This window comes from Labrus bergylta, chromosome 12, assembly GCF_963930695.1.
Source record: "Labrus bergylta chromosome 12, fLabBer1.1, whole genome shotgun sequence".
NCBI lineage: Eukaryota > Metazoa > Chordata > Actinopteri > Labriformes > Labridae > Labrus > Labrus bergylta.
In genome coordinates, this window is record NC_089206.1 from 16,517,387 (window position 1) to 16,640,064 (window position 122,678).

The following is a 122,678-nucleotide window of genomic DNA, read 5'->3' on the forward strand; positions in this document are numbered from 1 at the left end:
CTGCATTTTAGATATGAAATCATCCTTTCCTATTTGGCACTTCTAACACTGTTCAGCTGTAGCTGTCCTCTTCACTTCAGCAAACAGAAACAATATATTTTTGAAAAGTAGATTTGACCCAATAGGTACCTGCGGGAAAGCCTCGTACCTCTCATCTTTAGTCCTGAGGATTGGACTTGTGTGTAGCCTCCTGCTTCCTGTCTCTCTCTCTCTCTCTCTCTCTCTCTCTCTCTCTCTCTCTCTCTCTCTCTCTCTCTCTCCTGCAGCCCTCTGTCCTGGCCCCTGGCTGCAGCATGCCCCTCTGCATGTGTCTTGGAGTCCCCTCAGTTTAGAAGGGGATATGGTGGACACACAGGGAAGAGTCTGGTCTCATTCAGGGAAAGTCTGGTGGCCTCTGAAGAGATATTATTTGCTGATGGGTGTAGAAGTCACTTGACAGCTCCTCTGATCTCATTTGCATGTTATTGGGCCTGTCATATACATCATTATATATCCCTTTTCCTCTGTTGGTGGTGGAGTTACTGTTCCCTTCACAGAAAGACAAAGTAGTTTAAGACATTCTTTTGCATTTGAGTACAGCCACCAGCTTTGGGGGAGTGGACCAGTCCTTTTTCTACTAACCAGAGAGCTGCAATGAGTTGCTCTTGTGCTGATTGTTTTTTTTCCCTCTTTACTGATGAAAGCTGTTTTTTTTTTTAAGCTGGCCACTATCTGACTGGACTGTATCTCCCTTCATCTTCTCTCCTTTTCCCCGCTTCTCAACTAGAGGAAAGCAAAGTTGGCTTCTCTAACTAGCTCTCGAATCTTAGAAATGGCCAGACGCTTTGGCTGAATAGGAGATAGAGATGATTACCTCAACTCTGTCTCTCATTAGCTCCTTTAACCCCTCTTTTTTTTCTGGGTGAGGAGGAGAAGATGGAGAACCTGCCTTCAAATGCAGCATCTCCCACCCAGGCTCACCAAACCTGGATAAGGAGGAGGCCTTAGCGTCACATGCTGTAATTGGAGGTGGTCTCTGCCAAGTGCTAGACAATGACTTTGACATTTGCCTCTTTCTCCTCTCTCCTTCACAGAACTGGTCAGGATGGTCATGAATGGATGAAGACGAAGAGCATCCCACTTTTTTTTACCCTGTGCATGTAACCCCTTTTTGCAGTTAGCTTTTTCCAACCCAAGCCTTTTCCATGGATTTATTTTCCAAATTTAATTTAAAAAGTGCCTTTACATTCCCTAGAAAAGACCACTTATAAAACTGGCTATAGCTGCTCAGTTCATTCAAGTATGTGACCAACATGCATGTGCTAGCATTGTTTGCAAAAAACATTCCTGGATGCGGCAACATAAAGACAACATAAATTGATAATTATATACTGTAACTGTTGGATGGGACATTAATATATATATATTTGCATAGTAACTGTCAGCAACATACTGTATCATTGGCTAAGACTAGCTTCTGCTGAGGGACATGTCCCTCCTGATTCTGCAGTTAGTTGGTATATTCTAAGCATACTACTACTATGAGGCAGAAAGAGACATTTCAAATTGGTTCCTATGTTTTTAATCCTCCTCAGTTTTTGTTGCTGCATAGTAAATAAATGTTTCCCTGAAAACCTATCTTTGTTGTGTTGAGAGGATTTGTTTGATTCAAGTGAAAAAGATTGAACTGCTTTGTCTTATTGGGCTTTGCACAATGCATTGAAATTCTTTCACCAACACTAGAGGGCAGTGTTGCTGCTGTGATCATGTATTTTAAAAGGGCCACTTCACTTGGAAAATATACAGCGTATAATACCAGAGGAACATCTCAGTGTGTGCTTGAATGACTGCCAAAAACAAATCAAGAATGTGTTGATAATAATTGGCTCTTTCAGGAAATTTAGGTAACTCCTGACGGTTGCATCTGTTCAGGGACTCTAGCCACCTGGATTTGACCTAAAACTGTTTGATCTCAGACGTCTTGTGGAAATTTTCTTAGAAATATTTTTTTTGACAAAGATCTAGGATATGAGCAGCAGAAGGCTAGTTAATGGCTTCCTGACCTTTTCTTCATTTTTCCACAAGCAGCCACAACTATTTCCCCTCATTAGGTACCACAGCTATTGGAGTGTGGAGCTTATGTGTGTGGGGTAAGGTTCAGGAGGGTGTCATAGTCCACTGCTGAATAGGTTGTGCACTAATTACTCGGCGTGTGTGTATGTGTGGTCGATGGAAGTCAAGGCTATTGATTATTTTAATCCTCCTATTTGTGAGTCTGTGATCCTCGTGGCTCTGCATTCGACAGGGGAATCACTAATGGGCCTCAGCGCAGCCTGTCTCAGACCTCTCCCCGTCCAATTAACTTTCAACTGGAATCTGCCAGGAGGGAGAGCCGGGGGCTGGGCCCGGGCACGGCGTGGCTACATCCCTCTTTCTCTGCTCAGGAGCAACAGATTCACAAAATCCTTAAAGTCACGAATGCCAACAGCTCTGTATTCCAATTAGACACTTTTCTTTTTGCCAATAATATTAAGATTCTTTGTCTTTAACATGGAGATGATGCCTCTCTTTTACTGGTATAGAAACTACGGGCTATAGTGGAAGATACTGAATACAAAATAAGACTGGAGATTTTCATCCACTTATTGTTGCCTTTAACCAAACATATTAATGTTTTGTTTTTGCACACTTTCTAGTCAGTTCCAACCCTGTGTGATAAAAGTTTACATATCATTCATTAACCTTAAGACAGTGAATGTGTCATACAAGTACCTCTGAACAACTAACTGAATAAGGTTAAACAAAAATCATTCTACATTCCAAATACCTATCTTAAAATTAATTAAAGGAGAACACAGAATACACATACAGAATTTACAGATAATAAGCTCGATAAATGAATACAAAGAAACAATAGAAAAAATCAGTTTGGAGATAATAAGCTGGTAGAAAATGTGTCTTTAAAAAACAAATCATTAATGATGAAATGTTATTTACTGCAGACATGCCAAAAAATCCACAGGTTTAAACTTCTTGAATTGGATGATTTTACCTTTTTTTTTTCTTACATGGTATGAATTTGGATTCCTTTGCTTTACTGGCTGCCAGTCTGACAAAAGAAAACATTTGGAAAAGAAACCGCGATTCTGGAATTAGAATGGATATAACTTAACTTGTAATTTTGAACACTGAATTGTCTGTTGGTGAATTAAAGAAATTCTCAATATTCCTATCAATAATAACAAAAATAGTCCTAAATTGAAGCCCCAGTCTGAGAATTCACCTTTATAAGGAGATCATGACATTTTCAGCTATTCACTATAGAAGTAAATCTATTTATAAATTAAAATGTACTCAAGGAGGTTGTAGATTTATAGTATGTGTGTGAGTGAGAGAGAGAGAGAAAGAGAGCACAACATGACTTTTATGAAATCACTGCAGCATTATCAATATATTCATAGCTTTGCACATATATTATCGGGAAGATTTCACTGATTCCCTGGATGCTTTTCTTGTTATTGCTTGCTTTTTACAAATTATCTTGGTTCAAAATCCTGATAAACAACGTCAAGCCTTATTGATCACTGAACCAATTCGGTTGGTTTGTACAATTGATCACTGTACAGTTGCATTTAAAATGCTTCCATTGGCGGGATTATGTAGTTCCTGGGTGTATTATAAGATGTGATCAATAAAGCTGTATGAATGTTTGTGTCTTTGATAGTGTCTTAAGACATATTGGAAATCCATGTAAAAGCCGGCAGTGGCTGTGGTCCACCACTGTTGATTCTATCTTAGCTGTTAAATCCACGCAGCCAAGTCATACATCCAATTCAGCCACAGTCGGTGTGAGTTGTGACTCCAAATTGAAATAGAACAAACTGAACAAACATTACATCAGATGAGAACGAAGACAAGATGAGTATAGATATTTTAATAGCAATCATTTAATCAACCTATTCAACATACCAGATACCCCCTCCCAGGATAACTGTTTACATATACTTGATACTTTGACACGGTTTCTCAAAAATAAAGTACTAAGTAGGTATGGCAGTGTAATTACAGTAACATGTCTGAAATGTATATTACAACCTTTAATGTCAATTAAACAATGCAGCTGTTACTTTTCACTGCGTCTTTATCTTACAGTATCTATATATCCACTCATACCGATATACCCAACCACCCGCGCACACACACACACACACACACAATACTGTCAATAATTTACTTGGCAATTGAAACTTCATCACACATCAAGTGCCATCCATAAAATGTGTCAAGATGTGTCGCCTTTTTTATTTTCATATGTTTAATTTGAATTAATCATCAATCACTTCCTGTGTCATGATAGAAACAGGAACAAAGAGGTAAAACATCTGTGTTCATACCGTTGGCCTTATTTTAATCAGCAATGCTCCAATGCAAAGGGATCACAGCAGGGCTGGTGTAACTCACTCGAGGGTGGTGCTTTATTTGAACGATGATGAGTCGCAAAATATATGCAGCAGTCTGATCAGTGGTCACTGGAACCGCAGAGCAGACATGTAGAAGATAAATACTGTGTTGGTATACAGTAGGCGGGCATTTACCTCGGCTCGGTCTTTTTGATTAATGGCACCCTCGACACCATTAAAGCATTAAAAAACAATTAGACTGATGGTGTGTCTTATATTCTAGTTGTACAGTGTTTGTTAATATGCAACACGATTAAGTATTTTAGATATTTTATGAGCCACAATGTGCAAGTGTTATGTGCACTTATACTGTACATAATCTTGAATTCATATTTGCACACAAAGGGCGCCAGTAAATGCAGTTGGCTCAGGATGATTGGCTCAAAATCACATAAACCTCTTCTCTGATTTTCACTCGATCCACACATCTGTTGTCTGGTATAATGCCAGGAGGTCTGCATATGTGTTTGTGTGTATGATTGCTTGCATTTGTGGTGCATGTGTGTTTCATGTCTGTGCATTTGCTCTATTTGCATATGTACATGTGTGTTTGAATTTGTGTTATGTATGTAGTGGTGTCCGTTCTCAGTGAGTAAGGACTCAGTCAGGGTAGATGAGGAAGCCGGAGAAGGTGCTGTACTTGTTTGTGTTTCCTCCGTGGACCTTCCCTCCGTCCAGCTGCACACACACCTCATCGCCCACGTCCAGATGCAGGATCACACTATTGGAGGCGTAGTCGTAATTCTGATCAGCGTCCTGAGCGATGGCGCTGGCTCTTACCTGTCACCCACAGAGGACAAATGCATTGACAATTAGAAGGTGGACGAAAGCGAACAGACACTTGCAAATGTCACAGCGAATTACTCAAAAGTTCCGGGAAGTACACAGCACTATAAAACAAACCCCCCTGATATCTCATTATAATCCTTAATCACTTTTCTCTTTCTAAAGATAGGTCACAGACAATTCTTAGCAGCCTTTCATGTGTATGACATAACCTCTACATTCAAGCTGGAATAACATATAGATGGGACTGTGACCTGTGACCCAAGAGGTGGACTGAGAACACATCCACTCTGCCTCTTATTGATCAAGTTGGGGGGGTGGATTGGGGCAAAGGGCAGAGGATGGAGGTCTGATTGGGTTGTGCAGCAAGCAACAACAGGTTGTCTATGGGGAACTAGCAAAGCCGAGAAGCAGCATCACTATCCACACCAGCTATTGACCTGTTGCTTATGATCCAGGACCTGCTCGATATGCATGATATCGAGTGGCTATGCTGCAGCCAGACAGTTTCACATTTGCATGCTGTGTGTGAGTTTGGTCTTATTGACCCAGCGGCCGTGGATCTTTACTTGTTTGTTAACACATTTAATTGGGTTTACTCATTGTGGACATTTAAGTACACACGCCTCAATTGGGTTACAGTTGGGGAGGAATTGCACAAGCACTGCAGAGGGGCACTGAATTCTGAATTTTTTAATATTATTTGGGGTGGAATAGACATGTAAGGATCTTAATTAAGTAGTATAATTCTCATATTTAGATCTTGAAAAAATCCTAACGCTCATAGATAGATAGATAGATAGATAGAATAAACAATGAGACAGAACAAAAATGTAAGCGTTTTAACTATGTTGTTTTTTCTGAAATCTTCCTCAGCCAGTTATATCAATAATTCCGTTGTAGCCGCTCCAATCATCAGACATATGTCAGCCATCAGTGGCCTTGTGTCTGGCTCAGTGTCCATCCACGGTGGGAGCACTCAATCTGTGTCAGCAGCCAGACAAGCCACGCACATCTTCATGACAGCCGCAGAATATGATCTGCAACTCAACTACCATCATGTCATCCCCATCACTGCGACCCCTTTCTCCCCAACGAGCATGCATCAATTTCAAAACCGCCAATCCCTGAGCAACAGAGCCTGAATTACTGTTACTGAAAATATATGCTTTCTGCCCCCAACCCCATATTGCTCTCGTCGGAACACAAACTGTCTGCCGGTTGTTCACCCTGGACTTGAGTTCAATTTCCTTGTCAATATCTGTTGCTCTCCTTTAAATGAGATGCAGGACATGAATGCTGCATCCAACATGCAGCATGCTGGTGACCAGTGAAAACCATGTTTCTGTCCACTGCAATTTACATTGATTGAGGGAGCAGAGAGATAGATCTCCTGAGGCTTCACAACCCCACAAACACACAGTAAAACCAAGCAGGGCTATTGTTACTCTACCGCGATAATCCTGTTTCATTAGATTCTGTTGTGCACACGGGTGTTTTATACAGCTGTTTTCTCACTGCCGAACTACTCAACTTTTCTCATTTGAATGTTGCGAAAGCCACATATGTTTGAAAAGATATTTTGAAAACCACTTGTTAAGCTGAGCAGAAATGATAAGAAAATGTAAGCATAATATATAATATACATGATTATACAATGTTTATTTTATGATCAGACCCATACCCTTTTTTTTTAAGTTTTAAGTCTCCATGTGTTTCCCAGGCCCAATTAGTCTAATGTAACATAATCCACCCTTTCTTGGGCTCTCATAAGACCCTCTCTCAAATAATGACACCAATCCATTGTCATCTGTAAAGGTTATATTGTTGTTCTGCTTGACATGTGAAGTGACAGCCAATATCACATTTGCATCTTTGGCTGCCGCTGACAGTGATGCTGTTGTTGTGACTTCTTATCGACACCGGGCATATGTCATCCTGCTCATTATTTTAGCCTAACAGTACAACAGAAGGAGTTGGACCTCCCTTAGATCTCAGGCTTAATACATGGAAGAGCAAGTTGAATTCTGTTCAAGTGAATGATATTCATCTCTCAGCGGGAAAATCGTATTGCCAATATATGATGTATGAATTGATGCTTCTGCTGATGTCCCTGTACGTGGAAGAATAATACAAGCCATCCTTTATGCAGATAGCAGACAGAGAGGCATAAGGAGAGCCGGGATGGGATTAAGACAAGAAGCCGAGATGGATACGGCTTGAGGACACAGGCTGATCCATGAAACACAGGCAGCACATTGAGCTGATCCTGGAGCTGGAAGGGTTTGTGAGCCGTGAGGCACAGTAGGCCCCCAGGGTTTCGCCTGTGGCCATCTCTGTCTCTGCCTAGCCCTTTCATTATAGGGCCTCCAGTAAACACGCCTGGGAGCAGAGGGGGCCACAGGCGAGGAGATGGGACGGGGGAAGGTCGCGGGGAGCAGCTGCGTTGTCATTTTCTATACAAGTCGAGCTGCAGTGCGAAAGACGGACAAGGATAGACAAAAAGAAGGGAGAGGGAGGAAAAACAAAAACAAAGGGCCCGAGGGTTGATGATAGAGGGGTGGAAGGGAGGGAGCGGAGGGCTAGAGTAACAGACTGATCAAGCGAGGCTATTTTGTGAGACCGGGGAGATGTCGGGGTATATGAAGTCTTGTTTTTATCCGTGGTGCTGTGCTCCACTGGTAATAAAAGTGACAGGATTCATTCACTGTGATATACTGACCTCTTAGAGCGGAGACAATAGAAAAGTAGCTGTTAAACTTACCTAAGGGACTCTAGCACATGGCAGGAGGGCTGGGGACAAGTGTGTGTGTGTGTGTGTGTGTGTGTGTGTGTGTGTGTGTGGGGGGGGGGGGGGATGGAATATTTATTGAATAGGCTTTCCCCTCTCCTCTGGGAGCCCGGGGATTACATGGTGACAAGCAACTGTGGCATTGAACCATACCTTAGATTGCTATTACCTGTCACTCAGTATTCCAGCCTTTATTTATAAGCTCAAACCTATACACAATATGAAAAGAAGAACTTTTTTAATTACTCATTTATTAGCAGCAAATGATGATTTAATACTTAGATCTCTAAGTGAGTAAAAAGAAAACATCTGACATGTCTTAATAGAGCAAATGTATCTGTCTCTTGCCCCTGGCTCTGATACAAATTATAAACCACCTGTAGCTTATCCACATCTCTGTACTGAGAAAGTTATTACAGGTAGCGGTCATTACAGCGAGTGATGACATTTTAACACTACTGTGTGAAATTACTTGACCTTTAAGTGAGCTATTAAAAGAGTCTGTGACAGGTTTAAAAAAAAAAAAAACAAGGGAGTCATTAAATGAGAGCTGTGCCAGTATCTATTTCACATATGTATGGTGAAGTATGGGAATATACACAAGTAGGTGAACATATGGCATCCTAATTAATGAAGGGGAAGAAAGAAGTTCTGTCTGAAAGGACGTATGAAGTATTACCATCCTTCAAAGTAAAAGCATGCTAGCATAAGTATAGGCTTTCTTAATAACATTTAGTACAAAGCTGGAAAGTTAAAGCTCCCATAGGAGTTTTTAACCCGTAATTAAACAGACTGAATTGATATTGATACCTTTATGTGACCTACAAAATCGAACAAGTCCATCACCATAACTATTGACAATTCCTTTGTAGGTATTTCTAATGTACTAAACCACAGGGGTAGGTATCAGACATAGTAATTTGCATGCTGCAGAAACAGCCAGAATAGAATGGATTTAACATGAAGTGCACCTACAACTATTCATTTTGAGCAAATCCAAATCACAATTAATACTGAAGAATCATAAGACTATAATGATGTATCCATCATCAGCCCGGACTGGAGCAAAAATTGCCATCAGACATTGTTTTTGTACTGTAAGTCAATTACAAACAGGGGGGAGCAACTGAAGTGTGACCCCCTTCAATCACAAATCCCCTATGCTTCTGAAGCCCTGTCATGCTGCAATGATTTGTGAAAGTTAGATTGAGGTTTGAGCAGGTGGGCTTTACAGAGTGGGGATTTAGTGGAGGTAATAGGCATCGGATCAATAGGAATCCCATGGAAGCCCTGGCACAGTCAGCATATCCTCTTGAGATCCTGGCATTGCATTACACCACTCTCGTGTCACAAGTCACCGTGCAACAGAGTGTGTATTGTGCCTGTTTAAAAACCATTAGCTAGATAGAGCAAAATGCATATATTACTAGGAGAAATATTCATGTTCAGTGTTAATTAACTGCTGCTTTCAAAGCCTCCTGTTCTTGGTGCTTAAACATACTTTCTAAAACAGTTTTCTCTGTATTCTTCCCGGCCTTGATCACTTGTCAAGGCGAGACGTGTCGAGTGGGTGTCCATTGGTCATCACCCTCCGATCTCATCCTGGCCTTCACTAGCAGCCTCCCTGATGCCTCGTCTACCAGCCCACTGTCTCCACAACTGCATGAAGTCATCTATCTTCCTCTGCTCCACCCCTGATCTTCATATCAACCCACTTGTCTTGTTTTTCTCTCCCCTTTCACTGTCTACTATTGGATGTCTCTGCATGTCCCTGCCATGTCAAGTCTCTGGCGTTTCATTCATTCACGCTCAATCTGTCTGAAATTTGAATCTGTTGGATGAACTGCCTACCAAACTCAAGGTTATAAATGGCCTGTTCTTTAAAGGAGTAAAAATGTACAACACTATAGAGGGAAGGGAAGATGGAACATTTTGGGCTGTGGCAATCTTTTTGTTTGTTTGGATTAAAAAAACACCTCTGGGATGACAATATATCCGGTAAAGCCACAGCACCTACGGCAATGGCAAACAGGCTGTTTGATTCTACAGTCAGTGAGGCAACCTTTCAAACACAGTGCCCATTTAGTAAACCCTCACCATGGACAGACAGGAAGAGTAGCCATCTGCCTCAGGCTTTCAGTAACTCCTAACATGATCAGACTTTTTGCAGAACCTCATTTACACTCCACTTTCATCTACCTGCAGCTCTATTTGGATAGGAACCTGTAAGGTGAGCGGCATATTTAACAGAAGTTTTTAAAGAGGCCGCCTGACGGGTGTCAAACGGACCTGGGTGATGTTAAATGATTGAGTTGGGTGAAAAGATAATTAATGGAGAATCAATGGACAAGATGAGGATAGGTTTGGAGTGGAAAGTATGGTAGGAGTTCAGGGATCTAATCTAAGAGGTATAAATTATTTAGCAGGCTAAAATGACTGGAATGACAATATACGACACGAGAGGCAGACTTGCACAATATGCAGTCTGAGGGAAAATAAAAGTGAACAAATTAATTTAAAACACTTAGTTTATCAACCAAAATACATCTAATTGAGCTCGTAATATGTAGTATTCATAACCATGGTGGATAATTGTGCAGTATGTATGAGCCTGTGGGTTTAAAAAACCCTGGCAGCAACACAAGTCTAAAGCAGAGGTCTGGTAAGTGAGTATTTGCATTTGAAGTCCTTGATGAATGAATGAATGTAAAAAGCAACTTGCAGAATGTTTCCTGAATTTGGAGTCCTCAGATGAAATCCATGTGATTTATCCCACCTCAACACTCCTCTTCCACTCCCCCTCCCCCCATCAGCCCCTCTGTCTTTAATTAGTGTCTGGGGAATGAGGGAGTGGATGAGTGGACTGTCAATTTTACATTCATTATTTATTTAGCTGAGGTGTAAACTGACTGGCCCACGTACTGACAGACATTTCTCCAGTGCTCTTTTGCACTTCTGTTTAGGCGATAATCAAGCTCTGTGTATGATACTTACTAATTAGACTGTTCCTTTTGGTGGCGGCGGCTGCATTCTGCCACTTGTCATTTAGCCGGAGTACATGTGGGAATGCAAATATCTGTGGCTGGGATTTTAGACTGTATAGCATGAATTCCCCTTAACGGGGAGAAAGATTTCTGTTTCATTCTTTGGTTGCTTGTAGCCGCCTGGTAAAGTGGAATGTGATCGGAATGTGAAGAGCTCAATGTTACATAGGTGAATGTGAGTCAATAGTAGCACAAGATGGTCAACAGTGTAAGAACATCTGTCACATAGTCGTGTGTGTGCATACATGCATAAACATAGATACAGATCCTCCATTGAGCACACACTTTCATCCCCCAAAGTGACACAAACACAGAGGTGGAGCACTAAATTCTTGGACCCATGCATTCTTAAGGCCCTCTTCCTGTGCTCCTGATCATCAATATCATTGGGCCTTTCATATCAGAGAGGCCCAAAAATAAATAAATCTACTCACCATTCCGTTCTTCTTCAGGTCTGCCCACATGCTGGTCCCGTCCCCTCCTCTCATCAGAACATGATAGGTGAAGAAGTAAATGCCGGGCAGAGGACAGGTGAATTTGCCGGTACTGGGCTCATAATAGTTCCCCACATTGGTCACCACATCGTCGAATTTTAGTATCTCACTCCCCTCGTGCTGCTTTCGTAGCCCTGCATAAAAGGCAATTTTGGGGGTGTAATGCGATGGTGAATATCCACCAGGACCTGGACCTGGGGGACCCTGTGGCCCTGGTTTACCTGGCTCGCCAGGGGGTCCTCTTGCTCCTTGAGGGCCAGGTATCCCCGGAGGCCCTCGGAGACTAGACTTTATCTTCTTCCCAGAGTAATCCTGGGGTGGTGGTGACACAGCTGTCAGCTCCTGGCCAGGCTGACCAGTGGCATAGGGGTCACATACCATTCTGCAGCTTCCCAGCATTTCATAATGGCTCCCTTCATTTCCTGTGGACCTTCCTTTGGTCGTGTGGACTAGAAGGGGAATAGCCACCAACAGTATCAGAACCATGGCGACACCTACAGCAGCTCCAATTACACGTTTCCTGCGGCTGAGCCGCGAGGCGGCCAGCGTTAGGAAGTCCTCTTCCCCCTTGGCTGGAATTGTGCCGGCCAGGTTTAAACCTCTTAGAGAACCAGTGAGTGAAAAAAAAGGGGAAGAAGGATGTAGAGAGAATTGAGGGAGGTGGTGCTGGAGCGATCACTGAACTAACTATGAGAGATAACGCTCAGTGGCAGTAATCCAGAAGGGAAACAACCTGATGAAAGAATCCTTAAGAAACAAGAACGATTTCCAAGGGGCTTGAAAAAAGTTATTTAAAAAAGTGTTGTAAAGAAATTAATATGTTGCACACCACAGTGTTTAAGGGTATTAACACAGAAATCTGCATGCGCCAGATTTGTGATGACAAACTAGAAAAAGCATAATTAACTGATGAAGCCTGCTTAACCTTTGTGGACTTCCCCCGTTGCCGTCCTGTTCAGTTTAATTTTCAGCATCAGACAGATACCATGACTGGCACTGAGCGGTGTTTGTGGAAAAGCAGAGCTTATTAAAAGTACGCTGAAAAAGAGCTGGTGTCAAATTCAGCTCATTGAGGAGGGAGAGAAATGTTTTGTTTACTTAGATCAAGTGTGATTTGCAGAGGAATCTTCGTTCACGGCCCCCCTACAGAGCACAGGATTTCACTTCATGTGAAGGTCTCACCTAATGCCATAACTTTATGTGACAAAAGTTCATCTCAGATCTTTGTACAATCATCCCACTTTTATCCTTATTCGACTCTCCACAGTAAATCGATGTTTCTTTTTCTACACTCTTTTTTTTCCCAATGTTGCTGCTTTTGATGTATTCCTCTGGCTATATCTGCATCTGGAAAGATTAGCAAAAAAAAACATAAAGACAAAATGACTAGATTGTCCTTATTTATCACAGCTTCATATTTAAGTGAAATTTATCTGCATTAATTTAAAAGTTTCAGAATGTAACGCTAATAATCAATCTAAGAATAAAATGATTGCTTAGTTTCTCATGATTAATATTTTCATTTAAGTTGATAATTGAATTTATAAACACGTGGAGTGGGTTAATTACACGTGACTGTCTTCAAGTCGTTGTGATTAATGTAGCCTACATTTAGAACTGTTAAAACAATGAATAATAATAAAACGTTTGAAAAAAAACTCACCATCCTTGTCATCCAAAAATATGTCTGCAGGATAATATTCGGACCATCACTTCAGTCCGCGACTCACGAAAATAATTGAACGACTTTGGACCACCGGAGAGCCCGTGAGCCGACGGGCGCGCGAGAGATGCCGGGAAAGTGATGAGAGTTTCTTAATCAGCGCTTAATCCCCTTCCTTTCTTTCCAGGTAGAAGAGGCAGATTAAATACCGCCAATAATAGGAATTGGAGCCCAGGAGAGTGCTTGAGCACTTTTTTTCCTAAATGAGGGACGCATGGAAATCGCACGCTCCATTCAGAGTGTCTGTCCACTGTATCTCTTTACGCAGCGTTTGGTTCCAAGACTATTGGTCCTAGTCGACACCTGTTAGATCTCTCTCTCTCTCTCTCTCTCTCTCTCTCTCTCTCTCTCTCTCTCTCTCTCTCTCTCTCTCTCTCCTTTACATATTACCACGTAAAAAACGAGTCCAGCCCAAATTCTGGATAGCGAATCTTTTGGCAATCTATAGTGGCCAACATCCCCTCTCAACAGATTCGTAATACCATTTAAAACTGTTATTTATACTGTTATTTTTGAGCCTAAATGAAATGGTAATTGTATTCCACTGTACACAGATTCATTGTGAGCTAGACCACCATGCTGCCTCCCATCTGCGCCTTGTTAGCCAGATTTTCACCTGTTGTTAGAGTCAAACCCTATGCCTGTAAATGTTTGATAAAGTGTTGCAAAACGAAGGCAGATGTTTTCATCTTGTGTCTGCCGGGGACAGGAGGACAGAGGAGGGTGACTAAGTAAAAGCTGCCTCAGCATGATGTGTGAGGAATGGAGAGGAGACACTAAATGTTCCCCAGACCATTGTCTGTGTGTGTGACTCGCATCCCACAGCTATAAAGCCTCATTAGTGAGACACCCAACCCCACACATTGTGCTGCTTCGCTTCTGTTACCTTCAGCACTCACACACAGATACATACAATGTACACACGGACACACATACTTATGCAGGTATTTACAAAGACTTTTTGCAACATTAGTAATGAAAGGCCATGTTTTGTATTCTTGTATCACAGTTTCTTGTTGCAATGGCTGCAAGGAATAATGTGATGCCATGTGGGCTGAACTGTTCAAATATTTTAGTCACATTCACTTTCCATTTAAGACACATCTTTAGCTCATATCATCATTTCCTCTGAGCCTTGTGCCACCTGTCTGACAGGCACAATCACAAATCTTCGTCTTTAAAGTTTAATGGTGGAAGCATTGTCAGAAAGGGGAATAGGTCTACATACAGTATTGATGACTTCCTTTTCATCAACCACCAACCTCTTCGACCTCTCTCTCCTCAGAAGTGATGACAACTGTGTGGAAATGTAGGGATCACACGACCTGATCCCTCCGGACGTGGAGAGGAGGATAATCGCAGAGTTTTAAGGCGTTTTTTCCCAGGGATGGGTTGGATTTAGTGGGAAATTGAGGCGGCGGGCTGGAGGTATTTCCATTGGGAAATGCTAGCAAAGGAACCCTAGGATGAGTTAAATGCTATGTCAGTCCCAGTTTGCAGGTCAGTCAGTCTGGCCCACTAGAATAGTACACATAGGTCTTAAGCAGCAGCATGAGGTAGATAATCATTGCCAACAGTCTGAAGCAATATGCTCAGGATTGGATTTTTAAAGCCTGTTCAAATATTACTGAGGTGATTAATATTGAAATATGCGCATGTCCTCAGCTGTCTGTCCCCCTCATTCTCTATTCTCTTCTTTGTGTGCTATGGAGTATTCATGATCGACTAAAATATCACAATTATGTTGATGAGATGTGTCTTTTTTTTCAATACATGAGATTGCCTTATCATGCCACTTACTTCCACTGTCACAAAGAAAAAAGGGCAATCGGAGAATCAGTACTGAGCTGAGTTATTAGTTTGTTTAATTATTAATTTCATACATTATGCTACAACAAGAATAAATCTCTGTCATTTGTGCACACGCTTGCACAATTTCGGCTCTGCATTGTCCTCTTCTGGTCTGTGTAAACAGGTAAGAAAGGAGCAGGAACTTATTTATGGGTACATTACTCATGTTATATTTCTTCTCTGTTATGGCTTATAGTCTGCGTTGTTTCTTATGGATGTTCTAATTCTTCAAATCAGCCAGACATAGCAACATTTGAATAGCTATATGTTTTGATTTATAAAAAAGTTAAACTAAAAAGCCAGAGGTTTCTTGGAAGCAGAGTAGTATGTAATCTCATCTATTTTAGTCTCTTGTGTGACACATACGCACATGTGACATATTGCGTTTCATTTTCAAATAGTCTCACTGTCACACAAAAAAACATAACAGCGCAGAGAGTGTGAACAACACATACTGAGCATCAGTTCTGAGGAATGATGACATATCGTCCCCAAATGGGACGTAGCTGCCGGAGGGCCGTCAGTCCCTTGGGACCACTGCTCATGTCTTCTACACTTACCACTGAAAGGAATCCAGCTATCAAGCTCCCATTCCTTACTATGGAGATTACTGTCCCTGTAAATCAATTTAGAGGTCATTAGGGATGTAAAGAGGTGATTTGAGGACATGACCGAAACCAGGGAATTGACCATAATTACACATCTTGGGGAGAGGATGAAGAGAAACATCCACACATGGCTGATTTTTCATAATTGTACATAAGAGAAACACTAACATATTTAGATTGGATTCAGTTTGACCCTTCAAACAAAGCTGCCATTTGATATTTCATTGCGTTGAAACAATAGCAGATATTATGTCGAATAAAGTTTTTTTAATTCAGGCTCACTTGTCTGTGTAGGATTGTTCTTGCATTCTAATGTTTATTATCCCCCTGACTTACCTGTCGTAAGCATATGTGTTCACTGTACAGTAAGTGCAGATTTGTAGACAGTGTGCACGGTTGTGGATGTGTCTACATCCCGGTGCTGTGCTGTTTCATTAGGCTTTGATTATGGGCCCTGATGTAGAGTGACAGTGTGCAGATTGAGTTGCACAGCCACTCTAATTCTCTCTATTAATAACAAGCCTCCACACTGCTGTCATGAACCACATTTATTAATCACAATTTGTCATCTGTCCGATTGCTCCACCCTCTCCTTCTCCTTTCCGCTCACCCTCCCTCTCTTTTGCTGTGTTTCTCCTCCCCTCCCTCCCTTCCTCCCAGCAGGGCCAGTTATCCCCTGCACCACCCCCCCCTCCCCACCCCCACCCCACCACCCACCCCAGCTCCTCTGCTCGCCTTCAGCCCAGAGACATGGTCCAGCATACAGAGGGATGATCTTGCGCTCCTCTCCTGCTCGCTCACTTTAACTGCACTCTGGAAGGAGTCTGATTAATCAAAAACACTCCAGCTCTAATTGCATGAATAACAGCTAATAACTTGGATTCTGGACTGTTTTGGTAACAATCTTTTTGACGATATATTCTAATAAATGAGAATAAAACAAACACTGATTTGCAATTACAGAATTATAATTCTCTTTGCAGGCCTTGCAAAACATTGGAACCCTGGAAAGCATAACGCGTCATTACAGAGCGTTAAACCATTTACTGAGAAAGCATGAAGCCGCCTTTAGCAACACATTGATTCGTTTTTGCAGCTGGAATTTCTATGCACACAAAATCTGGCATTAAATCAATGTATATGTTGGGATATGTACGCTGTATTATTGCATTATCAGGAAGAAAATATTCCCATAACTAACATCACATTTCTACTCATGTCTCACTGAAATGGCCCTTGACCCTAGTCAGAAAGATGATTTATGAGTCAGTCAGTCCCCCGGGTCCTGCTCTGCCACTCTAATTTTCAAAGCTGCATCAATGCTTAATTCATTGACACTTTTAGGATATTCATAAACCCTGAGCTGCACCTCACCTCACACCAGAACTTTTTTAGTTCAAGAAACAAACTAGTTACAAACATGAGTGAGTCTGATCTGAAAAACACTGCTTCTGCCACCAACCTTTCCCACAGCCTGGCGCTGCCCATCACAGCAGCCCCCATCACACAGAACCTGGGTCCCTCTACTGTTTTCTTTGAGATGAACGGGTGTTTAGGGGGGAAACAGAGGCGATTTTCATGTGCAAATGTCAGTCAGTCCGCTCCCAGCAATCACAGGCCCGTCCTCTCCAGAGATCGGGGGCTTGAGACAAAGCCTGAATAATTTAGCAGCTCTGTGCCGCCGTGCTTTGGGGTCGCAACCTTCTAAAGTGATGACAGAAAGACGTTGGCTGACTTCCCCCTCCCATTCACTCCCATTACCACTTATTTACCGTTCCTGATTCTGGGCAGACAAAGCACTAGGCCGCACACTAGGGGTAAAGACAAATCATCACTGCTGTATAAACTGCGTCATAAAGGAGAACACAACCAAACAATGACATTTTCATACCAAACCCCAAGTTGGTGCACGGCCATCCCCCTCCTGTATCAAACTGTGAAGTAAACACACGCCACACATATGACCACCCGAGGCAGCAGTCACAGACAAAAGCGATGATGGACACACAAACAGAGAAAAGGTCGAGAAGTGACACACAGCAGGGACAGAATTCAACCTGAAAACTGTACCTCTGTATGAAAGATGTAGATTAAGATTCAGATAGTGATGGGAGAATAAAAAAAACACCCACATCTTCTTTTTCAGAGGACATATTACAGTGATTTTCAAGGTATGACAAGGGAAAGCAGGGAGATGTAGAGGACAGAGTGAAAGAAATTGATCCGTCCTTGCTTACAGACATTTTCTACGTTTCTATCATTCAGAGGGAGACAGACAGCGCGCGCTCTAACAGGGGTGGTCATCACTCGTCTGCAGTGGGGCACTGACAGCAACATGACGAGGATGAATGGACTGGTCCGGGCACATGCTGTTGGAGAAATGATACATTTATCTGCCTTATAATTTCTTTCAGTCATGGTTAAGTTCTTCACTTCCTTCAGTTACCCTTCAGATTTTTCGCACGTTTTTTCTTTTTTGTGGAAACACAATTCAACAAAGAAATATTTTGTTGAAATATTATGAATTGTGTGTGTGTGTGTGGTCTTCCACAAACAATTAAGGCTCCAGGTAGCATTCTTATCACTTGTGTGCTAATTGCTAATGTGCTTTTCAACACAAAATCTCAACTGAATCAAAGGGATTTTCTGTACTTACACTAAAGGATTCACACAGTTAAGCACCCAGGACACTGGTGATTCAGCAGCACACAACTAACTAGTTTCACTGAATACAAGTTATTAAACTATAAACTGAGCTATGTGAGGAGAGTAGACCACCAAACATGAAGCCTTTTATACAACGACATATTTTTATCCTGAAGAAGTCACTGAAAAGAAATTGTCATCGATCTGTGTTCTTAATAAATGCCACAGGTGAAATCCAAGACAGCAGGAAGTCAACACAGTGTCTGACTCTGATTGTCTCTGCAGCATCAGATGATATTATAGGAATGAAAAGAAAACAGCAGTGAATTGTGTTTAAGTGATGCAGTGAGACGTTCCCATGGAGATGTCAATTCTGATATCCTCTTAGTCCAGCCGCTGAGATGCAGGATTGCTGAGAAACACAAGGCGGAATGAATGGCACTTCTTGATTTTCTCTAACCTATTGTCATGCACTGCAGCGGTACAGTCAGTCCAGTCAAAACGGGTCTGGTCAAACTGCATTTATGAAGAGTGTCAATAGTCATGTGGGTTGACCGTGTGTCATGGGAATGCATAACAAGGGTAGGCAGAGGGGAAGGGAGGACACAAGAGATCCCTATGAATTATTGACTGTGATTATTTTGTGACTTATGGTTGGTGGCTGTCAGGTAAGGCATGATAAATGGCGTCAAAAAAAAAAAAATTACACTTTCTCATTTCTCCGCTGTCTATCTAGTCTATCTGACTTTCACGCTCTGACCATCGCTTCTCTACTAGGCTGATTGCTCTGTCTCCTCTGTCCTTGTACCAGAGGGTTTTCAAACTAACCTTTAAGAAAGCATATCCTAAAATATTATTTTCTGAAGCATTATGACTGTACTGGGGAGGGTTTTCACCAATATTTACAGTCTATGGTTTTCACCCGGTTTGTTTGTTGGTCCATGACTTTGAGGCCCCATGAATGAAAACATCTCAACAACTATTGAACAGAAAGCCATAATATTTCAAACACATTTTCATGTTTCCCACTGGAAACTTTCTGATGGCTTTTTTGATCCACTGACTCTTAATGCAGTAACACCTTACCTTTTTTAAATTACATTTAACGGCAAGTATGAGATGGATTGTTGCCTATAGAGGATTAATGCTACTGACATAAATGACCTCTACTGTAGTGCTACTTGCAGGTCAACAACTTTGTGTATCCTGAAAATTAGCTCAACATGTAATGGCTGGATTGTTACAATGACATTCATCGTTTCCATAGGATGTATTATAATTACAGCCATTCTTTGAATTTTCGCCACAGCTTCTACAAAGCTGGATTCAGTGAATATTAATACGTCTTGAAAACCATGGTATGGATTGCTACAAAATTTGCTCCAGAAATTCACGTCACCCTCAGGATCACGCCCTTTGGTTTACGACTTCAGCCTTAAAAAACTAATGACAGAAATAGAAATGCTTTTATAACTGCATGAACATCAGCATATTTGCATTGTCATTGTAAGCATGTCCATGTTATTTTTGTGTTTAGCACAAAGCCTAATTTCTCATAGAGCTGCTGGGCTGGCAGTTATTGCTTAGTTTGCTTTTCACTATCAACGGAATTGTTTTATATATAATACATTTCAGAGTTAAATTTGACCATGCCTTCATTACATTAAGACAGCAATAATCAGGGAAAATAAACCCTGACCACACTTTCTTCCTTTGAGAACGTAAAGTTTGTTAGAGAAAGAAACAAAAAAACACACCACGAGTATAATAAAATCATCTGAAGAAAACATAGGTTTTCAGTAAATGATGGACTATACAGGGGATGACTCAGCTGCTTTTCAGACCAGAAAAAGAAGGTCAGTCCACCCTTGGGGAGCCAGCAGGAAGAGGAGTGTTGACCATGTGGAAAGGTGACCAGGAAAAGTGGAGCTAAATGGTTGCCATTGGCTGGTACTTAAATCCTTGGCCTTGGTGCTGAGTAACACAGGTTCTTGTTTTTTCTTTGACCTGTGCCAGTTTTCAAATCCAATTACAAAGAACCTGTGGCAGGAAGTTAAGTAACTGTAAGGAAGGGGACATAGATGGAGCTAGCATCTAGCAAATAAACTGCTTTGCCCTATAAATAATAATCCCTCAAGACCATTAAGTTTGGGGTTCTGAGAGACGTTTAATAGAGTGAGTTTTATCCTGCTTCTTTTTGAGTGGCATTGTTTTCCTTTTTATTGTTCTCCTACCAAGAGACCCATTTCCCCATTTCTAATTGACATTCCCTGTTGCATAATGTTTCTAACTGACTGATCAGGTATCAGAGATGGAGTTCTTTGTGTAAATGCAGTCTGAATTATTCATACAGGACTGTCAGAGAGAGAGAGAGAAGGGGCATTTTGGAAATCAGCTCGCTAGGCCCCTGACCATGAATAATTGATCTGGACTGATTAAAATTTGCCGTGATTACCCCTCACCTCCCCAACACATAAGATGCCACACCTGTGTGTTTGCTGTCTCTTTACTTATTCTCTCTGTCCTATCCTTCTCCTCACTCAATCATTTTTCAATTTACCGCATACTGTCACACTATGTGTGGTGGAATGTAAAGCCCAGTTTACACCAAGCGGTGCGGTTCAGTTTGGTGCGATACGCATTTGTTGGCATGTAAAAATTTGGAATGGCACCAAAATAACCAGTCTATACCCTTTTCTACCCTTCTGTGGGTCTGCAAAACGTACCAATCCTACCCTAAAGGTTGGAGCTAAATACAATGCAGTCCGTTGATTTGTTGAAAGAAACCATCACTTCCTGTGGAAAAGCGGTAATAAAGGACAAATACAAAACGTGCCATGTTTAATTATCCAGTGGATATAGAGATACTTATTTCACCAGTGTTTTTGGCTTTAGAGTGAGACCAATGTCACCATGTAGCACTGCCCCATGGACAACTTCGGAGTAGCAGACACTTGATGTGCTCCATTGTTGCCCTTTGTTTACTGTATTTTGTCTTCTTCATTGGATTTATTAGCAGGCTACACTGTGTCGCGCTGCTGTGAACTCACGCTATTACGTAGCTGATGCAGCTATCCCCATCCGGCTACACTCAACATATTAAGAAACAACAGACATTCTGTGTGATTCACTGTAACACTGCAATAAATTGTGTTCTTAAAAGGGCACAATTGAGCAACTTGACTTCACTCACTGCACATTTGCACATCAGATAACACACATGCACATGGCAGCCTCATTCAGCATTTGGATCACCTCCTCAATTCTCTTAACCTTCAAAGTCCAACTAAGAATGCCACTTAGATCTTTGTTGCAGAGCCGAAGAAAGAACTGCGTGACAGAAAGCGACTTGAAGGAGGAGAGAGGCAGGTAGCGAGGACGTGTGGGAGAGTGACAGCTAATGACAGTAGCTACAAGCTGTGACCTTTAGAACAATCACACAAGCATGACGAACCGGGCTCAAGGTGACAGAGAAACAGGCTACTTTGGAAGAGGATGTTAAGGACAACAAAGCTTTGCGTGTCTGTGGTTTAGCAGCCATGATGTAGCATTGGTGCCAGAGATAATACACAGGTGATCAATAACAGTAATTTTTGTCAATTATGGTGAAGAGTGTGTAAAGGCATTTAAAGATCAAATGCTCACTCACTGGAAAACTGTTCCGAGTGGTGTTATTAACTTTTAAACCATCATCTAACCCAGGAAGGTCAAATGTGCACAAATGCTTTAAAACTGGTAATACACGCTGCTATTCTAATACACTAGACTCAAACAAACACACACTCTCACACACATGTTATTTGCCATGAGAAGCTTGGGAATTGTAGGCTTTCCAGGAGGGTACATTGATAGCAGTCACAATGTGAAGAGGTTAAGTCAAGACTTTCCCACCTGGTCCTGGGATTCAAATTGCATTTGGATTCAGATTTTGCATTTGTTAGCACAAAGCACAAAACTTGCAAATATGTTTATCTTTTTTATCTTGTATCTGCTTGTATGTATTTTTATAATTTATTTTTCTGCTTGGCTGATTGTCACCAATGAAATCCTGTTGTATGCATATAATTACAATAAGGAAAAAAAAGATGATCTACATTAGCTTCTAAAAGTCAACAGAAAACTTGATATTTTCCTATAGGCAGCCATTGGCCAACAAAAATGTAATAATTATATGACAATGTAAAAAAAAAAAAAAAAAAGATATAAAACTTTGCTTGAGATATTTAATCAATATTTAGTAGAAACACTGCACATTCAAAAGCAAACATTCAAAACAAATGCAATGGCTGAAAAGGAGTGTCAAGCAGAGCTAGACTAGTTCAAGGCAGTAAGACAGACATAAGGAAGTGGTTTAAGCTGGATGCTAGCATCTGTATACTAACATGATCACAATGGAAAGGCTGACATGATTATGCAAAGCATGTGTCAAGTTCTATCATGATAGTTAAGCCTGTGAGCATGTCAAACAAGAAGTAGTGGAAGAGAGCAGCTGAGAATCATCAAAACTATTGGGATTTAACCTCTAAGGACAATGAATGTATCTAATCACAACCAATGCAACAGCTTTTGCATTGAGAGATTCCATCTGGGTGTAGTGGGGGATCATCTGACTGACAGATTCATTGCTATCCTATAACAACACCTTTAGCAAGGTGCAGGCAGCAGGTGTTTGAGCAACATTTGTTTGTGGAGACAAACTCTTGAAAGTGAACTGACATTTTCCTTTAGACACTATTCTGTATCTTTCAAACTTTTACAAATCCAGAGAGTACATGAGGCGCTAGGCTATCTGGCGCCTACAGAGTATATAGTTCTCGCCAAAGCGGCTGTGGGTTCAAATTTGACCTATTGGCCTTTTGCTGCATGTCGTTCCACAATCTCTTCTCCAAACATGTGATGGCCAGAGCCACAGGGGTAATATCACTCTCACACACACTCTCACCTCATCAGTTGTCCACCAACACAGGTTTATTTTTCAGTCAACCAAACAATTTACACAATTTCTTTAATTTTCTACTAGTTTTTTTTCTGCATTTAGTCTTGTGTTGTTTAAATTGAGTGTGCACAGTTTATACACTCTAAGATTAAACTCTCATTTCAGTTGTACTTATCATTATTTCTTTCTTTTGCGTTACCTGGAGTTGGGGGAGGAAACTTCCTTATCTGGGTAAAGGTGTGGCCATGGGAAGACAAAGTTCTTATGCTGGAGCTGGCCATGTGCTCTGATGTCATGGTGGGGATTTTGTTTTAGTTAGTTTTTCCTTGTATTTACTTAATTTGGCATTCTTTTTGTCTACCCCTTGTGTTTGTTTTGGTTTAGCCAATCCAGTAGTTCCCTTTTGTCTCCTTGTGTTAGGTCTATTATGTGAGTTCACACCTTGTTTTTCACCTTGTTTATGTAAAGTTATATTAAGTTGACCTCTTTTATAGGCCTATTTCTTATAATTTGGTTTGTAAATGTGGTTTTCTTTGTCGGGTAAAATAAAAAGCCATTTCTTCTTTAAAATGACTCCTGTGTCTCGTGCCTAACTGCTTGGTCCCTAACACAACATTTCCTGTTTCTCTTTAGCTGTCCCATCCAATAAAGGCAAACATGGCCCCAAAAAATAATTAATTTAAGAAAAAACTCTGAGAGTCCAAGATGCAGCTTAGGTTCATAAAGCTCAAAAAGCTCATCTCATCTTGCCAACCAAATTCCATTTACATAATGTTGTCATGATGGGTTTTTTTTGACAATAAAAGTCTGAAAGATATTGGTGAGGGGATTTTATATCTCATCAGCCCATGGAACATCTCAGGATTCCCAAACAGACACATTTTAAAGTTGATACTGTAGTAAAAGGAATGAACCCAATGGACTGATAAGTAGGATACGAAATTTGAAAATAAAACTGAAGATGAAACAATGGACCGTACGAAACACGGACATAGCGCCAGCGACGTCACCCATTGGCTACTGAAGGGGAATATTGAAGCCCAACAGTGATATGGAAAATGCTTTCCCATATAACTTTCAGTAAACTTATTAACAGTCAAAGATGTGGAGTTGAGGCAGGCCTTAAGCCTCCAAGCAAGCAGCTACAATGTGCCATACGTCATATCAGTCAGGCCCCTTATTATGAACAACACTTTTCCTTAATAAAATCAAATTGGATGAGTTTAAAAATCAATTCAGTCCTTGTCTGGTTTGTGCCGTCAAAGAAATGTAAAGTCAGACAAAAATCATTATTAGTACTAAACTGTAAACATGTTTATATGGGTGTCAAAATGTTATCAAAGATGATGCCATATAAGTCGATGGACAGGCCAGCATCATTATTTGTGCGACACTAGAGTTTGCCTGTTAGCATGGAGGTTCAGCCTGAGCTGCTTTTAAACATGCCTCATTGCATTGCAAATGGGTTGCTTGTGTTCTCATGATGTTGGTTGGGTTTTTGTACGGTTCTTTGCTTTTTGGGTTTTGTTGATGTTCTTCGGGTTCTTTTATGTTTGGGTTTTAATGCTTTGTTCTTGTGTATGCCTCTGCCCGTATGTCAAAGCACTTTGTAAACCCCTGTTTGTAAAAGGGCTATACAAATAAATGTATTATTATTTTCTGGTATTCTGTAAGTCCCAAATAATTGTGGAGTCACATACAGGTCAAAATATTACTTATCCTGTAAATACATGAAATAAAAATGTCTGCCCATATCAAGAGGACATTTTTATTGAACTGATTAGTTCATCATCTTGTAAGCTGGTAAGCAGCACTCCAGGTCAAGTCTGAAAATTGGCGTTCTTCTTTAAAAGAGGGAGAGGTAAAGGGGGTGTACTGGGAGGACGTGTCCAGTTCAGATCCCTGGTGGAGTCTTTCAAGTGGCTGGGCGCTCTGTCTGTTCTGTCAGCCCTGAGCAAACACCCCATCCTAAAAAAGGAAGGAGGGGGGAAAAACTCACAGCTAGCATCACACACGGCTGGCCAGGGCCTCAGCAGCAGCCCACTTGTCTGCTCTCTCCTCCGCAGAGCCTTCACAAGAGATGGGAGGAATACTAAGAGAGCGGGCATAGATTTTCTGCTGGGGGTGGAGGAAGAGAAGGAAGGCTGTTGGAGGGTGGTGGGGTTGACTGCCCTCATCAAACTCCCCTCCTTTTCTCTCTCACCCTTCTTCCTTTCTCTTCCTCTCTTTCTCATCTGCTTGGCTCTGGAGAGACCCTCTGTTTGTCAGCCAGGCAGTGGAGCGTCTCCCGCTAACCCCACCTCCTCCTTGTTCTCTGTCTTTTTTACCTTTTTCTTCTCTGGTTTCTCTCTCTTTCTCTCTAATAGTCCATCTCTCTTTTGTCTTTTAACAATCGCTGTTTCTGGCTTTCCTCAAATCTGTGTAACAGCGTCTTCACTCCCCCTTTAAGGAGAGTCTTTTGATAAAGTCAATAAAGGGCAGAGACAAAGTGAGATATGATAGATAATGTTTAACAGGGTGGGGCTTTGCTACTACCACTCTACAACTTGGCAAATAAGAGACACCGAGCAATGGGACTGTTAAAATGTCACTAAACTGTTAAACAAATGTGTTTTAGAGCAGATTTGTCTGTGTTTAGAGGCTATACATGAACACACACTAAAAGCGGAACTCCATTGATTTTACACATCAAAGTCTGTTTATATGTTTTTCCTCAGTACAACTTTAAATGTGAAAAAAATGGTAAAAAGCCTTTAGCTGCCTTCAGAGGCAGCTGCAAGAAATGTATTTCAATTGCCTCAAAATGTGTTGCTTGGTTGAGGTATAAAAAAATAGATATGTGGATTTGGAAAAGCTGAGCCTACCAAATCTCTGTAGCCAGCATACACTCTCATCCATGCTTTAAGGTAGCTGTTTGAGGCAACGTTAGCTGCAACTATCATGACACACCAAAATCTCCAACTGAATTGTTAGAAGGAGTGCTTCATCATTGGCAATGTAACCACTTTTTGTTGTTGTTGTTTTTTTTCTTTTTCAAAAATACAATACAAGACCTAAATAGACAAGTTCTCTGGTTCTTTTGCATATATTTTGACAAAACAAATATATGCAAAAATGAGTAGAGCAGTAGTTTTGACTGATCAGATCAACTAAAGAAAGATTAGTATTTTATTATATTATTATATTATTATATTAGTTTATTTCCCCAGCCTTTAAGAAATCTGTATTCAAAGTTTCTATCCAAAGACAAAGGAGATGAATGGAATGAATTGTCTTATTAAGGACTGACAGTAACATAACTTCTAAGACCAAGACTTCACTGTCAACAGTTTTCTCAATGACGATTTCTTCTATTAGAAAATCATTCTAAAGAATAACAGTTTATGCTGACTAATAGCAGAACTATTTAAAAAGACAACCTACTCTGAAGGAATTCTTTAAATACACATTTTTGATGCTGCATGCAAGAAAAAGTATTGCAATCCCAATATGTATACCTTAGGGGAAAATCTTTCAGAGATGGATGATAAAATACAGGGTAAAGAGAGGAAAACATGATGGTTGCTTTTTTCCAAATTTCATTAAAACAACTCCTGAACTTCAGTCTCTTTCTTCCTAATTTAAATTATTAAACCGTCATCACCTCATTTCTTCTACGTCAATCCTTAGGCCTGCCTCTCTTTCTCGCCTTCCTCTCTTCCTGCCTCCTTCCCTCCTCTTTCTGCTCTCTTAAGTTCCTCTCCAGACTCTGTCAGTCCATGCTTGCGCCACACGTTTGCCAAGATTAGAGGTGGAACGTGGGGCTTTATTGATTTGTTATGTTGTGAGATGACAGGTTTGGTCTCAGATCCTCCTGTTTACATCTGATATGCTGCTAGCTGCTTCTGGTCTCAGAGAAAGGGAGGACAATAGGAAAAAATAATTAAAAGCACCAATTTTTGTTTTTTTCTCAAGAAGATGCTTTACATTGTGCCCCATCATCCTGCTTGTAAAGTCATTTATATACTTTATTTTATCCTTTTTTAAAGTATACCATTGTTAAGGTTTGTGTTTGTGCCAGAGGCTAGTCTGTTCTGGCACACCAGCGAGCTGCCAGGTCAGATTGAAGTAGAAGCTGAAACAGTGGAGAGTGAATAAGAGTGGCATTTGGGAGGAGGAGGAGGCTCCTGTGGACAAAATCCATCGTTCCTGCAGATGTGGCCTGCAGCAGGGGCAGGGGGATCATAAACTGCAGCAACTAGGGATTCACTTGAGATAAAAGTAAAGCGTGTGTGTGTGTAAATAGCTAGATCACTGCAAACACTTGTTTTTAATATTCCATCAAGGTAAAGCTCTTCTTCTAAAAAAGAGACACGATAAACTATGGGCAGATTAGATGTGACACCACTTTCTGATTTCTTATTGTGTTGCAATTGTGATCTTTGACCCCTTAGCTTGATCCCTTTTTCTCTGAGGCAGCAGAGAAAGAAACACATGTCACATACATTAAAGTGAATATAAAGATCTGTGTCTGTAGAGAGACACATGAGACAACCATATATTGGTTTTGCTTTGCTTAATGTCTCTTGGATGGTTTTTCTTCTGCATCACTGGATGCATAGATCGGTCCTACACTACCTGATTGTGTCACTGAAATGTGGACATTAATGGCTGACAGTCTGTTGACTGGCCTGCCAAGCCTTGTTAAACAACCTGGCATCTTTTTCCTAAAACCAAAACCTGCATCCCATCCTTTTATACCAACAACAAACTTCCTTCCTCCCCCTGCAGCTATTTATCTACCTTTCAATTCATGTCACCTTTCATTTCTCGCTATTGTTTTCAGCTGTCTTCCCACATGAACCCTACTCTCTGTTGAAAGATGCATGTGGATTTCTGGCAGCTTGCTTCTTCTTTTTTTTTATTTTCCTACAAACATGCCACAATTCTATGATCTCTTTGAAGCTTTCTGGCATCTCTCTAAACATCTCGGGCAACATCAAAGACCACACATTACAGGGAGGGCAGAGTTCAACCGGGAGCCACTGTGATCCAAGCATCATCTCTCCTTTTCCCTTTTCCCCCTTTTCCTCTGTGCAGAAGGAGAATGATAGTGAGAAGAGGGGGGGGAGGGAGGAAGAGTGAGGAGGAGGAGGAGGAGGGAGCTTCTCTTCCTGCGTTTGTGTCCATCATGTGTCATGGCCGCTCTTGGCTTTCATGTTCTGTCTGGCTGAGTCTCCTGCTCCAGCAGTCTCTGTTTCCTCGCTGAAAATCCGTGTCCCTCAGAGGCAGGAGAGACGCTCTCTCTCCTGCATCCATTTCAGCTCGGCTCAGCGTAGCCGGGCTCTGTTCTCACCTTGCTGACACTAGCTCCTCAGCAGACACCTCGTCCCTGCATGGGCTCAGCTGGCTGACAGGCAGCTGTCTGTATGGATAAAAGCAGGAGAGGACACACTGTAGTAGGCATTCACCATCACTGCCTGCTTTTCTTACACCTTTGCTATTGCCTCCACTTTGATTTAAATGCTTCTCCTGGAAGCATATCATGCTACCGGGGAAAAAAAACTGTACCTTATGTCAAATCAGGTAATGTGTTTCCATTTTCTAACTCATTGCACTCAATGTTTTTGATGTATTTTACAGTTTGTTCGAATTTAACACAAATACACCTTTATTTTACAACTTTTAGAATGGTTTTGATTTCATGTTTTGCTTATGCTTAAGCCTAATATAGCTGACTTTGACCCAAACACCCAAGAAAGTAGTTCATGTTAGATTACCATGAGAAGGGAAAATCCAGTCACGGGGGCCCAAAACAAGCCAGTGGCTGATGAAGACAAATGTGCAAACACATGTTGGCAGAATTGCTTTTTGCTTGAGCTCAGGAGGGCGGAACCAGGAGTTGTGATTTATAGTTTTGAGCTGTCCCCGGACCACCACTGTCTGCTGCCTCCCACTACTGTAATTACCATGTGTGTCTATTAGAATAGTCCTGCTGCCCACAATGCATCACCTCAGTGGATAGAGGAGAGGAGACTTAGCAGAGATGGTTTTGTTATTCAAACAGTGTTCTCCAAGAAAGCACGATACACAGGAAGAGTGGAGGGCAAAAATACACTGCGGATGATGTGATAAAGGTCAAAAAGAACAATGCTGAAAGGTTGAAGGTGGGAGAATAAGGACAGACACAGGTATCATCCTGCAGTAGGACATTTATGACTTTATCTGGGCCTTATTACTCACATAAAATCTCCAGAATTGATTCAAAATATTTTACAGAAATATTCAATTCTTTGTATTTTGTATTGCAGATCTGCCACTGATGAAATTCCGCTAATAACTTAAACAACAGTTAGGTATTTTTCATGTTTTAATAGATGTTTGCCTGTGGCTTTCACAACATATTCAATCTTGTGTTACATTACAGCCCATCCTGCATCTTACCTGCATCCCTCCTGACATCTCCAAAGTCTGGCTTTGACTAAAGTGTGCAGGTCTGGACTCACTTTGCTTTGCCTTGGGCCTTATAGCATCTCCTAGTGGGCAAACTGCCCGCTGTTTTCTCTCCCATGAAAATTAATGCTTTGAGTAATAGGATTCAGTCAATACCTTCAGGTACCTTGACAAATAAGAGAGCTTGACATCTTCTGAGCTTGTTTATACGTTGGATTTCTCTGCAGTGTTTCCATAATGGATCATTTTAGTCAGCTGTTTTATAGTCAGAGTGTGTACGCAGACTTTAACGAAACGATTGTATCAGCCAGCATCGGTTACACTTAGCTTGGAGCTAATAAAAACATTTTACATAAGCTAACTAGATTTGTTTTCTTTCTCACATGAACCTTTTTTTCTCCGTCTACAGAAAAAGGAACTGGATCACCTTTTTCTTCTTCATGAGAACTGATAATGAGACCTGGCACTGAGCTCTGGTCAGTGTCATTTATGCTGTAATTGGCCTAAGGGTGTAAAGGGCAGTCATGCATCCGAGAAGACAGAGAGCTAAGTGGCTTACAGTGACAGGACTGAGAAAACCAACTTTAAGTCAAGTGCTTGCAGAAGTCACAACCTGAGGAGAATTATCTGTTTGTTTATGATGAAACATGACTGCTACATGTAGATATTCTGATGAATACATTGATGTGTTAATGCATGTTTGAATTTTGTTTTTTAATTCATGCCATCAATGTATGCTGTTCCACAACTAACCTGCCTCCAAATATAAAAATACACTGAAATATAGAAAACATTTTTTTTAAATGTCCATATTTTCACAATATAATCTGAATGCAAAATGTACAACCAATTAAATGATCAGTTTGTTGTTTTTGTCACTTTAATCCATTTGCAGGTATCATCCTTTTTAAAATGATTCAAGTCTGTAAAGCTCCAACTTCTAAAATGCACAACAATTTATAGAATCTCACTATTACTACAAGAACAACAAAGGTTTGATCATATGAAAATTAAGTGTGGAATTCAAGAAGTCACAAAACCTGAAAGTTTTAACATCACATTTGCACCTTTGAACAACATCTGGCTACCAGATGTTTACCTTTGTCAGAGAGAATCAGGATAAACGCTGCGGTCAATGCGGTGTGACACCAAAAGTCCAAAAGCAAAATTCTGCACCTCAATATAAGACTTCTTATCTTTCTACAATGGTATATAATCTCTAATAATTATGCTAAGATTGACTTTTGTGAAATGTTTCTGACACATAAATTGATGCCCATGTCTGCTCACCTAAACAGATTATTTTTCCAGACTGCATATACTCACCGTTATTTTTCCAGTAACAATCATTTCTTTATTTTACACAGTTAGTAAAAAAGCTATTTGCAGCATTTTAATTGTTCTAAATGTTTGGATCGAGGGTCATATGGTTGACTGAGGTAACACAGATGATGGGGTTGTGCTATTCACACTGATATCATTACTCATTAGAGAAATAAGCATGGTTTCCATTGACCTCTGTGACCACGGGTTCAAGTGTTTCCAGCTGAATTTGTGAGTCATTGATTTCTATGGCTTATTAAAGGTATGAGTATCTTACTATACAGAAAGATGTGAAAACAGGATTACCAGGAAATAGAGGTATTGATTGTGTCCAGAAGCAGGGGCTTACATTTCAAATTCCACCAGGGAGACTGGATTCAAGAAAAACAGTGTTGACTGAAAAATATGAGAAACTTTATCAATGAGTCACAAATGTATTTTATTGTGAATTGGAAAAGTATATTATGAAATGTATGGTTTTATAAATACTGTGTATTAAACACTATAAAGCTGATAGCTACACCAAATAGATGGATGGAAAAAATGATTTCCGAATTACTTTCTCCATGATTAAAGACAACAGACTTTACTGGCATCATGCTTTATACACAGAACTGTAGCTTTGTTTTCAACAATAGATAGCCCAGTGTGATGCAACATACTGTAGAATGAAACCATTCCTGAAATGTAAAGATTTATATAAAGCCCAGTATGAAAATTAAAAAACATGACTAACCTGTAATAACTTTCAAACTGACTGTCAGGGAAGCATTGCTATGAGATAACAAGTAACCGTAGTCTATTATCTGATGTCACAATTAATCAAGATGTCTGAAAGATTCGAACATTTGTTTGACGCATCCAAAAAATATGTCCAACTATTAAATGGGTCAGTCAAGACTACTTTAACTATGCTAATAACGACAAAATTTAAAAAATGGCAGATAAAGAAAAAGTTTAGTCCCAGTATTTATGAGAGCCTTCCATTATTACCCTTGTTACCACTTCCTTGTATATAAAAATGAATCCAATTTTATGGTACAGTCACGTTTTCAATGTTGAATGTTGTAAAGCTTTCAGCTAGAGTTTCAAAAAAAAAAAATTTTTTTAACTTTTTTATTTGCCTACTATTTATTTTCTTTTTCCTCATCTGTTTGGATTTCCGTCCACTAGGTGGCGGTGTCGCCTCGTCTATCGTCTTGCCTCTGGTGTGACGCAGCCGGAAGAAATTCGGGCGATCCTTCCTCTCAGTACAGCTTGCTGATATCTAGCTCCATCACGAATGCATAGCAAAAACAAATATTATATCTACCATTACAACGTAGGTTAACTGTGTATTGATAGCATTTTAGTTTCATTGAGTTGTTTTAGCCGCATTTTTACTGAACTGAAGTCATTTGTGTGTTTGGTGTTCTTACTAGCAGGCGAGCTAACCACCAGCTGTATCGTTTCAACTCTCTGTCGTGTTTCTGCAGAGCTTTGCTGGTGTTTCTGCATCTGTTGTTCCAGTGGGAAGATGTCGTCGGGCGGGGGAGGATTCAGGACATTAGTAGTTGCTGCAGCAGTGACTTTGTGTCTGCTGGATGCAAACTCTTTGGCACAGGCAAAGGTAAGACATGATGCAAAACACGTCGTAGAGACATTCAATAACCGAACAGTATGTACCCTTTAGCAATACGTATGGTCGGTATTTCTTTCCCTAAATCTCTTTGTAAGAGATACAAATTTAGGTTTTTATCATTTTTTTTTTTTTTAGATATAAGGGGTGTATATCAAGTAACAAACAACATAAGTTATTTTGAGTAACTTTTGTTTTGTTCCATCCAGCTGTAGATTGAAAAGCCTCTCAGATAACATAACTGGTAGTCAAGGAGCTTTAAAGTTCTAGTTTGTAGTTTATGATTTTAGTTCATGCTGTGGTCCAAATAATTTGACTTTAAATTGGAAACTGAGTGCAAGATTTCCAAGTCCATCCTGACAGTTTTTCCCAGTTTAATGTAAACTGGGGGTCAGCATTATCAGCAATGAATCTGTTACAGTTTGCACATTGTTGTTCCCAGGAAAGACCAAAATAAATGTTCATCTACCTTAAGTCTCGACATGAAGTAAAGTTTCAATTTAAGTATGTCTGTCTTTCTCTCTGTAAGCTGTAAAGCATCTTGTAGAATACATATTTTTGTTAGATCTTTCCTCTTTCCTCGTCTGTCTCTAAAGAAGAATTTCGACAGTTCTGCTTTTTCTGACTTTCAGCCTGGAATAAGTGGAAGTTTGGTTGGTGACAAAGAGTTACTGTTGTGGAGGAAATGAGATAGAAAGCTGTAGTGGAGAGTGAACAGTTTGCTGATTTGGACACAATTTCACACAATTCTCTTGACAATTACAGAACTTTGAGGATGTTCGCTGCAAGTGCATCTGCCCGCCGTACAGGAACATCACTGGCCACATTTATAACAGAAATGTCTCCCAGAAGGATTGGTAAGAGGAAGCCTTTATCTTTTTCTTAAACGCTAAAGTAAGTTAGAATTTGTCCCATTATGAACTTCAACCACTTGTCCTTGACTCAAGCAAGGGTTGGAGGTTCACATCCTGTAGTCCATCTGGTACTGTGAAGAATTGTCTGACTGCTCTCTTTGATTTGTGTTACAGTAACTGCCTCCATGTAGTGGAGCCCATGCCAGTGCCTGGCCATGATGTGGAAGCTTACTGCCTGTTGTGTGAGTGCAAGTACGAGGAGCGGAGCAGCAACACCATCAAGGTACCCACAGCTTTCTTTGGATCTCACTCTGACTTTAAGTGTCACATCATTCACCTCAGCGTTTATCCTGACTCTCACTTACAAAGTTATCAAGAAGATAAACAATACAATTAAAGTCTGTGTCAAAGCAATTGTAAGAGACATGCAAAAGTGCCAATATTTACAGAGATTACTTTTGATTTGAAAGATTTTTAGTTTCTGACAGAAGTTGTTCGGTTATGGTCGTCACAATAATTTCTAGGCAATACAGATAATAAAATGTCATTACAAAGTTTTAAGTTTGATTTGAAAGAAAATATAGGACAAGAAACTCTTGCAAGAGGGGAGAAGAGAAGATCATTGGCATCTCCCTAAGCTAAACTATTCCAGAGACGCTGCCTGAATATTGCAGCTGATCCTTCACTTCCCCTCCACAGAGGCGCTGTTTGTCAACAGGCAAGGCAGGCTACCGCTCGAGGCCCCAGACCAGTAGTGGGCCCCCTGAGGGCTCACAAACTTAAACCAAAGCAGTGGCCCAAAATGTACAATTTTTGCAATGACAGGAGGAAACATACCAGTACCTAATGCCACCCACCTGACAGCACGCACTTTTGTTACCCTGCTAATCTTCACATGTACAATTGCTGTGAAAACCAAAGTTTGAAAGTCACCAAAGAAAAATGAAGAGGAATTAGCTGTCTATAAGAGAGAAAAAGAAATGGGAAAAAATGAGAGGAGGAGTAAGTGTCTGGTTGGAGTACCCCCCAATTTGATTTTTGCCTGGCTTTAGACTCTAGAATTGCCACTGCCCCTCCACACACTCCTTGATCTTCTGCCATCAGGCAAACCGGCATGGCATCAGAACGAGGACAACAAGACTGTTACACAGACTGTGAGACTGCTAAACGGTCATTTTCACCTGATTCTGCTGCGACTTCATTGCACTAGATTTCTGTACTGGACACTTAACATACTGGTCAATTTGACATATTGGTAACTTTAACTTACACTGATCACTTTAACTAGTTTTAAATTCCAGTTCTACGCTACTTTTTAAACCACGCATCTTTTCAGTAACTGCGCTGGACATTTATTTTCGTAACTGTTTTCCCCTTTAAAGTTTCCTTAACATGCCATCCGGCTCAGGGACTGTGTTGTGTTTATATTGTGTTTTGATTATGTTGTTTTGTTGGATACCAGCCGTAGCACAGAAGTGACCCTCTTCTTCCTCACTCCCAATGATTAATCACAATAACAACCAATTCTTAGTCCACAATGTGCTACTTATTAGCAATAAAGACAATTAATTCAACTTCAGGGAGAGCACCGGCAAAAATAATAAACATAACATTTTAGTCGAACCCCAAACTACCGTCCTGCACATTAAGTAACAAAAAGAAAATACAGGCATTTTGCCTAACTCCCTACGAGAAGAACAGGAGAAAAGGCTACTCTCCCCTACAACATAACAAACATCACACGGACTGCACGACATAATAATAATTATCTCTCAACTTAACCAACACACAATTGATATGTTTCACAAAACGTCTCTCGTTGGAGGTGATGAAGAAGGAAAGCAGCGTTTAGCTTCTGCAGCTCATTTTTAAAATCGGGCGCTCTTGGCTCTGCTCCAATAAGGCTCACGCACGCAGAACCAGCCTCGGTCCAATCACTGGCCGGCGCGCACCATCAGCTTTTCCCCAATCGAGGGCTGCCACCTGCAGCGCAGCACAGAGACAGATGCACAAAAAGAACACAAAGCCCCGCAAAGGCTGATCGAATAATAAAACACATTTTATGTAGCCTATAGATGACTCACAGTCATAACAATGACAAGTGATTAAAGACTCTTCTGGAAACACTTTCTCATTCTGCTCTGTGAAACTGCTGCATTGCATAATGACTATAAAGTTTGATATGATTTGAAGTCTCAACGTTTTCCATTCTGCCTCTTCCAGGTAACTATCATCATTTACCTGTCTGTTGTGGGCGCACTGCTGCTTTACATGCTCTTCCTTCTACTCGTTGATCCTCTTATTCGCAAACATGACCCCTACACCCAGCCGCTGCACAATGAGGAGGATGCAGAGGTAACCATTCAAATCGATGTATTAAAAGCCTTTATTAAATGTCTGTTGTATATTAAAACTTCAATTGAATGTATTCCCGGTCTTGTGTTTGCGTATGTTCAGGAGATGCGCCCTCAGGTGGACGGCGCCAAAGCAAACACAGTGCTGGAGCGGGTTGAAGGAGCACAGCAGCGCTGGAAAAAGCAAGTTCAGGAGCAGCGCAAGACCGTTTTTGACCGCCACAAGATGCTTAGTTAAACATACAGCTGACCTCAAACCAGATTTAGAGGAGGTAACTTTCCTGGGCTCAATGCTTTTACACCTACACCAGCTGCAATATAACCTTCTACATTCTCTCCATTGCACCCTTTGAATTAGTAGTTCCTCTTTAAGTCATATCTAAAAACACACCACACAAGCACATCTAGGTCATTGATTATATCTGACACTGAGGACTATGTTGGTGTTTAGGAAACCCAGCATGTTAGCCCACTCCTAACAGCTAAAAATCACGTCAATCATTTCATCAATTAGCAATGCAACACTTTTTGAATGTCAATAACACCTTTGTCTATTTAGTCAGACTGTGAATAGCTTTAGTTTTTCTTGTTCTCTACTCGCTGAATTGGCTTCATGTGAGGCTTTTTTTTTCCTAGCATTATTTATGAAGTTACCTCAGAGCAGGTACACCTATATGTCAATGGTCCGTTGAGCTGTTGGGTAACAGAGAGAACCTAACTGTGCTGTTGCCAAGGATTGCACCTTTCCTAGTTTAGCATTGAAAAAACATTTCTAATGATTGAATTGTATTTTATTTATTTTCTCCTATTGTCGTGCATTAATAACTGGGGCATTTTAGTATCATTTGCGCTTACAAAGAAATTAAAGGATTGCTATTTTTGGGCTTTGTATGTTTGAAGCTTTGAAATAGCTACCGTTAACTTTTCCAGTTGCAATATATTACTTTTTCTGTTCTCTCTTATGTGGGTGAATGTATTATTTTTTTTAAAAAAGGATGTAAGTGTATCCCAAAACATCATTAGGAGTATATTGTCCACTTGGAGACCATTGTTGAGTCTATAAATGAAGTCTTTAAACTCTAATTTACTGAGGAACCTGATTGGAAAACAGATTATTGCTGTAGATAGGCACACAGCCACACTGCTGTCCTGCAGTTTGATGGAATACACTTTCCTATGCAAGGAGAGAAATGGAGAACTGGGCATTTAACTGAGCTTTAAAGCTTTCTTCAGCTGAATCCAATCTCTGCTGCTTGAGAATGTCCCAGATCAGTAGAGCTTCTGATAAAGAAGTTACGTGTTGCAGAATCCGGATGCTTCATGGTTTAAAGGAAGCTGTTGTGCATCATGATATGGAGCTTGAATGTTTAATGCAGCAAAGTCAAATACACTGACTCTCATTACCTTGGCACATTGTGAACTACTGAAGGTAATTAGCCTGTAATGCTTTGTTTTACCACTGAAGTGTTTGATTTGAGTATCATTTCTTATCTCTGCTTTCTATGTTTCGTATTTATATTTATCTCCAGCCTGAGTCAAGTTTTGCACTGCTCATGTCTCTTTCATTCAGCTTGATGTGAAATAAAAAGTATACTCTGGAGTGCTAGATTTTGTTTTCATTTCTCTGGATGTTTGGTTGTTATAGAAGATACTACTACTGATAACTGCCACTAGTGGGCGACATAGTAGATAATATACCTGCTCTCAAATATTTTCCCCTCTGCTTTACTGAAAATATGTTTATACTTAGTATACTTTAAGAGTTTAATACTTTGTTTTGATTTAAATTATATCCTGATGGCAAGATAACAATTGCTTGACCACATTTTACCCATACATACAAAACAAATGTATGTAATGTAGGTGTTGTATTTAGGGTTATGGTAAATGTTTTTCATTGACATATCTAAATTGCAGCCCAAATTGGATCCTCTAACATTGTATTTATAACCTTTACTATACCTTTACTATAGAATATTTTCTTATAACACGCTAAGGTAAATTTTCTTATACGTTTTACGTATATGACATTTTCTATTGTTGATGGAAGTCAAATGTTTGTCAAAAACTCCCAACTGTGAAGGCAACTTCTCATGTGAACGTGTATTATATTATATTGTATCACAGGGATTTTGTTAAAGTGTCACTAGTACAAAACCCAGATCTTAATTCCTTGAAAGAAAATTTCACGGAGATATTACCGTCTCCAGAGATTCGATGCAGAAACATCAATGTTTTCAACTTTGCCTCCTCTCTGCTCAGTTTCTTCTCAGTTTCGGGTTCAACAACAGTCTCGAGCAGCTGGGTCTGTTTTGAAAAAGAGGGCAGGTTCAAGAGGCTTCTGTTGATATTCTACTGCCCGACCCCCCCAAACTTTATCTGTCCCCTTCTTTATGCTCCTCTGCCACTGAAGTCCTGCCCGAACACTCACCAATGATCCCACTTCTCCAATCAGCCCCCCCACCCCCACCCCTTTAACCATCCCCAAGCATGGCCTGTATTGGTTCATGGTCTAAATTTAAACTACAGCAGGGCCAACTGCTCCTCCAGCCTCTCTGGGCTCCTGTTATTTTTCCCTGCAGAGGGGGCTTTTTCTGTCAGAGGCCTTCAGCCAGGAGGAGAGGCCTGTGGCTCTGTGAGAGGCAGAGCGAGTCTGAGGAAGAGGAGACCAGGAGTGAGGTGGCGGCAGGGGAGCACACACAGGATCTTTAACCCAGGGGCCTTCACAACGAGGAGTTATTCAGGGCCTGAGTTTGGGATTATACAGTGAGAAGATACACCTGTAGAGGACTGGGAGCTTGTCTCAGGTGGAGGCGAAAAGATGGCGGCCAACGCAGAGGCGGCCAAGCCGGTCATCATGAATGAAGAGGAGCTGAAGAGGAAGCAGAGGGAGAAGCTGAAGAAGCTGCAGGCCACAGGGGGAAACCCTCGACCAGCCAGGTCCCTCTTCCTCTTCAACCTCAAAAATCCTTTCCGCAAGGCCTGCATCAACATTGTGGAGTGGAAGTATCCTTTTTATATCATACAAACCTACCAACACACCTCACACACTTCTATGTTTGTTATACAAAGTAGACATTGGTTTAAAAATGTCCCCTTAAGACCAAAGCATACTGATGGTATTAAACAGTTATTAGAGCATGTAAGGCTCTAGTTAACAACAGTGACAGCGAGGTTACACAGTCATTAGGCGTCTGCAGGCCGTTGAATTATCAGTCAGAGTTCACCTGTGTCAAGCATGCCACAGCCAAGTCTCTTTCAAATCTGTGTTAAGGCGATCCCTAAAGTGTTAAGACTTTTGTTATGCATTTGGCAGCTCTGTGTGAAAGTCAAGTTTGTATCATTTGTATTTTCACCTGTAGAGCTTCTTGGCCTGATCTAGCAGTCTGAAACAGTTAATAAAGTGCTGTCCTTGTGTTTTGATAGCTGACAGTCTGCTTTTTATGTGGAAATAGTGGTTTTTAAAAGCTGGCACTCACTAAGGCTATAGTCACACGGACACAACGCTAGCTGCTGAGTGACGCTAGGTGCTTTATAGGGTTTTTTCTGGTTCTGACTTAATCTTAGCGTATTTTAAAACTCAAACAAAATGTAAGAAATCATACCCATATTTACAAAAGGCTTTTCTTTAAATAGGACTGAACAGGGTTAAAAAAATCAATGTGTTTTTTTTATAAATGTATTGGGTTAAAGTGACATCTTTATAGAGCAATTTCACTGAACTTTGTCCCCATTTGCGGGTCATACCTACATACTTACTCACTGCAGCAGATTAATCCCAATGGTATGTTCTTCTGTTCTATAGATCATGGGTGCTGTATTAATAACAAAATAAAATATTTTATTTATTTTAAGACTCTTATTGTATCTATCTACTCATACCGAGTATGGATTAAATGCATGTCTCATAGAATACCTAAACAGATATATTTCCCCTGATGAGTAGTCAGTGTTTAATGGTTTGGTCATATTCTTGGGCACTGCAGCTGTCTAACAGCGTCACAGTGAGACATGATGCTGACCTGGCAGGGGAATTCTCAAAGAGAGCCCCCTATGGGGGAGAATGAAGTATCACAGCTGACATTTGCTTGCTTCCCAACGGCTGCTATAGGGATGATGTTTCAGGCAGCATTTAGGGGCACTGATCAATGTCAGCAGAGTTGTAGAGATGTTGTTTTTTTTATTTTGTTAAATGATGTCACAAGTAATACAGAAAAGCTAAAAGTAATAATAAATTACTATTTGTTTCTAGTGTGTTGTTTAACTTATGTGACATATTATTAACTTTAAGTAATCCAGACAATTTATGTTTCTCAGTTGGCATTCCTATATTCCAGCCTCTTCTGTTGTTATGATCCTGATTTTCCCCATTCAGAACCTTTGAGATCATCATTTTATTAACCATCTTTGCAAACTGTGTGGCCCTGGCTGTGTTCCTGCCCATGCCTGAAGAAGACAGTAATCAAACAAACACAAACTTGGTGAGTTTGAGCATGGACACAAAGTTTTTTTCTGTTGTATGACTCAGGAGTTCATGGTCTTTTGTTTCCAAGGGATTGAGTATTTTATCATGAACAGTCGATGACTGCAGCTGTTCTATCATTTGATATGAATGCTTCATCAGTGAGACTTTCAGCCAGTCACTGGTTTGAGTGCCAAGCCCTTTGAAATGCTTCAAGACTTAACTCAAGTTCTTTATCTGGAGTCCCATTTGCGTCTGCAGTAGAACATGCCATCAAACGAATGTGCTATTAGCTTTATTAACTTACCCTTGCAGTTTAACTATTCTATGACTATAAACAGGTTATTCCTTCAGGCATGGCATCCACTACAGTGGACAGATATTTGGTAGCTACATGGAACCATTTCTGTTGTAGTATCATGTCAGGGAAATAAAAATAAAGACTGTCACATGAGCCACGGATAAAACTATTAAAAACACAGATCCCAGATACAAAAAAACAGTAAAGTATGCAATGCATTAAAAAGATGAGGGAGAATGACTGATTTTTGAAATCATTAACAGATTTTGCAGAAAGCAAAGGCAGGGGCAGAGCATTCTAAAGTTGGGAGCTATGGCCTGTAAAGCTCTGGTACCAGCGTTTTTTTTATTGAGTATGCGGGACAGAGAGCAACTGTAGTGTGTTTGTACTAGAGGCAGGTTGCCTGATAGGGGTGAATTATTTCAGCCAGATAATCTGGAGACAAACTGTGATTTGTAAGTGAGAATCTTAACTGGATTCTAAATGTAACTGGAAGCCAATGAAGGGATCTTGGACAGTAGTGATGAGGGATCATTTATATGACCTTGTAAGAACTCTGACTGCAGCAGTCTGCACTGACTGAAGTCGACTAAAGGGGGACATACTGAGTGAGGTGAAGAGAGAATTACAGTTATCAATGTGGGATGAGATGAAAGCATGTATTAGCATCTCAAGTTAAACAGTGGAACCTATAGATCTCAATTTACTGATATTTCTTCGATGGGAAAACACATGATTTGGTGAGCTGCTTAACAAAAATAAATTATTAAAAATAACTAGAATACACAGGCTTGACTAGGCAGCATGGGAGAGGGACCCCATGTTCTGCAGGATGGAAGGTACAAACTTATCCTGGGGTAACAACAATTCTTTTTGGCATTGAGCTGCAATAATTGACATTCATCCACTACTTTATAATTTTATGCAGTTTAGGAGCTCAGAAAACATTGAGGCCTCACTTGGTTTAAATGTGAAGAAGAGTTGCCAGGCATCTGTGTAGATGATATGCTATATTAAAACTGTGTAAATTCTATCCTGGGGGCTGCAGATGAAGGTAGAAAAGCAATGGCCCCAGGATTGAGCCCTGTGGTACCCCACATGACAGGGGAGAGGCATCAGAGACACAGTCATCAATACATACTGATAATGTTCTTTCAGCAAGATAAAATTAAATCCACTTGATTGCTGGGCCTGAAATGCCGGACCCAATTCCCACCCAATCATGTAGTTTCTACATTTAATAACTTCAATTTTATTTTATTAAATTATTCTTGCATGATGAGCTGACAAAAATACAAAGCTTTAGAGAGATATATACAATATTTGTATTTAGATGGATACACTTACAGCAATTTCTTGGAAATGTGTCAATTCCATAAGCCAAATTGAGCTTGGATAATTTTTTTAAAACAGGTAATAATGATGAAAACATGTATGTTTTGTTGTCGTCAAAACAGATGATTCAAACGCTTATGTTAAAGTAGTGTAACCAATGGCAGATGTTGGCCCTTATCTGCTGCTGATGTGTTTCCAGGTGTTGTTATATTTCATCTCAAAGGTGTATGTGCATTGTGTGATATATGTCGGGGATTGAAGCCAGAGATACATGTTTGTTCTTGCACAGTGCACACTTCTTTCCAATGTTTGGATATTTGTTGTTGTATTGATCCTGGGGTTATGTTATTGAGGAGGCTGGTTATGATAGACATGATATGTGGATCAAATGTCAAATATCACACCCATCACTTTCTTTCCACCATTCAGTCAATAAACTCCACATATGACGAAGTCAAAGCTATCAATCTTGTTGTTATCCAACTTATTGCCCAGCACACTGTGGAGAATTAAATGAAGTATTTACTTATCTGAACCTGAAACCGACCCCATCTGTTTAATATCTTTGCTTTGGCTCACTCACCAGCCCCCTCAAAGATCTTTCTTACTTTTCACTGAGCCATTCCTTAGAGGTGAGGGATGTAAGAAGAGCTGGTCGACTTCAGCTACATGTTGCTGTTAGAAGTAGGTCGGCCCAGGCAGCCTCTCCACGCTGACGCAGGTGGATACTGTAAATACACAAAGTAGTCTCATGTAACCATATTTATACACATTTGTAAGAATGATGGTGAAACATTTTGATGAGGCGATACAGATGTATTTATGTATTTATTGTTCTCTAAATATATAGAATTGTTAATGTATGAAAGCTTTGCCTTGAAGGTTCTCATGATTTGGGGCTTGATTGAGCCAATATTATTGCCCTGATTATTTTAAAAGGATGTTTCATTTACAGTATACTGTACTTCAAGTTAACTCTCCAATTTGAGGCTACACAAGTTGGGTCTGGATTCCCTTAGAGCTTTATAATACTTTTGACTCATTAGAGCTTCTACTTTCACACATTTTTTATTTGTGTAAGAAATGAGGATCAACAGAAGACTCAGTCAGTCTATGATGATAGGTTGACCTGTTTTATGTTGTATAGAAATATGTGCAACAGGTATTTCAATAACTACATTAAATGTGAAAAGAAATTGTCAATAGAAAACGATCTTAGCTGATTACTATAGGGGAATTCAGTTTTTATAGATTGAGAAAATAAAGTACTCCTATTCAATGAAATTCAGAATTCCTTTTTAAAATTGTTAATTGTTGGATACCTGTCATGCTTGAGTGGCAGACTAGCTGGATAATGGGTCAACACCGTTGTAATATGTGACAGTTTTATTTGTCTGCTTGCATGGTTTTCGTTTTTACAAAATATATGTTTATGCTGCTCATTGCACTCTTAAAAAAGACATTAATCCTAATGTGGATCTCACCTGGTTTCATAAATAAAGGGTGTAACCTAACATAACAGAAATGATTGCCCTACTTGTATGCATTATCTTTTGGTCCTCAGAGGAAGTCACTACTTAGGAAAGCGATGCTCAATTATGTAAATAGTAAATGGACTTGAACTTGTATAGCCCTTTTTTAGTCCTCTGACAACTCAAAGCACTTATCACCCCACATTCACACACTGATGGCAGAGTCTTCTGTGTAAAGTGTCCATCTGCATAGTACTGTTCACACTCCCTGCAATCAGTTTCTATCAACCTCTTTCTTCTCTTCATTTGTTTGGGCTCAGCTTGTTTCATTAATCACATGATAACTTGGTAAAGCTAATTACACCATCTAATAACTTTACAACTCTATTACTGATTCTCCCACAGGTGATCATAAATTCCAGTCGCTCCAAATTTTACCAGAAAATGGAACGTGAGGGTGAGGAACCACATACATTTTATCTTCCTGGTTTGTGTTCGTCTTCCTGCAGGAGAGTTTGGAGTACATCTTCCTCATCATATTCACGTTAGAGTGCTTTCTGAAGATAGTGGCTTATGGGCTCGTGTTCCATGAAGGCGCCTATTTACGGAACTGTTGGAACATATTGGACTTTGTCATCGTCTTCATGGGGTAAGCTGAGCTCTGAGCTACAGGTGGAAACCTCTACTAGCAAAGGACACTTCTTCTCTTGTATCATATTTAAGCAATTACAATTAACATTTAAATGTGTTAAAAATTATATATCTTGTGCAGATATCAAATCTACAATATTATTTTCCAACGGTCCTTTTGTAGGTGTAAGGACTCACATGGTTGTAATTCTTTCCCTACAGTCTCTTTACTTTTGCCTTGGACACCATCAACAAGATAGCAGGTGTGCCGATGGAAAAGGGTGGAGGGTTTGACATGAAGGCACTGAGAGCTTTCAGAGTGCTGCGGCCCTTGCGTCTTGTCTCTGGAGTTCCAAGTAAGAGCCTTTTTCTGTTACCTGAAAACACTGCAGAGATGCTCTGGAGGCATGACAGAGATTTTGAGGTGTTTTCAATGTTTTGTTTTTACTATTCAAATTCAGGCCTGCAGGTGGTGATGAACTCCATCCTCAAAGCCATGCTACCTCTGCTGCACATCGCCCTGCTGGTTTTCTTACTTGTCACCATCTATGCCATCATGGGACTGGAGCTCTTCAAGTGCAAAATGCACAAGACCTGCTATTATACCAACACAAGTATGTATAAAGGTCACAATCAGACATTTGTAAGTTAGCTTTTATTTGTTGTTATTATACTGTTTTTGATACGTTAGCAGGTATAATCTCCTGAACCTACATTATTATCTCCTGAACCTACATTTAAAAAATATATTCTTTCTTGTCTTTGCCCTACAGATATCTACGCCACTGCAGAACTTGAGCTGCCTGCACCCTGCGCCCAGGCTGGTAACGGGCGCCGCTGCAGCATCAATGGCTCAGAGTGTCGGCCGGGATGGGAAGGTCCTAACAACGGCATCACCCACTTTGATAACATTGGCTTTGCCATGCTGACTGTGTACCAGTGTATCACCATGGAGGGATGGACCAAAGTGCTCTACTGGGTTAGTGTCTGCATTCATATCATCTCAGTTGTTGGTCTGTTCCAGTGAAGGGGAAATTGGCTGAATACATTAATTGTGGCTGACCTGGAGTTGTCCTGCAGGTGAATGATGCCATAGGAAACGAATGGCCCTGGGTCTACTTTGTTCCCCTCATTTTGGTGGGTTCCTTCTTTGTGCTCAATCTGGTACTGGGTGTGCTCAGTGGGTAAGACAGCTATTACCTTCTGTCATTTTCTACTGCCTTCATTTTGCCTTTTCAGATGGACTAATAAAAAAATGATCACATGTTCTGTTACACTTTTCCTTCTCTTTCCATTCAGAGAGTTTACCAAAGAGCGAGAGAAGGCGAGGTCACGAGGAGAGTATCAGAAGTTGCGAGAGCGTCAGCAGCTGGATGAAGACCTGCATGGCTACATGGAATGGATCACTTACTCTGAAGTCCTAGATGCAGACAGAGAGGGCAAAGGTCAGCACTAAGACATGAACTCAGCACATTTCCTTTGTGATGATACTCATAATTCACATAAATTACAACTGTTATTCCATTGTTAGGACTCCTGCCGTTAACCAGTGGTGATTCTGACACTGACAGCCTGTATGACATGGAAGGCAAGAGTCGAATCGTCTACTATTAGTGAGTCTGCATTTTGTACATGTGTTAATTTTAACATGCCATATTCAGGTCAAATTAGCACAGTATGCCATAATTATTTTTTTTTGTTTCTGTGTTCAGCCGCCTGGCCCGTCGCTGGAACCGTTTCTTCAGGATGAAGTGCCTGGTGTATGTGAAAACAAAGAGCTTTTATTGGTTGGTGATGTTCCTCGTCCTTCTTAACACCCTGACCATTGCAACAGAGTTCCACCACCAGCCTGAGTCGCTCACTTCCCTACAAGGTTAGTGATTGGTTTACAGTATACTTGTTATAAGTATATTTTTCTACAGAGATCGTCATCCTTTTGTTTCTCTTTCTCTCTGATCTCAATAGACGTGGCGAGTCGTTTGCTGCTGGTCCTGTTTGTCGTAGAGATGTTCGTGAAGATGTACGCTCTTGGCCCTAGAGCATATTTCATGTCCCTGTTTAACCGCTTTGACTTCTTTGTGGTGCTCTGCGGTATCCTGGAGATGATCATGTTTTCTGCAGGAGCTGTAGCACCCCTGGGTTTCTCTGTACTCAGGTGTATCAGACTGCTGAGGATCCTTAAAGTCACAAAGTAAGAACATGTCCTACTAAAAGGCTCGTCATGTGTTATTGAATTAGTCTTAGTGTAATTCAATGTCATTTAACCCTTCTCTTCTTCGATATGTTTTGCAGGTACTGGACTTCTCTGAGTAATTTCGTGGCCTCTCTCCTTAATTCTGTACGCTCCATCGCCTCCCTGCTCCTTCTTCTCTTCCTCTTCATCGTCATCTTCTCACTCCTGGGCATGCAGGTGTTTGGGGGGAAATTTAACTTCAGCGACAACAGACCCAGGCGCAGTAACTTCGACAACTTCCCTCAGGCCCTAATCAGCGTGTTTCAGGTGAGGCGAGGCACAGATTCATATAGGCTCTGCTCTAAGCTCTTCACTATATTTGCTTTGACTTGGATTACTATAGCACCGTCTTTTAATGATCCATGATGTAATTCAAATGAATTGTTGTTTTCTTTTTTTCCATATGTGAACTATCTCTCAGGTCCTCACAGGAGAAGACTGGACCAGCATCATGTATAATGGTATTATGGCCTATGGAGGGCCAGTGTTTCCAGGCATCCTGGTTGCCATCTACTTTATCATCCTGTTTGTTTGTGGAAACTGTATCCTTCAAACTCACAATGTCCAAAAGGTTGAAACGAAAACCTGCATACAGTAATGCTACTGACACAGTGAAACTGAAATTTGGCTCAAATCTGCTCTCAGCATAATATACATTATGTTCACACTGAGAGTACAAACATGCTGATGTTAAACAGGCATATATAGGCGTTCTAAAAATGTAGTGTAGTATCTATGCCTTTTCTACTTAGATTATTTCACAATATATAACTTAGAATAAAGAGATTGTCATTCTTTTCATAAACCAAAGTATTCAACATAAACGTCTGGACCAGATTCCATTGCAACACACAATATGTTAAAGTATTACTAATAATAGCAAAGTAAACCTCATGGTGGGACTAGAGGAAAAGTCAGAGGAGTCTTTTGGAAAAATTAATTTGATTAAATTTGATGTAACTACAATAGTCTTACCCACTGGTGGACTAATGGTTTAGTGACTAACAGGCCAACACTTTAATCCTTCTATTGATATTGCTAAGCATGGCTACATATTGCAATTGCAACTAGCAATATAACTTGAAATCAAGGTTTTTATTGTCCTTAGCTCAAATATCAGATATCCTTCTCAATGTCTTCTTGGCCATCGCCGTGGACAACCTGGCAGAAGCTGAAAGTCTAACTTCAGCTCAGAAAGAAAAGGCAGAGGAGAAAATGAAGAGAAAAATACTGAGGTGAATTCAAGAATATGCAATACTTTCCAAGTTAAAATATCTGCTCTGTCTTGTTATAGCTAAGCTTTTATTTTACTGTTACCTTCCAGGTCCAAAATGCCTGAAAAGACTGACGAGGAACGAGAGAGGCTAGCTAAGAAACTGGCAGAGCAGAGAGCCAAAATGGAGGGCATGCCCACCACAGCCAAGGTCAGCACTTTTTCTGGTGCCACATCACATATTTACTTGGCCATTATTAACTATTCATGGCTTAATTTGCTCTCATACATACATCTTGATGTTGTTTTTTTCAGCTCAAAATTGATGAGTTTGAATCCAATGTTAATGAGGTGAAGGATCCATTCCCACCTGATGACTTCCCAGGTGAAATGTCTAATCTTTTACCCTATCCCCTCCCTTTAATCGCTGACATTACTCAGCAATACAGTTGTGCAGAAAGAGGTCACTGAATACAGGAATTTCCTATTCATCAAAGTAGCTGTCTGCCAGTTCTGCTGTCCTGGTTATGTTACAGTATAAGTATAGTAACCCTCCATTATTATTAGACCCATGAGCTGAGTTTACTGCAGACTCTAAAGTTAGGCTGTTTTCACACTACTCCTGTCACAACCATATAAAGTCTACAAAGTGATAAAGTAAAGACAGTTTTTTTTAAGGATATCAGTTTATTTTGTTTCTGCTCTGAAATGCTGTAATGTGGCCACAACTAAGACACATATCGACCGTTTCACTAAAGTATATTTGGTTTCTTTTATCCCACATGGTAGGTGATGATGAAGAGGAAGAGCCTGAAATACCCCTCAGCCCTCGGCCCCGACCAATGGCCGACCTGCAGCTAAAGGAGGAAGCTGTTCCATTGCCTGAAGCCAGCTCCTTCTTCATTTTTGGCCCTCAGAACAAGTAGAAACCAGACATACTGACCTTTGAATTATAGATGTCAGAGTGTTTATTTATATTTCGGCATTCTCATATGGAACGTGCAGCACATAGTGAATCGTTTGAACTCAATGGTGACTGTATCTTTTCACATATTCACTGGTGTCCAGGTTCCGTAAACTGTGCTACAAGATCATCAACGCCTCCTCCTTCACCAACTTAATCCTGCTGTTCATTCTGCTCTCCTCCATTTCCCTGGCAGCTGAGGACCCCATAGACCCCAAGTCCTACAGAAACCAGGTGACTACCAGGTCTACCACTACACCTCTGACATTAACTCTTTAAAGACTGGAAATATTTGATAAGAACGCTCTGTGCTTTTCCTCCAGATCTTGGCCTATGCTGACATTGTCTTCACAACTGTCTTCACCATTGAGATTGTGCTAAAGGTAATCTGCTGTTTATATCAAGCACCTGACTGAGTTGGTTCTGCAAAGTACTATACCACATACTATAATTAATTTTTTACATTTTATATATTTTTAACATGATACCTAAATGCCAGAGATGATAGTAAACTAAAAAACTAAGTCATAGTGTCACATAACAAGAGTCCTCCCTAATAATGTGATCTATTATATCATATTTCTATTAGCCAATTGAAATACTTCAGTTGATGGATTCAGTGTTTTTCAGGCATTTTTATTTGCAAATAAATTTTCTCAATCGATGTATTATTTACAAATTCAAAATGTAATGTTTTCACACAAATAACTTTCAGTATTCTGAGTATGACTCTGGTGTATGTGACTGACAGATGACAGTGTATGGAGCCTTCATGCACGAGGGCTCCTTCTGCCGGAACTCCTTCAACATCCTGGATCTGATAGTGGTTACAGTGTCACTGCTTTCTATGGGGATGGAGTGAGTAATATCAGAAAGCTTTTCTGGATATAGAACATATTTTCTCCCTACATTACAAATTCAAGTTTTCTATAAAAAAAATAAAAAAAAGGAGGTCTAGACCTTTTTGTCTTGTGTTTCCAGGTCCAGTGCGATCTCTGTGGTGAAGATTCTCAGGGTGCTGAGGGTGCTGAGGCCTCTCAGGGCCATCAACAGAGCAAAGGGGTTAAAGGTACAACACACTATTTTGGTAGATGTTTTTAGTGCTGGAAAAAATAATCAGATTCATTACTCTATTTAAAACTATCAATTCAATCATGTAAGTGCAATAATTCTGATGTTTTCTGAATAAAGAAAATAAATTACCAGCTAAATTGACTTGAAGTATCAAAAGAAAATGTTATTTTCATTTATCAGACATTTCTCTTACTTTTGCTTTTTTGTGTGAAATATCTATAAACGTTTAAACTTCTGTAACAGTTCAAGGTCAGGACAGGTCAAGAAGCCAGGCTGGATACTTTCTTTTCTTTTTGTTGTAGTTGTAAAGGGTTATTTGCAAAGAGATTGAAAACCACTGATGTCTTATTAATTGAAGCTTGTCAAACATTTCATAATGTAAAATATCAATCTGAAATCTTACTTGTTATTTCAACTGTTCAATACATGTAGTTTAGTTTAAATTACAAAAGGCAGGCAAGTCGAAGTCTAAATATGGTAATATTCAAGTGAACTATGTTACATATAATTGAAGTATTTGTATTCAGTTGTCTTTGTTTTTCTTTAATAACAGCATGTGGTCCAGTGCGTGTTTGTGGCCATCAAAACCATCGGTAACATCGTCCTGGTCACCATGCTGCTCAACTTCATGTTTGCCTGTATAGGAGTGCAACTCTTCAAGGTAAGTTTTAACCCACTGTTCATTTTGAGGCCTCTGCTGCTAACAAATGAAACATGTGACTGATCCGTTTTTCTCCTAGGGGAAATTCTACAGCTGCACAGACACGTCCAAAATGACTGCAGAGGAATGCCAGTAAGGCAAACATCTTAAACACAGTAAAGACTTTTTTGAATCTATAAAAACTATAATGCTACTGTGACTGAGTGACTGTGTCTGCTCTCAGGGGAATGTTCTGGAAGCACATGGATAATTCCCTTCAAGATACTGTGTTGGCTAAGAGAGAGTGGATCAACAGTGACTTCAACTTTGACAACGTGCTGTACGGCATGCTGGCTCTCTTCACTGTTTCCACTTTTGAGGGCTGGCCAAAGTAAGAACCGCATCAATTTGATTCCAGGAATTAAATTTGTTGATCTCTTGGTCTGATAGAGGGAAAATGAAAGAGTGGAAGTAATTCTATAAAGTAGGACCAGATATGGTAGTGGACGCACTAAGACAAGTTATACATTTCATCCTTACAAACAAGCCTTTGTGTGTTTCTTTCCCTCTGTTTGTTCCAGACTGTTATACAGAGCCATTGATTCAGACCAAGAGGACATGGGTCCTGTCTTTAACAACCGTGTGGATGTATCTATCTTCTTCATCATCTACATCATCCTCATCGCCTTCTTTATGATGAACATCTTTGTTGGCTTCGTCATTGTCACTTTCCAGCAGCAGGGTGAGCAGGAGTATAAGAACTGTGAGCTGGACAAGAACCAGGTACGCCCAGATCCTCAGACATGAAGTGTAGGACAGTGTGAGAATCTAACCACTCTGAGTACATTGAAGTATATTTATTTGCTTAAGTTTAGAAATATTTAGTGTTTTGCTTTTACCCCACATTCTGTCTTCCTCCTCAGCGTCAGTGTGTGCAGTATGCCCTGAAGGCTCGTCCTCTAAGGTGTTACATCCCCAAAAACCCCTACCAGTACAGAGTCTGGTACATCGTCACCTCCTGCTACTTTGAGTACCTCATGTTCTTCCTGATTATGCTCAACACGCTGTGTCTGGGCATGCAGGTAGGTGAATTGAATGTCACCTTACAATCTAAAATCATAGAGATTGTATCACCACTTCTGACTGACTATATTCATTATCCTTAGAGGAAGACTTAGTGATTGTTTCAGCATTAAGTTAATGAGAAACTTTAAAAACTGTTTTCAGAATATGGGACATTTTGACTTTCCAGCAACATCCCAGACTAATTAATTTTTCAGGGGGATTAGCATTAATGCAGAGTGCCCTACATAAGTCTTTGTAAGTTCATTTACAAAATCCTATTTGCATAGAATTGTGGTTATGTAACTCTGCTTAGAGAGGACCAGAAAATACATTGAGAGTGAGGAGATCAGTATGAGCCCAAATCATTTTATGAGTATAATCTCATCCAGTTGATTAAACTTGGATCTTATTGTTGTTGTGTTCGCCATCATTTCTATTGTTTATTAGACCGTGATACTCGTTTAGGAGAATTTGTACATTCAACCCACTAAATTGCTTTCATTACTACTGACAAGAGCATCTTTAATGGAAACCACTATTTTCATTGAGAATTAGAACAGAGTTTGAAACGGAATAAGATAAGACCTAAACAAAACCAATATAGTCATTTGAAAAGGCCCAGAATACCTCAAAGTTTCTTATTATGAGTGTTGCATATGCAGTACTTTTACATGATCAGTCAATTATTTTTTTTTATACTGCTTGGAATCTTCCTTTTTTTTTTAATCTCATGACACTATGCTGAAAGAGCAGGTGTAGACTGTAGCTTCTCCAGACATTACTCTCTGATATGAAAAGATTTCTTCAGTAAAATTAGTTGTTTCTAAATATATTGTTGGAAAAAGTGATAACGTTTTCTTTTTCAGATTCTTGGAAAGTTTGGTGTGTTGTGTGGTCATTATCAAACAAAGGGCATTATAACACACACACTCAATCCTTGTGACTGATTATCAGAGCTATTGAGTGTTAAACTCTTAATAAATACTGGCCTACAGTCACTGTTTTAAAGGTCACATGGTATGCAAATGTTATGTTAATGTTATGCAAATTACACTTTTTTCAAACACTAATATGTGTCTCTAGCCTGTATGGAGATTTTCCCTCTGTGACATCACAAAGGGCAGTCGCCCCTCCCCCAGGTGGGTGATACTCCCACAGCTAGGTGTGTGTTCTGCCCTCTGAATCTGCCTCCTCACTGTAAATGATTGGGCATGGTGCAAGCTAGCATGAGCCACCCGAGCCCTTCCAGAGGGGCGTGGTCAAACACAGATCACTTATATTTAAAGCTATATACACAGAAACAGCCTGTCTGGAGCAGGGCTGAAATAGAGGGGTTTATAGACATGAAAAACTAAAGGATCAGAGAGGATATTTGGCTAGAAACCTCGTGACCGCTGAGACTTTTTTAAACAATTCAAAAGGAGGATAATATGTGACCTTTAAATGTAGTAGCTTCTCTAAAAAACATTTTAGTTAAAAATCTTTAATGTTCAACATATAATTAGCTTAATATCTGCTTTCTGCTTCAAACAGCATTGCAACCAGTCGGACCATGTGACCAAGCTGTCAGACATGCTGAACTTGATCTTTACCGTCCTCTTCACTGTAGAGATGATACTGAAGCTGATGGCCTTCAAAGCCAGGGTAAACATTTTTAAATTCAATATTCAACAACCCTACCTAGTATGTATCTAAGCAACACTTTACCTCTCTGTGCAGGGCTACTTTGGGGACCCCTGGAACGTCTTTGACTTCATTATCGTCATAGGCAGCGTTGTTGATGTCATCCTGAGTGAAGTCGATGTGAGTACATACAGAAACACATTGTTTTTGTTTGATCAATTCTCATGAATTTAATGGGTATCAGATTATCATTGCAGGGGCTGTATATGAAAGTCTCTCGTGTGGTCTTAATGACATGAGATAGAGGAGGGATTTGAAGACTCAATGTATTTATTCAATGCTCTGATCCTGAGGAATACAATTGTGGCCCAACAACTGGTTGGTGTCAGCAGATCTGGCTAACAGGAGATGGTCAGTTGGCCAATCACATCTACCACTTTCAGCAACTTGAGGATCATTTTCATCAGAAAAACAAAACTGCCTTTGTGTCCACAGTTACCTTTAACAGTATTTAATTATCTTGTGTTTTCTTTGTGTTGTATGAACACGCTATTAATTAACCTATTATTTGGTAATACTACACAAACTTCTTCTAGCCATTCATGTATTTTCTGATAAATTGCACTGTGTTGTCTTCACCTTCTCATCCACAAATACAAGCTCTTTGCACATTCACTTCACTTCATCTCACAAATTCTTCCGCTTTTTTTGGTTCCTCTTCCTCCCCTGACTCTCTCGCTCTCTCTCTCTCTCTATCTCTATCATTACCTGTGTCCTCCACGCACCTCACTGCTCATGTGTCTACTCTCCACAGACTGCCCTGGCCTCCAGTGGAGGACTGTACTGTCTCCATGGCTGTGCTGTAAATATCTGATCCACACTGCATTGCACTGCTGCATGAGCGTGGCCGTGTGAGCACCTCACTATCTTCATTACTTAACTGTGTGCGACTCCAACAGCTGGTGAAAACATTCTAATATTGAATAATATTGAAGAGAAAATGTAAGATCAGGCCCACAGTTGTTTGATACATTGTGTTCTAGTCGGCTTGAATAGTTTATACAAAGCTACAACTCAAGCATTAATGGTGGCTGGACTGGCTGAAAACCTTATTAGATAATACAGTGTGTTTATTTTGCATGAGTGACAAAAATTCAGCTGTTCTAGTTTTCAGTAACTCATCAGAAGTTGAGAAATATCTGTAACATTAAGCTTTCTTTTGGAGTTGCGAGTCACACTTGAATAACATTTAACGGTCCATCAGTGCTGTGACTGCGAACACGCCTTTTATTAATGACATAAAGACCTCTATGAAATGTACCTCATCTGAATACAGTTCTTTCTTCATTCTTGCAGGAGACAAACCCCATGCAAGCAATAGCAGTAAGTCTAACCTTCCCTGCTATTAAATCCAGCCATGTTTTAATTTTTCAGGCTTTTCCTTTTTTTTAAATCCTCTGTCTCTTTTCACAGGCCTCTGAAAATGCCTCCGTTTCCATCACCTTCTTCCGACTCTTCCGTGTAATGCGTCTTGTCAAGCTGCTGAACCGTTCGGAGGGCATCCGTAACCTTCTGTGGACCTTCATTAAGTCCTTCCAGGTCTTTCACACTGCCTTCACAATCATAATTTTCACTTCTCTTCAGTTAAACGTATAATGCAATGAGTGTCTTGTTTCTGCAGGCTCTCCCTCATGTGGCGTTGCTCATTGTGATGCTGTTCTTCATCTACGCTGTCATTGGGATGCAGGTACTGAAAACATTGTTTCTACCCCTGTAGATTTTTAATAGATTTCTGATTTAATTAGCTGATAGAAGTTTTCCTGTGTTTGTCATTGAATTTTTACTGTGTTACAACCCATCAGATCTTTGGAAAGATTGCCTTAGTGGATGGCACTCAAATCAACCGCAACAACAACTTCCAGACATTCCCTCAGGCTGTGCTGATGTTATTCCGGTAAGTCCCTGAGCCTGGATCTTTGTTAAATAGGTAATTAGTAAAAAATAACATAAAAAAACAACATAATTCTCTCATCCAGATGTGCCACTGGAGAGGCTTGGCAGGAGGTCATGATGGCTTCCATGTATGGGAAGAAGTGCGACCCCAAGTCTGATTTCCTGCCAGGAGAGGAGTTCACCTGTGGGTCAAACTTTGCTGTCTTCTACCTCCTTAGCTTCTACTGTCTCTGTGCCTTCCTGGTAAACACCAGCAAATAAGTCCACATTTACATTTCCCCTGCGTAACTATCTGCTGCTTTCTTTCAAAACAACATACAAACAGAGGTCTTTTATCCTTTCCACTTCAGATCCTCAACCTGTTTGTAGCCGTCATCATGGACAACTTTGACTACCTGACTCGTGATTGGTCTCTTCTTGGCCCCCACCATCTGGATGAGTTCAAGAAGATCTGGGCTGAATATGACCCTGAAGCAAAGTAAGACCACAACATTCATTAATGGGTTTCTGTGCTCTCAGTGCTCAGAGGGAGCCTCTTGAAAACGAGTACATGATGTTTTTGTGATGTAACAGGGGAAGAATCAAACATCTGGATGTGGTGACGCTGCTGCGTAGCCTCCAGCCTCCGCTAGGTTTTGGAAAGTTCTGTCCTCATCGAGCTGCCTGCAAGGTACACACACACAAAAACAAGCTCAAATACAATGTACTGCATGCATTATGATACGTTTAGATAAAGCTTTAAACCTGAATCCTGTCTGCAGCGCTTGGTTGGCATGAATATGCCTCTGAACAGTGATGGCACCGTCACTTTCAACGCCACCCTGTTTGCTCTGGTCAGGACTGCGCTTAAGATTAAAACAGAAGGTACATCTACACGTCTTATTCTGTCATGGATAACAGATCCAATCCAGTTTACATCAGCTTCTGTAAGTCAGTTAATTTTCTATGGATTGTTTAAAACAGGTAACTTTGAGCAGGCCAACGAGGAGCTGAGAGCCATCATAAAGCAAATCTGGAAACGTACCAGCATGAAACTGCTGGACCAGGTTATCCCTCCAATAGGAGGTGAGTCTATCAACATGCAGAGAGTCAGTTATATACCACCTTAACAAAGTCATGATACAGTAACTCTTTGCTGGATGACTTGTCTGTTTATAGACGATGAGGTTACTGTGGGGAAGTTTTACTCCACCTTCCTGCTCCAGGACCATTTCCGTAAGTTCTTGAAGCGTCAGGAGGAGTACTATGGCTACCGGCCCTCCAAGAAGAGCGCCACAGGCCCGGAGATCCAGGTCAGCATTCAATATAGGACCAAAATCACGTCAATATTATAATCTTAAATAATCTGAATGAATGCATAGTGGCTAGAAATCATGCTATGTAAAACCATCGATGCATATTGTCTCCCCTATAGGTTCCTAAGAGGTTAATAAATCAGTTTGATATTAGAAGTGTACCACACTTTTACAAAGATATACTTAGCCCTCTAATTATTTGACATCCCTCATTTTCTGTCTATCAGAAAGTCTTTGTTATGTGCCTTTGTCCTCCATATTTTTATATACTTCATGTCTTTATAGGCGGGCCTGAGGGGTTTAGATGAAGAAGTCGCTCCAGAGATGCACAGAGCTATTTCAGGAGACCTGCAGAATGAGGAAGAGATGGAACGAGCGATGGAGGAATCTGGAGAGGAAGGCATTTACCAGGTGAGAAACGCTGTCTACAGTTTGACAGACCAAAGTCTCAGTCTTGTATCTCTGCAGATTTGCTGCTTAATTTGATTAGCTTAAAGGCAAAAGCTGAATTCTACCTGCTTGTGTGTCATTCTCTGTACCTCCAGCGTTCACACGGTCTGTTTGGTAACCGGGTGGACTCTTTCTCCGATGAGCCCGCAAACGCTCAGTCCCAACAGATGACCAACCAGCGGCCTCTCATGTTCTCTGAGAGTCAGCCCGAGTCTCCACCCAACTCCTCTGCCCTAACACCAACTACTGAATTCTTCCCCTCAACAGCACCCAAAAACAACACAAACAACAACGCCTTTGCAGAGTGAGCGACTTATCAAGGGCGACCATGACATATTATCTGGGTGAATATGACTGAAGGGTGACCTTGTTTTTTGTCTTTCAGATTTTCATTTGACAGAGAGGGCAGTCCTTCAGAGTTTTACAATCCTAATGTGGATGAAGAGCCGGGTAAGGAAATCCATCATTGAACCAACAAGCTGGAAAGCTCAAATAGAAACTAATCAATGTTTAGCTGACTTATAAGCACTGGCACATCTCTGTTCTTTACAGTTGTTCATTATGTTTTTCTTTATTAACACTTGTTTAGAAAACCTGCGCTCCTGGAACTTCACAGTGAAAACAGACAAAACACAGGTAATGTTTTCTTAAAGCCCGACTCATCCAGAGGAAATGTTAATGAACAGCTTCTATAGAAAGTGTATGGATGCATTTGTTTTGTCTGCAGTTCCCCTATGACCCAAACTACGGTGAAGGACAGAGTCGGAGCTCCCGTACTGCGGCTGATCAGCTCGTCCAGGAGGTGAGCGAGGAGAAATGTGTGCTTCACCAACACAGGAAATGTTGTGATCCTCATTCGGATTTGGTATCGAAAAATGATAACAAACATGACTCCCTTTCCAATGTTCTGTTAATTTCCTGTTCGAGAGTCACATCTTAATTAAACAGAAAACAGTTTGAAGAACACAAAGCACTACCTTTAAGTGCAACAATATTACATCATTTCTCACTATGGATCAAATGGAAAATTTCAAATATTGACTCACTGTTGTTTTTGACTTTACATGGGCTTATAAGGCTGAAAAGCTTGACAGTAGTCAGTACTGTATATGTCTCCTGTTCAGTCTTAAGAAGGACTTATTCACGTCTTTTAATAAAGCTGAGCTTTAGAATGTTATCAAAATTTTGCGGCAAATGTTTTTCTTCAAAACAAAAATAGAAAGATACCTGCTGTACTTTATGGATGTTATGTAGGCTATCAGAGCCTGCATGCCTTAATCTGCAGGGTTCAACATTAAAACATTATCATTTACATTAGATATGTCAGGCATGAACTTGCAGAATAAAAGAGTACAAGCAAATAGGACTAGTAGCTGTCAGTTTATGGCTGAAGCACTACCAAAAATACAAATGTTAATGGTCGTAATCAAACTTTTTTCTTTTTCTCAGGCTCTAGTGAAGGGGGGTCTGTCCTCCCTGGCAGAAGATCCAGGCTTTGCCTCAGTAGCTAAGAATGAGATGGCCGAAGCCATGCACACATCTCTACACGACATGGAGAGTGTAGCACTGGGCATCCTCGCTTATGTCAAGAAGAGACGTCCGATCCCTGTCCCTCCTTCTGCTCCTGCTGTGGCAGCAAAGGCGACAGGCGAGCCAGATCCGGCTGTGAGGAGAAAGAGACGTCCCATCCCCAGGATTCCAGCCGTACACGAGGACGACACCAGAGTTTAGAGGCTGGCTTGAGTTTACGTGGTTATTTTGTTTTTAAACACTAGCAGGTGGCTCCACCTCACTTTACCTAGCCTGTTGCCTGTGACAATCTTTATCTCCCAGCCTGGCACTTTAAGGCGGGTTGGTTCAGGTTGAGTGTACTGTAACTTGTGGTGGAAAAGAGGAGAAACAATTAATTTGATGGTGAAACACCCTATTCTACTAGACTTATCCAAACTAAATCACTAACTTATCTCAGAGCGGACATAATGACGCACTTCTTTCTTTGTAGCGTTTCTGGGGGTTATTCATTCCATGAGACTTCTGGGAAAACAATGTGAGTGAGCTAAGTGTCTTACTGAAGCCTCACTGAGGGAGGTGACTTAATCGACCTACTGAATACAGGGAGCAAGGTTGCTTTATTGTGCAGCTAGGTTTGGATAATAGTGCAGGAGTATGTGTGCATCCAGACCTCAAAAGGTTAAACTGAGCGTTCAGTTCACACTTTAAAAAAAAAAAAGGTCTGATGACACTTTACATGATGCAAGGTTCAGCATTTTGTTTTGAAAGGCAGTGTCCTCTGATCTTTCAGGACATGAAGGTCTTTTTAGTATTTTATTATTGAGGTTTACCAAGTTTTCTCCTGCTCTCCACTGTTCCTGGGTTCAGCTGGCATCAGCAGAATTTTAAGAGAATTTTTTTTTTAAGTGACTTTAATACAAATTATTTGCCTGTATTTGTTGAAAGACGTACAGTAGTTGAGCAGCGCATGTGACTTTCTTCAAGGCCTCTTTAAGTCTTTACAGCTGTTACGTTTTTAGTTTTCATGTCACTTTTTAGACACACAGCCGACCAGAGTGGATTTTAAATCTTCAGCATACCTGGAGTATGATGGATTTTACTTAATAGCTCACCTGGACTTTTAACATTTATTTCTAATTGCTCGGCCACAATTTATTTCACTTTTTTTTCCATGTTTTGGATGGCCTTCAGGAGGTCTTGTTTTTACAATACATTTTGGTCCACCCTTTCATACAAATAAATGTTACAGGGGTTTGGAGATGGTTTGAATGAACTTCAAAGCTTGACCTCACTTCTGGATCTGGCTGATGTCACGCTGATGTTTTCAACATGGCAAAAGAAATAAATTATCCAAACACAAGTCTATGCTGGTGTCCTTTCTGCAAACAAACCAAAGATCAAAAACTACACTACAGAAGAGATCCTGTAAAAAACAAAAAAACCAATCCAAACTTCAGACAGAATGTGTTGAAATAAGACAAGTTATCGATGATGGAGAACGGAGGCTTTGAGAAGATATGTGCAGACATTACAGTGTGAAACTGAGAGCCTCTATAAATAGCCTTGTCTAGCAAAGCATACTGTAGACCCCCCTGATGGAATGTAAACTAATAGAACACAGCAACATACTGCACAGAAGGTTCAGGAGAGGGGGGTTACCTTAAACAGATGTACAAATCTGTAACAAGCACAAAAAAATAAGTTTGACAAAACTACACAAAACCAAGGAGCTTATATAATTCAATTTTTATTTATTGAGGCAAAGCAACCATAAAACCGACCAACCACAAGTCTAAATGAGTTTTCCATTCACCGAAAGCTGATTCAGAATTTCACTCGGGGAATATGAAGAGACTTGTAATTCATAGAGCTGGATTCCCTAAGCAGACTTCCTTAGCGTCACCTGACTAGGGGTTCCATTTAACTATCACAAACAGGAATGTCTCCACCATATTGTAACCATAGTTTCTTGATTTAGCTTTAAAAAAAAAAACTAGCACAAGAAAATGCAAATACATGTTTAGTACACACAAAAAGAGGACAGGCAAAGGCTTAAAGCACATCACTGAGAAGAGGGCCACGAACAGTATAAAAACTGGTTTCAGGTCAATTTGACGCATGATAAAAATACTACAGTCTGTTAAAAAGGATGGATTTCCTCACATTGTCACTTGGTTGTTGTAATCACTTTGTATGGTCAGATTAAGAAAAGGCTGGCTTACATAAATGTACATACATCCTGGTAGTTGCTGTCTATAAAGCAAGACATCTCACGACTGGAAAACAAAAATAACTCCCTAACTAACTACTCTACTGTATAAAAAAAGTACATGAACATAAAACAGTAACAAATAAAAGATGGGACCTAATTGATACATGATCTGTGACTACAGAGAACTGCCAACTTGTGAAATTGTCAGTGTTGGGAGTGCTCGTCCTATTCATTGGGATTTGGGTTGGCATCAGGATACTGAGAGAGGTCGAAAGTCAACACTTTGCTGATGACACAATCTCCTTGCTGTAAAGAAAGAGAAAACAAAAAGTTATTAAATCACATTTACACATTATTCCAATGTTTATTACATAACAACAGATCACGACAGTGTTATTGGCAGGTTTCTGCTGTATTTCTGCAGGATCGGGCACATGTTTTATGGTGCCATATTTGAAACGAGATAGTCTATAATTACAGCTGAGTCCATTAATCAGCTAATGTAGTCATTAGAAAACTATATTAGAGACTTTGAATAACACACAAGATTTAAATGAATCCCTTTAAGGCTCATACAGTTTACTCAATGACGGAAACCGATGACTATAAGGCCTATGAACATTTGTTTGTATTTAAATTACAATGACAGTTTATTGTTGCGTCTCAGCTGAATATAACAACTCATTTTACTTATTAATTAACAAATCAAGTAGACAATTAATGGGTATCTTTCTAAGGGAACTGAATTACAGCCTGCAGATATGCTCTAATATACAGTTGTTTAAGCTTCATAGGTACATTTTATTTTGCATTTGGAATAGAATCTTGTGCGAAGAATAAAAAGATACACACCTCAGGATAAACACCGATCAGTGAGTCTGCCTTGGTGTAGAATTCCTCCTTCAGGGAGATGACGATTGCCTGGAAGTTCTGCACTGACTGATCTTTGATGTAATTGGCAACCTTGAGGGGAGAGAGTGAAAATATGAGTTGCAGTTCAAAAACCTGCAGATTTAACACACAAGCAGAAGGAAGATGAGCTTTAAAATTATTTCTCAACAGACCTTGCCGATGTTAGTGTTGTCCAGAGCGGCGTCAATCTCATCCAGAACAAAGAAGGGAGCGGGTTTGTAGCTAAATACGAGGGGGAGAGATAAAGCAAACACCATCATTAGCTTAAAGTTTAACACACACCTCCACTTTTTTGAATCAAACTATTTAGACTCTGTACTGTTGTGTTGTTTCACCTGTGAATGGCAAAGAGCAGAGCGAGGGCAGCAACAGTCTTCTCTCCTCCAGACAAGTTGTCCATTGGTCTGAATCTCTTCCCTGGAGCCACGCAGTTATAGTTGATGCCATCCAGATACGGCTCTTCTGGGTTCTCAGGGCCAAGGAAAGCCTGCCAAATAGACCGAGACACAACCAATAAGAGGAAATCTTCCTTTTGTGTTACCTGCCATCACATATTACACATTGACCTCTGTGTTCTGTAGCATCATATTTATTTTGGTCATGGTAACACAAAAGTGTCATACCTGAGCACTGCTGTTGCGTGAAAGAGCCTTGTAGATTTCATCAATGTTTGTTGCAACAGACTCAAAACAGTTATTGAAACGATCAAAACGCTCCTTCTTGATCTGCTCAAAGGCTTGCTTGGCCTTCTTTGCTCTCTTGCGAGCAGCCTCAAACTCTGGGGAAAGATTTTTTATTTTTTTTTAAAGAAAGAAAAAAAAAGGTAACATTAGAGCTCTGGAAAAGGTCTGTCAAAATCAAGCCTCTAACTTTATTCTGCCATCGTACCATCGCTTGTCTCCTGGAACTTGTCCCTGACACTCTCCAGCTTCTCCATGGCTTTCATGTTGGGTGCACTGATCCTTTGTAGGATACTCTGCTGCTCGTTCAGGCGCTGCTGCAGAGTGTTCGTCTCGGCCTTGATTTCCTCTTCAGACAGTGCATCCTGTAGAGAGTCAAACAGGATGTAAGATCTATGTAGGTGTCTTAATATTTCATATAAAAGTCCAATCTTTTCCAATTATTTTCTTTTGTTTGAACTGTTGAGCACAATCTAAATCGATGAAGGGTATCAAGCCAGAAGATCAAGTTGGACTGTTTGACATTATGCATAGGTCTTGTGTACCTTGAGGTCTTCAGACAAGTTGCTGTAGTCGATCTCTATGAGAGCTTCTTTAGCTAGAACAGTGCTGGACGTCCTCTGGCTGCTCGACTCCTCTGTCTGAGAGCTGCCCTAAAGAACAAAACTAAATCAGATTAGTCTACGTTCCAGTCCCATTGGTATTCAAGTTACAGCTTGTATGAACACGCTTTTCTTTTCCGCACCTCCCCCTGGCTGATATCATCCATAGTTCCAGAACGTAGCGGCAACCTGATGTCCTGCATTTTGCAGGCTTGCAGCAAGTTGTGACGGTCGCTTCGCTTCTGCTCCAGTTTTGTCTCAATAGCTGTCACCTCCTTCTGGAGCTGAGTCAACTCCCTGGAAGACACAAAAGCAACATTGGAGGTGTATTAATCAGAGGCAAGAATATATTTTGGATGTGATTGACAAAGGACAAAAACGCAGGAAAAATACAGAAGCTAGAGATCGAGTGCAGATCGTCCAGTTAGCGGTCTTAGAATGAAACATGTACATACCGTAAGTGTATATAACTACACTTTTGTTTTTGCAAAAACAGTCAGAAAGTATGATGGTTGTTAAAATACCTGAACTATGATATAAATAATGTATAGAAAATTCTTTCATGGATAATTTGAATCTAGTGGGTCAACATTTTCGGTCAGAAAAATTCAGTGTTCCAGGGATTATTCCCAGAGTCATATCCCTGATATATATTTACAAAACCTGAATTTGTATGTTTGTGTTTGCAACCACTGACTTGTTGGCACCACCCAGTTTCTTGCGGATCTCCTCCATGTCATGGTTCTTATCATTGACTTCAGATTTCTTGGTGAGATGCTGGTTCTTCAGGTCCTGCAGTTGGGCCATTGTCTCATCAATGATCTTCATGTGTCTGTGCTCCTCCTGCAGGAGCATAAGATGGATGGCAAAAAGATTGAAATCCATATTAAATTTGAGAACAGAGAAGTTAATAATGTTGAGGATATAGCGACAACAAAGTCTAAAGTCTAACATTTCAGATCACGTTTTCACCTTCTTGAGTCGCTCTATTTCAGCCTCGTCCTTCTTGACGGTCTGCTCCCACATCATGACTTTCTCTTGGTCTTCCTTCAACTGATTCTTCTCATAGTCTACCTGGATACCCAGACGGGTCTTCTGGGTCTCAAACTCCAGGCTGAAGTAAAATGATGTATGACAGGTTATATGAACAGTTATATCAGTATTATAGAAAGATCTAGTTCATTAAGAAACTTACCGCTTCTTTGCGATCTCGTTCTGCCTCTTCACCTTCTCCTCCTCGAACTCTCGGATGTTCCGCACTCCAATCTCCTTACAGAACTCGATGAAGACCTCATCCTCCACCTGAAAAACAAAACAAATGTTGAAATGTGTACAATGCTTTATATTGATTTAAAGGCTTCTAAATGGATCTCCCTCTCCGTCTCTCTCACCAGGTTCATGCGATCTCGCAGGTCAGTGATCTCACTTTCGCGAGACGTGACGATTCTCTTGATGTCGTTGATGCGAGGGCCAAAGTTTGCCAGTTCACTCTCTAGCTTAGATTTCTCCTGCATGACACAAATGAAACAAGTTTGAATGCAACAGTTACCATTGCCAAACCAGGTAAATACTGAGCTGCCACCAGCAGACTGTACCTGCATGTTGAGCGAGAGGTGGCGGGTTTTTGTCTGTTCCAGATCACTCTGGGAGTACTTGAGTCTCATCTGCAGACCGTGAGCCTGAGACTGCACCTGACGCAGCTCTGCTTCCTTCCTCTTGGCCTTCATTTGCTCCTACAAAGAAAACATGGGGTGGAAAATTGTATTCATATACTTTAGATGACAGTCCATCATAAAGCCTTATTGGACATCCTACCTCTCCTGCACATATCTAAACATTTATTTTCTTATTGTTGTTCTCTTCCATTATTATGTACGTTTTTTTCTTTTAAGTTCCTTTCAGGTATCAACTGCATCCAACAAACACTTTCAAAGCAAATTTTTCACAAGAAATAAATAGATAAGGGTTATCCTGATAACTGACTCACAGAAAGATATGACTGAACCACAGCTTCCTTGGTGCAGATATTAATCATTCAAGTTACCTTGAGCTCTTCTGTGAGTTTTTCTTTCTTCTCTTTCAGCTTGTCCACTGCCTTCTCATCCCAGCGCCGGGCCTTGGCCTTCAGGTCGCTGGCTCCTCCAGAGATGACCCCAGATTTCTGGAACAGAGTACCGTCCAGGGCCACCGTCTGGAAAAAGAGGAAGAAGAACGGGTTACATCATCAATCACATCTTCATCACAAGACGAGTAAAAACTTGGTTGGTGACCTATGTGAAATCCAGCACCTTGTGTCTGTAAGGTCCCCCGAAAGCAATCCTTCGGGCATCCTCAACATTGTCACAGACCAGAGCGTTGCCACAAGCGTACTGGAGGGCTTTCTTGATGTGAGGAGGCTCATAGCGGATCACATCAATCACCAGTTTGGCTCCTCTCAGCTCTCTCAGTTTCTCATCTGTTGGTTTCACCTTGAGAAGATGAGAGAAAACATCAAGATTTTCTAATAGATAGATTAGATACTTTAGTAATCCTATGCAGGAAATTACACTGTTACAGCAGATAACATCACAGTCAAAACACATAAAAACTTTAGACATAAGAAAATGTAGGCACAAACAAGACATCAACATTACTAAAATATGTTTTAAAACCAGACTTATTTTTATTGAGAGTTTAGTTTGAAAATGTTTAAAAATCAAAAAATCCCCAATATGAATACATATATTCACTGAAAATGCATAGGTACAAATGTATGTATAAATATGAGGACATTCAGCTGAAAGGAGAAATTATTTCTGTAACGTTCTGTCCTGCACCTCGGTGAGATCATCCTGTGACTCAGCATACTCTTTTGAATCTCATCCAGGGTGTGAGGTGGAGTAATAAAGCTATTTATAATGTGTAATAAGTTGTTATTTGTCAGTGCCATTTACAGACGGAAAGCTTGTACCTGATACTGAACATGAATTAATAACCTAAAGATATCAGTCTGTAAAAAAAACCTGGATTGCAAACTGTGAGCCCATATTCAATTAGAAGCTCAGAAATGAATTAATACAAATTAGGCCGATGTGCATCACCAGTGTCAGAGTGATTAATTACGCTTTAAGGCTAAATAAATCTTCCTGCTTTTTAATTCAACAAAGTGGGTATTCATTAAGATTTGACACTTGATAACTGAATATTTTAAACAGCCCTACGACTCTGAGTAAAGCTCTTCTCTGGTCTTTACCTCAAGGTAGTCGAGAGGAAGGAAGGTCTCAGGCTCTCCTCTCTGCTCCTTGATGTATTGAATACAATCTCTTCCAGTCTTCTCAGAGTCAACGATGATGGCGTCCATGTTTTTGCCCAACACTTTGGTCACAGCAATCTGATACTTCTTCTGCGTGGGCTGGCATAGGTCGATTAGGCGGCCGTACTGGAGAAAGAAAAAAACAACACATTTATCGAACACTATTATACATGTAGAGGGGAAGAGTAACGCTGCAGTCATCAAGCTTATCTGATTTAATAACATCATCATGAATATTGTCACAGTGGGCGTACCACAGAGCCGGGGTAGAGTCTTTTGATACTCTCCATGATCTCTGCCTTGCGCTGCTGGCGGCTGTTCTCCTGCCTGTCGATTCTGGCGTCTCCAAGCTGCTCCATCACCTGCAGCCAAAGAACAAAACAATCAAGTTAACCAACCATCAACCATCACTACTTTTCACAGCTGACATCTTGACTTGTCAAACAGTGGTGTTACTAATTCAATTAAGAAAACTTCTGCCAGTGACGAACCCTCGATTACTTGCACACCTATCTGTCATTTATATAATCAGTCACACACGTGTGCTTTTCCCTCTTATGTAGAGAGAAATGTCTATGAATTCTTTAACAGAAGTTTAGTTCTTTGCTCTCTTTTACACTACAGGTTAACTAAACATGCAGCTTCCCATCTCTCCTACAGTGACACAAGAGACACAGTGACGGGGTAAAATGGGCAAACATGAATCAAAGGTCTTCAGGGAATGGTCTCCAACCTTTCAGAAATGATAAACTGTCAGCTAAGATGACAGCATTTCAAGTCATGTGCATAGCGTACCTGGTTAAGCTCCGTGTTAATCTCATCTATTCTCCTCTTGGCCGACTCCACCTCCTCCGTGAGCTCCTCCTCCATGCGTTTCTGTTCATCAAGCGACTGCCTGAGGGGTAACAGAAGAAAAGAGGGTGAATGAATGAGTATAATTGAGCGTCTATGGATACAATTATGGTTCCTGAACCCTTTTAAATCAATACAACAGGATCAGAGTAGCATACCTGCTGGTCGTGATGTAATCCTCTAATTTCTCAATGCGTTTCTGGTTTTCTTCTATTTCACGGATCTTCTGTTTGATTTTGGCCTGGACAGAGATATAAATATATGGTAGTATGCATTCCAATCATCGAGAATAAATGTGTTCTGGCACGCAATCAATATTTCATTTACTTCTGTCTCCACTTTCTTCCTCTCCTCCAAGTCAAGACGGTCCTGGTCAGCCTTCTGGTCGCGGTTGAACTTCTCCAGCTCCTGTGCTAAAGTAGCAGCACGTTTACTGGCCTCCTCCTTCAGACGATGGTATTGTTTGACCTGAGGGGGGAAAGTTGCAAATATTTTAGCTTCATCGACTTCAAGACAAATTCTTATATCTAAATAAATTGTGAACTAAAATGTATCTGACCTGGTTTTCCTCCAGAGTGAGGTCCTGTCCCTGGCTCTGCGCCTCCTCCTCCATACGCTCCTCAAACTCTTGCTTTGCCAGCTCCACCGCCTTCATCTCTTTATCCAGCTCGTCCATGTCCCCCTTGCGTTTCTTGTACATCTTCTGGGCATTTTGCAATGATTTGCGCGCTGCCTCAAGCTTCTTGATTTTGTGTGAGGTGTTCTCTTTGGCCTTGATGTACTGCGGCCTCTTTTGGTTCAACTCAGAGTCTTTCTCTCTGTGGGCAGAGTCAAGTGATTAGCAAGGCCCTTTTCAGGTTGTCAAACGTAATTGCTTTAACAGTGGCTCAGAAAGGAAATACATACAAGTGAATTGTTAGGATACCATCAATTCACTCTCACTTACTTGATTTCTTTCTCAATGGTCTGCTGCTCCCTCATCAGCCTGCCCAGCTCCTTCTTCTTGTCCTTCAGCTCCTCCTCCACGTGGTCCATCTTCTTACGGTCCTTGTCAATCTCCTTGTTGCGCTGGCTCAGCTCTTTGTTCAGCTTCTCAATCTCAGTCTCGTTGTGGTAGAGCTTGAAGAGCTGCAACTGAACACTAGCCCTGGCCACTTCATCTTTCAAACGCTGGTAACGTTCAGCCTGGTGAAATGATAAGTGGGAAGAAATCACATGATATGATGGAGAGCATTCTTTGTTTTTAGTGAAGTTATGGCTGCTATTTAACCAGCAATTGCATCTTTCTTCATGAGTGTGAAATATGAGACTTTAAATGGGGGTTTAAGACAAGATTGCACAAACTAATAACACATTTCATTTCCCACTTAATTCCCACAATACAGATAAGCTTTCAAATCTAAGAGCAAAGGTTACATGAAGAATTTTAAAATTTAGTTTATTTAGACTGACCAAAAAGTACCCACCTCCTCTTTTTCTTGCTTAGCTTCTTTGCGCTCAGCAGCAATGTTTTTCTTCCGATGATAATTAAATTGTGTGTCCTCCTCAGCTTTCACCATCTCTTTCTTCCTGCGGTCGTACTCCTGGGCCAGCTCTCCAGAGCGGGAGATTTCCTCGAACAGAGCAGTACGCTCTTTGGGGTTTTTCATGGCAATAGACTCTACAGCTCCCTGGAGAAGAAGGAAAACATAAGAAAATATAAAAACCTTTGCACCCCCAATATAATGGTAGGGGAAACACTGCTTTGGTAGCAACATATTACCAGATATTCAATCAATACTGGATCATTTACTGTATATATTTGACCATCACTCTGATTGTTTCAGACACATTTAAACAGTAATATCCATTAAATGCACTCTAAGGCTAGTATTAACTCCACATTCTCCATGGATGTTTGTCAGAATGTATTTTGTTTAATATCAACTATTTAATATCCTCAAACTAAACAAAGAATGCATGTTCATCTAAAAATGTAATCAGCAATTGTATTCATGATAAACACCACAGAGGATGACTGGACATAAATCACAGCTTTCTCAGGTTAGTGCAGAAACAATGTGAAAAACACAAATACATACATTTTGTCTTGGAAAGATTTTAGATTTGACTCTCACCTGGAAGACCAGGAAGTTCCTCGCCTTAATCAGAATACCGAGTTTTTCCAGTTCTTCACTGTATTCAGGCAGGCTCACCACTTTGCTATTGATGCGGTACTCAGAGGAGGAACCTAATGCACACGCCAGAGGGAAATTAAACGTTTAGTGTTCAATGTCATTATATAAAACAACATTAACACAAATAGAATTAATTATGAAGTGACTTTCTACCTTAACCAACAAAGTGTTAAAAAAGGGTTTAAAAAAAAGATGGCTTCATCTGAGTTTCATTTAACTTTTCCAAGGGGTAGAAATGATCGATTCAATCATCGATTTGCATGATAAATTGTTTGCCAGAGTAGATGATGATAATGTTATGACAAAATTAAAGTTCTGGAGAGGTCAAAATGCTCCAGCAACACTTGTAGTAAGAAGATCAACTTTATTAACAATTTAGACCGACGCGTTTCGGCTCGTGGCCTTCATCAGGGTCAGCAAAGTTAAAGTTCTGCAAAGCAGTCACAAGATGCTGATCACAGAAATGGATTCAAAGTTAAAAGTGAGCACAGTGTGGACACATTAACAGTGTTAAGAAATACTAGATAATCATGGTCATGCTGGAAATGAGCAATAATGTGCTGCATATTTCTTAAATGTATTCTTTCAGCTAGGTCAACTGTAAAGCACTTACAGTTTTGAACATGCCTCTGAATGCCATCGAAACGGTAGAAGGTTAATAAGTTGTTGGTGTTGAAGACATTGAATCATTCATTCTACCATCACTGATAATGACAGTTCATACCGATGATGACCCTTGTGAAGTTGCGCTCCTCTCCATTGTCTTCTTGGTACACCATGCTGACAAAGGCTCTGTTGGCAGCTGGCTTCCCTACAGGTGCTCCATGGATCAGATCCTTCAGAGTCTTCACACGCAGGTTGCTAGTTTTCTCTGCCAACACGAAGCTGATGGCGTCCATAAGGTTGGACTTTCCTACAGGAGAATGAAACTTTTAACAACACATCCAAATCACATCTAAAAGCACCTGTTTATAAAATGAAAATTAACTACATGAATGCTTTTGTCTTATCTTATCCAAGAACTCTGGACTAATAACTCTGAAGCTAACATTTCAAAAGTACAATCAGTTTACTGCACACATTGCACAAGTTCACTTTTTCTTTAAATTTTATTTTATTTACCATCTTGTACCTTTTGCACAATTTAGAATTTATTACTGTAAATATTATTTATCTATTTTTACCTCATTTTATTTTATCTTATTTTGGTTGTTTTGCACCGCGGGACGGAGACAAACGAAATTTCGATTCCACTGTATGTCTGGCATATTTTTGAAACTGACAATAAAGTTGACTTGGACTAAATATTCATCTTATCTAGTAACATTATTTGCCCTCCAAGAGTCAAGAAACTTTGAAAAACCTGCCAGTGTTTGAAATGTTTATCCTTAATGACTTAACAGAAGAAACTCTAAAACTGTAATACGCTGTAAACAACAACACATTGCGTTAAGTCATGTAGTGGATCACTCCTGCACTGTTTTCTGTTAGCACATGCTAGCAGGCATTAGCCGCGGGTAGTTGTTTGCATCATAACATACCAGATCCATTGGGTCCGATGATCGCAGTAAACTTGTGGAAAGGTCCAATGATCTGTCTTCCTTTATAAGACTTGAAGTTTTCGATCTCTATAAGTTTTAAATACCCCATCTTCGCAATAGTTGTCGCCGCTGTTCTTAAAGATGCGTTTGATGCAAGACAGCAAAACGTTAGCTAGCGAATGCTAACACCCAAAGTTTAGCCGGAAACCTGTCTCAAAGACGAAGCGTGCACGCAAATGAATGAACCTCGACCGTTCAATCTATTTCTGGTCTATGCACGAGTCACATTATTAAGTGCATGTGTTCAGTATTTATCTAAACGGCTTCATAATCTTTTTTTCAGACAGTGGCGACGCCGTTGTGACAACAATGCGCCATTTTACAATCCAACAGGAAAACCCTCGAGCGCGCGAGGCAACTAAACCTCGTGGTTTATCGCGAGATGTGTTGCGACCAAAAGGATTGTTTTGGCCCCCTTATTCCATTTACACCAATACAGTGTGCACAGTATAAAACTACGTATTGGGAACTAAATAACACGCCAGGCGACGCAACTATTTTTTACAAGGCTATTTGGATTATTTTGGAAATTTTGGTGCGGGAAATAGAGATGTTACCATGGTTACTATTGAGGGCATCCAAACACAACAGGAGTCACACAGCGAGCGTCATTACATGTTACAGGTAGCCTGGCCTACTAGTCCCAAAACTAAAATAATTTCGTCACCTCTGTAAGATCTGAGGTAAGTGCCATTCTTATTCCCTTATTACAGACTGATTTAATACTGAATTTAGGGTTGCTTTCATTTGTATTCATATGGCCTATCCTGGCTCCAGATTTTGGTGCTATGAGTATCAGGGCCTGAAAATAACTTTATAATCTGTTTTAAGATCAATGTACCTCAACTTGTTAATGGCAATTACTTTTCGAGCATATGTTATCATACAAAGCATTGTACTACTGCTCCGTTTCCTCTCATCAGGATCATTCTGAAGCTGAGAAAATGTACAAAGTGGATTTGCCTATAGACCAGTCCATAGAAAAGGCTGTGGAAAGGAGAAGGTCTGCAGAAACAGCACGCAAAGCTCGGATTTACAACACCCGGCACCGTGTGATGGGCATTGATGTTGGAGCTCTCAACCAACAGGTCCAGGAGAAAAAACACCAGCAGAACATGGAGATGCAGCGAGACAAAGCCTTTGGTAAATTGAGGAGAGCCAGGGAGGGGTCAGAAAAAAACATCTGTTAAATCATAACTATTATTCCCCAAAGGACAAAACTCGCCCTTTAAGAATAGTCTTCTGAGATCAAGTTAGAGGACACAACTTTGTTCATTTTTTTTTTTTTGCAGATGAGCTGAGAAAAATTCATGATGAAACACTGCTGAAACAAGAAGTTGAAGAAAAAGAGAAGCGAGCAGTTTTGCACACTGACCTAACCAAGTATTGGGCCAATCTTCAGCATGTGGAGGACTCCCGCGATGCTGATCTCAAGTGTGGCCTGAAGGGGGCATTCAGGATCACTATTCCAGAGGCTGAGCTGGGGCCTGCCAGCATGCAGATCTTTCAGGTAGGATCAAATGGACAGGCAGGTGTATACGCTTCGAAGACAAGTGGAGCAGAATGCAGACAAAGGTTCCATAAATAATCACGTTGCCACTGTGTTCTTGTTTCATGTACAGGGTGAGGATGTTGGAGAGGAGGAAAGGAGGAGAGAACAAATAAGACAGACAGAAAAAGACCTGCAAGCGCAGAAGGAAGATCATGAGAGAAGGCGCATGCGAGAGAAGCACAGAGGTTAAAGGATACAATATTCACATACACACACAGGAACACACACATAATGTCATCCATGATGAGCTAACATGCTATACACCGTAGCCTCTGTAAGTCACACACATGCTTCATGCTTTCCTGCACAAACAATCATACCCTCCTACGCACAGCCCTTACTGCCAGGTGTCATTGATGCTCATCCCGGAGAGCTGTTATGTTTGTGTTAGTGTGTCGCTAAAGTCCTCTGTACAATACATTATGGCTAACGCAGGTGTGAAAAACATGGTAGGTGATTTCCAACTTGTGTGCGTGTGTGCGTGTGTGCGTGTGTGTGTGTGTGTGTGTCGCAGAAACACTTGTGAGCAAAGAGCTGGTGTATCAGGACCTGAGGGGGGTTCAGCTACACACACAGGAGGAAGAGTGTAGGAAAGCTACCCGTGTTGCCCTCGACAACTACAATCAAGCTCTGGTGCAGTACACACATGTTCACACACACATGCACACACACACACACACACACACCCACACACACACACACACACACCCACACACACACACACACACCCACACACACACTCCATTCGCTGATGTCAATGCTCAAAGCAAAATCCAGAGGGGTTTTGAGCCCTGACATGGTGTTCTCAGGTGGGTTTTTGAAATTAAAATGACTAATTTAAAATGTTAAGTGATGCATACACACACTTGCTGCAGGACGACGGCCTGGATATTAGCAGGTACCAAACAATATGGATGGTTAAACTGCTTTGATGTATGCGTGGGCCTTGTCTGTTTTTAAAAGCCCCAATTTAGCTCTCCCTACTCATTTGCCTGAATGCACTGAATCCTCCATAGGGATAAATCATTATAAATCCTTCAAGTCGTGGTAGCTTTCATGGCAATTATGTGGTTTCTCACACGCACAATGCACAAGCGAATACAGAGGACTGAGTAGACACCCCAGGAGGACAATCAGCATAAGGCTCACTCCCTATTAGAAGTAACCACATATTAGAGGTTAGATTTTCTCTTAACTCCTTGTACTCTAATCATGAAGGCAGCGTTTCCTGGATCAGTGTTGTAAGTCCTCAGCAAGTCCTTTTCCTCATAGGCTGCAGAGCGAGCACAACACCTGAAGGAGAAGCTCAGGAGAGAGGAGAGTGAGAATCTGGCAGAGGTGTGGCACACGCTGACATCAGACATGATGACGGAGTGTGCAGAGGCAGCTGAGAGGGAGGTGGCCGAAGGGAAGCCAGCCCGGGTTCTGGTTGACAAGTGGAAGGGGATGAGACCTGAGCAGCTGAGCGCAATCCACAGGGAGAGAGAGGAACAGCGTGTGGAAAAACAGGTACTGGAGACACTCTACAAATATATTTTTAGTGCAGAATGAGTGATTACATTTGGCTCTGCTTCAAATTTCTGTTGAGTTCTGCCATTCTGCAGAACTGCTTTCAAACTGTTGTCCATGACCTTTCAACTGGAGATCTCTTAAATTAAAATTGGAGATTGATGACAAATTTCAAGAAAAATAACACAAGCCTCCAAAACATCTTCAATGCACATACCATAAAACATACCATAACCAACAAATACTTCTATTACTCTTTCTTCTCTATATGGATCAGATTTTTCTCCATCAATTTATTTTGGTATTTCCTCAAATGTATCATCCATGTCTATTTAGGTATTTGCGCAATGTACAAAATTACCTAAGTAAATAACATAAAAACTGTGATTCTATCTACAGTTTTAAACACAAACTGACAAATATGTTGAAAGATACTCAACTCAGTAACCACTGATTTGATTGCTCTCAACTTCACTAACAAAGAAGGTGTGAATGTGTGTGTGTGTGTGTGTGTTTGTGATGTACTGCTCTGTGTTACTTTGTGGTATGTGTGTGTTGTCGTTCAGTTTATTCGGTGCTTTTTTTACAACAGTTGTTTGACCTGCCAAACAAAAACACAAACTAGCTCAAGGCTGACTCTGTTACTATATACAGTATCAAGCGGCAACATATATGTTTAACATTGAACACCCCCTTTACAAATAACAAATAAATAATTATATATCGACAAACCCCTCTACACAGGTTGCATATCTAAAGGAAAGACTGGAGAAGAATTTCTGAAAGTATCATGCATAGCAGAAATATACTTTGTCAACTTTCTTCTCCCATTATTCAAAATTTAACATCTTAGAGTTGATTTGCAACATTTTGGTCACTATCTTCAGAGACAACGTGATGCTGAGAAGGCCCAGAATGTAGCTTGGCAACTGCATCGCCTAAAGCTGTCGAGACAAGCAGAGGAGGAGGAGAGGAGAGTGGCGCAGCTGAGGAGAGAGAAGAGGATTCAGATGGACCTCCACAACATGCAGCTGGCCAGAGAGCAGCAGGAACAGTAAGCACAACACAAACACACACACACACACACACACACACACACACACACACACACACACACACACACACACACACACACACACACGCTCTCTGCCTGGAGGTCAGCAAATGTGTTCGGGTGTGGATGATGAAGTAGTGTAATTTAAAATCTGGCTTTAAAGCTTCTGTAAACAGTTTTTAGATGATTATGAAACAGACTCAGACTTGAGTAAAGGTTGATATTTCTATATTGTTTCTTTATGTGCCTGTCGACTCTACTTTGGGGTTGTTAAAATGGAAGCTAAAATGATTAATATGCCAAAGATTCATTGTGATTTTCATGTTAAACATGTAAAATAAAGAAGGATGAGATTTTGTCAGAAAAAACTACTTACACTTGGACGTTCAGCAAAGAAATAAGTCATCTTGCGCCAAAATCAACAAATCTTTAAAAGGTCCTCACAGGTGCTTTAAATAAGCTGTTTGGGAACAGTTTCTCACTGTGTTTCTGTTTGTGTGTCTTTGTGTTTCAGTCAGGGGTACCTAAACAAGAAGCTGTACACCAACAAACCCACCAAGGATTACTTTTATCAATTCAACACGGGCTCCCGCTGACCAACACTCACCTCACACAGGCTTGTGGCAATGTGCTAATAAAATTGCCGTCTTGACTCAATGTGAATTGATTCCTGAGTAATCAATACCTGCTGCTTATTTTCAGTTGACACACACGCAGGCATTGATCTAAGCAGCTGGAAAAAAGGGACCCTTTATTGATAGTTGTTCCAGGTTCTTTATTTTTCAGTCATATATCCAGGTACAGGTGAAGAATCATAATGCAGTTACAGTTTTTGGCCCCAGTTGAAGTTGAAGTCCACCAATCACAGGTTGGTCACATTTGTCGTGATACATTTTGATACCGTTAGTCCCATTGTTTTTTTTTTTCCATCCCAAATACCACAAAGAGGCACACACTCCCTAACCCTCCTCCTCAATCTTTTTTTCTCTCCCCCTCAGGCATTCAGTGTTTGTTGTTGTTTGAATATGCTCCTGAAAATAAACCAATTCACTGTTTAGTTGTTGTTTTTTTCATCCTTCAACTTTATAAAAGGGTAAATAAACAGTGGAAAAGCAAAGGCCAGCTTTCCCCTCGACTCATGAAAAGCACAGAGCGGGAGCGGCAGTCGAGTGAGTATCTGTGTGTGTGTACTCTCATTCCCTCATTCAAAGCTAACATTTGCCCCCAACACTGACAAACACAGATGTTTGGCAGCAGATATTCAAGTTAGAACATTGGCATCATTTGTGTCATTCATTCTTCCTGTATGAAAATAAAAATGTAAAAGCTTTTGTTTGTCCTGAGTGTGTCTGAACCAACAATAAGGAGTGTACACACACCTCTGTCAGTGCCACTAGCCTTTAGACATCCCATACTCTATCTCAGGGACTGTCAGGTGATGTTTGGCCAGTGTCAAGCTTTTATTTGTACAGGGAGAACTGAGGCAGCGACGTTGCATAAAGATACTCTCTGTGGTATGCGCAAACCGCCTCGCTGCATCTCTTCCTCTCATAACTGCATCAGACAAAAACTCCACAGATATTCACTGCACTGCATCACTACATGGTTATGGGAATGACTATGAACATAATCTTAGCTTTCACTGTAATGGAACTACCACTATCATTAAATGACACCAATGCACATTTTTTTTATTTCATTCAATTCTGAAATGTTTGCAAACATCTAGAAAACAATGTGAACTTTTTCCCTTTTTTCATTTTTTCCCACAGCTAGGATTGATTTTTGCTCCAAACAGCCAAACCTCCCCCCAGTCGTTAGTTGAAAAAGTTTGATTTCATAGCAACAGTACAAAAAAGAAAAAGGACAACTGGCAACATTTTAAAATTAAGCTGATGGGTTTTCAAACCTGCACACTTTTCACATTTTTATAACAAAGATGGTTGGGTTCATCAAAACGATCTTTAAGGGTAGTATTTACATTCTGCAGGGGGGAAGGGGGGTGGGGGGGGGGATTAACCATAACCACTCTTATGTCTCCGGTTTGTTGTAGCTCAGAGTTTTTTTTAATCAGTAGCGTGTAAATACAATGTCTGTCCAGCTTTAAAAGAATACATTCTCTGTGTTTGATGAAGATACCAACAGCTTGCCTTTATTATACATTAACTGGCATTCATTAAACCTGTCTGCAAAATCATCTTGCATTGATGAAGCTCTGAAAAATAAAACTTGGGAGAAATCTCCGCTCTCTGGTCTGTTAATATACATAAATACTGCTCCTCAGTTTGTGTAGTATGAGATGGACAGGTATGAAAAGGTTGTTAATTAGAGACAACAATGTTTTTTAATACAGTGTAGAAAGAGACAAAGACAGATACAGAAAGCTACACATAGGTCTTGACACTACAATATCATTTCAAATAATGACATTACACTTCTGGTGGGAAGGCGAGAGAGTAATGACATCAATCTGGTGCTCTATACAGACCCAGCAGGCACAGGAACTTATAAGGAGCATGTACATATCTATAATACTGTATTATGGCTAAATAGATAGATGTAGATGCAGCTATATACACCAGATGCTACTCAGCATTTTCATAGCAAGTTCCCCATATGCATCCAATGTTATTTATATTAAGAAAGTTGGCTTCAATTAGTCTTAATTAAAACAACTTGATCTATGAAATATGTCAATAAAGAGATGTCAAATGTCGTAGAAAACAATATGAAACTGTGAAGATATAAATAAAAGGTAACAAAAGGGTGTTTTGTATCCAAACACATTTTTGAAAACATTAAAAAAATGTCAGTGGCACATACAATCTGAGACATTAAATGGCGTAAGACGTACAAATCGTGCGAAATAATATAAGGCATGATAAATATCTAAGATTCAAGACTTTTTACAGCAGCATGTGCTGTCTGATTCTCCAATTCCAGCTCTATCATTATCGTCCTCTCTCAACGCACTACTCTGCATCTCTATGGGACCACTCCTACAATCCCTGTGATGTTTCTAGCTCTACGACATTCGGTCTTTAGCTTTCCATAGAGACATCTGTGAAAGAAAAACATGAGGAGAAGGTGAGGGAAATGAATGTTAGTTGTTAAGATGTTTTGTAAACAACAGATAAAGGAGGTGGGGGGGGGGGGGGGGGGGGACAAGGACATCTTCAGGTCGGTCAGACTTGTATCACATAGTCCACTACCTAGGACTCTCCTTTGGTCAAAATAGTCCAGTCCATCAGATGACTGCTGGGTGCATCTGAAAAGTCAACATATTGATTGTGTGTTAGTCATAAACTACAGATGAGCAGGTCAGTAGGGAACAGGAGTGTATGGGCACATATGTGTTGATGTGTTTTGGTCTCATGGCCCTCTTCTGGAGGGATTAATCAAGGATGGTGACTGAGTTGGGCATGCCGTTGGTGGCTGGGGATACAGCAGAGGGGTTGAGCGGGGAGTTGTCTGGCATGCCATGGGTTGCCTCTGGACCCTCACTGGGCCGGCTGAACTGGCTGGCCAGTGACTCGTCCATGTTGAGCTCCGTGGTGATGGCACTGCTGCCATTGAAGTCCAGGTTGTCTTCACTGCACAGCTTGCTCTCCTCACCCAGGGACGGCTGGCTTGCCGTGCGCTTCTCCTCGAGGTCACTAGAATAAAGAAGAGCACAGGTGAGATGAAGAGCAAGAAGGTTTTTATCAATGGCTTCCAACAAATTAGATACTTTTTCTTCCAAACGAGCTGAATTAACATTTTACTTCAATAATTATCTTTAAGATCTCTGCCTAGTATTAGTGGTGTTGCATAATGTATAAATCTGCTGCTTTTCTTGGTCTTACTTTGTCGAAAAAAATGTATTTTTAGAACATTTTTATCTCAAGGATAATGTGATGGTTCTCTTTGATCACTGGAGAAAATAATAAGCAAATAAATTGCTGACAAAATCTTTGTGTCAAATGTTAAAAGGAAGTGAGGCATTGGCATGGGGTAATTAATAAGTGGGTTTGGGATAGCATGTCACATCACAGCATACCTTTCCAGGGATCTGCATAGCAGGGGCAGGCATTAGGAAGAAGAGGAACAATGAAACGAACACAAAGGGTTAGAAAATGCAGAGGGAGTCAGGCTGTGTTAGGAGTTTGAATAATCGAAGAAAGAAACATAATGTAAAACGTAAAGAGATGATGTGCATTGAGATTACAAACCTGTACTCTCCAAAAGTCTCATCCTTCATGGGCCGGGCTTCCGAGTCCATCGGCCCCTCTTCTTTATCTTTCACTGAGAAGGAGATTATTGGATTTCATTATCGTGAGATCTCGACCATGTTTATCTCTGAGCCACTGAGTCAGACATCGATAATTACATTCTGTCGTACAGCGAGATAACACCAAGAGAATAAAAGAAGTTTATTAAGATATGTGAACTGAGAGTGTTTTTTGTTCACTGTTTGACACGTTTTTAATTTTTTTAATTTTTGAAAAGGTATGCTTTCATTGTTCTATTAGTCCTTGCTTTTAACACAGACCACTGAGTCTTCTTTAAAAGGGACCAGCAGCTTGTTTCTCCCCAGTGTGGAAGAAGATAAAATGCTGGTGCATTTATTTGACCAGTCAGTATCCTGCAGGTTGCAGTTACTCTTGTGGTTTGTGATTATCATTTCTTGTGTTTTCCCTGGCAGAGAGAGGTTTCACTATACTTGTGATATTAAGGCTGCAAGGGAGAAGGTCTGCTAGATTGAAACTGGCCAATTATTTGGAGCCACTGCAGGAATCACAGGGAAAGAAATGAAAACCGAGTGTAATCTTATTTAACTCATATCCGATAAGAATAATCTTCTTTGGTTTTGTGCCTTCATGTAACAGCTAGGTTACTTTTTTTCTTCCACAGTGTAGCTTTATCAAACAGCTGTATGGCTCCAGACTGTGAAGTGTTGCCTGCAAAGCTTGAGCAGAGTCTGACTCAGCTGTTGTTGCAGGTAGTATTAGGAGGAAGAATAGCTAAGGTCCATTCTTTAAAAAAAAGTAGATTAAGGTCTTAAATATGTTGTCTTCATCACTAGACATGTTCTGTGTTATATTTTGGCATCTCTCCTGATTGACACTTGTGACTAAGGGCTTCACTTGCCTGAATACTTCCCTCCTTTACTCCTCTTGATGAAGCAGAGGATGAGCAGTATCAGCAGCAGCAGCACGATGGCGCTCACAAGACCAATGAACCAACCCTGTGTGGCAATGCTTGGCTGCACCTCTGTCACCGCTTCCGAGGGGGGGAAAAGACAGATGAGGGAAAAATCCAAAGTAAGTTTTTTTTGCATTAGGAAAAAAGGATGAAAGTACAAGAGGAGAGGAAAGGATGAGATAGGTAGGATAAAAGAGGGAGCAGAATCTAGAGCAAAAGAGACAGAGCATTATGCATTCTGACAAGGGTGGCATTTCACTTGGGGGCCAAAGAAAAATGCACCAAACAAACATGAGTAATGGATTATTTTAATACGTGCTAACCAAGCTCTCTTTTCATATACGTTTTTGAAAGCACTTCACAGGCAGTTGAGAGAACTGCACGACACTCTCAGTAGGATCAGCTTTATATTTAGATGTGGGGAGCCCAGAGGAGAGAGCCGAGAAGATGAAAGGAAAGAGGATGAATGGAGGCTCATAGTACCTGTTCCTGTTGTGTCAATCGTAGGTTCCCAGAAACTGGTGTTGCTGTAAATGAAGCGCAGACGGTAATGAGAGCCAGGAGTGAGGCCCTGGAGCTGGTAGAAAGATTGTGAGGAGTTCACCTTCTCTGACGTCTTCCATACAGGCCCATCTGCCGAGACATGATATGAACCTTGGTTACCTTTTCTTGTTGAGGGTTATAAAACGTTTCCCATGCAAAATCTTTCACATGCACTTATAAGTTCATTATACCATTTTTTTTTTGGTATTGGATCTGGAAGCTAACATTCCTGTGCCTTTTCTTGGCCACCCAGCTGAGGTTTACTGAGTTCTCCCCCACAGACAGGCTGATGTTGGCAGGAGGTCCTGCAAGACATTCAGAAAGAGGATTTTAATTCTTGAACCAGTACAGCTGGAACTCTTTGTGTCTGTTGGTAAAGAATGGTGTGAATGCAGTTTGTACCTCCATCCAGCGTCGTGGCACCCTCCCTCATTAGGGGCTCCCCGTCCCCTGCAGACGTGCGCCCCCTAAGGTAGAAGCGGTAGTGGCTGTGGCGATCCAGGCCCCTCAGGGTGAGATGGGTCACTTTGGGGTCGTCTATGGTCTCTACCTGCATGGGGCTGTCATCACTCGCTACAACTGACCGCAGAAAATCACAACAAAACACTCAATCACTTCTTGATCCTATATACATCATCATGGGTGACACATTGTTACGTGTGACTGACTGATGAGCTTAATTAGGAGGCTTTTGACATTTCTCTGTTGTTCTTGATCTAATTGGAAATGTATTGTGTGGTTTCATTCTCAGTATTGATGTTTTTTACTGAGATTCCACATCTAAAAACTCAAGTTCACTGAACATTTTAGATAGGTCTAGTAATGTTTTTCTTTTGGTATAAGGATGTAAACTATGCTCACCCTGCTGGTACTGCAGTAGATATCCAATGAGGACGCCGTTCGGCTGGCTAGGAGGCGTCCAATGGAGGGTAATTTCTGTTTCTGATTGACTGTCCAGGATGAAGGTTGTTGGAGAACCAGGAACTAGCAGCAATACAAACACAAACCATGAAAAATCATTATTAAGGCATTATTCCACTTAGATCAACTGTCACCTCTATTCCCACAGCAGCTGCCTGCTTGTCAATATTTGTCCTTGCCTCATTTTGATCTCTTTTCTTCACTCCAGTCAGTCATACTCTGTCCTTTCATCTATTTTAACCCAACCTCCATCCCTCCCATCCTCCCATCTTGCTTCATTTTTGCCTCTCCTCAACTCCCCCCATATTAGCTGTTCTTCCTTTTTTATTCTCACCTCCTTCAGGAGTCTTGAAGGGCAGCGTCTCAGAGGGGGGTCCCTCGCCCTTGCTGTTAAATACAGTGACAACCAGAGCATAGTGGGAGTATGGTCTGAGATCACTGATTACCCTCTTCTCCTCATTGGCTCCGGTCTCCACCACCATGGTGCTCTCTAGCGAATGGGACCTCCGGCCTCGGTGGTGCCCCCCTGAACCGATTCTGTTCAAGTAGATCTGGATTTTTCAGAGAAGTCAGAGAAATTATTAACAAGGATTTCATTACTTTCAGAGTCATTAATAGAACATTTCATACACTTTTTAAATCAAGACTATATTGTGGGATATATTCATACTTTCTCTCTTAAAGCAGTTTGAAAAGGAAAAAGTTGGACTTGGCTGTTGAATGCAACAAAGACCCACAAGAGAGAAAGGAGGCACTGCGACAAGATTATGATACATTTTGAAGGTTAGATCCTCTAAAATAAAAAAAGGCTCTTTTCTTCACAACCTTGAAACTAAAGAGAACTCTGAAGCCCTGCCAAGCTCAGATCTGGCTGCCTTTGCTGTAAACCCAAAGTATGTATTATTTATGAGCACAGGCACTGAACATGTCAGGGAAACAACAGAGGAGATACAGGATCAGTACCTTGTATCCAAGAAGGTGTCCTCTGACCGTCTCTCTGTCTACTGCTGCCCAGGCCACTGTAATGGTTGTGCTGTTCAGCAATTTAACACCCACATCCATTGGAGCCTCCAGTGGAACTGAGGGACAATGACAGACAGGTGAGGGGTAGCTGAGAAAAAATATCAAGTCCAAATGTCCCCCATGAAGAAAAAAGGATATTGTTAAAACACAGATTAAGAAAATATTTTACCATCCTCTCCTGAGTACCCAATGACAGGGTCAGGTTCAGGTCCCTCCCCTTTGCCATTTACAGCCTGCACTTTGATATCAAAGGCTGAAAAGTTGCCAATATCATTGACCGTGAAAGGGGATGCAGTTGTATAGTTGGTGTTCCAGGTTGGCCCGCTGCCTACCACTCGCCTCCACAATACCCTATACTTGAAGTCAGGTCCATTAAAGTTACGTTTGTCCATTTCCTGCAGTGACAGAGACAGCATCCAATAAGGAAGAAACTCTTTTTAAAGATATTCTTTTGACTCTGCTTCAGTTTTTTGGGAGAAGATGTACCTTCCATGAGATGACCAGAGTGTCTGGGTCTGTGGACTCACTCCTGACGTCTTCAGGGTTATCGTCTGGAGCTGATTTTGGAACAAAAGTTTAGTGTTGTGTAATTTTGGGTTCACTTTGAGAACAAAAATTTGTAGTTCAGAAACATTGATTCTAACCTTCAGCAGCTGTGTTGTGGATTTCTGAAGGCTTGCTTGGGTCGCTCTGGCCCACATCATTGATGGCAATGACTCGGAAACGGTAGGACATGTAGGGCCACAGAGGGAGGCTGGCACGCTCCTTGTTACCACTTACTCTCTTGAGCTCTTCCCAGCCCCTGTCCTTCAAATCCTGATCCTCAAACTCAACCAAATACTCTGCAGAGAGAGAAGAATGAGTAGAATTATAGTGATGCAAGAGGAAAAATGATAAACACTCAAGTCAGAGTGAGACACTGTGAGCTTTTCAAAAGTCTGATGTTGCAGATTAAATAATAATAATCCTGTCCAAGTAATGAAACAGAACTGTCTTTCATTGTACTAGAGGGAGATTAACGATATGGGCTTGTTGCTCTGAGTATTAGAGTAAGACATAATGATTTGTGTCTGTGTCAGAACACATCTTCACTTTGCAGCACATGTGGATCACAGCAGGAGAAAACATCATTTTAATTTTTACTTTATTTATTTATTTTTTTGAAAAGGGACAGTGAACATTTATCATTATTCAGACGGATGTAAATTTACCCGAATTGGTCAAAGGACTCATTTTTATCGGCAGTCCCTTTGCCAGATGTTTTTTGACATCATAGAATTAAATGTAACCCATTAACATACGTTCATTAGTATAGGAAAAAAAAACACAGGGGAAACAAAAAACACAGGGGGTAAAATACTGATGTGTGCAAACATGTGTGTGACTCTATGTGAGTCTCTGTGTGCTTGTCTGTACTCAACCTAGCACAGGACTGTTGTTGTCGTCTCCAGGAGTCCAGTTGAGGGTGACTGCTCGCCGCTTTGAATCAGTGATCTGGAGGAGGACAGGCGGGTCTGGACGATCTGATGGGGAAATAAAAAAGACCATTACCAAAACTTTATTCTTACTGCAAGTATCCAAGTGACAAGTTAAACTAATGTATATTCAAAAATGTAAATACAAATTTTGCCTTTATGGCTGGTGGTAGGTTTAGTCTAAGATACATGCTGGTATGTGGTCACATGTAAGTGCTATAATCTTACCACACAAAGTGAGGGTGCTGCTGGCTTTAGCCATGTCCAGTTTAGTGATGACCTGACATGTATACACAGCCTCATCATCTGGTCCCACATTTGCTATTATCAGGTCTGGTCCATCAAATGTGTATCTGGGAAATATGGTCATTTTTATTGTCATCTTTCATTTTTATTAACACATTTACCTCATCCTCATTTTTATTTGTCAACATAGAAACCTGTTTATTTGTTGTTTTTTTTTGACAAGGGGAAAACAAATATGAAAGATGTGTTACAGAAAGGTTACCTTGTTAAAGCTCATCTGTAAATACTGCTCCTGGTTTGGTTTGAAGCTTCAGCATAAAATGACAACAACAACATTTTATGGCCAGAATTAGGTCTTACTTTTCATCACTGTGGGACTGAAAGAGCTTCTGTTCATTCTTTCTCCACTGAATTAGTGGAGGGTCCAGTTTTGTGTCAACAAGGGAAACACAGGTGAAGACTGCGGTTTTTCCAGGTTGCAATCTCAGATCCTGTGGAGGTGTAATAATCACTGTCCTGTCTGGAGAAGAAGGGAAGGAGACACACAATGCTGAGTACAAGGTGCATTAAGTACAAACACATCAGCTGCTAAGGTACACAGTGTTTCACTTACTGAGCACTTCTAGCATGACACTGATGGACAAGTTGGTGTTTTGTACAGAGCAGGTGTACATGCCCTCATCGTCGTGAGTGACATTCATGATCTCAAGCCCGCCATTAGTGAGCGGGTTAATTCTGGGATCTGCCAGAAGGGAGGAGGTGCTGCTGCTCTCCCTGGAAAAGACACATATGCACACAAAGACACATATTAAAAACTTGGAAAGCAGAATGAGAACAATAAAGCTTTTTTCAGCCTTTGCAGGTGCTGATGAATTCAACAGTTAAATTGCCTATTTCGCCAGACAGAACAAAGCGTAGTTGGATACAGTCCACATTAATCAAATTCACAGTCACAGCCCAGATGCAACAGCACTTGACTGTTAATTTATGCAGATGAAAAACTACCTACGCAGTTTCCCCTCTTTGAAATCTGTCAAGATGAAAATCCACCAGACATCATACTAGAATATGCAATACAATGCAACAGAACACAATGGAAGAGAGCGAGGTGTTTTCGTGCCTTACCAAATGACTTTAGGTTTAGGAGAGCCAAAGGTGTCACACTCCAGTAAAGCCTTCTGGCCTTCTGTAAATGTGTATGCATTCCCATCCTCAGTTAGGATCTGGGGCGGCAGCTCTGAAACAACAAACATAAAGAGAAATGAAACACACAGAAGTAAAAAACCCAATCAGTTGAATATGTTACATGTACAAAAATAAACACTCACCAATGACATAGATGTTTGTGTTAGTGATGATGGTCCCATGCTTGTTGGAGGCCCGGCACTGGTAAATGGCAGTGTCTCCAAAGTTGACGTCCTTTAGGATTAGAGACCCACTGTTTGTCAGGGTAAGTCGGGAGTCCTTGTTGGTTGCTGTTTAAAAAAACAACCGTCAGATGCTTAGTGTTTGATGCCTTGTGTTGAGATATGGATTTTGAGGTGGATCTACACACTGACCTGAGAGAGGGTTCCCATTGTTGGTCCAGCTGATGATAGGAGAGGGGATGCCATCTGCCTGGCAGTCTAATCTGACAGTCTCACCTGGGGCATACAGCTGACTGACAGGCTCCTTAGTCCAGTAGGGAGCCGCTACAAGGGACATAATATATTTATTCCGATCATTGGAAGGGGAGCATCACATTTTAAAGGGACACAAATTCAAACCTTTGCACAAGACTAATTGAGACTTAATGGTTGAGATTGGTAGGTCACACCCTACATGTAAAATGCTTGCATAAATCTGAAATCTATCAATGCATCAGTGTGTGTGATGTACCTTCCACAGTCACAATGTAAGTGTGTGTGACCTTCCCTTGGGAGTTCTCAGCCATGCACTGGTACTCGCCCCCATCACTCTCAGAGATGTTACTGAAGCGAAGGCGGCGATCGTGCATGTCTTTTACGGTGCGGGATTCAGATAGCTCGCCGTCCTTCCTCAGCCATGACACTTTTGGAGTTGGTCTGAAGAGGAGGAGGGATAGTAGGATGAGGATAAAGGGATGCAACAGTGGTAGGGATGAGTGGATAAGAGAGAGGAGAAAAATAAATGGGGAATGTTGTTTTAATGCAAAATTAAGAAGCCAAGAAAGGAAAAAACATTAAGGGTGAAAAGAGAACAAAGAAATGAAATTAAGAAAGCAGCGTTTGGAGAAGGGGAAATAAAGATATATGATGGAAAGAACAGAGAGTAAGGAGGTAGGAAGAGGAAAGAGTGATGGATAGGAGGCAGGTAAGATTGATTAGAAGGAGTTGCTCGATCATAGTGATTGACTGGGGCAGAAAAACACCAAAACACACACACACACACTCACAGGCCTTGGACGATGCACTCAAGCTCCACTGTCTGGCCCCTGAGAGCATGGTAAACGCTTTGACTTCCAGTAGGTCTCATCATGTGCGGCCTCCTGTTCCGCAGCACAGAGTTGGCTGGAGGAAGAGGCGGAAACATAAAGAGTAAAAAGAAAGATTCATACATATGCATTGGTAATGTGCTGCTGACACAGCAGCCACTTAAGAGACACACACACACACACACACACACACACACACACACACACACACACACACACACATGCAGATGCAGGGTGTGGTTTCGTGTGGAGATGATTTCACCTTTCTAACAACACATCGACTTACAGATTTCCTACACACACACAGAGGTCCCATGTTAACATGTGCTCATCTCTCTGACCTCTAGTTGGGCCACAGATGCTGGCAGCCACATCTCAGTGTGAGCTGCATCTCATTACTGCTGGGCTGAGGAGGTGATGGACCTCCTGCCGCCTGTGGGACTATCTACTGGACACATCACTGCTTTGGTCAGCAACATGCCACCACATGAAGGGGAGGTGACTTATCATTTTCTGTGTGCTAATTTCATCAAAACTATGCTGTATTTTACTCATAAAGTAAGTACGACAGATTCCAAAGTGGTTGTCATTTTGAATGTGTTGATATGCTAAACTTGTTGTGTCATTGTAGCTACATACCCTTCGATTGTTAATTCAAACTATTTCAAACCAGGAAATTGTGCCTTGAAAATGTTCTACACGACTTCTGTCAAGTGTTTCTATGAAGAAATAAATGTGCTTGAAACAGTAAGTCTATTTTATCAGTGCCCTGAGCACCACTGATAAACTGGCAGTAGAAATCTGATAGGCATTTATCGCAAAATCACAAAATATCTACATGCTGAAGAGGAATAGAACTAAAAATATCTTTTGTTATCTAAGTGAGTCTTATAGAAGCAGGACACTCTTCTTTGACCTTCACTTATTATGTGATATGTGTTTATATATACGGTAAATGATTAAATAGCTTGTAATCTTCTTCTTTTGTTTTGCATCTGATGCTGTAAAGGGGGGGGGATTGACCTAGAGGACTTTTAATTGAGATTTTAGCACAATAAAGAGTGATGGGCTAAGTCTAAAGATTAATTTCAGGCCCAGTTAAATCAGTTTGGAGAGTAATTAAGCTACACTTACAGGGGTTGACAGTGAGAGTAATGGGTTCCTTTGCCAGAATGGTGCGCGTTGCCAGGTACTGGACATTGCAGGTGTAGTCCTGCCTGCTGTCTTCTGTTGTCAAATAGGCAAAGTACAAGTTGCCATCCTTTCCCACCACCACCCGCTCACTAAGCTGGATATGGTGTAGCCCTGTTGAGAGTGGGAGAGAGGAAATGAGACGGAGAAGAAGAGAGGCAATGATTACAGACAGTAGCAGCGGAAAAAAAGAGAAACAAAGGAGAGAGAAGAGCAGCTTAGCAGCAGAATAAAGTAGAGAGGGGAACATTGGAGGGAGGCGTAGAGATACAATAGGATGAGAGGAGAAGAAAAATGATTTCTAAAAAAGAGACAGAGAGAACAGGGGCAAGAAAAGACTGCACAATGGAGACAGGAAGACAGGAGACAGGAAGGATGTAATGGAAGGAGATGGAAAGGTAATGTACTCACCCCAGTCCATCCAGTGAATGATGGGCTCCATGGAGCTCTGCGGGGGGTTACACTTCAGGACAATACTGTTTCCCTCCTCAGCCTTCACATTTACCTTTTTTTCTTTCTGTTGGGATGGGGGAGCTACAGGGAGGCAAGTGAGGACAAACACACACCTGTTAGGCTCCCTACACACAAACAAGTGCAAAGCCACCTGTGCAAACATTTTCTGTGTTGTTTGAAGATTATCTGAGGCAATCCACAGAGCAAGACCACTCAAAGAAATGTACACTGGATCAGGTGTGTCCTTTTTTAATCCCTGTTCAAGGATTTGAGGAGAGAAGTGTTCGGTTGTTTTTTCACTTGTATAAGTAGAATGACTTGATTTGTGTTACATATATGTTTGCTCCCCCCTCCTCTCCCTCCCCTCCTCCCCACTGCTAACCCCACAGGAGCTACTGAAGAGTGCTTCACGTGACATCAACTCAAGAGTGTTTCTGGGGAAACTGTTGTCAGGGAAACAGTGAAGGAAAGAGGTCGCCCAGGAGAGAGCCAGTCACACAGGTGGATGGATCCACAGAGGTGCTCTTTAGTTTTGCCTGAGGCCCGCGTGTGTGCAAGTGTGTGTGTGTGTGTGAGTGTATGCTGATTATCATGTTATTGCATGTAATTATGTTCTGGGTGGTGGTACCAGGAATGCTCGCTGTGAGCCTCCATCTGCTAACAAATGTGCTCTCTATAAAGCAGGGCAAAGGAAAGGTTTGAACGCCTTCTCCGCTTACAGCTTTGTAAATTGCTCTGTTGTTGCTGATAAAAACCAACAACAACGCAGCTCATTTCTAATCTGGATCTCGAAGGCATTTACACGAGTGCTACCTCTGAAGCTGAAATCTATAAAAGGCATGAAGCTCCTCTGATGTCATACAGTTTGTATAAAAACAAATCAGAGGAGGTTTGATTCGTTTTTTTAAAACCTAAAAAGGTGTGATTCATCTCAAGGCTGAAGCAAATGATTTAAAATAGTCACTGAAGATGATAAAATGTGAATATTTAAATCATCATTCAGTTATCATTATGTTATGACTCTTCATCACATTTAATCCGTGAATGCTTGACTTGAGGAATAATCGTCTCTCAGCGTGTTCTTACCATCAGTGTTCAGAATGGCCTCGTGAGAGACAGCGGTCCCCAGGTCATTGGATGCATAGCAGACGTATTTGCCTTGGTACTGCTTCAAAGTGTCCATAGTGTAACTGAGTGTGTAGAATGCGGATGAGCCAGAGAGCTCTGACATCTTCAGCTCCGGGTCACTGCCTGGGTCAAACTCCTCTCCATCCTTTGTCCATCGGAAACTTAAGCAAAAACAAAAAAAGTAAGTCACACAGCAGGGAGAGTGTTCGTTTCAAATAGCAAATAAAAATAACTTCCATGTCGTTTACTAAAGTAGTTTTCAATACACACATGTCATTGAATTTGAGGGCACAAATGGTTTGCTGCAAAATGTAGATGTGATGCCGCAGCAGGGCTCACAGGCTTGTGCTGTGTAATTGTGATATTCATCTTTTTCTTGGCAACTGGAACAGTTTTCCACTTCATAGCAGCAAAGACACTCTGGAAAGATTGCTTGAGGGCTTAATGACATTTATCCCTTGTTGAAATGAGAACTCTGACGGGGTGAATCTATGCTCTTGTCTAACACTGCATATAAAGATGTCAGCTGAACAAGGGTAGGGAAGGTCGCTGTCCTCAGACACATCACTAGTGGCTAGACTCCTCTATGACTAATTTAACGTCTTTAGACTTGAAGTGTTAGTGTGGACGTGTGTGTGTGCTTGTTGACTAACATGGGCAAAGGGTTGCCAGTGGCTTCACAGCGCATGACGAGGTCTTCAACACTAAAGACCGTGACAGACTCCGGCTGTGTGGTTATCATTGGAGGCCTTTTCACTGCAAGAATACAAAAAAAGAGTCGCTGATATAAATACCTGAAAAGAAGATATATACATGATGTGGTTTTAATAGATGTACACACATGCACACACTCAGTTCTTGCAATCTTAACATAGTTACATCTGATTTCAGTCTGTGATAACTCCATCTATGACATACACACACATATCATCATGTTGTAGCTCACAGATCTCTTTGGCACAGATAGCTCTCATTCTCATACTTTAACAGCTACCGATAAGTATATTCAGCCAATATCACTTAAAAAGACTCCCCAGAGAAGGAGATGAAATGTAGGCCGAGGAAAGAGTGAAAGTAGGAGAGAAGGCAGAGAAAATGGGTTGAGATGAGAGGAAATTGATATAGCATAATGTAAGAGGGAGAGTTCTACCAAAAGAGATATACAGCACAGTGCACCCTGCAAGGCTGAGAGGGTCTGCGGGGAAATGAAGCAGGGATTTTGAGAGAATAAAAAAAAAAGAAAGACCACCAGAAGAGGTTTCGCTTTCTCTGTCAACACTGTCCATAACAGCCGTAAAGCAAAGGCTCAATAACAGTCTCGTAAAACCATGCATGCTGGGATTTAGTGTGACTACTGTATTGAACCAGCATGTTTGATGCCTTCACATGCTTTATGGCCCACGTCAAGTTTTTACGTTCTGTTTTCAAATACTTATAGACAGAAATTCAAATCTTTTTCTCCATATAGCTTCACTTACTACACACAGGCAGTTTGCAGTGCGAATAGAGGTCGCAGCTTGATTCCTTTTGGGTTGAGTATTTGACTTTAAGGAATAAAGGCAGAGCCCAAGTCAGAGATACATTTACATTATGTAGGTAAATGGGTGTGAGTGTGGGGGAGGGCTGCGGTACATGAGACGCAGGCGGGGGAAATGGGGAGCTGAGCAGGCAGCAGGGATGGATGGAAGTGCTGCAAAGAATGGGAACATGAGAGCAAGTGAGAAACAGAGCAAAAGGAGACAGAAATAGAAAAAAACAAGAGGTAGATTCACTGAGATTCAGAAAAAGACGGATAGGGTGACTGAGGGAATTTAATGAAATAATTCCCAATGATAGGAAATAAGCCCATTTCCTCAGTTGATCAAATTGAAGTTCGGGCTGCAGGCTCAGCTCCATTATTGGCTGAGGAGGAGGAGAGGAGTTAGTGCTTAGTGCTTTAAGTCCTCTTTATTTCCCCGTGTCTTTGATCTGACAGCCCTGCTGCCACCGAACACACAGCGACTCCTCCAATGTCCCTGCTTCTACAGGGACCACACCTAATGGGAGCCACAGGGGCTAAACACACACACTCTATATACGGAAAAAAGTGGACAGGAACATTCTTACAATACAACACTCAAGTCTTCAAATACAAACACACAAGAAAGATAAACCACACTGTGAAAAAGATGCATACGTGATGCATTCGTTTTAGTGCGACAGGAGTTTTACTGTGCTGGATGGATAATCATCTCTTTGGAAAAAATTTAAGTGTTTACAACAAGCTATGCCAGCACCTGCATTAAGACAAATAGACGTCAATAAAGTTGAAAGCACTTACGATCACTTATGTGGTCTATTATTCCACCATGGTGGGCAGAGAAAAGAAACAATGATGGGAAAATGTTTTAGTTACAGTACACAACAAGGATAAAGAGATAGCTATGGCTAAAATAGAGATAGGCTAAACTCTGATAGATAAGTAAAGATAGAGAAAATAAAGGAACAACAGAGCAAGGTAAACATGGATAAATAGCAAGGAAGACGATCGATAGAACGATAGATAGATAGATAGATGTTTCACAGATAATTGAACAACAGTTATGATACATGGAAGATAAAACAGTGTTATGTGTCCTGTAATGGAGTGGCCGCTCTGACACAGATTCTGACGTATCTCCTTTTATTGATCCCCATCAATGTCTCTCATTGACATGGCCAGGGGACACTAATTGAAAGGCAGGGGACATCTTGACCTTTTAAATCTTTGACCTCCTGCTCCTTTCTTCTTCCTCCTCATCATCCTCCCTTCATCCTCCTCAGCCCTCTCACCTCTGTGTCACCTCACCCCTTTGGGGATTACTTTGGTAGATTTATTGCATCTCATCAACATTTATAGGTTAAACGTGCGTGAGTGCATGTGCGTCAATGCATGTGTAATTGCTTGTTTTGTGCACACACTAGAAATATGTGTGGGTGGTGAAGGATTGTGACTCATTTCAAGTAGTCTTAGATAAAGAGTGAACATTAAAGGCCAGCAGTAAAGAACAACATTCTCTTTCTATCTCTCTCTCGCCCTAGTGGAGCTCTGTGGGCAGGCTCACAACAGCCAAGGAGATGATGATCAATTTTCCCGCAGGGCCACGAGCTCAGCTGTATATCTAATGCCCACATATTGCATTGAGGAGGAGGAGGAGGAGGAGAAGGAAGAAGAAATGAGTGAGAAAAAACATTCCTGGATTTCTGTTATATAACTCGATTGTTGATCAAATTACTCCCCAGTTTAATTCTGGTTTGCACTGAGGAAACCAGATCAATAGAGAGACTTATCGATGCAGTATGAGGGGATCAATTACAAAGTAATTAGACACACCAGAGGAACAGATGAGTGCTCACAAAGAAACCTCAGACAGTAGAATTTCGAGCATAATCGTGCAATCCAACCCTGAATATCGAGGTTAGTGGAGGAGAATCACATGTTCACTCCGCTGATTTGCTCTAATTAATCATGATGAAAGATCATTATTAGCCTTCTTTGATGAATCAACAATGTAATTAACACAACAAATAAAACCTTTGATCCCCATTGAAGCATTCAGACATCATTGTTATCAGATGTAGGATATGAATCTGTACTCACAGTTGGGGGGTATGTGTATGGCTGCTCGGCCGGGCTGGGCAGCAAAGGAAAGGAGGAGGAGAAGGAGGTGTGGGAGGAGGTGAGGGGAGCATTGCACCCTACTGCCAACCTGCTGTCGCTGTGTGTGCGGCATTGCTCACTGTCCCATCAAAGTCCCACCTGCTCACACACACGTGCAGTAAAATGCACAGAGAGGGCCACCTCACACACACACACACACACACACACTCTTGCCGAGTAGATGTGAGGCTAGGTTTCTTTTCCTCGGCTTTACCTCAATGTACGTCTTTGGACCCTCCTGTCCTTCCCCCCCTTTTCCTTTTTTTTTTCGCTGTTTCTGTAAGTCAGGTCAACGCCCTCCTGCTGGTCTTCTCGCTGAAAGATAAAAGAGAAAGGGGGGTGAGGGGAGGACAAGAGGAGAAGAGAGAGGGAGCGGGGCCATGTGTCAGAATGGGAGAAAAATTACCCTGTGCCATGTGGTCAAACGTCTTCACAGACCGAGGCATGGAGTTAACACACCAATGATCAGTTAACAATACAACCCCCACCCCCACCAAAAAAAACACCAAAAAAAACACCTGCAATGCCTATCACTGAATCTGTTCGTGTAAAAAAAAAAATTGGTTGATTCCATTTGGTAATTACATGACCGGTGGCCCATATGGAGGGGCCAGTCAACAGGACAGATGGACAGAATACCACAACAAAAAGCTGACCATAGATGCCCAGCACACAGATGGGCTGTAGACAGACACATGCAGATTGATGAAGTGTCAAATCAGATAATAAGCAAGACAGGCACATACAGTAGTTGATAATCAGGTTTAGTCAGGGCACAAAGCAAACAGTGCGTACTGTAACTGAGTGAGAGTGCTGTGATAAGTGTGCGATAAAGATGCTATCGGTCTTGGTGAGTGAGGCAAACCACCCCTGCTAGGAGTCTATCCGTTCTCCATCTGTACCCTTGGATTGGGTCCTTGCCACAACATGCAGGCTGTCCTCCCCCGCGACACCACGTTGCGCAGCCCGCAGACTGTTTACACTATTCAGTATCACACACAAAGAACTGTTACAGCACACCATGATTAAGACGTGCAAGCGAGACAAAAGGAAAAAGGAGATGATAGAGAGACAATGCTTGTTCGACAGCTCTGCAGTAATGGCAGCCTGATTGAAGAGTTTTGGCTCTGTGCACTGCTGTTTGTTGGCAATGCCACAATGGAGTGATGAGTGACCTTGGAGAGTGGGAGAAGGTCAGGGATGAGAGGAGATGAAGATGATGGGGGAAGAGTAGAGGGTAAGAGGAGGGTGGAGAGTGGTGATTATCCATTTTCTTTTGTCCTTTCCATGTTACGCTGTAAAAATGGTATACTGTATTTAAAATATGTACAAAACATTATCTTAGAAAGAGTTACAGGAATGTGGGGTTTGAGTAGAACACACAGAGCCCAATCAGATTTAATTAAAGACCTAACGGAAGCTGAGCTCTTAATAAGGCAGTTTAAACTAACAGCATTAGGATTAAATGAGCCATCACACTAACTTGCTTGCTTTGTACAAAGAACAGCACAACAAGCTTATAGGAGAGGGAGAAGACAGAGGGTTGAAGAGGGTGGAGGATACATAAAGAGGAAAAGTGGGTTTTAGGAAGAGAGCTGAGGAGAGGCAGAAGAAGAGGCAGAGGTGAGGGAGGAGAGAGGCAAAGTGAAGGAGGGAGGGTGGGGGGTGATGGGAGGAATGGAGGGATGAGGAAGGAGGGATCCAGGAGTAGGAGGGATGACAAAGGGTGACAGCTGTGACGCTAATCCTCTCCATCCACTTGCATACATACGCACACATGTGCAAGCTCCTCTAATCAGTGTGCATCACTTGTTCTTTCTCTCTCTCTCTCTTCTTCGGCTCCTTCGTTTCTGATCCTTCTATCAGCTTTTTTAGTGGTTGTTGTTCTCTGGAGACAGGGGGCCAATTACAGTGATCCAGTCTTAAAACAGCCTCTCCAGGATGCCATTAGAGGCAGATGGATGAAGCAGAGCTAGTCAGGGTATTAGTATTGGTGTTAATGTGAATCTGAGGTGGGCGCTTGACTATCAGTACCACCTCCAGAGCGATGGTGTGGCGCAAAGCAGGATGCTGATTAACAGCATAGCACTCTGCCACTTGTCATGTCGCCAATCACAGACAGAAGACATACAGGCACACACATCCAGGGGTCAGACAGAAGAAATCAGTCAGATGAAAGGGTATGGTCCAGTGGGCTTCAGTCAGGTGGCAGACCTCACTAAAGAATATTCCGGTCATGTAGAGGAGGAGCAGTAAAGGGGAACACTATAATGGGTTGGGAGGAGTGTGTAAAGGAGTATCTTTGAGCGAGGGAGAGAGAGAGAGAATGGGAGACAAAGGATGCATGGAAGGTGCCATGTAAAGAGGCAAACCCAGCCACCCACACATGTTGATAGCACACACTGACTTGGCTTGACGAACTAACAAACACATACACAGAAACACTTCCTTGCTGTGGACTCGGCATGGGGCCATGTGGTGCTCCATTATCACAAGGGTGAGGGACACTGACATGGAAGCAGATGCCTGATTTCACGTCTTTGAGCTTAGCTTACTGCTGAGCAGCTGTCAGCGATCCAATCCAAGCCCTGTTACCTGCCTCATTGGACAGGGTCATGGGTCACTCCTTGGCTGCTTGCAGCTGGGCTGAGATGACCCATCAGTGTTTCTGAGTGCTTTTTAAAACTATTATCGCCGCTGGGATGTCAACTGTCGCCATCAAAAGTCATTCAATCACAGGAGATTGTAGAGTGAGCGGCTCTATGTTGAGATTTGAGGGCGTGGTCGTCTGTTATTTTTCTACAAGAAAGCCTGACTGCAGAAAATAAGCCGCCAACTAGCCATGTATTAAACAAACCAAATCCACAGATCAATTTTGCACCTCCTTTAATTATTCATGGATTCATACTTTGAGGCATTTTGCTCACAAAAACATAAATAACTCAAACCTTTGTAGCTTTCATTAGAAGAATTTAATTGCTGCACCATTGTGGTGCATGCCCCCCTTATCATCCATTAGATAGAAGATTACACCCTTCCTTCCTCTGCAAAATGTAGTAATTAGTATTAAGTAGACATGTTGGGCGTTGCCAAGGACTTTCCAGTGCTGAATGGGCTGTCTTATCTATTAGGGGGGAAACAACACACATAGACAAGCCTCTAGAGTCAAATCCTGTTTTGAGTTTCACACAGATTCTGATCCCAATCGTACCAACCGCCCACATATACACAAGAGACTTTTACTGTTTGCTTCTTATCCTCACGTATCTGTGTGAGGAGCTGCGATGTTGATAAATGTAGCGTGATGTATTTTCTCTCAACTCATTGAGTCATGCAAATATGAATTCTGAAAGCTTCTCTGTTACTTACTGATGAGGAGCGCTCCTCTATCGGATTGGTGTGTGAGCGTGTATGTGTGTTTGTGCATGTTCAAACATGTTTGTGGGTCTTGTGTCCTGTCATGCCTTGCTTTTAAATATTAACTACCTCCAGCTGTGAATATGTGTAGGGGGGGGAGGATGCAGGACGGAAGGAAGGGTAGGAGAAAAATAAATGAATACATGCCCCCCTTTACCCCCAACTCTTCCCCCAGGGTGCGTCTGTCTGGTAAAACATCAGGCTGAAAGAAGACGAGGGGAGGACAAGGGAAAGATGGAGTGATTTACAAAGAGAGTACTCACTAAGATAATTGGACTGTTAGGTGTTACAGGAGAGAAGCACTGAGAGATTATAAGGGTCAGTGGAAAAGTGAGCAGGGGATCCTAGAAACAAGGTGATGCTGGTGGGGGGTAGATGATCAGGCCCCCTATAGAGTGAATAATTCATAGAAATCCCCTTCCTGTCGGCACAATTTGCCCTAAATTCACCCAAATTCATAATTCATTCACAACCCTCACCGTACATTTGGTTTGGTCCCAGACAGTTGCTGTCCATCTCTATACCTGGTGTCTTTGCTCCGTCTGTCTGATTGTCTCCTTCTCGCCCTCCCCTCTCCCTCTCCCTGGCAGGGTCATACTTAATGCATGAGCCTGTTGCAGTGAGACAAGTCTCAGACCCACTTTGTCGCTCCTGCAGAAAAATACCACAAACGATGTGAAATAATACCTGTTCCTGCTCAGCGCCACAAAACACGGACGTGTATTTAATCATTCAACGCTATAAGGATTGCATTTCTTACTATCCTTTCTCATATTTTCACAAAGTGTTTCTGCTTAGGAGCCAAACCTTATAATAGGAACTATCCGAGAACGATGGGTACCCATTTTCCTGTCACCTTTATATCACTCGTCTCCTTCCCCTCTCTCAGCCCCCTCCGTATCTGACACTAAAAGCTTTCTTCAATTCCCCTTCGATCACTTTTCAAAGTATATTCCTATTCCCTCGTCCTCTCCCTCTCTTCTCTCTACACTCACCACTTTTTCTCTCTATCAATTCAATAAACTGCTGCAGTAGCACTCTGACTTAGACAATGGGCCACATTTGCAACTTTAAGAAAAAGGGGCTTTACAGCACAGTGAGAAACCAACATCTCAATCATGCTTTTTTTAAAACGGCAAGTAGCATGTGTCTAAGAGGCTCTGATCCACGGTCAACTCAAAATGGAAATTTACCCGCAGGAAAAAAAAGCTGCAGAGCTACACGCTATCTGGATCTTGGTGCGTAGACAGCACATTTATCAATACCACTATTAGCATAAGCACTGTGGGATACTTTGTAACTCCCACTTGTGTCAAAGCAGCAAATTGCACACAATGTTTTCCTATATTTCTATTTTCAGGACCACACCTTACCCTACCCCCTTTGTAGGGTCAAAGGTTAAGGGTTAATATTGGAGTGACACAAAGCTGGAGAAAATAAAGGTTGTCAGAGGAGCTGTGAGGGTTACCGCCCACTCTCTCTCCTTCTTTCTCTCTCTCTCTCTCTCTCTCTCTCTCTCTCTCGCTGGTTGCCATGACAACAGGGTCTCCACACAGCATCCCCCCTTGTACATACAAATTCGGTTATTCACACACATGGACACATACAGGTTTGCGGTATCACTTACGTATGCGCATGCACGTACTGACATTCACTTATTTACTGATGCACATTGAAAGGCTATCCCTCAAAAACAGACACACACACACACACACACACACACACACAAACACAAACACGTACACACACACACATCTATACTACACATACTGAAAGAGACATGTGGACACACAAAACTGAAACTGAGAAAGTGTCCAAGTTTTGCAAAAACAAATACAAAAATAATTTATTGACCTATCAAACTAATTTTTCCCCAAGTTCATTAAAAAATGCCACTCTCTCTCTTTCCTTTGTTTACCAATAAACACTGCAGTCATCCCTCTTATTGCCCAGGCTGCAGGAGCAGCTACCTCTGGTGTGATTTATTTATTGATGTTTTTCCCTTAAGACTCAATGGGAATAGAAGAATAAAAGTGGTGAATTATTCAATAAGAAGGGAGTGGACTCATTAAGACATCCGTGAGGGCTGGAGAAGTAGAAGAGAGGTGGATGGATGAATGAAAGGAGGGATGGTGGAAAGAAAACAGGAGAAGATAAAAAAAAAGCAAGACCTGCGGAAGATCAAACAGGGGTTTGACATCAAGTAGATAGCAAAACGTCTGAAAGAGAGATGTGATGAAAGAACAAAAGTAAAAAGATGGCTTTTCTAAAAGTGAGAAAGAAACACAGATGTGAAGGGAGAGAAATCAGGTTATGGGATCCCTGATTAGTAAAAGCTCTGTAGTGATCAAAAGTAGGGGTGTTATCCTAATGTAACATGGTATCAGATTCCCTGCATGTGTGTGTGTGTGTGTGTGTGTGTGTGTGTGTGTGTGTGTGTGTGTGTGTGTGTGTGTGTGTGTGTGTGTGTGTGTGTGTGTGTGTGTATGTGTTTTGTGCACATAAGCTCATGTGTGTTGCTGTGTGTATCAGTAAAAGATCAGCCCGTGTGTCAGCAGGTCAGCTAATCTCTCCTGTCAGCTAATGGATCCAGCCCTGCAGATGGAGTGCTGCCTCTAGGTCTCTTTGCTTCTAGCTTGTAAGCTGCTGCTCACTTAAGTCCACAATTGATAAGATAATTTGCTTATGGCTTGCCTGTCAGTCAGTTAGTAACAGGAAATTGCTGTATGGCATTGATGAACAAACAGAACAATATGTTTGTTTAAAAAAGTGAATTACCTTTTTAAATGCACAGTTAAATAAGCACAATATGTATACAATATTGAATTTTTTTCCCTTTTCTTTCCAATTCATGTTAACAACATTCAGTAAAAAAGAGATAATAAACAGTCTAATTGGAAAAAGAAACATAAACAACAACAAGGGGACAAATGCTTTCTCTACACAAAATGAGAATCATGTGTTCTGTACATTATAGCATATAAAAACCATCACACACACAAAAGCGCATACTATCAAATACTGCTGTGCTCTTCCCTTTGGGCATCATTTGCTACATTAGCAGCAGCATTGGTTAGATTCTATGCCTGCAGCACAGAGCACAGTAATTATGGACACACCCTTGAGTCAGGCAGGAGATATAAGATGTGATGCATGCAAACACCTCCCATTCTCAATCAGCGTCCTCACAGGAACATCGTTATGCGCTACATGTGCAGAAGGTACATGCAATGTGAACACATGCTCATGATCCCGTCTTTATGGCAGAATGGTACAGTGTTCATACACTACAAAGTTAATGGGGTTTGCTCGCGTAAATAGGAGCAATCATGACATTCTGAAATTACGTGGAAGAGCTATTAGGAGTGACCTTCCCTCTCTCTCTCTCTCTCTCTCTCCTCCCTGCCTCCTTTTATGTCTCCTGCTACGTCCTACACTCCCTGCTTCCTCGTCTCTTTATCTCACACAGTCAGCCTCTCCCTTTTTCTCCAGCTCCTCTACAGCAAGCAGCCTTGCTGATGTTTTTTTTTTCTTTTCTTATTCAGACATGAGTTGTGACCTTCACTGCCACTTTCTTCCCTCCCTCTACCTTTATGAAGATATTTATGGTGTTTGGGAAAAGGAGCTCAGAGGAGATCCTCAAGTAAACGTGTTGTGTGCCGTGATTCATCCCTTCGCAAAAGAAAATTAGAGGAGATCAGACTGGTGGAAAAAGAGGTTTTTATGTGAGTGCGCTGGTAAAGCCTTTTGGGATCAAATTGGAGCCATGCAGCCCAGTAAAAAAGGAGCTGACATCAGTAGAGTATCTGACAGTGTTATCCCTGGAACCAGATGCTGCAATTAAACACTGTTGGAGATGGCAAACACGCTATAACAACATAAACAGTATGAAACATATAGAAAATCAGCCACTGAAGAAGCTGCTTGTATAGCAATACAACAGCATTTATGTCAAAAATGAAAAGCATACTGGTCAGATTGTAATTCAGTCAGCCATGCAAACATTATTAATCAGCGGAAAAAATATATGAGCCTTGTAATACTAAAGTAGAGTAAAGAGAAACAATTAATGTTATTCTGATAAGCGTCAGATGTGAAAATGAGCATATGTGTGCACTTGTGTGTGTGTGGATGCATCAAGTGGAGTGTGCTGGTAGTGTGGTTGGTTTGTGTTGGCTGTTGCAGGTAGTGATGTCTAAGGAGGGGCTGTGCACTCAGTCATTCAGCAGACAGAGAGAAGGAGGAGGGAGTGGTCCCATGGGTCAGGTGATAAGTGACCCATATAGCAGTAGAGGACACAGCTGCCTGCGGCTCATGTGACACGCAAGGACACTGGTCGTCTACCTTGGGAGAATCAGCACGCCACACCCTGAGGAGATGGGCGGAGTGTGTATGTGTGACCTACAACCTCCACCCCAACAGGTTTTATACTAATAAATATCATGTCCCATAGAAAAGAAGTGGAAGAAAAATCATATAATCATATTTGCTTAAACTTTATAGTTTTACTTTAATGAGATTGTTATGTCCAGTTTGGTAATTAACCAAAGATTTGTTGTTTTCATGATTTTTTTTTTTTTTTTAAAACAAGGTATTTTGGGGCCTGAGCTTCCTTGCAGACAGCTGCTTGCTCAGAGTAAGAAACAATTGTCAAGGTCTCCTTAGGATGGATGTAATCCTGTCTTTTAAACCACTTCAGGGAAATGAGCTGTTGGCAGGGCAAGGTCACACATAGTGATTTGCTAACACATTTGCATGGAAGAGCCCCAGTGGCTCAACGACTGTGGGGAAGTGGCTTGCTTCTTTCTTTTTTTTCTGACCTGACACCGGGCTTTTTGAGACACATGAATAACAGAAAATGGACAAAATATATAACACTATTTTTCAGTAAACACAGCAATGCAAAAAATATATATATATATATATATATAAACAACCAAATGTTGCAAGTTAACCGTCAAGATATGAACAACTTCAGCATAACAGCTCACCGGTCCTTGTGATTTATATCATAGAAATGATTAACCAGGTCGAACAACAGCTACTTGGCAATCACATTAACTTTGTTAAAAGTTGCAGAAGCAGCACATCCCCTTAAGTGCTCCTCGTCTAATCAAATACAAGGTCTTCTGGGGATGAGGAAGGAGATACATAGCCCCTAAACAGCTAGGAAATGTCTATTGAGTGGAAACAGAGTGGAAAAATAATGGGCTGTGTGTAAATGAAAAGGAGCAGAGAAGGAGTAAGGAGAATACAATGTTGTAGCCCTCCTAAAATAGTCTAGTCTCTTAGGTGTAGATTAATAAAAATCATGATCACAGACCCATAAACTGTGGACCAAATCCATGTATCTCTTTCTTCTAATGGGGAACATCGAAAACCACAATGAAAAACTGCTTACGTCCTGAATAAGAAATGGTATTGATTTATTTGTTGTCCAATATGTAAATCTTTAATTATTCCTGCTGTGCTGCAATTTGCTGCATTGTTTTTATGCTTCACAGTCTCTCAACAGAGTGATGAAAAGCAAGTGTTTGAGCTTCATGTTTTTTTTTTTAATGTTGCATAACCTCTAACATCGGAGTTCACAATATTCAAGTTGTGGTGAATTTGTTTAAAGGTAAGAAATATTCAGCTTTACCTTAGAAAACTGGCATCCCCTTAAATAAAACACCACTTATTGATCACAGGAAACATTTTTGGTGTAAATATATTCAACAGAACTGCAGACTTAAGATATGCTTTTCTATACCGCAGTTCTATCCACTATGTTTTTCTTTCTTTTTTTAAGAAAGAAAATGGTTATATAAGTGTGCGACACTAGCTCAGGAAGCTGCTTCTTGTCTCTCCATCATCTTGTTCCTGCTGCTCTCATATCTCTGTGTCATCAACACACACAGGAAAACAGCAGCGTTCAGGTATGTCAAACTCAAACGCACGTCGCTCAAACCTGCACTACCCAAAACACACACAGGCACGTAGCAGCAGACAGCACAGGTTGGTTTAGTTAATTGTCTGGCAAGACAAGTCAGTTTGAGGGAATTTGCCTGCCATTCAAATCAGTCTGAGTGAGAATAAAAGACAGCTAAAAGATATGAAACAGGGTTTGCTTGGTGATAAGGCTACTGAGCTTTATACATGATCTCAAGCTTATTGCTATTCTCCACCTGTGTGCACGCTTGTGTGTTTGTTGTGTGGGAAGGTGAGAGTGTGTGTTTGCTTAGGGTGTGACAGGTCAAAATGTTTATGCAGCATCCGGGCCTTTAGGTGTCAATACCCCTGCCTCTCATTACTTTTCACACCCTGCTATCACCATGACAACCTCCTGACTCCAGCTCAGCCGCACACAGAAGATATTTCCCTCCCCTCCCCCTTCTACATGTTCATCCTCTTCACCCCATCCCCCCATACCCCCTCTCTCTCTCTCTCTCTCTCTCTCTCTCCTCTCTCTCTCTCTCTCCTCTCTCTCTCTCTCTCTCTCTCTCTCCCTCTCTCTCTCTCTCTCTCTCTCTCTCTCATCCATCTGAACTTTATAGTCTCTACCTTCATCTCCTGTCTCCTGAGTCCCCATCTCTGACTCTCAACAGTTCCCTCTGTTATGTCTACATGCTACCAACACTTGAAAGACTTCCCACTTCCTGACTGTCATCTTTGCAGAAAGTCTGTTATTTACGCTCCTCTATCTCTTTCACGTCACTTCTCTATTCCCTGCTCCCTGCTGATGCCTTTCACTCTTTATATCAGTATGAAACTTTCCCCTTTTCTCTCCATGAACTCCTTCACCCCATACTCCCCTTCCTCCTAGTTTTTTTTATCCTCCTTGGAGCACTGTCTTCCATGTGTGCTGCACTACATCTTCATTACATCTGCCAAACCAAAATCATACACAATGCAATTACAGGTAGCATTCTATCAACTCCTGCCATCAAGTTGGATCAAGCCTGAGAGAGACCTTCCAGTCCAAGGGGAAATTTGCAGTGTGGCACAACATCGATGCAATCCCTCGACCTCTAAGTGGCTGACTAACTCCCATCACATCTGTTATCATTATCATCGGCAAACCATTTCTGCTCCGTAACTAACTCCAATCATTACCAATGGAGTCCGCAGTGGAGATCTATGTGAGGCGGAGCCGCTCATGCTCTCCAACAGAGGAGGGCCAAGCTCCATCAAAGGCTGCTGCGTTATCTCAGGCCCACAGCCTCAGCTCTGCTTTAGAGACCCCCGTCTCTGCAAATCCTCCTCCCTACGTCTCTACACAGCCTGTCCACGCACCAGTGTGTAGTGGTGCAAAGAGATCAAGGATGTGACATTTTCCGGAACTCGCAGCAATTTTCAGCGAGTCGCAAAAATGAAAGGGAGTAAACAGACAACCTGTTCTGTCCCGCCTGTGTTTGTAGCTGTCTGTGTGTGCATCATCTCCCGCCAGGCAGTTAAAGCAAGTGACAAATATATCTGGTGTTATTTTATCTTTTCCAGGAGGCAGACAGAGTGAGTAAGCAGAAAGAAGAGAAGATGCAGTTTTTGTCTGTCTTCTATATATGAATAAATACACTCTGCTCCCCCCTCCTCTTGCATCATCTTTTCTTTCCCCCCCCCCTCACTTCCTCCTGCAGTATTGCTCACTGAAGCCCCAGATGTGGCCACATCTTCCCCTCACTCTCTCGTATCTCTTTTTCTTCCAGTTTTGCTTCAGTTATGAGAGATGACAGGCGGGATTCCACCAAAGTTCAAGCCAGAGAAAGAGAGTGGGAGAGGGAAAAAAATAGAAAGAAGAAAGGAGAGGGGCCACAGGGATGTAGTGGAAGTTTGGTGACCTTTCCCTGTGGCTAAACAACCGGTGGCTGGGCTTTTCATAGAGTTAGACCAACAAGGTCTGACATTCCGAAACCGGGACTGTACACACACATTACCAAGATGCTCGCGGCAAGAAGTGGATACTCCCACACTTTAATGCATGAGCCACAAAACACACAGAAACACACCTTCACAAGGAGAAAATAGAACAATGGCATCATCCTGGAACATTAAATCCCCAGCCATAGTTGCAGATATCTAATTCATCGCCATCCCATGATAGCATGGCTTAAAACAAGCTGATCCTGCTGGTTTTTATATGGGACACCCACAGCATGTCAGCATCTCCTCCTGTCATGCAGAACCGCTAGCCGAACAAACCCAGATTTAGCAAGACAACATTTCCAAGCACTTCAGACACTTTTTACATGATGCGAACTGAAAGGAAAAACCAGCTTTTTTCTGACACTTGCGGAGGTGGATGGGTCCTCCACAGACAAGCCAGGAGGGCCGACTCAGTGCGGATAAAAGTGTATACGAATGCCAGGAAGCTAGTAACAGCCCTGTCACTAACGTTTACCGTTGGATTGTTTGCCCCCCCGTCCGAAACACAGGTTGGTCAAAACAGCGTTCACCACACAGTCATAAATAAAACAGAGACTGTCTGGACTGCTGAGAGAAGATAGGCGGAGGGAGGGATGAAAAGATAGAGGGATTTTAGAGAGAAGGAGGGCAAAATAAGAATTATGAGTGTCTATAAAGATTGATGATATATGAAAGCTATTGAGTATGAAGGCATCACACCTATTTTATCCTGTCAGTTTAGTCTGTAGCCACTTCTACTATTTATGTTTGGGGTTGTGTTGCTCTTATTTAATAACAGGCTCACTAAGCACACCGCCGCATGATTGTGTGAGTGTGTGTGTGTGTGTGTGTGTGTGTGTGTATGTGTGCATGGGAATGTGTGTTTGTGCGTGGGTGTGTACTTGGCAGGTGTGCATCTGCCACTGCACACACTGACATTTCAATCGCTACAGGATCTCTGTCGTTTACCCTCCAACCCCGTGCTCTCTGCTCCCCGTATCTTTCTTTCCTCATCTTCCCACTTTGTCCTCCAATCTTACCCTCCACACTCTCACACTTCCTGCTCGTCGCCCTGAGCAGGATCACACTTTCATGTTACAATCAATATATTTAAAGGCCTGGTAATAATAATGCTCTTCCTTTCTCTTCCTGTATTTCACTCTCTCCTGCTTCCCCTGCCACCATTTTCTCTGTAAGGCCTGCAGGATGAGGTCTTTGCTTACGTGTATAATTACCTCCTTAAACTTGTTAACAATGTCCAGGCCCTCTGTCTGTTCTCTGCAGTCTCTCTTTATCTCCATGTGGCATTATTTCTTCCACTCGTCTTTTCTCCATTCATCTCCCTCTTTCCCCTGATGTGACATCTGCACCCCTGAATAAATCTGTTTTCCCTCCGTGTTGCTCCTGTGTTTCCTCCAGGGGATTGCGCCTTTTATCTTTTCCCCATATTAACAAGACGCCTCACCCCATGTCTCCTTATCGTTTCCTGCTCTATCAGTAAGCCCTCTCCTCGGCACCAATGTTTCAACAAATTATTACAAAAGCGGCAACGCGACACATAGCCCTGTAAGTTTGGCCACATAAACACGATCAATGTTTCCAACAGTGCAGCAAGGCATGATGTCTGATGCAAACAGACATTTTATAGCTAAATATAGAGGCTCGGTATTGCAGCTCGGGAATTGTGGGAGACTCTCTGTACTGCCATGCCCAATTACCTCTGATCAATTCAGAGAGCAAACTCAAACAACTCGAACACCAACCTTTTTCAGGAACGCAGTCTGCATTAAGGAGAGGCTAACAAGGACAAATTCACAGACATCCACCGTTTTAAGGTAGAACTTATGTAAGAGGCTGGAATGGCCTAATTCTCTAAGGCTATGAGCAGATAAAAGAGAGGGATGTAGGCCATAAATGAAAAAAAAAGCAGAATAAGTTGCCAACGTCTTTGTGCAAAGTCTCCTTTATATGTAAATTATTTGCAACTTGTCCAAATAAATATAATGAGATGGGGAGTCATCCCAAAATACATCAGGCTGAGGACTCAATGTTCATTTCCTCCTACCCATAAATAATAAAAACGGAAAAGGGGAGAAGTATAGAGCTATTATTGATGCAAAACTATTCTCAAATGCGTAAATTGGTCCGTAAATTGGTTCACACACATAAATACCACATGCAAGGCCAATGATTGCAGTCATCACTATGGTGATATCATGGAAGCAACAGGCTATAATAATATTGGTGTGTGTGTGTGTGTGTGTGTTTGTGTGTGTGTGTGTGTGTGTGTGTGTGTGTGTGTGTGTGTGTGTGTGTGTGTGTGTGTGTGTGTGTGAGTGTGTGTGCGTGGCTCAAAAGGCAGATTTTTTGGCTTTATTAAAGTTGTTTCTCTGGCCCTGAATTCAATGAGAAAATGTAATACATTTCAAGCTCATGTAAACACGACTTTTGTTACTCATAAACAACAAACTTGAAGAGATCCCTTCTCTAAACTCTATCAGTCTCCTTTTTTGTCTCTGACATTTATTTAATCCCTGACATTTTCTTCCTGAATCTCTCTCCTGCTGCTTATAATCAATGTTCTTCCCTGTGTTCTTTTTTTCTTTTTACACTCCCTCTTTGTCTCCATCCCTCTTGTCTAGCATTACCCTGTTTTAACCTTGCTCGCCCCTCCTCTGCTCTCCTCCAGCCAGCAGTCTGCATGCATGTGGTGGGTGTAGTGTGTAATAGGATGGCACAGTAGGTGAGATTAAATTAGGCCAGTGTATGGGGATTACAACCCACTCAAAACCTGATCTCCTCCTACTCTCTGTAATCCAGCCCTAATGAATATATCATGGCTGACACAGCAGATAATGTGCCGAAGAGAGAACACAGTCACAACATCACCAAGATATGCAGACGAGACAAAAACAGACAGACTGTTTACTTACATCACCTGCAGTACTGGAAGATGTGGGGTCTGTTCAAGTGTTTCATGCCCCATTTATTTCTGTTGTAGTTCATTCAAATGAGGTTTATGAGGGGGGAACCAAGTGAAACAAAAATCAATGTATTTCAATGTAAACTCTCTAAATAGATAGGCATTTAAATTGATTCAAAACCACAATGTGTTTCACAACCCAGGAACTGATGTATTTCCCTCAATCATTGTCAAGCAGTCACATCTAATTCAGTGCACTTGCTCTGATGACTCACAGTTGTTTTCTTTCTTGACTACGCATCTTTTTCCTGCAACATACACAACACTGCTCCCAAACTCGTCATGGTAATTTACAGATTTAAGTTATCTACATTTGGAGCACACATACACCAAGTTGGATTTTGAAGTTCTATCTTTATTCATAAACTCTTGGGTATGTTTCCTTGACGCTTGGAATGTTTGGATGTGCACCCGCATAAGCCTCGACGTTGCAATCCACTCGAAGCTTTCATGAAGCAAACAAGAACTTGTCAACTAGTTGACAGTGTTTATGCCTCACTGCCAGAATGAAGGATAAACGTCTATCAAGACAACTTCACCAACTTTGGTCAAACAGGGACTTGCAGCTTTTACTCAAGACATTCATATTCTCATATACTACCTTTGAAACAGATGCAGCCACATGCATAAAAAAGTGGATGAAAATTGTTATTCATCCCCCCCCCCCAGCTTAAGTATTAAAAGGGGAAAATGGGATAAGATGAAAGTCATGCAAAGGACACTCAGAAGCACTGTCGAGGGGGAACTGACATGAAAAGATTACACTCCAACAGTAGTAAAAAAGCTCTCTCCAAAGTTGAGAGGAACAGCATGATGTAACCTAAAGCAAAGCAGCACTGCTGAAGTAGCCGGCAGTACTGGGATACATCATGCCTTCAAGTTTTATTAAAAATTCATCCGGCCTCTCTGCAACAAATCAATAAATTAGTAAACCAATGCTGTCATGTCCCATTATGCATTAGTACAATAACATAGAATTCTACTATAGTTAATTGTCTATAGTATGCAATACAACCAGAGGCTGTTTGCTGCTGCAGCTTTATTCAGTTAACAATTATTATGGTATGTATTATACTGTGTCATCATATCTGTAATGTTATGTGATTTTATGACACTGAATGCAAAACATCTCCATTACACTGTATGTGTAAAGGCTCAGTTAAGGACAGGAGTTTAGAATAAGCAAACATTACACACTCTGGTGTCCAAAACATCAGTTTTTTACATGCGCTGCACTGGAACTACGCCAAAATTGTACCACCCCTATCAAATTAAATAAATGAGGCACTCTTAAGATTAAGTCAATAATAATTGACTCAAAGTTACTCTTAATATTTCTGTTTAGAAGAAACTTTTTTGCATAATGTCATTTAACTGAAAGCAGTTCAACTAAGACATCCGTACAATAGTTTACGATGTAGCCCTCAGACATTGGACATCATCTTTAACAAATGAGAGCCAATAAGCCAACAGTGGCAGTCTATGTTATGTACAGTCCATTCATTTATAGCAGCATCTCATACTGGACACTCCTCATGATAAAACACACACACACACAATAGCACACAGCATCATCTTTGACGATCAACAGAACACTTCACTGATGCGCACAGAGGGTCATTTAAGTCCATTTATAGTCACTGATGTGGAATAAGAGGCCTCTTTGATAGAGCTGACTGTAGTCCGGATGGAGTGACACGGAGGGGAATTCTCTGTTTCACTAAGACAAAGACATCATTTTGAAGAAGAGAGAAAAAGGGATAAGGGCCGCATAAAGGAGGGACAGAGAAGGTCAGACATGGAGTTTTATATCTCCCCTTATTCATATTAAACTTCAGTTTTATCACTCTTTCTCCAGTCTGGTTCTTCATTTTAAATGATAAGCATTGAAGAAATTAAATTCACAAGATTGAATTTTAATAAAAAAAATGTGCTATTTCCTCATTTAAAAATATATTTCGACAATAACTGAGGCCTCCAGTTTTATTATTGGTTTTGGCAGTAATTAATTTCTCTCCAGGTTTCAAATAATAACCACTATGGGGTTCCAGTTTTGTAATTTTATCTGCCAATATCTTGTTTGTTTCCCAGGGGAGTTCTACAATTTCTCCTCTCTCATACCATCACTTCTGAGAGCTGTAATAAGGTAATTCACTCTGCCAAATTAGATTCATTTCCATACATGACGCCTCTGTTTGTGCCTTGGTCTCCATCACAGGTTCAATTGAATAATAGGGTTGGATTTACGAACCTTTGTCTAAGAGCCTCTTCCTGGGAAGGCTAATGGGAGCCACAGTCATTATTTTGATTAAGACCCCGATGTGGGTTTCTCTGTCCACCACTGGATGAATACTGATATGCAAGAGAAACCAAAGAAGTGTGTGGCAGGTAGAGTAGAAAGAAGGACAGAGACACAGATGCAGGAAATGGAAAATGGATAACTGAGGTTGAAAGGTTTGCACAAGCTGGCTGAGAAGAGAGAACAGGACTCCAAAGAGATGACTGGAACAAGGTGGTTCAGAGAAATTGCCGTGACAATCCTCTCCAGCTTTATCTCGTCTTCCTTAACAGCTTTTATCTTTCAGCAATCTCTGTAACACCCTGCTGCCTTTGAAATCAATCCTTTCCATCTTTAAGTTTTCCTCCCTGCGCCTGCCTCATTTCACCTCTGCAAATTTCACCCTCCCCTCCTTGCTGGCCCCCTTCCCTCCTATTCAATTCTACATAATCATTTACCCGTGGCTGGCCTGTCAATCCATCTGACCCTAAGCTCCCCTAAATCACCACAATGTATTCTCCACCAAACCCTGACAGCATGTTGACACGATCCCCCACTTGACACCCAGTGGGCCGACTCCCATCTGCGTAGCCTAAATCAAACAGCTTCCAAGCTGCAACTGGGAAGGATGTGTTTGTGTGTGTGTGTGTGTGTGTGTGTGTGTGTGTGTGTGTGTGTGTGTGTCTGTTGGGGAGTGAACGGGAGTCTCTATACCGGCAGCATCTTGAAGGTGCACATGCAACCGCACTCTCACATGTGCAAGCCATCAAAAAGACTCTCACACACACACGCGCACTGGGGGATAGCTCGAAGGAGTTCACTCACAAGCCTTTAGATCTGTGTTTGTGAGTCTCTAACTTTACAATTTTTATTCTCAAAGGAGGATGAAAAGAAAACCAGATGAAAGTTATTGTTGACACTTCAGTCTGAGAGATAGTTCTCTCGCTTAACCCTTATTTTACCCCGTTGTCGCTTCACAGCTGAATCCCCACAAAGTTGTGAGTGCGCTCTTTGATCAGCAGCAGACGCCTAAGTAATCAGGCCATGGAGGCAACATTAGAGAATCTTTAATTTGGCGCAGTGCAACAGGATCTCTGCAGTGTTTATTTACAGAGTGTTTGTTTGTGTGTGTGTGTGTGTTCCGTAAGTGGTGCCTGCCTATACAGATGTGGTTCTGTGAGTGTGTGTTTAGTGAGCAGGATGACAGGCGAGGTGCCCTGAGGCTGTAACAGGTTGCTACGAAGCGAAGGGCCAGTGCAGCACTGCTTCTCCCTGGAGTTTCTTCGTTTTACTGGCAGATTGAGTGTGGATCATTCCTCTCCTCCTACACACACATCAGCTCTCCACTTCAACTGCTTGACTTAAGGCATTTGGCAAAAGGCCAGCATTAATATGTGGTTATACATTGCAGTGCTTTTCCCTGACAATACTCTTCGATTGTCATTATCATTATCTGTAAATAAAATGTGAAGAATTCCTCCTTGCCACCTTTCTTTTCTGCGGTTCTTTCATTAGCTTGAGCCCATCCTCCCTCGTGACCTTGCCCGTTTCTACATCCTAGTTGATCCCTCCTTCTCTCGCTGCTCTCTATAGCAATGAAAGGATGCAAAGTGCTTTGCCTTTTCAAAAGGAAGTCCACCGTCCCGTCTTTTATCTTTTTTGCATTGCTTACACTAACCTCCCCTGCCGCCCCTGTCTTTTCATCACCATTACTCGTTTCTCTGTCATCCTCTCCTCACATAAATCCCTGATTCCATCCATCTCTTTGATGGAACAGCTCAATTAACCGGCCAGCATTGGAGGGGAGATTACATTCTGCACCAAACTGTAGAAAAGGTAATCATACCGTCCGAATGTAGCCACCTACACTTACAACATCATCCCTGCTACAGCAGCACAAACAAAAACAATGTCTAGAGATTTGGCTGCCACTGCCATACAGACCTAACTGCATTAAATAGTATGATAATGTGACCAGCAGTGGGTCTCTGGAGCATTGCTGCCCCGGAGAGGAAGCACACGCACATACACATTCATACACATTCTCGTTCATTCCAACACGCCCTTTTGAGCAGCAGCTGTATCTCGATCTATTGTGTGAATGTGTGCAGTGCAGTGTGTTTATGGATATTGTACAGATGGTAACAAGTCATTGTCAGGCACAATGCTGTCCCTCCCCTGTAGTCCCTTGACTGGGTTCATCTGGGACAGGCTGCAGGCTACTCACGCATTGAGCGAGGAAAAAGAGAGAATGAAGGTCTAAGACACCACCAGCACATACTAAGTTCACATGATGGAAACTGATATGTATGATATATCAATGATGACACAGATTTTTTAGGTTTTGAGCATGTTATGAGTAAATGCACAGAGATATACATACCAACAATACACAAGTCATGCACAGACAACCTACAGCCAAAAAAAGCTCACAGCCTTTAGCTGCTGCCTCTGGCAATACAGTAATACATCATTAACACAACCAGTAGAACATTGTCATTTTCTGCCATAGGGTGGAACAGATGTGTAACAGGCCACAGAGGATGACAGCAGGCAGCTGTGTGGCAAAGAGCCAGGTGAGCCTCTCCTTTACATGGGCACACCTCTAGTCTGCCGGGAGCACAGCCCCACCCTTATTTTCACCTCCCCTGATATCTCTTTCCGTATTAATCTCTCTCTCTCTCTCTGTCTCCTGTTGATAACTGAATTTATATTTCTTCCTTTCCCTCTTCCTGTTCTTTTCAGATTCCTACACCTCTACCCTCCAAGGTCTGTAGTTTCAGGTTACTCAGCTTCATCATTGCCCTCACTAAAGAGACGCACAGCAGCCGCAGGAGATAAGATTGGTAGACTAGAAAATTGTAGTCTGCTCTGCTGTGCTGTTCACCATACAGCTGAGTTTCATCTTCCTCATCAATGAAAATCACAGCAGCAAATGCCCATGCAATCATGGGCAGTTGTTAACATTAAGCCACAGAGCTAATAGCTGGGGGAGGGGAAAGTGCAGAGAGAAACTCATTTTAATATTAAGCAAAGACTTTGTCTGGGTAATTAGCCTCGGTTGGCAGAAAAATATACAAATGGACGGTGAAGGAGCAGATTGAAGAATAGTTGCATTAAAAAAAAAATCACATTTTATAAGAAATCGTGAAGAAGGGCTATCAGTACAAATTTGCCATAAATCGATAGTTTAATGATTAAATTACAGTTCACTAGATTTAGCAGGATATAAAAAAAATAAGAGTGACATAAATGATTTGATGTAAAAATCTAAAATAGCTCTTTGAAAAGGCACAAATAAAACAATAAACAACGTCAGAGTATTATTTTGATCTAACCCATAAATTGATCAGCATGTGGTGCACGGCACTGCTGTACATCTAATATGAATATCATAGGAGACCCTGTTGCATGCAATGCAAGGATTCTTCCATCTGCAAGATGAATACAGAAAAACAAAGAAGTCCAGATATCCAAGAGTAATCAATTCCAACAGGTTATCCATGAAACCTGTTTGTAATACCTCAAAATGTGCTTGCTTTATAGTTGATTGTGCTACAGTATGAAGAGTTCAACACAACATTCACAATCGTTGAAATAAAATAAGAGTTTTAACATTTGTCTAATCACCATTTTTTTTGCAAACTAAGTCCATTAAAATAGCTGCTAAATTATAGTTTTTATAAACACAAGATCTGCTGGAAAACAGATACATTGCCAGAAACTGTTAATCAAGGAGCGGTTCAATAGATTTACTTAAACCAGACAGTCATCTTTTAATGTCAGTGGAAAATGAGGCAAAGGTGTGATTTCATAACAAGCCACCTCCACCTAACAGGCTAATTAATCTCCCCACGAGCTCTAATTCTGTTTAACGGACAAGCTGTTCCTTTGAGCCCAAAAAAAAAAATCCTCTTACCTTCACAGGGATGCTTTTTTTCTTCTGGCAAATCCTGGTGTCTTTTCCCCTCCTCTCTCTTCCTTATCTACCTTCGTCTTTTCCTACTCTTCTCTCTGAAATTGATTGTGCACCTCTCTTCTCTGCTGATGCTGCAGTGATAGAAAAACACACCCTCCTTCGGCCGCGTTCTCTCTCTCCCTCCCAGACTCTCATTGGTTGCCTGTTAGAGGTGACATCACCCCTCTTCACTGCCTGCCTCCTTCTCTCCTCCTCTGTTCCCTCCCTCCCCTCTCTCTGTCTGTCTCTCTCTTTCTCTCTCACACCTTACTCCGCTGTGGATTCTGACCATTCCTTTATTGTATGCCCCTCCTTCCTGCCCTCTACCTATTCTCTCTGTCCTCTTCTTCCTCCCACTGCATACAGTGTGGATTAGTAGGTCTTCCTGCTTGTATTCAGCCATGCAGTGCTAAGCATAATGATGCATCCTATAGACTACATTAGACCACATGGCCTTTGGCCCTCAAGCATTTCTTCTTCTCTCATTCTGCACCAAACAGACTACAAAGGTGAAATTATGACGGTTTGAGTTCTTTTGTTAATATTCTCTGCGCTCCACTGGGCTCAACTTTCATAAGCTCTTTTAATTCATTCAGCCACTAAGACTTGACTGGGCTGTAGTTCATTATGGTCTAATCAAAGGCATGACTGGGATGAAAGTTACGTAATGCTGGTGAATAAAAATGTGTCAGGAATAACTGCCGCCTCTTATCTTAGACATGGTGGGGGGGGGGGGGGGGGTGTTGAGATGCAGAGATTCACTGATTTCAGGGTAATTAAGGGCTGAATAATGCAGTCTGGCTGGGTGATTGTGATCCACCACACGTGTAGAGGGAAATCACTGGATTTTATTGGACTTGCTTTGATCTGTTTGCATCTTGAGTGCTGTGGATTCATATGTCAGTAAATGTGCCTCATTTCCCTTCCAGCTCAACTACAATCCAGTAATAATAACCTGATTCTTCTTTTAATTGCTTTTAAAGCACTGCATGGACTGGCACCAGTTTACATTTTTTAAACTCCTAAGTCCCTATTCCACTCTAAAATCCTCTAAACAATTACTCCTCTTAAATCCACACTCCTTGTTAAAATTTGAATCTCTGAGCTTTTCCAAATGCTGCGTGTAGTCTGTTGCCCCTCTATTTTGGGAGAAATTATGTCTTTTCATCCCCACATTTATTTCTACCTTTTTCAGTGAAACCTGAGGAGATCATGTCATTTACAAAAAACAAAACAATAATAACATTTAAACAAAAACAACGATAGAGAACGACTAAAAACAGATTACCAATACATATCTGATGTATGCCTGTTAGTATATCAATACAAGAGCCTTAACTTTATTCCTGACTTTTAAAAAAATCGCAACATGTGCAGCATCACATTGTCAGATTATGACCTTTTTTCCCTTTTTTTAATATTTAGTGCCATTAACAGGAATATTTGGGATTTATATACCTATATCAGTTGGTTCATTACCAAACAACTGGAAGACTCGTAGGTCCTGCAACTTAGGTTATTTAAATGAATAAAAGATACTCACACTGATTTAGATTGGTTGATACTGACCCCTCCAAAAATATTGGCATTCAGTAGGGTTTTGATTTGTTCCTGAAATAACAGAAAACATGGGAAGTGAAAGGTCAGGCTGGGAGACACATATTCCTTCATCACCTGATCCTTAAAGTCAGAACTATTCAGGTAACTGGGGCTGTTCAATGTCCAGTCAGAAACGTCCATTCCTACAGTGCTGCTGTAGTTTCTTTGTGCTTTTGCAACTTGAGGGTGCCAGCACCCCCATCTGCCATTGGTGCTCACATCGATGCCAGGCATGCAGACAAAAGCTGCCACCAGAGCAGACAACATGGGAATAATGATTGATGAGGCCAGTTTGGATTGGCGAGAAACAATGCCACTATCCTCAGGAGACGCTATGGCTGAAGAAAGACTAAGAGTTCAGAGACTCCAAGGTCACCAGGATAGAAGTACAGTTTTTTATTAGGGAGTCTTGTTGTCTTTGTGAGCTGGGCATGGATACAGATATGACATGATAACATGACTAAGTGATTTTAAATTGACAAAGCAGAAACTTTAGGATTTATTTATAAATTAGTTGCTAAGGAAACGTATTTAGCATGAAAATCTAACACTGACATTTAGAAGCCATTGGCCAGGAGGACCAAGATGGAGTAATATTTGCTTTCAGCTTGGAGGAAGTCTCACTCAGACTGATCAATAAAGTGTAAATGAAAGCCCCTCCTGTGTGAATATGTTGTGTTAAAAGAGACACAAATGAAAGAGTATTTCCCCCATCACTGACCTGTGTAGACTCATATGTGAGTAGACATTTACCTAGGCGTACCGCCTACAGAACATCTTGGCATTGGCCCTTCACTCAGATCCATTCATCTGTGAGGGACGTCTTACTTGCCCTTGCAAAGGCTCTCTTCTAATTTTCTTCCCTTTCAACTTGAGTGTATGTGAGTCAGCTAGCAGACTGGCAGGAGAGATGGAGTGATATATGAGTAGGGAGACGGGAGTAAGAAGCAAGAGCCAGAGAGGGAGAGACAGGGGGAAGGGACGGCTATATGAATGAACAACTTAAAGTCTGGAGTTGCAGGAAAAACAGAAGCTGTCAGCAAAATACAGAGGGGAGAGAGGCAGACAATTCCATCAGCTTAAAAAGTGAATGGATGTAGGCAATATAGTAAATGGCTGCAGTAAGGGTGTGGAGGTTCAGAGAGAAAGGGAGAGAAGTATTAGAGATGGAAAGAGGACCAGATTGAATCTGAAAGGGATAAAAAGGAAACTGTAATAAATGAAGTTGCAGTGGATACAAATAAATACAGACAGGTGTCAAAAACAGACATTGTTGTCAAGGCCTCAGAGGCCCAGTGGTTCTTCTAAAAAATAAGATCAAGTCATAGAAAATCAGGCTGAAGAAAGACAGGAAAGTAAGGTTAAAAGAAAAAAGATTCACAGACATCTTTAAACGGTTACCCTCACAGGCAAACTGTGAGAAAAGATAAAGACAATGATTAAATATATATATATACATATATATATATATTAATCTTTGGAAATGTGCATGGGCCAAAAAAAAGGCTGTATCTGTACTCCTTGTATTTAGATAATAAAGAAAGGAAAAGGAACTTTGAGCAGATGGACAATACATAAGGAAGCAAAGTGGACACAGATGGCTGAGGAAAAGAGAACTACAGATCTAGTTTACCAGCGATCACTTTTAAAGCCCTGGCCAGTAATGTTTGGCAAAAACAAGTGTTTCTTGTCATATACGGTTCAAAATAAGAGGACCAAGAGGATAAAGTACAGGGAACATGTCCTGCTTTTAATTAGGACTCAGTGACCTATTCTTAATTAGGCAGTGTTTTTATATGAACAGTATTTGAGCTCTTTTTGCATAGAGAGACTTTTCTCACCCAGCGATGGAGCAGAAACCTAAAGTCATTTTGTGACTGTGAACAGAGGTGCTCTGGAGACAACCGTTTGTTTTCAGAATGTTTTGTACAGTGTTTTACTTTTTATATGCAAGATCACATAAACAACATGAGCACAGGAATGATCACAATCCAATTGGCTGTCTCCCAACGGAAATGAATACAGCCAGAAGAACTGACCCTGTTTGACATGATGGAGAAAGAGGAGAACAGATAAACAAGCAAACAAACAAACAACGCTCTCAAAACACAACGACCAACAGATACTGAGAGATATGCAATAGAAAAGAAAGAACAAAAAGAATAGAGCTCTTTCCAGGCAGTTTACCACAGAAACGGTTATCATTTGTTTAGTTATAAAAACAGATCTTTGTAGAACATAACTAAAAGCATCGCTTGTACTATCATTACATTTGGATCAAGAAAAGTGTCAAGCTTTATTTAATTTAAAAGAAAAGGCCGTGACAGAAGATGATTGTTAACCATTGTGTTATTTCAAGATCATTTCAGTCTGATACAACCTCCTATCTTTGACTGAAGAGTTTTTGAACCCCATCCGGAACCCACTCTATTATCTTTGCAATTTTACATGATACATGATGTTTAAAGTTAAATGATTTGTATTTCTTATATAAAATACATGCATATTGTTGGTAACGCTTTACAATAAAGTACCCACAATTTTGCAGTTACTGGGAAACGAATGAGGAACTAACTACTACATTAGTAAACGGGTAGAGAGTGAGTAACTTCATAGATTAAAAGCTCTTGTTGGTTTGCTTTCAGCTCCAGTTCCCTTATTAAGATAGAAGTAAGCATCCTAATAAATGTATTCTGCACTCGTCTAAGGTACTCAACAACAGGCTACTCATTCAGCCACTGTAATGTAAGGGTTGGGTTGGACATGCACATACAGGTAAATGATCAACAGATTTATTGATAATGTGAAACATACTTTAAAAAAGGTGCAAGTGTTCAGAGATTTGCCAGTGTTTAAGCTCTCGTGTCTACACTGGAGGAGTCAGAAGAAAGTGAAGGAAAGTGAGAATGTGTTGAGAGTGTTGAGGAGGTGCTGCGAGCCACACAGAGTGATAAAGCGATGTACTCGCAGTCACAGTTGTGTTTGGGGGGGGGGCGCAAAAAAAAAAGAGTAAAGATGTGACAACTTTTACACAGAGAGATAGAGAAGTGACAAGAAACAGAGCCAAAGAAAGAACAAGAGTGAGAAATAGGGAAACAGAAGTGTAATCAACAGCTCGCGATCACTACGGGGCCTCCTCTGACTACATGGCCCCTTGGTTTGTGATGTGGTGGGGTTTTGGAGATCTATTGATCCACTTAAAGTCATTAGGTGGCCAGAAGGTCAGCCAGCCGTCTCTGACCTGGCGTTAATCACTGGCTAAGTGAAGGGAAATGACTCTGATTTAGTTTCCAGCCATGCTTAGAGAGGCCTGGCTGCCAGATATGACCAGCACTTCACTTACCAGAACACATCTCATTAAGCATATTAACTGCATGTAAGTAGCTGTGAGTCAGCCTCAGACAAATGTGCAGTGGAACGCCAAAGGTTAGAGCACCAACAAAGATGAGTTGTTGATGTTGTTACTGGAGAAACAACATGAGGGTAGTCAGTCAGAGGGGAAATGGCAATTTGAGAATCATGCATACTCAAATTTTCTTCACTGATATTCAAATAGGGGGGTTTTGCATGGAATTTGTTAAAGTGCAAACAGTATGCCATATTGTGAAAGCAGAGGGATACTATGACCTTTACTTGTTTACTGTCTTTCACTTCTAAGGCTTTTTAAATCTAAAAAACAAAAATGACCCGTTACTGTCCTCTATCTTCTATTACAAAGTGCAATGTGGGAATTACATCATCTGAGGATTAGCATTTTTTAACACTGTGTAATGAGTAAGCCATAAAAAATGTCACCAAGCACTGTGAACATTTCTCACGATATCTGAAGATGAATAAGCTGTTTATGTGAGATGGTGCCATCAGATGCCGCTGCAGTTATTGCCTCCTGCTATATTACACTTCTACAATATTGCTTCCCCAAATGATAACCTTCAGTATAACTGATTTTCTGTATGACAGGGCTGAATTTCATGCAGTGGCTTGTGTCCTCTAAAAGGCCACAAAGTGACCACTGCTGTGCCACTGAGGGGAGGTGAGAGAAAAGTTTGAAGGGGAGGGGGTTGAAGATGCTTTGTTGTAAATAGATCATTTCCACAGATATGTGGAAGCTCAGCGGTAATAAAGAATTTGACCTTTACAGTAGACAGACTGTCACTCCTAGTTTGGGTGCAGATTCTGAGGTGTGGGCGCATACATCCGGGATAAAAAGACCACCAGACGTGTGACCACCTTAGCAAAACTGCATGCACAGCTGACACTTCCCTCCTCTATGTTGAAAATAGATCCACAAATATATCAATTCTTGTATGAGACTGCGAATCACACTAATAATGCCACTGTGTCTACTATCATTTCCTCTGTTGAGAATAAGCAGACAGTCATTTCTGTTTCTCCTCCCCCGGTTCTTATCCTCACAGGCAAAGCAGAGATAGCAGCCTAATCAGGAGGTGATGACAAATCCGACAGATTCACAGGAGCACATAACACCCTCCCTAACATGTCAAGCCGCTGTCAAAACCGAGGGCTGCTCCTGTCCACCTTGATACATCAAGCTTCTCCCTAACTATATTCTATATTCTTGGGACACATTCAAAACAGTTACTGCAAGAACTTCTGGAAACCAAAATATAAATAAAAACTTCCATAAATTAGACAAACGTTTGAGTTTGATTGGCAAGTATCAACTGGGATGATTCATATGCGTAATATATAAATATAATACACCAAACTGAATTTAGTGGGCAGCAATGTCAGTGTGCATGCTGGTGCTCAACTAACAATACTGCTGTTAATTAAGCAAATGGTAACTGATTATGAAAAGTTCTCAAGCTTCAACTGTTCACTATAAATACTTAGAAGATCAAGAAACTGGAAGGGGAGGGTGTGTAAAAGTGTAAGATGAATTCTGCAAATGAAGGGTTAAGCGCATTCATGAATTTTCCCGCAGTATAAATATCTCTTTGGCTAATTAGAATTAAACCATTTACTCTAATGAAATGATTTTGTCCCCTTGGCCGTCTGTGCCCTGCACTAAAGAAGCCCTTTATCATTTTGCTCTGTAAAGGCTGTAATATTGTGATTTATTTCTGAGTCACTGAAGACAGCAGCAGTAAAATGTATTAGGCTGAGAGCTTTCTGGCTCACACACAAAGTAGTCACTATTAATGAACTCCACCCAACTTCATTTGCGCCTTAGCTCCACTCTCAGGAGGAAGCATCACCATTATCCGTGTTTACTATCAACAAGGTTTTATTTTTAATGTGGTCTCCATGATTTCTGCTGCTTTTGAAACCACTGGCTGACCATTTGTTTCGCATACTGTAGTACCAAAAAAGTTAAAGCACCATAGTCTGACAAATTTGGAATTGGTCAGTATGTAATTCACATGCAGGCTAAAGGCATTAGTGGCTCCTTACACACAAATCATTTAGACTCCTGCAACAGTCGCTGTTAAATTGTTCCCAAAGCATGAAATGGAAAAGATCGCAGTGTAGCTGGAAATCAAAATGCGCCGTCATGGAGAATGTGTGACAAGGAGCATCCTGCTCACTTCAGATATAGTCTAATGATCCCCACCCAGTGGAGGAGCTGACACAGTGCATTTATTGCATCAGCTCATCTGGCATTACTACTATCTTAATCATTAGCTGACAGTTACAAGATAGATTCTCAGTGAAAGCTGCAGGAAAGCAAAAATCTCCCAAGAGTCTAAAATGTCCCTAAAAGTTAATGAATTTGTGAGGAAATGTAAAATGAAATCTTTAACAGGCACATTCCCTGCATGAATTAATTATTTCCCTCTTTAATTGCAAATCAAGCCTCCACGCAGCAACAGATGCTTCAAGAATATTTAAATCAAGCATAGCCAATAACAATTGCATCTGTGCTTGACACGGGGAGGGGGATGGGGTGCAAAAACCTGGCCGGCAAATGTACTGTAAAACCAGGGCTGAGTTTGGGGTCTGAAAACCCTGCATGACAGCAGCGTAATTTCATTTATCATGCCTCAGCACACACCAAATCAGACATGGACGCTCCCTATTCTGAAACCTGTGTGTAGATTTACTGTGCGGTTGGGGGAGGGTCAAAGAAGCAGCAAAGACACACCAGCAGTAGTAGTGGCGGTGATGGGGATTCCATTTCCACTGTTGTAGCGGGTCCTCAAGTGGAACAAATTCAGCACTCAGGAGCAGGTACGAGAAGATGGATAGAGATACACGGGAAGGAAACGAAAAAGAGGCAGAACATGTGCAAGTATTTCTAAACTGGGTATTGTGGTTACAGAGCAGAACATTTAATAAGAATTTAATTCAAGTATTTCTTGATTCAGTATTTCTTACTGGTTTGAACTAACAACATTAAATCATCCCAATTTTAGATTCTCTACATAGCCTCAGGTCCTCAGGTGGAGGCCTCTGTCGTTGCAAAGTCGAGACTCAAAACTAAAGGTGACTGTGCTTTTGCCATTAAGGCCCTTTGGCTTTGGAACGACCTCCCTGAGGAGATAGATCGAGCAGAATTAGTAACATTTATGAAGTTACTTCTTTCTTCAGACGTTTCTAGACTTTCTTTTACATGATGTCTTCTTATTGTATTTTTTTCCTTTTACCTTTGTTATCTTATCCTATTTCTTATTCTACTTCTAATTACTTTATTTCTCTAAACCCCTCAATTTCCTTTAGCTGCTTTTAATAACAGCATCCCCTTATTACTTTTACTTAATTATGTTGAGCTGTATTATGTTTTTATTTCCTTTTTAAAATTTGTATTCCTCTTATTGTTTCATTCGCTGCCTTTGTCCCGTTTTATTATTGTATCTTATATAATATTGCTTTTACCCTTTTATAGCTGTTGAGTTTATTTGCTTTTATCGCTATTTTGTCTTTAAATCTGTTAATTCCTTCATCCTTAATTGTGGTGCTCCCAGACAATCCTGTTTACTTGAAGACTAGACTAGTTCAAAGCTGGCATATCACATGCATGACCTATGCCTTAAATTACATCAGTCGTTTAGGCTAATTAGGCTAAGCTACATTCAAACTTAAACTACAGTAGGCATATAGCCTACATGAGTGTGAACTTTTAACAGGAGAAAATTGAAGCAACACAAAAATAAAATATTGCTTACCTTGTCAAACTATCCAACCTACTTTTTATTTAGAGGTAATCGGTTTACAGCCAATTATTTTGCCTAATAATTGCCCGAGACAGGTGTAAATTATTAATTTGTGATTAGCTAATTAACTGAACCTACCGACTGAGCTGACCTTACTATGCTCATAAAAGAGTTTGTTTAGTGGTAGAAATCGGTTTTGGAATAATTTGACCCATTATGAATTTCATTAAATTATTTCAAAAACAATAAAACCTCAAAATACAAACGGTCAGACTAAACGACTAACAAACTCAACGAACTAACGTTAATGTTAACCATAGACTGTATGTTAACCTACGGTCAGCCAATTTTGCACAACTGTTTAGTGACCACCATAGGCGGAAATCATGGGGGGGACAGGGGGGTCCGGACCCCCCTGTCCCCCCCATCCTAGAAAAATAGATAATTAAAACATGCAAACTGTTGTTGAAATAAGACCTGCCTTGGCCACAGACCACAGTCTGTTTGGAGTTAAACACGTTCTTTTATCTGCAGGGATTACAGTTCACTGTCGCTACAAAAGACTGTCAGTTTCACAATCGTAAC

General features: G+C 41.1%; 7 protein-coding genes and 1 long non-coding RNA gene across 14 annotated transcripts in view; 5 read left to right on the plus strand and 3 right to left on the minus strand.

Moving 5' to 3' along the window:
* Positions 1–1,617, plus strand: part of zgc:153867 (uncharacterized protein LOC337226 homolog) — a 9,060-nt gene extending 7,443 nt beyond the window's left edge. For all 4 annotated transcript variants that reach the window (XM_065961122.1, XM_065961121.1, XM_029277430.2 and 1 more), the window contains one exon: positions 1,074–1,617. Coding sequence is in view for 2 of the 4 variants with exons in the window: in XM_065961121.1 (XP_065817193.1) it covers positions 1,074–1,102 (29 nt within the window). In the remaining 2 variants the exon portion in view is untranslated. The remainder of the gene's footprint in view (positions 1–1,073) is intronic.
* Positions 1,618–3,906: 2,289 nt separating this feature from the next.
* Positions 3,907–13,563, minus strand: c1ql4a (complement component 1, q subcomponent-like 4). 2 transcript variants are annotated; one of them, XM_020634351.3, is made up of 3 exons: positions 13,218–13,563; positions 11,495–12,895; positions 3,907–5,219 (listed from the first exon to the last, which is right to left on the minus strand). In XM_020634351.3, the coding sequence occupies exons 2-3, from the start codon at positions 12,038–12,040 to the stop codon at positions 5,040–5,042; spliced, it is 726 nt and encodes a 241-aa protein (XP_020490007.1). In that variant the 5' UTR covers positions 12,041–12,895; positions 13,218–13,563; the 3' UTR covers positions 3,907–5,039. The 2 variants fall into 2 exon arrangements, with proteins under 2 accessions (XP_020490007.1, XP_065817192.1); XM_065961120.1 differs by having other exon boundaries at positions 11,495–12,901.
* Positions 13,564–28,491: 14,928 nt separating this feature from the next.
* LOC136181138 (uncharacterized) lies at positions 28,492–32,232 on the plus strand. Its single transcript, XR_010667555.1, has 3 exons — positions 28,492–28,883; positions 29,725–29,791; positions 30,160–32,232. It is a non-coding gene; the product is annotated as an uncharacterized lncRNA (long non-coding RNA).
* Positions 32,233–32,246: 14 nt separating this feature from the next.
* On the plus strand, positions 32,247–37,499 carry tmem9 (transmembrane protein 9). The gene is made up of 6 exons (XM_020634365.3): positions 32,247–32,394; positions 32,549–32,682; positions 33,457–33,548; positions 33,720–33,828; positions 35,769–35,900; positions 36,003–37,499. Exons 2-6 carry the CDS (start codon positions 32,590–32,592, stop codon positions 36,135–36,137), a joined length of 561 nt encoding a protein of 186 aa, XP_020490021.2. The 5' UTR covers positions 32,247–32,394; positions 32,549–32,589; the 3' UTR covers positions 36,138–37,499.
* Positions 37,500–38,497: 998 nt separating this feature from the next.
* On the plus strand, positions 38,498–59,481 carry cacna1sb (calcium channel, voltage-dependent, L type, alpha 1S subunit, b). Its single transcript, XM_065961487.1, has 45 exons — positions 38,498–38,905; positions 40,275–40,380; positions 43,979–44,118; positions 44,322–44,455; positions 44,561–44,713; positions 44,873–45,078; positions 45,180–45,283; positions 45,399–45,544; positions 45,631–45,712; positions 45,812–45,972; positions 46,065–46,290; positions 46,392–46,599; positions 46,754–46,874; positions 47,453–47,567; positions 47,657–47,756; positions 47,861–47,930; positions 48,335–48,467; positions 48,614–48,743; positions 48,833–48,892; positions 49,261–49,367; positions 49,491–49,578; positions 50,137–50,244; positions 50,324–50,376; positions 50,468–50,614; positions 50,805–51,006; positions 51,147–51,305; positions 52,822–52,932; positions 53,008–53,091; positions 53,726–53,773; positions 54,268–54,294; positions 54,385–54,510; positions 54,593–54,658; positions 54,774–54,865; positions 54,948–55,107; positions 55,215–55,342; positions 55,438–55,534; positions 55,626–55,728; positions 55,828–55,929; positions 56,023–56,156; positions 56,445–56,570; positions 56,705–56,913; positions 56,995–57,059; positions 57,199–57,245; positions 57,337–57,411; positions 58,059–59,481. The coding sequence occupies exons 1-45, from the start codon at positions 38,721–38,723 to the stop codon at positions 58,338–58,340; spliced, it is 5,526 nt and encodes a 1,841-aa protein (XP_065817559.1). The 5' UTR covers positions 38,498–38,720; the 3' UTR covers positions 58,341–59,481.
* A 371-nt stretch (positions 59,482–59,852) lies between these two features.
* smc1a (structural maintenance of chromosomes 1A) lies at positions 59,853–70,749 on the minus strand. Its single transcript, XM_020634316.3, has 26 exons — positions 70,390–70,749; positions 69,573–69,761; positions 68,789–68,901; positions 68,138–68,341; positions 67,618–67,856; positions 67,231–67,489; positions 66,999–67,139; positions 66,830–66,912; positions 66,615–66,714; positions 66,074–66,181; positions 65,760–65,945; positions 64,816–64,995; positions 64,572–64,718; positions 64,123–64,260; positions 63,919–64,035; positions 63,723–63,829; positions 63,500–63,641; positions 63,225–63,370; positions 62,671–62,824; positions 62,471–62,578; positions 62,134–62,290; positions 61,869–62,023; positions 61,581–61,732; positions 61,398–61,467; positions 61,186–61,296; positions 59,853–60,639 (listed from the first exon to the last, which is right to left on the minus strand). The coding sequence occupies exons 1-26, from the start codon at positions 70,496–70,498 to the stop codon at positions 60,559–60,561; spliced, it is 3,696 nt and encodes a 1,231-aa protein (XP_020489972.1). The 5' UTR covers positions 70,499–70,749; the 3' UTR covers positions 59,853–60,558.
* Positions 70,750–70,897: 148 nt separating this feature from the next.
* Positions 70,898–75,214, plus strand: ribc1 (RIB43A domain with coiled-coils 1). Its single transcript, XM_020634272.3, has 8 exons — positions 70,898–71,132; positions 71,373–71,592; positions 71,742–71,959; positions 72,072–72,186; positions 72,516–72,634; positions 73,274–73,510; positions 74,398–74,564; positions 75,079–75,214. The coding sequence occupies exons 2-8, from the start codon at positions 71,394–71,396 to the stop codon at positions 75,158–75,160; spliced, it is 1,137 nt and encodes a 378-aa protein (XP_020489928.2). The 5' UTR covers positions 70,898–71,132; positions 71,373–71,393; the 3' UTR covers positions 75,161–75,214.
* Positions 75,215–75,324: 110 nt separating this feature from the next.
* On the minus strand, positions 75,325–113,494 carry l1cama (L1 cell adhesion molecule, paralog a). 3 transcript variants are annotated; one of them, XM_020634271.3, is made up of 29 exons: positions 113,338–113,494; positions 92,800–93,174; positions 91,501–91,515; positions 89,834–89,936; positions 89,139–89,341; positions 88,011–88,133; positions 87,543–87,713; positions 86,370–86,484; positions 85,835–86,019; positions 85,516–85,647; positions 85,285–85,431; positions 85,082–85,193; positions 84,570–84,730; positions 84,317–84,476; positions 83,939–84,063; positions 83,657–83,758; positions 82,880–83,077; positions 82,722–82,792; positions 82,405–82,630; positions 82,176–82,291; positions 81,547–81,763; positions 81,153–81,275; positions 80,694–80,870; positions 80,483–80,596; positions 80,232–80,381; positions 79,695–79,826; positions 78,776–78,848; positions 78,604–78,615; positions 75,325–78,220 (listed from the first exon to the last, which is right to left on the minus strand). In XM_020634271.3, the coding sequence occupies exons 2-29, from the start codon at positions 92,930–92,932 to the stop codon at positions 77,959–77,961; spliced, it is 3,858 nt and encodes a 1,285-aa protein (XP_020489927.2). In that variant the 5' UTR covers positions 92,933–93,174; positions 113,338–113,494; the 3' UTR covers positions 75,325–77,958. The 3 variants fall into 3 exon arrangements, with proteins under 3 accessions (XP_020489927.2, XP_065817561.1, XP_065817560.1); XM_065961489.1 differs by lacking the exon at positions 91,501–91,515; XM_065961488.1 differs by lacking the exon at positions 78,604–78,615.
* Positions 113,495–122,678: the final 9,184 nt, after the last annotated feature.

Coding starts and splice junctions, on each gene's coding strand:
- ribc1 (XM_020634272.3), top strand. CDS start 71,394: ATGTACAAAGTGGATTTGCCTATAGACCAGTCCATAGAAAAGGCTGTG. Junction 71,593..71,741: donor GCAGCGAGACAAAGCCTTTG/GTAAATTGAGGA, acceptor TTTTTTTTGCAG/ATGAGCTGAGAAAAATTCAT. Junction 73,511..74,397: donor AACAGCGTGTGGAAAAACAG/GTACTGGAGACA, acceptor CACTATCTTCAG/AGACAACGTGATGCTGAGAA.
- tmem9 (XM_020634365.3), top strand. CDS start 32,590: ATGTCGTCGGGCGGGGGAGGATTCAGGACATTAGTAGTTGCTGCAGCA. Junction 32,683..33,456: donor ACTCTTTGGCACAGGCAAAG/GTAAGACATGAT, acceptor TGACAATTACAG/AACTTTGAGGATGTTCGCTG. Junction 33,549..33,719: donor AATGTCTCCCAGAAGGATTG/GTAAGAGGAAGC, acceptor TTTGTGTTACAG/TAACTGCCTCCATGTAGTGG.
- cacna1sb (XM_065961487.1), top strand. CDS start 38,721: ATGGCGGCCAACGCAGAGGCGGCCAAGCCGGTCATCATGAATGAAGAG. Junction 48,744..48,832: donor CCAAGTCCTACAGAAACCAG/GTGACTACCAGG, acceptor CTTTTCCTCCAG/ATCTTGGCCTATGCTGACAT. Junction 52,933..53,007: donor TGATGGCCTTCAAAGCCAGG/GTAAACATTTTT, acceptor CTCTCTGTGCAG/GGCTACTTTGGGGACCCCTG.
- smc1a (XM_020634316.3), bottom strand. CDS start 70,498: ATGGGGTATTTAAAACTTATAGAGATCGAAAACTTCAAGTCTTATAAA. Junction 68,902..69,572: donor CTTCACAAGGGTCATCATCG/GTATGAACTGTC, acceptor CGTGTGCATTAG/GTTCCTCCTCTGAGTACCGC. Junction 62,024..62,133: donor GTTCCAGGAGACAAGCGATG/GTACGATGGCAG, acceptor ATCTTTCCCCAG/AGTTTGAGGCTGCTCGCAAG.
- c1ql4a (XM_020634351.3), bottom strand. CDS start 12,040: ATGGTTCTGATACTGTTGGTGGCTATTCCCCTTCTAGTCCACACGACC. Junction 5,220..11,494: donor ACCTGAAGAAGAACGGAATG/GTGAGTAGATTT, acceptor TGTGGGTGACAG/GTAAGAGCCAGCGCCATCGC.
- l1cama (XM_020634271.3), bottom strand. CDS start 92,932: ATGCCGCACACACAGCGACAGCAGGTTGGCAGTAGGGTGCAATGCTCC. Junction 80,597..80,693: donor TGCCACGACGCTGGATGGAG/GTACAAACTGCA, acceptor AATGTCTTGCAG/GACCTCCTGCCAACATCAGC. Junction 79,827..80,231: donor GATTGACACAACAGGAACAG/GTACTATGAGCC, acceptor CCCCCTCGGAAG/CGGTGACAGAGGTGCAGCCA.